The following is a 144,179-nucleotide window of genomic DNA, read 5'->3' on the forward strand; positions in this document are numbered from 1 at the left end:
GACTGTTTTGCACCTGCAAACGTGGTCGGCATAAGAAATGCAGGTAAGCTGTGATTTATTGCTATTTTTATCAAATGTGACATTTATAATAGGAGGCTGTTTATTTTAAAACAATGTGTATTTGTTTCCTTTATTGTGATTGGAATTTTGACCTTCAAATTTGACCACGTAGGTGGTTCGTCGTTTCTTTAAAATTTTTGATCATAATTTAAGTTTGCCCATAATCATTCGCGCTTATGAAAAACGATACCAAACTATTATTTATCAAGACCATTTGCATATCAAAATGCTGGTACACACTAGAGGTTTTTTCTGTGTCATATCTCGCAGGTGTTAAACCCATCACAATAACGCATAAAAACACATTTTATATTATTACACGTAGATGGGGCAAAAAATGTAATTGTGGTCACATACCTGTTCCCGCAACATGATCTCATATTCTGGTCTATACAACGCGATAAACAAAATCAACATAATAAAAATATCTTTATAAAAGCACCGAAGGCGTGAAGATACTTGAAGGAGGTAAGCGAATCGTATTTCAAAACAACGAATTCGATATGACGATTTTTCGCAAGTTTTATGTTTATTGACAGCGCGGGAATCCTTTTTTTTCGCAGTTATAGCGCGGCTATTGCATTATCGGTGCGCTTGCAATAAAAATGAAGGCGACGGACGTTATTCCTGCTCATTAGTCATTATTAATTGGCCACGGATGTTTGTGCCTGGCCATAATGACTTCTGTGCATATACGACCGAGTTTTGAGGACATTTTAGTCTCTCACATTAATTCTCATGATTGAAGGCTATCAACCTAACATCGAGCACACGCGTCGAAAAAATAAATCAAACATTCTCTTTACGACGCCCACCATTAATAAAACTCTTTAAAATATATTTAATAATGTCCACAAAGGTACGGAGCACAATGCTCGACCCATAAAGGGGCAGCATTTATTATGGCGACAATATATCGAACACAAAAAGATATTGTGACAAAGACGCGTACTTTTTAATAATATTGTCATTTCTCAGCAGCAGTGGACTCTTTCAAAAAGCCATAACGCAATAATTTATCTCTTTATAAGGGTTTTTTATCTGTGGGAGAGCGCGGGTGACGCCAGGTGAGCACGGGTTAACTCTATACAGCCTTCTATACATCCTATTATGTCTATGTTGTAGTATAACGCATTGGTGGGCCCCATTTTTTATATGAGATAATCCTATTATGGTGTTGCTACAGGATAATGTATCTAGACTGAAACATTAAATGATATTTAGGTCATGAAAATTTAATTTATCACTTTCCTCTACTTGACATTTTTGGGAGGTTCTGTATTTTTTGTTGTTATATTTGATTAACAATAAATTACTTACTAAACCTAATTTACAATATTATGTATTAAAATCGTTTAGAAGCGTTATCTATCCAGTAAAAATAAATCTAACTCAAAACTGTGATTAACATAAAAATTCGGCGCGAAACACGATTTGCGTTATTGCGCAAAAAATTAACGACAGTCTTTATAGCTATCGTCGAGACGGGGTTGACATTGGAGCCACAATAAAATCGATGAAATATTTAAGGGGCACTTGTAATAACTCATAGCGGGCGAGTTAAGGGCGAGCGCCTATTGTGACACCGTTTGCACAGGTAGCCGCGCAGTGGGCAGCCGATAACACAAATCGTGAGATTCATGAGAGCCCTGTACTTGTGAAATTTTAATTGTTTTATTAGCATACTAATGACTGCCGTGTTTGTGGACAGTTTTACAATTAGATATAAGTCGAGCAAAATATCTTGTTGTAACGCAACTTCTGTGCAAAGATCAAACATACAAACACACCTAAATATCAGGTGCTTCATGTTGGAGACAATATTTTTTAGGGCTTTCTTTTTAGATCATAAACATTATGGAGACTTATTTATATCGAGCTCAGTGAGTAAGGCTCGTGGCATATTATAAGATATTTTTACGATTTTAGGCAATACCTACCAATATTTTAGGGTACCTATCTATGTGCATGAGACATCAGTAAATGTCTCTTTTTTGAACCTGCGTGAGATTGGAATTTACCGAGAAATTAAGAGGTTGACCAGTCTAAATAGTAAACTATATATTAAGCCAATATCCTAACAACTATTCTTTCTCTTCCTACCCTGTTCAAACTAACAGGGGATGTGATGCCTTCTTATGCATGTCCTATTTCAGGAAATGAGTATTTACCTTGGTCTACCAATCCATCTACATTCATCATAAACCACACATTCATACCAAAAAGTTTTACAACTCCAAAACTCCGCAGTTCAAACCAACAAATCAAAAAAACTAGAGCATCAATTGGAAACAGCAAACGCTTGCATTTTACACCTTCATCTCCAAACTATCCAGTCCGGTGACCCGTGAGTCCGTGACATAACTAGTCGCATTCGTGTCACGTAGTCAGGTACTAGTTTCACTAAATCCCGCGTCCCGTGCTGCCCGGGACTCGGTTCCGGGAAGCCGCATGAAGTCGTCACGGCGCCCCGCCGGGACGGTAGCCGCGCGGGCGGTCTGGCTCCCCCTTAATTAATTTAAATGCATTTACCTGCAGTATGAGGGTATGTGGTCCACGTGTATGTCTATTTGTAGATTTTTAGAATAGTTTGATAGTATTACACATTACAACAACCGATCTATTGGTTGTCTTGCGGAGATTGAACCTTGACATTGGCTTCATAGAAAATATTTAAAACAATCTCTAATCCAAAAACAATGGATGAATAGGTTATTATAAATCTCAATCTCGTTAAAGGCACTCCATTTTGAAAAGTTACAAACAAGGTTAGTAACACTTTTTGCATACTTAGTCAGCCTTCAATCAGTACCGCTACTGCAGTTAGCTTAATTAAACAAGTTCTTAGCGACCTAAAGTGTGCAAATTAAGTCATAAGTCGTCATTGAAATAGTTTAATTGTAATACCTGGGAGAGGCACATGAAATCGTGAGTCACTTGATACATTGCCCAATTGTGGAAATTGCACAATTTTATTGTAGGTGTATGGCCTAACATAACAGTCGGTTTGTTGAATTAACCTTTATTAATCACTAAATTTCCGCCCAAAACTGGTTTTATAGCGCTAACTAGCTATAATAACAATATTTATTGCTGTTTACGTACTTACCTACATGTAGCTTTTTTGGACAAATTTGCAGGCTCACCTTCATGCATTCTTGTCAACAATATGAATTCTTTGACATTATTTTAATCCAACGACAGTACATATTAAAAGATTAGCTTAATTTTGTAAGCAGATATTTCAATTGTTCTATGTAGAGCCCAGCTTTCCACTATGTACGTATGTTATCTACATAGCGATTAAATAGTGTCAACTAATGATCGAAGTCGGTCGTAAATCAACCAATAATAAATGTCTCCTGTGAGTTTTTACCGACGCGTGGGAAAAACAACATACCATTTATATTCTGTTCTAAAATTAGCACGAAATTAATTAATATTAAATATGAATTCAAAATTGACACTTATTAATGTCAACACTGGTTAATATGATGAAAATATTATTTATAACGTCCATACAACGTTTTGCGGTGACGATTTCCAGCCATTTTTGTATCCGGAATGTGTACACACGACATAACCTTGCCATAACGGCTTCCAAATGTGATTTTTTATTACATTACCCAATCATATTAATAATTTACAACCCAGCTACCGGCCTTCTCAGAGAAAATTATAATTAGACTAATTAGATGTAATGAAAGAAATCGAGATGCGTTCGGAGGCGATGGTAATCTCTATTGCCTTGCGGCAAGGACTACCTCCGTGGCTATAAAATATTAAAGCGGATTTATAGATATTCGTATGGAGACAACCGCTTACTTACCGGGAGACTAATTAGACAATTTTGTCGTTAAATAATAGACACGTAATTGACGTTTAGAACCTGTTTTAATTGAGTCGGCAACGGAATTAGGAAATAAAATGGCTATTGCAATATGTTTTATGTCAAAACAAACTGTCGTGGTCGTAAGAAGATTATGTTAGTGGTAATGTTCGGTAATAATCTTGTAGTCGATTAGATAATTGCCTTGTAAGTATTTATTTATAGAGGATATTAAAATCTGTGTCCGCGCTGTAGTTCCTTACCTTTAAAAACACACAGAGCTGCGAAATTAAATAAATAATCATACTAAAACGAATGCTTAGAATATGGTGGATTTTAGACTTGTGCTACTCTCTGCAAGTACTTACCTAATTGTAATATTTAAGAACATACATTTTTCTCTAAAATGTTACCTATCCAAAATTTCTTCACAACGCCAGTAACCATCGAACAATAGACCTCGTTACTAATTTAATGAGCCAACTACAATGCGTCTATAGATAAACAATTAACGTACACGGACCGCCCCTATATTTATCACCAGCCATAGCAAATCGTTGATGGCCCGCGCCTAATCAGGGACCCCAAACATCCGTAATACGCATTTTATTGGCGTATTTTAGAAATACGGTGTGTTATGCAAAATTAAGTTGAACAAACCGATTTTAGAGTAAACGCACACCGCAAACTTTTAGTGGGCCGATGATAAGATTTAAAAAAAGAAAATGTTGATTCCAGTCTGATCTTTGTATGTGCCTGCTACAATTTTACTCATACGGATTTATGAGCCTAAGCAAACTATCGGCCTACTAAAAGTTTGCGGTTTGTACTGTAAAAGTGTGCCGGTAGTGCGACCTTGTGTAAAGTTGGTAATTAGGTGTTATTAACTGCTGTAAGTGGCGATTAAGTAGGATTTATATGCTTTATGTGCTAGTGTCGGTGCTTATGTGTTACAATATTTTGTGTTGTGTTTTGATAATTTCGTGCATGTATTTCTGGGCTAGTTATACCTAGGCTAGGTGTAAGATCCGAGAGCGAACAGGTATCTTTAGTCAGTAAAGTTCTGACACAAAGTTCTTATTACCTATTTGATGATTTTCCATCAACAAAGAAATGGTGAGAGGTGTTCTAATTTTTCTGATCGTTTGAACTATACTAGGATTCAAAAGAATTCAAAAGTTTTTTTTTTGTAGAGATTGTCCTAACTATTTCAAGCTTTCAATGTAAGTACCTAAACAACAAAAGTAAAGCATGCAGGATATCAGCCACACAGATACCATTCATATCAACCAAGTTAACGAAAAGAGGCAATAAAAACCTAATTAAATCCTTAATACAACAAATTCATGAAAATCTACTTTTTTACGATCGTGTAGGAGCAAGATAGACGTCGTAAAATATTTGATATTTGCCGACAAACGATAAGACGGTAGATACGTGGGTTATTTTCGTCACTACCTATTGACAATGTAGATTACTAAATGGGTTACGCACTTAAATCTTACATTAATGTAGATAGAATGTTTGCAAGGGCGGATCCAGCTTCGGCGCCAGGGGGGGGTCACACGTCACAATTTTTTTTATATTGTAGCGTATACTTCTTTTCATATTAAAAGTAGTAGTATTAATAAAATAAGTGCGATCGTAGCGAGCTCGAAATTTTTACGAATGTTAAGAAAAGTGTCTTCATGTAGAAAATGGCCCGAGCAGAGTGAGCGCAATTTCTGGTAATTATACCACACACACGTGCCAAATAAAAAAGCGCGAGTGAAGCGAGCGCGAAAATTTTTGTTCAGGTCGAGGACTAAGGTTAAAAAAGTGTTTTTATGTAGAAAATGGTTCGAGCTGAGCGAACGCGATTTCTTGGACATAATCACAGTTGCAAAATTGAAAAAAGCGCGAGCAAAGCGAGCGCGAAATATTTTTTTTCAGATCGAGGAATAAACGTAGATGAAAACGTTTTCTTGCTGTATAACAAATATACACAAATACAAGAAAGCGCGAGAATTTTTTCAGGTTGAAGACTAAACGTTTGAAAAGTATTGTGTACGCAGAAAAGTCTTACTATTGGTAAGGGTTCATGAGATCAGGGCCGTCTCTAGCTCATGTAGTGCCTGGGTGCAATCATCACCCAAGCGCTACCTATGTATCTATTGAAAGATTTTGAGTAGTACATATTGATCGAAGTACTTTACAAGGAATATTCATAAGAATGTTCGAACGAAGTCACTTTTTTGGTAAGTAAAGGACTTAAAAAATGTTTTCAAATCATTGTAGGCTCAAACTGTTGGCTAGATTTAAGTTATGAAAGTCGAGACAGGACAAGGCAATTGTAAAAATTGGCGCGAGCGAAGCGAGCGCGCAAATTTTTTAATTTTGGGACACAAAAAGTTCATAAGTTTTAAAAAGCGCTGTAAAGTAACAAGCAGTCGGAAGCGCAAACTGTTTTGTTTTTGAGGACTCCATTAATATTTTTTTCTCCTATAATTGACTTATGAAGTTATCAAGGCACGGTAGATATAATATCACGCGAGCGAAGCGAGCGCGAATTTTTTCTACCCCGCGGCGCCCCTGATATCGAGGCGCCCGGGTTATTCGCACACCCTGCACCATAGGTTAAGACGGCCCTGCAGATACAGCATGTAATGTAGACAACCCGGACAGCGGATTCTTAGTGTTACTAAGAGGGTCCCGTTTCCTCCTTTTGGGTACGGATAAAGAGTAAATAAAGAATAGAGAGCGAGCGTTGCGAGCACGAATTCTTCAGCAAAACTACTCTACCTGTAACCATGTAGGTATCTACCTATTCACTCGGAATAAAAATTATCTTATACTTATAACAAAAACATAAAACATCGTGTTTAACCATTTCAATTATTGGTCCTCTTAAGTCCTGAACCTGGCCCAGGGGGGGGTCATGACCTTGTGACCTACCCCCTGGATCCGCCGTTGAATGTTTGTGTGTCCCAAAAGTGGTAAATAACAAATATTTTGGTACTAAATGTAATGCTATTCTGTTACTTAAACAGAACTTAAGTAACTTTGGAGACCCTTTTGCGGATCGATTCATCAAACAAGATACTGAGTTTTCGTTCCTGATTCTCATGACTCGTATAACCATGGTAAAACGTTACTATTTAAAGGTCCATTATTTTCCCGTTACTAATAGACGTTTTCAATGGTAAAGATAAAAGGAAAATGAGATATAGGCAGAAAAATATCTACACGTGCCTATTTTTATCCGGAATCTAAACAGCCGCATTTGAATCATTGTTTATCAGATAGTATCAGGAAATTTATTTTTTATTACTCCGAGATAGCACCCGTTCTTCGTCAATTAATTTTACAGCAACTTTCTCACAATTAAACGACACATAAAATTGAAATCGCGGTTGTAGCAACACGCCCGAACGATTACGAACTTCAGCGATCTTTGTCAGCGTATTAAAGTCTGACCGAATTATCTTCTTATTTAGGGGTAATGTTGCCATGTTCACATCGTTAATTCTAATATTGCAATAAATATGTCTGTTTGGTAACAAGGCGGGCCATGCCGAATGCTATTAGGTCTAATAGAGCGTGCAATCGTGGGGTTCGGGCATAGAGCCGTAAGTCCGTGATGCTCGCCTCCGTGTGGTCGGTTTTTTTTTTCTTTCAGTGTAAATTGTTTCTGGTTTTTCATTTGTTTCTTTTATTCATTGTTGTTCTGTTCGAATTTTGACTTTAGATAATGTTACGTGCAAATATTTGGGATTGCTAACATAGTTGTCACTTCTGCGTACAATGGTTTGTTTTTCGGTTAGTTGAACAATTTTAATTACCATGTAATTTGTTTTTACATGATCCAAAAAGGAGTACAAATTACTTCATTTATTTAAAGTAGTTACCTGAATCAAATACATATTTGCACTTCACAAAAATCATTTAGGTAACATATTTCGTGTTTTCATATTTACATTTCCAAAGCCCACGAAATTAATTTCAAAACATCACAATTTCGCAACATACCTAAAGCTTTACAGCAAACTATCATCTTATCTAGGTATAATGAAGCCTCCACCTTAGAACTTTCGAATTCACCCTCACGACTACAATTCCGAAAGCTTACCAGGATTGCCATATATAAAAACAAATAAGTATAATCTGTGAATCCTTTGTTGCATGATGGTTAACAGAGCATTTAACGGGCTCGTTTGAGGTACGAGACAAAGGCATCAAACCTAGCGACACAAAAGGATAGCTGGCTGTTTGGGTTTTGCACTTATGCATATTAGAAGAAAAAAGTTATTGTCTATGGTAGGAGAAAGCAATGTCCTGTGAATAGGTGTTGGACAATAAGAGTTATTAGATTAAAATATTGTTTCCAGGTTATGTTACTTTTCACGTAAAAGTATAACTGTGAAATTAAATTTATGTCAAATTAAATACAGCCAATAAAAAGTGGCCAAGCCCTGTACCTCTCAGAGAAAAAAATCAGAGCATACAAAACAGTTGCACTGTTATCCAATAAAAAAATGGTAAGTAAGAGGATTAAAAACAAAATCACAAGTCATTCCTGTATTTTGCATTCGTATACCTACCTAGATATATCAAGTAATAAAATGATCGATCATGCAACGAGGCTCACCGCAACCGGACCTCGATGTATCCGTTTAAATCGTCACTAATAATTCCTTGATCATCAGCAAAATTATGAAGATAACGCAACGATATTGCACTGATTTGATTTCCGGAACTAACATTCCGATTAGATAATTCTTTTATCAAATTCTATCGCGTAATTTCCAGTTGACAAAACTTATTAATACCTATATGTATATTTCTTTTAATTTCGTTCACTATCTAGCTACCACTGTTAATAAAATTTTGAATTTCGAATCGACGCTGGCACATAAAAAAAGTTAAGTGAACCTCTCAACTTTTTTTAATAACACAACAAACTTAAGTGTTTGCTCACTACAGGAGCAATGGAAATCATTTGTACAGCCATTGAACCGACAACAAAACATCAACAATGTTCCCGAACAAAATAAATAAATAATCTCCTCTACACAAATAAATATCGGCATTATCGGTCTGTGTTGCCAACCGCGACCCACTGGGCTTGGTGTTGCCAACAAAAGAAAATAATAAATTCTAATACAATGCTGTGTCACCGCATTCGTTATGCAATTATTTGGAATTGGATAGTGATTGTGAATAGGCGTGATGAGTGTGTGATTGACTATCGATTGCTTTGACTAAATCATGAATGCTGGCATAATGTATGAGGAACTAAACGAAAAATAAAAAATCTGCATTATTCCCCAGAAAACGAATTCTAATAAAAATGACTATATTTTAATTTCAAAGATACAAAGATGAAATAATCTATGATTAAGATGAAGCAATACATATACAATACTCTTTTAAAATGCGTGTTTAAAGTAGGGAGTCGATCATAATCCTCTTTATTAATAGTCACGTTTATAAAAGTAATCACATTAAAACTAGGGAGTAATTACTAATTAGCTTTTGACATACAAATGCATGCCTAAATATGAATCAAAGAAATTCGTGCCTATTAAATTTCTAACAGTCATCCCTTCTGTATCCATTAATATTAATTAATATAAACTTAGGAATTAATAAAACAAGTTTATACGCATTATGAATGTCAAGTGCGACGGCCTAATGTATCTTGGTACGCGGTGGAACTAGGAACTTACATTTTGACGTATTAGATAAAGCAGTGTTTGTTACAAGCAGCGCTATGGTGAGGGGTCAAGTTATGCTGGTTGTTTCGTAAGAGCGGTGTGTTCAGATTAAAATGCTCGATTTTTAAGATCGTACGAGATGATACGCGAAGGAATTTACTAACGAATGTGGCTGCTGTTATAATACATACGTAATAAGTGAAATAATTACGTTGTTACTTTTTTTGAATTATATAAAATGTTTTTTGGCGGAAAAAATATGTTCAAATACAGGTTTTAAATTAAAAATATGTGTTTAAAAGCTCGTGAAAGCTTTTTAACTATGTACATTATGAGAGCGACTAAAAGTGAAAACTTTAAATGTTGCCGTAGATCTCGATAGTGCTTTTTTGTTTGTTGAAATTTTAAAAGGAACATAAATCAAAATAAATTGTTACCCGAGAACAAAGTTTAAAGTTTTTAGAAACAAATGAATAATGTTTCTGAAGGATATCAATCGTGCTGGTGCTGGTAGTGAAAGTTTGTAGAATGTAGAATCTTATAATCTTCTAAATAAAAATTCTAAGCAATCCATGAAAAAGACTTGTCCTCTAAAAAAGTCAGCCTATTTATAGTTATGACACATAGTGAAAGTATCGAAAAAATCTGCCCAATATTTTTTTCAGAATCATGGAATTTCGCCCACATTCGATAACTATTAAACGATCATTAGCCAGTCACTCAACGATACCTGCCCATACATTATGTTGTCAAAATATTTCGTCCAAATTTTAAGAAGGTTGTATTTTTTTCATGTATTTCGTGAATTCGTTTGTTGTCGTACAATACAGCTTCGAAAGTAAAAACGGTGTAAGTGATTGTAGGTTAAGTTGTAGATACGCTCTTTTTGTGTGTGAGAAAAATACGCCATGACATCTCTATTCGATACAATAGGAATCATTTGTCATTGTCCATTAGACGATATTGTTGGGTAACATTATAAAATATTAGCTTAAGTATTGCTTTAACACTTGGATATATTATTGGCGTTTATTGTGAAGTACTGCTGTATCATGTTCGCACTAGGGCTTGTTTTGTGTAAAACTGAAAGTGAGGTATCGAGAGTGAATCCTTGCACATTAATTAAAAAAATAATTTTATTTATACTGTTCAAAGATTTTTTTCAGAGAATCGATCATTAATGTTATTGTAAAGTGTAAATTATTAGGGGTTAAAGTATGAAATTGCCGTTTTATTCTAGTAGGTTTTTGAATTGCCATAGAGTCTTCATGGTTTGAGGTTTTCGAATGGAACTTTTTTCACGTGGTTTCTGTGATGTTTTTCTTTTAAAAAATGTGAAACATTTGATTATCGATGTTCAATTGTTTTTGTTATTCAACTTAAACAAGAAAGATGGATACTGCGAAAATTTGAGTAATTTTTGAATATGAGTTCCGACGCGGGATTGAACGGCAGAAACAGCCCGCAATATCAATGCTGCATTTGAAGAGGTGTCTGCTAAAGAACGCGCCGTGCGATTTTGGATTAAACGCTTTCGTGGTGGAAACTTCGACTTGAAGAACGAGCCATGAGAAAGACCGCCTGACAGGTGATTAACGAGAAATTAAGAGACGGTGAACGCCGATCCTAGTCAAACTACCCAGATACCCAGCCGAACACCGAATAATGTTGAAAAATTAGCAGTAAAACAGCCACGACTCATGAATCGACCTTCACCGCTATTGCTCCATGACAACGCGAGGCCTCATACAGCAAAATAAACCGTTTTAACTCTTCAGGAACTGCAGTTGGAAACTATTCGTCTTCCTCCATATTCGCCAGACCTTGCTCTAACGGACGACCATTTTTTTTTGTGATTTGGACAATTATCTACGTCACAAGAAGTTTCTTCCCAGGAGGCAGAACAAAATTCTTTCACACTGTTTGTGCAGTCTAGATCCTCAGAGTTCTATCGTAAAGGCATAAATGACCTTCTTATTAGATGACCGCAATGTATAGATAATAATGGCAACTATTTTGATTAAATAAGTTTGTTAAAAATTAAAAAAAAATACAATTTAGGTTTTCAGTACAAATCGGCAATTTCATACTTTAACCCCTATTATTTACGACACTACTTACCTACATTGGCACTTTTGCTATATTTGAATGTAGCAAACAAGATTTGAGTATGTGACGTAAGTGGTCAATTAAGAGTGGCTGAAAGCTCGTTAAGCTACATATAAACTGTTCTTGTTTTTTATTGTTTTATCATGAATGGGTTACATCTTCAATTCCAATAATACAAATCTGAAAGAAAAATAAAAAAGCCACTGTATTTTAAGCATTGATTGTTACTATTTGAACCGGGGCAGAAGAACTGACTAACAATGTTTCTACTACTACTTACTTACGCGATAGATAGATCTAAACTACGATATTAGTACACTAAAAGAATACGACTGAAATAAACAAAACAGTATCGCAAACCAAATACAAATAAAACATATTCCACACCCTCCGAAAAACAAATTCCACATAGGTAACATAAATAACTTAACATAAAGACAACGTAAGTAGGTTGGAGGTACCAACGAATATAGCATGAAATAAAAATCACATTGTAATCCGGTATTGGCTATAGATAAGGAGAGCTTGTGACAAGGCAAGAATTATGTGCTCCAGAGGGCAATTTTTCTTTCCCGGGATTTATTCCCGTAATTTATAGAGGATCGGTCTGTATCTGGGCTAACCCGCCCGCCCCGGCAAGCGGCCCGCAATTAAGTCTAACCTCCTCCCCTAATTAAGATGCTATAATCTATAATATAATAATTTATTAACGGTTTGCTTCTTGATGGGGGAATGTCTTGTTTGTTTTCATGTAAAGACAAGTTTTTACGACTTTTTTTCAGCTATTCCAAAGTAATTTATGGCTTTGATATCGATTATTCAGCGAGCAAAGCTTAACGCTAAAAGTTTTCATTTAATGTGAATACCACAGTCGAGTCGTCTGATGTCTTTGATCAGAACTCAACCACAAAATTACTTAAGCAATCGTCTATTTGTTTGCCACAAAAGAATCTTTTATGTCGTCATTTACATAAGTAATAATCGTAAAGTGAAGTACGTTTCATAACGACACTCGTATTGCCTAATCTCGTCATCAATCGACTGTTCGCTGCGTTGTAATTTGACACGCAAAATTTTTGCCGAACGTGCTTCAGCCATGAATTGTTGGTGACAAAAGTGTCTGTCGCAGCGAAGCGACGAGAGTCGGCTTAATACAACCCCCACCCCTCGCCGCAGTCGTAAATTTAGGGTTTCATAAAACCAGATCCGAGATAAGACACAGTGTGGAGTGAGTCCCGGATCAAATGCGATCCTCCGAACCCGCAGCTCTCGCGCAGACAATAAAAATAACACGGCCGCATCTGCGGCTACTATTTTACATCACGAAATTTGTCGTGTTTACATAAAATACGCCCCGTAGATACCGATCGATTCGCTAGAAATCGTGAACGTCACTTTCGCGACGCACTGGCCGGCAACACGAAACCACCATTGAAAAACCAAGCTGTCAAGAGCACAACAAAAGCGCATTATGATTTTAACAGTTTCTGAATTGCCACACTATTATGAGGCGTGTATTATGCTTTTCATCCAGTGTAAGGGTATTTGGACGCCTTTGTGGCTCGGTATTGACAAATAAGTAAGATTTACTCTTAGAGTAAGAATGAAGGATTAGGACGGCGCAGTATTTTTTTTATCCATTCTCTAAGAATCGCATGGCGCCATTGGTCTACTATTGCATTATTCTACAGACGACCCGATGCTTTTGCAGTGCTAGCAGCAATATTCTAAACAAATCAAGTGGAAACATGGATGCAATTGAGAGCCAAGGAAAGCGAAGCTTGCGTAACTATCCACTAGAATAAACATAGGCAATACAAAGGAATGAATAGGCTTAATTCAAATGGATTTTGTACTTAGCAATACATATGCAATGTATCCTTTGTTCGATTGTTCGCTTTCTTTTATTTATTTTCACTTTTACTCAAATGTTTGGGTAAATAATCGTGCAAAAGCAATTCTTTATGTGAAACATCTTATAAAATTTACATGAAGGCATCGTATTCGCCGTAGGAACGGGTTGTAGGCATAACTACGTGTCGGGGACATATATTTAAAGCTTCAGTAGATAGGGGTGCAATAATTTTGACAATGACTAGCAGCCTTACCCGGGCGAGGCGTAGGCGCGGGGCGGGCGGGCGCGGGGGGCAATCTGCGCACTAAATCACGCTACGAATAAAATTTATGGCGCCGAGATAAAACTCGCAGCTTTTCTCTTTACGTTCCTTCCCCGCCCCGCGCGCCGCCGGTCGCCCTCGTCACCCGCGCGGAAAATCCATAGGGATTTTTCAAGTGTTCGGGCGACGGCGTGTGTGGGGTCGAAACGATTTTGTTTTATGCTTATTGCCGGTTGCGATGTTTTGTTTGCTAAGTTGCACAGATAAGGGATAGGTACGGAGATTGTCTGCCGGCCGGACGACGTGCGCCGCCGTATTTTTGTCAACTACCTACTCGTGTTTTTATTTCGGTTCGTCATTGTTTTATTACGTGCTACGTCGTACTTTTGTGAGAAATAAAATTAATTATTCATTTACAAACAATCCATCACGTGTAAGTTCGCGGCACGTGAGGAAAGTCATGAAACTGTTTAAATGACCAACCGTGGAACAGAACCTAGCATTACCTAGCAGTCAGACGGTTATCGCACTTTCACTTAGCACTGGTTCATGCAATGTTCCTTTTTACATTCATTTAAATACTTGTGACTTTATATACGACCTGGTACGAATGTCTTACGTTCAAACATATTAAATGCAACGCCACTAACAAAGAAAAACGACTCGCAACGTGAAATATTTCAGATTCAGTCACACTAAATTCTGCTTTCATATAACCCAAAAATGTGAGTATAAAATGTAAAGTAATAAGAAAAGGAGTTTTTAAAAACATGATTAACTTGGAATATTTTGAGCTAACGAACTTTGGCGTAAAAATTAAAAAGTTATCAGATTAACACGAAGCGGAGTTAAACACGGCGTATGGAAGTATTGAGCAAGTCTTTTGAGGGACTAAGTATTAGGTTTTACACTAAATTATATAGGTAGGATGTGGCTTATCGAGTGGTTGTATAGCTTGGAAACTGCTGAGTCCAGTTTGGTAAGAATTTATCGCTTAATTCGACAAACCGTTACTGGAGCGTCAGCTTCTTCACCCGCGACGGCGATACACGATTTCATAAAACTCACATTTTATTGACTTATTTCGTAACACTAAATCCACTTTCACCTTTGTTTTTGATAAATTACTTATTTATCAAGACATGTAGTATCCTTAGCGCGGTCTAAGGATAATGTTATTCATTATCAAGCAGAAGATGTTTTTAATTAAAATTGTGGGAGAAACTGATATATTAGACATGTTTACGAGATATTGTATGCAATTAACTAGCTTGTCAAAAACATTATTATGCATGTAATGCACCTACCTGTTCGTTGTAAACCATAACGATTCCAATTTGTATTGTGCAGTAGCATCATTAAGAATTTTCCACAACAAATTGTAATATAATGACTTCTATTTATGAATTCAAAAATACTGGTCAATGTAATATTTCAGCTTAGAATATGTATATTTGTTTGTAACTTAAAATAACATGTCTAAACACCTTGCAAATATTTTATTTATTTTCCTGTTTGTTTCAGGTGTAACTTTTTCCATATCTCAAAACCGACATGTTTCCGCCGCCAAACAAATACAAACAAACGTGTCTTATTTCGATATCAGTACAGATAACATGTACCTATAACGTACTTACCACCGCACTTACTACAGTGTTGCCAGGACAGCTGTTCAACATTTCCCGGTAACATCAAGCATCACCTCAATCTAAGGCTTAAATTCGCGCCACCACAAAAAATGTCACAACCAAGGATAAAACTCCGATTGTCTTACTTATCTATACTCAATCAGTGTTTACAATATTACAGCGGCGTGCTCCACGTCAAAATAATGTCCCTATTAGAGCACAAAGCGAGATTTTCAAAGAATCACAAGCAAAAAATGACAAAAATATCCACGCCGGGAACAGAGATTACTCCAGAGCAAGGCCATCTGTGGATATTGAGACCGTCTCACACGAGATAGCTTATCGGCCGATCTCGACTCAGATTCTGTGAAGAAAAAGCGAGAGAAAAGGCTCCTATTTATAGATGAAGAGCAATAGACTCACTCACGTCACAATCGCATTAGTCCGCCGCAGCCCGCTGCAACGATGATTTGAATTTCCATTGTTTATGGTGGCAGACATGTGTCAAAGTTCGATTGGAATTTAAATTCGGCTCCTTTGTTATTATTTTTTTTGTCGAGTTGTAAACATGGCACAGTGATGTTCCAATTTGGTTACCAACCTCCACTGATGGGTGGTTGTATCTATGACTCCTCGTGTACGTCGGATGATGTTTTTGACGTCGGTATGCGGTTTGAATAATTACGAATCATGTTCCGAACGATTCCAAACGTACCGACGACTTACCGAACTCAATTCTCAGAATACGCTACGTGTATCCTAACTACATAGTCAAACAAATGCAAGTTGAAAGTCCATTTTCTTTAGCTAAAGCTAGCTGTAGTCGACTTCAAAGGTAGTCGGGCTCTCTGAACATCTGCTAAATTACCAAACTCGAGTCAGGAGCGAGGGCACTACACAAAGCGACTACCATTTTGTTCCGACACTTTTCAAAATTGGAACGTGACGGTTGCAAGCGCTCTCGGCCAGAGACAATGACATGAAAAGGAAAAATGTAAACGGACCTACTTTAAATAGGCGTATTGCGACGACAAATATTTTATATTGTGGTTTTGGTGCATACGATTATAACGTCTAATATTAGCTTGACGTGGTCACTAAGGATGAGAATGGCTTGCACTTTCTGTTTGGTATAGGTCGTTTTGGAATTCATAAGGGTTAATTTAAAAGTGCGTTCTTGAACCCTTTCAGAGGCATTGTATCTTTGTGCTCTTTGTACGGGAGATGGTTTATCTGAGTCGCGGGGTACATAAGTGCTGTTTTTTCATTCCGTAATGCTTTTACATTTCAAAGGGGTTAAATGTTATTCAGACTGGCTGCCCGCTTAGAAAATGTGTGGGTGTCGTGGGGCCTTAGAACCCGCACGGTTATACTGGATTCGGAGTACCTAAGCAGGCATTTGTTTTATTCTCTTCCCAGTTACCTACTCTTCTACATAAACATTTTGAGAGGTTAAATCCTCTTGTATTACGTATAAATATGTAAGTAGTATCAATTTACTTTTAACTTACGTGTCTTTTTGACAAACGCAATACCTAATACACACTAGAATAGAGACCACTGAATATGTTAATTGAAAAATGAAAGATTTTATCTTGAATATATAAAATTTTATTTTCAAAACGATGAACAGTTTCAACGTCGGTGGTCGCATTTCATCGTTTTCTTAGGTAACACATATTAAATTAATTCAATGTAACTATTTTGTTTCTCATTATTAAGATCTAGATATGCCATCAATGCCATTGCATCCTGTTCACATTAGTTACATAAATTATTAGTTTTCTTCTTTCTTAGTACGATATCTTTTAAATATTATTTTCTAAAAGTATAACATATTCTTTAAAAATATCTCTGAATATTAAATTAAAACTTAAATATTTTTAATTATTGGTTTCTTATTTTAGTAGTATCTGAAAACAGGCTTTATTCACACCGTCATAGACACCTTACAAATACATCCATATTAAGCATTACATACATGTAACTTATGTCAATTTGAGGTCGAGTTCTCCTTGAGTTATTGATTATCCACCTCAGGCTGAGCTAACTAGACGTGCCTAAATAATAACGTTCATGTACCTACTACATATGTACATACATACCTACATTGTACGTATACTGTTGTACTACATATTACTATGTACCTCCCTATACAGGTTGTGTCATACCCAATGACATTAAATACTATCACATATATATATACTTTATGATATTCTATGGCGAATTGTAAAAAAAATAACGTAATCCATTCAGTGGTTTAGCCACATGAATCATTTTTCGTTTTTATAATTTACAACATCATTTATGTAAAGCAGAGATAAAGTTAGGAGTATCGAATGTTTTGACCAGTTGACAGTTGTCAATTTTCAAGGGATTTTCAGTTGTTTGTAATGACTGACTTTTATATGGTGTTCTAATTTATGCACATTTTTATTCCATTTACTTTGTTTGAAAAAATCATTTTTTATATTTACGTATTTTTCTTTTATCTTTGTGTTAATCGACATATATTAACCAGTATATTAACGCATTTAATTTAATGTGATTATGAACGACACACCCGATATAGTAGGTATGTATGCTGTATGTAATGCTTGTGAGATCAGACTCTGTCATTATTGAGATTGCTAATGTGGATGGCTCTGTGTATCTGAATTCTGAACTCTGGTAGAAACTATTGTTGCTATTTGGGCTTTGTTGCTTTGCTTGGATATTTGATGTGTTCTGAAATGTATGAGGGATGTTGAAGCCTATTATTTTGAAACATTATATTGATCTAAATGGTTATTTATCTTTTTGAACTTTCCAGTAGGTACGTGACTATCTATACGTTTGAAAAGAAAATGTTACCATTAATCCAAGTTATGAAGAAAACAATATTTTTCAGGTTGTATAAACAAAGAAAGAGGTTGTTTATTTTATAATTATTTATTTAATAAAAAATGAAAAGAAACTTTTCAAAGATGCTAACATATTTCCTACTAATCTTTATTAAACGAATATAGACACCTACTTATAGACCATTACTCAAACCGTAGAGTTATCTTGCATTTGTAGAAGAAATATTTAATTGGGCAATGTAACTATAAATCAACAGTCAATTTAAATTGCGAAAATTCCAGGTCAATTGACTAATTAATTGTTGTTGAAGATAATTGTAGATACAGGACTCCAATAGTGCAATCATTTTCAGGAAGTTCTGTTTTTTTCTATCACCCATTTTCCATCAATTATAATTACTTATGGAGAACTATGTTTTTACCTCATAATATAGTAATATGTTTTGTGAAATGCCAAACACATATTAACATTAACTAGACAGCTATAGACTCCCGTATTCGCTCAGTAATTCACAGACGTCCTCGCACTGATTAACTGATGCGGAGGCATGTGTATGTGTGCAGTCTGTGTCTGTGTGTGCGTGTGTTTAATGCCTATTGATGAAGAGCTTATGTATTAATGTAGATATATGTACCTACCTTTATAGATGTTGTATGTATGTAACTGTGTATGTCGTCGTGTTTGGATGGTTACTCCTTTGATCAAGTTAATGTATGAGTAGTTAATGTTTTAAGGAATGTTAGTTACATAATAGCACGTTGTTGTATCTATCGGCCTGAAAGTTAAAGTTTTTAGGTTATTCTGAAATAATATTTAGGAAAAAATCTGGTCATCATAATTTTCAGCGTCGGCGGTGTTTAAAGGATTATGGGTCGTTCTCTGACTTTCTGAACTGTAGTTCCTGACCCCTAAGGTGTATGTGTTAATCAAGTATTTATTTGGAACTATCATTATCCTAGAGATATAATAGAGATTTTGGCTATTTCGTATGCCTAATAATTGTCAACATTTCGATACTTTTATTAAAGAGCTGGATAAATACCACAGAATTTAACCTACTACATTTATAATACCTACAAATTACTACAAGTAGTCACGATCAACAGGAAATAAGTAGTGTGAGAAACACACGTTATTGTTTAAACAACAATTTATAAGATATTGCTGCGCCGATATCTAGATAACAAGGAGGATGTAGGCAGATAAGTTATAATTCCAAATGAGTATTTGTTAAAGATAGGTACCTACTACTGTTTAATTGTTTAATGGATAACTCACTAAGCGATAATAAATGTATGTTTGTAAGTATTTTAAAGACAAGAAACGTACCTATGTTATCATAATTTAATAGGATATTATTTGGGGCTTAAATACTATTTTGAATTCGAATCGAAAACTTTCAATAACATTTCTTCTTAACAAATAGACATTTCTACAGGAAAGCATTTCAACACATAATAGATAAGTTGATAATTAACTATAAGAATTTGATACGTCATATACTTACGTGTCGACAATACTTACAGGTTTAACCCATTTCCTTTTCAGATTTCAATCACTAAAAACAAGAAGGTGAAGTCAGTTTTAAGATTCGGCTTACACTAAAAAATAGTTGGTTTTATTAAAAGAAAAAATGCTAGCAAATATTCTCCATGACAATGTTTCGAGAGATCTATTAAAAACCCTCCTAAGATAACTTAACCCAAAAATATTTAAAACGCCAAGACATTTCCGGTAATCCTGTACCCGATTAAGAAGCCATTTTACCCGTGAACCCTGGCAGCCGGGTGTTATGTCATTAGCCATTACGCGCAGCACTAGCGATAGTGTTGTGCTCGACAGATTTATAGCAAGGGTATATAGAATAAATCACAGAATATATATAAAAAATAATCCCTACATTTCTTGGTCACATCATCACGCGTAAACGGCTAGACCAATTAAACTGAAATTTAGAGGGAAGGTAGCTCAGACCCGGGAAAATGATTTTTTTCACCATCCGGCTACTGGAAGTAGTTATTTCGGGACACGGATGAAACCGCGGGCCTAAGCTAGTCTGTTATAAAAACTCTCCTAACGTTACCTAAAAATATTTAAAAGGCCAAGACATTCCCGGTAATCCTGTACCCGATTAAGAAGCCATTTTACCCGTGAACCCTGGAAGCCGGGTGTTATGTCATTAGCCATTACGCGCAGCACTAGCGATAGTATTGTGCTCGACAGATTTATAGCACGAGTATCTTCTACCTATATAAAAGAATCTCTATATCCGTTGGTCACGTCATCACGCGTGAACGGCTGGAACGATTCAGCTGAAATTTAGAGGGGAGGTAGCTTTGACCCGGGAGAAGGACATAGGATAGTTTTTGTTACCATCCGGCTATGAGAAGCAGTTATTTCGGGAAATGGATGAAACCGCGAGCATAATTTAGTCTATTATAAAAACTCGCAACACTACCCAAAAATATTTAAAACGCCAAGACATTCCCGGTAATCCTGTACCCGATTAAGAAGCCATTTTACCCGTGAACCCTGGAAGCCGGGTGTTACGTCATTAGCCATTACGCGCAGCACTAGCGATAGTATTGTACAAGACAGATTTATAGCACGAGTATCTTCTACCTATATAAAAGAATCTCTATATCCGTTGGTCACGTCATCACGCGTGAACGGCTGGAACGATTCAGCTGAAATTTAGAGGGGGGCTTTGACCCGGGAGAAGGACATAGGATAGTTTTGTTACCATCCGGCTATGAGAAGCAGTTATTTCGGGAAATGGATGAAACCGCGAGCATAAGTTAGTCTATTATAAAAACTCGCAACACTACCCAAAAATATTTAAAACGCCAAGACATTCCCGGTAATCCTGTACCCGATTAAGAAGCCATTTTACCCGTGAACCCTGGAAGCCGGGTGTTATGTCATTAGCCATTACGCGCAGCACTAGCGATAGTATTGTACAAGACAGATTTATAGCACGAGTATCTTCTACCTATATAAAAGAATCTCTATATCCGTTGGTCACGTCATCACGCGTGAACGGCTGGAACGATTCAGCTGAAATTTAGAGGGGAGGTAGCTTTGACCCGGGAGAAGGACATAGGATAGTTTTTGTTACCATCCGGCTATGAGAAGCAGTTATTTCGGGAAATGGATGAAACCGCGAGCATAAGTTAGTCTATTATAAAAACTCGCAACACTACCCAAAAATATTTAAAACGCCAAGACATTCCCGGTAATCCTGTACCCGATTAAGAAGCCATTTTACCCGTGAACCCTGGAAGCCGGGTGTTATGTCATTAGCCATTACGCGCAGCACTAGCGATAGTGTTGTGCTCGACAGATTTATAGCGCGGGTATATAGAATAAATCACGTAGGGTAGGGACGGTAGTTCTAGACTGAAGGCTGTATGGAGCTTTTGTCTTGGTTTCTTTTTTTTTCTTCTTGGGTGAAGGTGGATGTTTGGGGGTGTCTAGATTTTGGGTACATGTTCAATCATATAGCTAGGTTTGTAGTACCTACCTATGCGAAGAGTCTTAAGCTTAAAGCTTCATATTTACTAAAATCAACAATATTTGGGGTATCATTTAATTCGATGCCGACATAAATATTCTAGTATAAGTTATATAAATATAACAATCTTTCCTAATAACATTTTTTATTTAATAATAATAGTAACATTATTTCCTTTTAGATGCTGCTTTTAATATTTGAAGTTATAAATTAACGCCTTTTTAAAGTAAGAATGAAACAATTCACACAGTTAATGATTTTAGTTTAATTTTAATAGATACTTACTTTAAACTATTTTTTTTCTATAAAAAAAACAGGTAAGTAACTAACGAAAGTAACTCATTTTATTTCAAAAAATACTTACATGTGTTTAAACTGGATTTTTTTTATTAAACATGTGTTTAATAAAAAAATCCAGTTGTTTTCCTATGTAGGTATGTGTGACGCGTCCAGTAATTAAAAAAAAGATACTGATACCTATAAAACCTAATATCCTACTTATCTAATACTGAAATCTTTTTCAAATAGATCCAGAAATTAAAGCATTTAACTAAAGTAATAAACCAATGCTAATGTACATTTATTATAAACTTATTTAATACAGAGTTAAGTAAAACAAAAAATAGTGGTAATTTACAACTACCTACATATTTCATCATACATCCTGAAATCTGTCTGCATGTCTGTCCAAAAACCACTGAACCGACTGAAATGTTTGGTACCCTGAGGAAGACACATTACAGGCTACTTTTTGTCCGGGTGCAAGAAATTGTTATACCTATTTATTCAAACTCATATAAGTATCTATAGAGGTAAGTATCTCACCTTCTATCTGCCTAAAACTTGAATATAATAATCTGCCTACTGCCTAGCCATTACCCGTAACTACTGCCAAAAATATTCAAGTGACCATCTATCAATTGAATGTGCTTTTCAAAACACCACAAATAGGTACTTGTAGGTAGGTATTAATCCAATATTTGATTTAATCAGAATCCCTACTACACGATCATTAATTAACGCGCCCTTTAAATCAAAGAATAACTGAAATCTGTATGAAAGATTAAATTACCTATCCGTTACCTAATGCATATTTTATGTAGGTACCTTCTAATTTTCTTATCTTAGGAAAGGATGGTTACAAAAATCTATGCAAAAGATTCTATTTTCATGTAAAATGTTGCTGAAAATAACATGGGGGCAAGAGCTCTATCATCAGGCTCAATCATAATAAGCCTCAGCTACCCATGGATAACAGCCGTATTACTTACTAGGTATCTACCAGAATAAATATACAACATCTTTTATTATCAACAAACTCACAAATAAAGAGTTAGAATAGAACTGGTTGTAAATAAAGTGACCGCTATTGTTCAATGGGGTGTCGTTTTGATTGTGAAAGTACCACTAATTTCAGGCAATTAATCTTGTTAGAAGCCGTCGGGCCGCCATCATCCGGCATAACAGAAACATTGCGAGCGACCGCGGACCATCCATCACCCGCGGCGCGCGCGCCTCGACTAACGCACACCACCGCACTGCCCGCCCAAAAAGAGAAAAAGAAAATGTTAAAAGAGAACACTCCCATCGCGGCGGAGGCCCCGCCCGTACCCACCGCCTGAAAGTCGCGCGAGCCAATCAGCGGCGCGCGACAGCCGAACGGCAGTCGGCGGCGGCGAGCGCAGCCGAGGGCGGCCGACTGCGCGCGGTCACAACAAAAAGTCTGACGACTGGTTTAGTGTCGGGTTGCGTCCCATCGACGCCGCATCACGTGCCGCACGCCTCACGCCGCACTTGCGCTTGCGCTCTTAACATGGACTGTTTTTGTAATCCTAACACAATATAAACGCGCTCTTCTACCGTCTAGTACATACATTACCTTCTCATCGTAGATAATAGGACAACTTGTGACCTGTGATATAGAGAATTTTCCAATTTCCCTATGAAAATGAACATGCAAACGGAATGGAGCTCATGATTTCAGTGTGTTTATGCATCTGCACAGTATTTACAGTGATACATAGTGATAGTGAACTACATTGTGATAAGCATCTGATAAGGACATTTGAGGTATTTAATCTTTGTTATTATTTTATTTGCGTTGCAAACATGTGATGGCAAATTTTCCTCTACATATATGCAAAAAAGATAAGCTTTATTTTGTGATTATATTGATTAATTACTATTATGTTTTTATCTTCCAACAATTCATGCAAATGATAGTCTAATTTGAAGTTGCCATCTTTAAGAAAACATCGCCTTGATTGAGTGTTTGTGATGCAAAACAATGCAAGAATGTTTGCAAAAACAAATATCTGAATATGTTAGACAATATCTAGTTTCCATTTAGCATAGATCAAAGATAATTTTGATGTACAGATAAACTTATAAATATATTTTGAAAAGGCTGAGTTTTGCATCACAAATGTCAACATATTCTGTTACCGACGGACAACGGCGCGAAAATTAAAGAAAATTTTATTCAGCTACCAACCGTTGGTCAAGAAATAATAATAAAATGATACGCATTATTTAACATGAAAAACGTATATCTTATAATATTAGTTAATAGCCATTAGATTTATCATACGTATTTTTGTATGAATATTAATCTTATCAGTTCTATTTAAAAAACAATTATAATCAGTTACAATGATTAGAATTGGATTTATTACATAGAATTATAATAATGTGTGTCTATAATAAATATGAGCAAACATTATGAAGAACTGACTTTTTCTACCAAAATTGGTTTTCTTCTAGTAAAAGACATAAACGGGTTCAAATATTTTTTGCTCTTAGAAAATCTGTCAAATTGATTTACATTATTTTTTTCTTTTAAAATTTAATTTACTATTAAAATACACATCTTAATTAAAAAATAAACACTTGTTTTTTATATAAACTAAAATTTTGCTGAAAAGAATACTACTAAAGAGTTTATTATCTGATTTTTTAACGGCCTGTACCAAGATAACACTAATGTTATTTATTCAGTTACTTACAAATAGAGCCTTTAGCTGTAACTATCATACTTCCTATATTTTTCTATGTATACGCCATATATGTAGGTATTATCTACTCATGAATTTTAATGAGTGATTTTCATTTTCAACTATTGGTTTATATTGGGCAACAATCTATTTAAAAACTCTTTTGAAATACGATCCGTACATTAATGTTCTATACTAGGAACGTCTATGTGATTATTACCTGTGTTATACACAAGCTACACACACATAAAAAGGAAAAGAATTTCAATGTGTGAGTGCATTATAATTTGAATTTATTTATGTCTGAATAGAAGCTATGTACCCTTTGTTTAAAGTTTCTCAACAGCCAATCAATGTCAATGGCACTACGTCGTTTTCATACGCTGTTCGGCTGTTTTCGGCCAATCAAGCCGCCATGACAGTTCGCGTTCGAAATTTGAATGCGCCCCGAGATGCGCAAACGCAAATCGATTAGCTGCCGATAAGCCTTCGGATTTGTGCATGTGTGTGTGTGTGAAGTAAACGTATCCGTTCGTGGTTCTACGTAGTGTAATATCCTGTATGTTGGTGCTATAATTTATGAAATATTTTTAATCTAATAATTTACTAACGTAATTGTGGAACTTATCTCAAAGATTGTTTATTTGGAATACCATATTTCGAAACCGTAAGCAAACAGATGAGTGATTTCTAGGTAAAGAATGAGGCTAAATAATATTGTGTAAGTTATTTTTGGAGGGAAAATTACCCACTGAATTAAAGCCTAGATTGCATAATATACTAGACATACAGGTGAGCCTGTAGATCATTATCTCTGAATAAATCCAACTGAATAGATTTTATTGATATTCTCAGATTGTTTTACACGTTAACAAGGTTTTTTTGATTTTGAATTGTAAATAGATGTTGATATATGTTTACATTTAAATATACATGACATAAATGTGGTAAAGATTCCAGATGTCTTGTGGGTAAAGAAAAATGTTACAAGTAGGTAGTATTAGTATGCCGAATGTTCACTATTTCAACTGGTTGAAACATTTTTTGCAATGCTGTATTAAATGAGATTCATAATGCACAGTATTTCTATAATGAAATATCATTCGTAACTCTTTTATTTTATTTTTAAAATGAGAAGGAATTTGTGAGTTTTTTCGTTCTAAGTTCATCCTGTATTAAAAATGTAAAGCTTCTTCTATCAAAAAGATAGAATAGAATATTAGATAGATGGTTAGGTAGCACAAAGTGGAGGAAAACTTGCTCAATTTTATTATAAGTATACCTATACTTTCATTTGGGAGTGAAATCGACAGAGTTGGAAATAAACATTTATAAAACATAACGGTTTTATGGCAAGATTATTATGATTTTTATTAGTTAACATCATCAAACATCATAATTTAGTTTGTGTTGAAATTTTACATAATTTATTTACATACATATGTACATCAACTATAAAAAAAGTAAATATTTATCGATGTCAACGAGGTGTAAATATGCAAACATAGCATTCAACGATCGATTATATTAGTCGATACAGCTATTAGTTAATCATTCAATTAACACAATCGTCTACAAATTGTTTGGTTAATAAATCGAAACGGTTGAATGAACACCTATCAATATCGGATTATAAGTTTTCATTGAATTTGGGTGGAATCGATAAATTATTCGTTGTTATTTTAAAAGGCATCGATCAATCTGTGATCACCGCAGGTAATCGACTATAATGTTGTCTCGCTTCGTTTTACCCACAAATTGTAGGTCGATAAGTTGTGGTTTTAGCCACAAATTAAAGGTATATTGACTGTTGTATTGCCTACAAATTATAGGTACGCCACCTGCAATTTGAGGGCAAAACGACAATTTACTTTGCATAGAACCAGTAGCCTTTATGTGAGCTTAACGTTATTCCTTTTTGTTTGTATTCAGTTTAGGAGATACAACTTCTCTTATACCTATATATATATAGTACTTACTACATATATTTATATTTGCCATGTCTTAAGTTTATCTTAAGGGTTTGATATTGCCAATTTCAGTCTGGGTCCGTTCAAATTTGCGATTAAGACTGCTTAGTTTTGTCATGGCGCCGTTAATGTTAAAGGCTGTAATATTTTTAAGTTTTGCCTACCTATATACTGCTCTACAATAAATTAAATTCAAAAATAGGTTCATTGCAGAGGAAAGATTTTTGTGTGCAGGTCTGAATAAAATCTGACTAAGGCAGAAATGATAAAATCTCTCACAATGAATTAAGTATCACATTTGAAAATGTGTTAAAAAGTTACAAATTTTAACCCACTTAAATATCTAACCGAGCCCTAAAGCAACCAAACCCACGTGGGAAGACCAAAATCTACCAACATAATAACAATAATAAAATAACTATTACCAAAAAGGTTAACACCAAATATTTTTATTTATAGTAAAAACTTGATCGATTTAGTATCGAAGCGAGCCGATAGAGGGATAAGATAATACTGGTTCTTTTTTTTAATAAGATTTAGGCCTCGTTCGGCCGGGAGGTCCATGGAGAATCAATTATATTAATTGGGCCCCAGCCTAATCTTAATAAGAGCGATAGAAGAGTGTAAACGTGTGTAAGCTAAGACGATGACTATTATATTAATTTGTTTATCTTTAAACTGATTGGGATCGGTGTTTGATTTTATAATTTGGCGATTTTTTGCGGTGTGTGATGATTTTTTTTGTTTATTTCTGTACTGTATTTACCTACTTTCATTCCAGATTATATCTATACGTTTGAATAATGTCATCTTATTTTTGTACTACCTTACAACTTTGACTTAAAATCAGTAATACAGGCCTCTAGATCAAGAACAAAATTACCTATGTTATTATTATTTTTTTTAATACGGGACCACTCGTCATTGTATGGCCATTTCAAATAGATGGTGTCAATTGGAAATCACTGTGCTATGTATCGAATGCATTCAAAGTTTAGCTGCAACACTGTTTGATGCAAATTGGGGAACTCATTGAAAAACGGTAAAGTGCCAGTTGCAGCTTTGCTCGGGGATCCGCGCTTAGTGTTTTGGACATTTTCAATGCAATATACCTACATTGCTACCTATGCTATTTTTTAGTCATTTTATTTGTTAATTTTTTAAGGTAATTTATACTTTATATAGAATATTTTTGAAAAGAGCTAAGAGGAGTTAGAGGGTTTTAGGGGTACCGATACATTGATTTTGGTTTTAAAATGTTAAATTTTTTCCATGATATCGAGCTTCTGGCAAAAATCGTAAATACAATATGAACCGCATTATAGCCAAAAAATAACACAAACTATCCAAATAACATGAAAAGTAATTTCAACAAAACTGCACTGGACCCTAATAATATTCATGAAGTTATAATTTAAACCGTTGGACGGGTGTAAAATCACAATGTTTATCATTGGTACCGAGTTATAGGCAATCAGCGATGATTTATAACTCGAATGTGCTACCGCTCGCGATCGACTCGATCCCAGCCGCGATAGGCCTACGTACGGTATAGATAAGTAACTGCGCTCGCGCATCGATCACTTGCGTTTGCCGGATCAATTGTAAGACCAGTTTATGCAGCGCCCGAGCAAATAAAACCACAACGTAATCCCCATTCGACTTATTTAATTAATATCCATACTATTTATGGATTCAACTACATCATTATCATACTTTAACTATAGGTCACATAAATACGAAATTGCAGGTTCCATCATAAAAGGACGCTTAAATAAAATATCACTTTTTAGAAGCCCAAATATATAATTTATTTGTTACATGTTATTGATAATCGTCATTTAAAATGTATAACAGGCAATTTCACAGCGTGAGCTCTTCTGACAATTTAGAGTTATTTGTGAAAATATGGCCATCTACCAAATTATGATAATCAAATATTATGATAACTTTATGAATTCAACAAGATTGGGTGTGAATTTATACATTTGAATTTATGATTTCCTCTGACCTGGCCGAGGATTGGGCCATGGTTTTTGAAATTTATTGATTTGCTTAGTTTTAGGAACGTTTATTATAGTTTGAAGGCTAGAGACTATGTTAAGTTTTCAGAAAATAATTATTTACCCATAAACCAACATGACTTGAACAGCCAGTTTCAATTTCCAATTTATCAAAACCACAATTGGCGTGCATTAAATCAATTGGTATATAATTGATAAAGTTTAAAATCGTTGAATTAGTGAAAAATAGTGATTACAGAGCAATGGTGCCGCCCGATAAGTTGGCTTATCGTCTGATATTACGAGGAAATCACACAAAATCGACGTAATTTGCGATAAAAACGTGAGATTTCTTTTTTTTATCGGCAAATCCATTTTTCAGTCGATCGTCAGATAGCAGTGTCGTCGGTTGTGATAGATCGTAACTTGTACTATATCTTTTTGTTACACTAACATTTGGAAATTATCAAAGCTCCTGAAGATTTTCATCTTATCAGCGGTGAGAGACTACATTCATTTGAAATGTTTTTTTTCTTTATTATTGTTTGAATTTTTGAAAACTCCTTTAACATTTTGTGCGACGTTAACATTGAATTTTGGGATGTTAACATGGTTTGTCACAGTGTCATAAAACTGAAGATTTTTTAAACTTAAAAACCTTGTTCTTCTTGTATCGTTGTGTATGCTCTAATATAAAATGTGTGTTTATATCCATTTGAGGCATAAAAGTTAGCTAATTTGAATAGGTACTTTGAAAAAGAGAAATCTATTTTTTATTACTTTAACAACAATCTACAAATTCATTGGTTTATACTTAACCACATAAAACGTTTAGAATTTTTAAGCTTTAAATATACAAAAAAATACTCGCTTTCACAAATTGTTTCTATCAAGAGTTTTTTTCATAATATCTATTGGACCCGCAACTTTATTAAACTGGGAATATAGTCTAGTCTATTTTCCAATTCGTATAAAAATGTTAGGCTTTTACTGTTTTAAAACTGTTTTTATTTTCATTATAATTGACGTTTATAAATAAATCACCTTGATTTCTATATTTTGTGACGTTCACTAGTTTAAACACTCACTTTTAAAAATAGTTTATTAGCAGTAGGTTGGCTATCATTTGTTTCCTTAAACTAATAGATCAGGTGTAGTTTCCATTAAATTAATGATCCATTTGCTAACATATTTAAAGATGCAAAGGAAAAGAGTAATTTTTGTTTCACATAAAACAGTTCAAATTATCATATCTTCTACAGAATAGACAGTAATTTATGTGAAAAAAGATCCAATGCCGTTTTCTTCATTTGTTTCGCATGAAAAATGTTTAGAATGCAAAATATTTTTGGTATTCAAGCAGAATACACTTTTTTACTACTAAGCTTTGTATTTGTGATGCTTTTCATATATGGGTATGAAAAATGTTCTATGCCAGCTATGTTAAGACATTGTAAATAGAAAATGCACGTAGCAATACAATGTTTTTGCATCTGATAGCAAAAGAGTGGTTCCATTATTTATCTTTTTTTTCTGTATTTTATGACATCTGTCCTTATCTGTCAAATGGTTTTTCTTATTGCTGGTACATTTGGTACATTGTGTCTGGTGATATGAATTTTTGTAAATTTATTTTAGCTTTTGTCTGCTTTTTCTTTTATTTGTAGCTTATTTTATAATGCATTAAAGATATTTAGAACTATTATCATTTAGAATGTTGAGATATAAGCTCAATATATCCCTAACTAAAGCGTATACTTACTTTAGTTAGATTTTATACACTTATAGGTATGGGTACACGTATAACCTTAATAGATATGGAATTGATTTAGTAGGTACTATTAGTATTGCATTAATTTTGTGTAAAGTTTAGTTTCTTATTATTTATATTTTATGACGTAGGTGTAGTTACAAGTAAGCTTTTAAAAAAATCCCAAGGGGCATTAAATTAGGTAAACTTGTAAAAATAATTTTATCAATTAATAACTGCGATAAGCGAAGCCTAGTGTTGGAAATTGCTTTTAAAGAAATAATTCTACATTGTCGATGATAATATAAATCGATGTTATCACGATTAGCATATTCGACATATATTATCTTATCACAACGATAATGAATAGCTTTAAAATTATTTTGTAAAGTCCTGATAGTTTGTGCATCCTTGAGTAATTAGAGAAAAGAACATTTTATACTTTTAATAACTTAGATATAACTCATTCAGATTATGTGGAGGTATTATTTTAGTTGTTATATTAAAAACTAATTTACATACTTACTCAGCGTATACGGCATTTTGAATATCTTAAAAACATTTTATTATGTCATCTAGTTAGACTATAAGCTGGCCCTAACTTAGGAAAAGACTAGGCAGCAAAACATATCTTGCAGCTATTTACCTATTTGAGCTTTGTAACTTGCAGGTAGATAAATTGACCTACAAGTTCTCTATATTTTTCTATCATTAAAAATATAAACAGTATAAAAATAGAACATATATTTATGTTAATGTGTTTTAAATATAGAACAATTAATAACGTCTATCAATAATAGCATGTTTATAAATGACTCATGTACTTAGAACTAATGTATGTACTTTACATATTTATTTATGAATAAATAAACTAGCAGCTACTAAAGTCAGTTTTACTACAAAACTGTTAGGTTTTTTTTTAATATTCTGTCTACATAGTTTTGTATCCGGATCTTAGGAACATTAAACACAAATAGGTACATTTCTGAGACTGTCTACAACAAATACAGTACATAGTTTTTTGGCAGCCAAATTGCCACTGGAATCTATTTTTATACATCTAAGCACTCGAATAATTATAGCAGAGGTTAATGCTCAGTAATAATTTATATAGAAAAATTTCATAGAGCTTTCATGCTTCTACAGAAATTCTGAGCTTTTTATAACGTAGCTGAAAATACTTATAAAATATTATACGTTTTTTTTATTGTCTGTCATTGATTTTGTCTGTTGTCTTTGCGTTCCCAATTATATAATATTCAAAAATGGACTGTGCATTTGCTTCTTTTTGAATTATTTATAGACTTATCAATCTACTTGAAGATCGGATTCTATTTTAAATTATTAATTCAGTTGTTTACATAAGTAGCCGTTTTATGATTAAGTTCCTCAATTGTAATATGATAGCTTTTATTATTGAGCATGTCTACAAATGCTCTATTCATAGATTTGTGTATTAAATTACTCTATGGGTGTGGTTTATCAAGTATCATATTTGCACACTCTAGAATTAAATGCCAAAAATTGCGACACTTTATGAGCCAGTGAAATGTCAGACGCGACATGAAAGGATAGATCTGCTTATGAAGCCACATGGTGACCTAATAAGTACCTAACTTTCTATAAACTTTATGGTGAGACAAATACTTGGGCACGGAACTGTGGGTTAAAACGTTTTGTAATGAAAGATTAGAAACCGTTTTTTTCAGGTGTATTAAACAAACCAGATAAAGTATATCTTTGGCAGGTTTTTAGTAGCAATAAAAATCACGGCTCGGTTGGCTAACAACGCTTAATACGCGGTTATCGCTTATCGCGGCGGTTCGAGTGTTGTTCGCACCTTATCACTTAATCAAATTGGGAGCGTATCGATATCGCAGACGTATTTGATAGCTCACCACTACTATCTTAATTGATTGTCTATTTTTTGACAAAACACCGGCTTGGATTTATCGTACGTATTGCTTTGATGTCGGACAAAATGACCTTATGATAGGAGTATTCGTGCGTTGTAATATGTATTTGGGTTTTACCTGAAATAATTGGAATTTAATGAATTAATTGTAAATGGGTAATTGTTTTTCTTTGTACGTTACTTATCAGTGACGTGGTAATTGCAGTATGTGTAATCATTATTTTTATCTTCCACAGATACGTGCAATATGAGCTGGCCGTCAACCGACTCATCAAGTTGAGGCCTACAAACGATGCCCACGCTGAGCCCGACTGTATTTTAGTTTGGGTTCATCATACACCAGCTGACTTTAGGAAATGTTGATAGGGGAGTGGACTTATAGTGCGTGTGTATAAAAGCGATGCATGGTGTGTGAGGTCGGAGCGGCCATGGACATGAGTGGAGAGGGCGCGGGGTCGGGGGCGAGCGCGCTGCAGCAGCGGTGGTACGAGGGCCGCGTCAACGGCAGCCCGGCCGCCGGCGACGTCAACGCCGACGCCAATGGCGACGGCTTCTTCCATTCCCCGCTGGAAGGCGGCCACCACAGCCGCGCGCGCTACTACCATCAACAGATGCACGCCCCCTACTCCGCCGCTGTCGGCTCGCATGGTGAGTTTGTCTATTGATCTGTTACACTTGTCAACACTACATACAATACACGTGTTCATAATGTCGTAGAGCCAGACACATCACATGATGCGTGTTAGAGTAGTTGGATTGCTACTGTCGGTCGCAACTTCTCAGTACCCTTTTAATTGATAACACCGCCCAATCTCTAAATCACTCACATTACATACAATTTACGAACATTGGCTCTCAGAACTGGACGTCGTAACAATTAAGCACGTTAAGCGAACCTCTAATTCCGCGACCGAAACTGTCAGAATTAAGCAAATTGCTCCCACGGACGGTAGGCAGCTCGTCCATCCGACGTTATCGCACATCAGACGATATCTCTCCAAAACTCCACAATTAATTCAACGGACCCGACCAGTCAAAATCGCCATTCTGTAAGGTGACAGCTTAGGTAAATACGATCTAAAATGGGTCCCGCTCGTAAAGAAAAAAAAAACTGAATCCATACTTTTTGTTTTTCTTTTGAGGTTTAAATTTTATGGAGGCTATAAAGATTTTCGTGGGGACAGGTGGCTGTTCGTTATGTTGTAACTTCTCGAGTGCATTCAAAAGTTCGTCTATATCGTGGTGTTAGGGACTAGATTGGCATGTGAACAGTATGGGACGATTAGAATTTATTTAGCGGTCCGTCGGTAGTGACGCGACACTTAAGAAACTGTGTCACTTCTCGGAATCGGAACTGGGAATTGATTTCGTCGCGTTCACAGCAGTTATGTGTGTTAGTTTATGTGTAGGGGCGCTGGACGCGTTCGAGCGACCGCCCGCCATCCTCCCGGCCTGGGTCCTGTTTGTAAACCCACTCTGTTATCGTGTTAGTGTCGAGCTCCGATGCGGCTTCTTGTCGCTCTGATTATATCTGAATCTGGTAAATTCGTCCGTCGACACACGGCGGCCTTTCGATTAGGTTACTTACATATAAAATTATGTGAAACATTGATACCCGCCGACAGATAAGTAAATTAAAAAATATTTACCGAATGTCGCTGCTCACTTTTGTTATCTCTCATATTAAAATATCACGGGTTACTCGAATGTTTACATATTTTACTTGCACATAAATAGGCGGTTTGAAACGCTTCTCTTTGTAGCATCGGTGCTTCATCGCGGGTCTTGTTCCATGGAGATATAAAAAGTGTATTTAACCGTTTTGAGACGGACATAAACTTACTACGATGACAACTCGGATCGTTTTCACTTTGGTCACTAACTTTATTGCCGACTTTATGCTGCGTCTCCGCGTCACCAGCATATCTCGCAATATTATAGTTATTTTATTTACGAATTAAACTGCACGAATGTGTCTCGCGTCTACATAAATGTGCTTATGACTATTAAGTGTCTATGAACAAGAAGTTATCTGGAGTCAACGAAAACAATTTATGTTAATTTGGGAGGAATTCGTTGGGACGTGGTGGTGAGCTAATGAAACGTTTTTTTAATGACAGCTCGGTTGCCATGGTGACGGGTGTGCCTGTAACGCGATACGGCGCGCGTTTGACGCGCACACCCAATTTATGGTTTAGTGAAGCGATTGATGACATAGTGGAAATTATTTATTCCACTGAGAGAGTTTCACTTTTATTGTTGTTTTATTCGGTTTAACTTCTGAAATGTTACACCTATTGCGCGATACCTACTTAATGGAGGTCGGTTTATATTTCATTTGATTTGTGGACTGACGATAAAGGAAAATAAAAATGTTCGGTTCTCAGGGTTTTTACTTTGAATGGTTCCCGACGCATTTAAGCATTCTTTATTCGCGAGCTGACCTACGTTTACATTTTCTTGACGGTATTAAATGAAATCATAAAGTTATTATTATGCATTGTATGTTAAATGCTACTTATTTCTACAATCTTTATTTTGCATAATTAAAGTTTTATGTAAAGATTTTTCAAGAAGCTTGCTGAAATAATTCTTTTAAAATTCAAAAACATTTCAATAATCTTTAGAATTTAACAAACAATCTTCTTACGTTTAATTTTGTCGAACAATGTTCTAACTGAACATAAGGTAACAATAAGTAAGACAAGAAAACAAATGAAACACGCACAATTATTCAATCCACTGCTCTGTATCGACTCATCGCCAATTTCACACCTATTGAGCAATGACAAACATCGGACCACTCGTAATCTCAACAAAGTTAACTGAAACACAACCTTATCATCACCATGTAAAGTTAAAATTCCAATGAGCTACTTGATTGTAAAAAGTGATAATTGTTATGATACGTTGTTTTAAATTATTGGCTTGTGTGCACTTACGCAATCCTACGTGTAGATAAGTGGAATGAAATTACTACTGAACTTACCTGTTATAGGCAACAAATTGATGCTCCATAAAAAAAGATGGACATCAATGTCTTATGTTTGTTTCTATCCCCGTTTGTTTTTTACATAAAGTCTGTGGACTTGAATGTTCATGCAAATGAAACCTATAAAAATCCCATGTAGTAAGGTCCTAACACTTACAGTCTCGCTTGGCTGAGTAATGTGGTTGAATATAAATGTAGGTAGGTATACATAGCACAACATGAGCAAACAAGTAGCCGGCCGGCATGGCAGGACCGACTGCCAGACGTTCATTTGTTTTTTTATTATTCCTTTAACACAAGTTTACATCACTAGACGGGAGAAAATGAGATTTTTTCAATTACCGCGTTCTGTTGGTTAAATAAATGAATGTAGTAACGAGTGTGTCAGCGCCGCCCGCCAGTCTGTCGTCTGACCGGCTGCCTCGTCCACCACCTACTCCCACCTTTCAGTTGATTAAACATTCTTTTTGTGAATTCCACTTGCCTGCTCACCTTAGCAGATGTGTCATTTTCAGAGAGTTAAATACTACATACGTATAGATGCATTCAGCCCTTATCATAGCAAGTAATTGTGCGAAACATGGTACAATTAAATATAATTGAATGTCTCCGACATAAAAAAATATACATGAACAATTCCTACTAAAATGATGGGTAAACCTTTGTGTGAGCTGTGGAGCGGTCTCGTATAATGACTGCTGTTGTTTCCTCGTGCTCCTCCATACATTTTCATTTACATACACTAGTAACGTACATACATTTGGCGAATGCAGCGTTTGTCACCGCGTGGCCGGCGTGTGCGTGCGACGCGCGTGTGTGCGTGCGGCTCGCCCCGCAGATTGGCGCAATTAGCGGCGCGGGGGTGGGGCCTGCGCCCGCGCACGCCGCGACATCTCCTCCCAGACGCACACTGCTGCGTTACCCGTAATCATGCCACAAAATAATGTTGCCATCAACGGTTAATTATTTTCCCCCTGTACTTTGCAAGCAGACCCATGGCTGGCGACATGCATAGTTAAACCGCATGAATTAAATATTTGCTAGAAAAACAACGGCGTAGAGGGAACCACACAGGCGTCTAAATTAGCACTTTTTAGCATTCTTTTTAACATAAAAGGTTTGTTTACCTATTATGCCATTAGCCTTGATTGTTGAACTGTGTAGGCATGTCCTGGAACTATTTTTGTGTCACAACTTTCTTTACTTTGTACGACATAGTTTCAGTTTGAAGATTATCATTTAAATTCCTACGTCTATTCTAGGTCTACCTAACGGATTAAAGAATGTATAACCGCGGCAAAACTCTGACTAAAATTAAGCGGAAGAAAAATAATGACCCGATATGGAACCTCTAAACTGACCCAGAGAAATGGCTACTCCATACACATATAATTGTCAGTAAATCTTTTGTTGGTGATAGTACTTAGCTCTAACATCTCAGGGCTAGCACACAATCGGCACACGTCGGACAGTCGACAACGATCGGCATATAATGGCAAAGCCATCACTTAGGAAATACAGCTGCTGCAAAATGGACACAATTTAGACTTGTATTGCTTAGAATACCGCCATTTACGGATTTCTCTAGAATTAAATACATATGTAAAACATAATTAACAGAATATAGATAGGTACTAAATAACAAAAAACTTTCTTAGAAATCTTAGGATTTCAGCTTTCTAAAATACTGCGTTTTATACCTAGGTATTCACCATAATATAAGCTTAATTAATGCAAATAGTCACATTAAATAATATCTAGTGGGTATAAGTTGTCAACAGAACTGTACCTACATTCATTAAATAATATAGTACTAGTGTTGCCACAATGCTTGAAACGCTTCGGTGAATGCGACCAAAACTATTCCGAGTTTAGATTTAAAGATAATAAATAATAACTAAATAAAAATCGAAAGTAGTTGTACCCTGCGCAGAAGCACTTCAGCATTAATTAAGTCAAAGAGACCGTTATACTGGCCACTTATATTATTAGCCGTCACAATACATTTAACGGCAGCCATTTTGAGTTACGTTTGAATTAAGAACGCGTGGCACAATCGCGACTGTTTACTTTTTCTGAGGCAATCAGTGCTTAACAGCCGGTTGCATAAAACTATTTAATGATGGCATGGATACAGTAAAAACTTATTAGGCATTTTCCCGTAAACAATATTTTTTTATGAAATTCTTTAGATTTACAAAGATTCAATTCATTAGGTAAAAGATCCAGAAACAAGCTGGATTTATGAATAAAAAACTCGTTAAAAGCGAAACCAAAAGTACCGTATTTGCTTTACATTCTAGACATTAAAATTTCCCGCAAATGGTTAAAGACCATTTGCAAACAGTTTTTACTTTACGCTAAGCAGCGGTTTTTCACAAAGCTTTGATCAGTACGGACAAGAAAAGTATGGTTACAAAAAATCTACGTATAACTTTAGTCTATTGGCAACCATACATGGAAGTAGTGTATTTTTTCTCTATCGCGCATAATAAGTAATACTTAGTAGTTTTAAGACAAGAAAGAATGCTTTTACTGGCAGAAACAATTAAGCTGATCTTAGTATGAAAGAAGTTTGTAACAAAAACTTGGTTATTTATGATTCTGTTTATCATGAATGGGTTTAGTGTGCTAGTCACGTGAGATGCCTGGGTATGCTAAATACTGCCACTTTAGATTTTTTTTCTATATTTAGCTAATAAGATGTAGATAAGAATTGTGGTATTCACCTATAGTCTAAGTTTTAAGATGTAAAGCTACACAGCTTGCAAACACTAAAGTAGATAAAATAATACATGCCGTGTAGTAGGTACTCCTCTCATAATGTTAGGAAGCATACCTACAACTTTTTACAAATGTGTCTACTTAAGTGTAATAAGCACACTTAAACACAATCATACAATTCATACTTAATTTAATCTAATATCCCCACATTCCAACAACACAGCACAACTGAAAGTACAAAACAGAACAACGAACAACAATATAAAATACAAACGCTTACAAATATCGATTGGCAGTAGCCAGCAAACAACTAGAAAACACCGTTTTATTGACGGCTGCCGTTGTTAAAACTTTGGCGTGTTTCCACTCCATCGATCCACCACGGGACCAGTTGACCTAATTACTTAAGTTTTTAAATTACCACACATTTGTTCTTTGTCTAGAACTTTAGTTCCTTAATGCCCGCTTTATTTTAAGCTGTGCAGTTACGAAAACAAATAGTGCACTCGGCGAAGTTTGCTTTATAATGTGTTACGGAATGGAAATAGGAAATTATTGTGCGGTTTTCTTGCTTGTAAATGACACCGAGGGATTATTATATTTTCTTCGGTTGTTTCTTTTATAGTACCGATAGAGTATAAGTATAGATCGGTATAGTCAGAATATATAGTCAGTTTGAAGTATAATTTTCCTACTATGCATTTAAATCACGAGTCTAAAACACCCGCAAGACGCCTAACCAACCAATAAACATTATTTTAATTTGTACTTAGCAACCCAACTCATTTACATATAAAGGAGATGGCTCAGTTTGAGAACCATTGGATACATTTGATTACCTCTGGCTTACCATTCTAATCTAAGCTAATTAATATTTAAATGTGCTTACGTCATGACAATGTATTTAATACAATGGCCAACAGAATTCCCAGCGTATTTTTTTCCTAATCGGTCATTATTAGGCCCCATACAAAAAATAATGCCGGTAGAGCTCGCTCGAATGCACCCGACGCCGTTCACCAAAGAACTTAATGTATTCATTTTGCTTTTATATCTTTCGCGTGATTAACTTTGATTGATTGCATCCAAATATTGATATTTGATATTAAAATCTGGCGGCCGGCCCGCGACAAGGATGGCAATACGCAGTCCCACGAGACAGCAAGGGACAGAACGCTATTTTCCATGTTGTTCTCATGATAATGAATAATAATCGTGTATGGGGACATGTTAGGAAGTGTTTTTCTGAGGCAGCAAAAATTTCCTGCCATGAATATGATATCTGCTCCTCGAAACTAAAAGTAATTGTTGTTTTTTTGTGAAATGTGTGTTGCTATAAAAATAATGTTGTTCCAAGTTTAATGTCTCTTTTTATTCGCGATTAAGTTATTATCAGCTTGAAGTTTAATGTGCGCGTGCTCATAAAAGTATGTTAGCGCTAAGTTCTCAAAGCTGATATCTAAATGCCATATTAATGTTATCAATTCTTCATGTCGAGTTAGCGGGCAAAAAGTGCTATGATGTTGCCTCATACAAAGTTGTAAGGAGAAAACACAATTACAGTGATCCTTCACTTTGAAGTTAATTTCTTTGCTGCGTGTCTTAGCATTAGGTATGAAAGCTGTTTAATTACGTGGTGTGTCCAAGTTAGAGGCTGGCAGGGTATGTTTCCGGTCGATTGCCACGCTGAAGGTGATGCGCGCCGAGCTTGATGGATGAAGGCAGCGCAGGCGCAGGCATGCGGCTGAGCCACATGAATTCGTGTATACAAATGCCAACCTTATTTTTCTGCCAGTAACGCTACAATTCCACCTTATCACTCTCTTATCTCAAACAAATAAGGTCGATTGTTGCTTGCAGCACGATTTAGAAAACGGTGCAGTCCTAACTAGTGTAGATGAGTCGGTGGTTTTGTCACGATTTGTCATACATCGATATGCGGTTACGGACGACCCTAGGAATGGTTACAGCTCAAAACTTAAGCAGAAGTTATGACAAAAATGTCGTGGGAACGGCCAACGAACTGTGGCTTGTACTCTTTTTAATTGATTGGGCTCGAATGTCCGACTAATGGCGATCGTGCCACAACAAAATAACTTGTTAACTGAGCGACTACAATAAACTGAGACTTAATTATTAATTCACGATTTATATATACTGTGTTTTATAGACAGAGTATCTAACAATAAAAGATAAGAGGATCGTTAGTTAAACTGATGAGATAAGAAATATAAATAAAGTATAAAGGCAGTTACCTCAGGAGCTCGTTGTTTTCTGCTCTCAAATATGTTTCGAACACAGTTAGCTGTGTGTCCGCTCTTACTTTTTGTTTTGGGTGAAGAGAATTACAAGTGTATCAGGTTCGCAACCGAGTATAAATAGTAACCGATTGCAGCCTGTCATTAAACTTTACATTAACCTTCCTAAGTAAAATACTGTAGATACATTCGATCAATTTGGTCCAATTTGTAGCCGATCTTTTAACATTCTAGATTCGTAGTTACTTTTTACAAAAGTAATCACCAATCAAAATCGTTATCCGAATTTGCTACTTTTCAAATTAGTTATTAACAATTAGAGCATTCGTGTGGTTAGAACACGTTAAAAAACCGTTGTAGTGTAAATTGCCGAGTATTTGAGATTTATATTTTCATTAACGTCGTACGTTTTTACTTTAGAAAACATTTAGGGCGCGGGGCGTGAGCGTCGCGGCGCCGTTCAGTGGAAGCCTATTTTCGCAGCACATTACCGAGGATGAATGATTTCCTGGCTGGTCATGATTTATGCCCCACTGTTCTGTACTGCTTCCAGGGGCCAGCGACATAGACTCATTACCGCAACGCCCGGTAAAGAATGGACACTCCTTTGTGCGAGGAAAGTATGGCATTTGTCTTTCTTTGTTACTTTTGAATGAAGATAACCATCGTCTTGGATACTCGAGCTTTCTTAACTGATTCTTATCTACCACTGAAAGTTGGTGCATTGATTAGGTACAACTATTATTTTAGTGTTATCACGGAATATGTTTTAAAGAAAATACGAGTTTTTATTACACACTATTATCAGGGCTCATTAAAGAAAAACAGTGTTTTAATCGCGCAGTTAAATGCTAAAGTCGTAATGACGCCTCTGAATTATTCGGTCGTTAATCTTTGTCGGGCACCTACCACAGTTTCTTAACAACATAGGGTTATATTCTAATGGAGTTAGAACCCAGTTTAAATTGTATTTAAGTCCTGGAATAAATTAACTTCTTTATTGATTGGGCCGTAAAAAATATCAGTTTTATTAGAAGCGTTTTATTTTAATTTTCTCAGTGAGTGCACTTGATTGTAAATCTACATTTCTATTGGTTATGCTCGATAATTAAATAAGGGCATCGTATGTTTATAGACGAGGAAACGAATGCTTTTCATTAGTTTACAGCTCATTACATATGTATTAACGATTAATGGATGTTTATACACTTATTCTACTTAATTTAATTAATTGAAGCGGCGATTTTAATTAATAGTTAACGGCTGTGGTGTTGACTGGCGAAAGACTCACTGTGAGGTAAAATAACCCTATTAACTAGTTATTTTTCAATAAAAAAGATTTCAAATCTAATATTTATAAAATCCATTCTCTTGACCTTCTTTAAATGACAGACTGTCAATCTATTCGGGAAATCTCTGAAACAAATACAGAAACACTCACCTATTTAGGCTGCCATTCCATTCGCCACAGACTAACCACAACAGTAGGTACACCACCAAACCCAGTCTTACAAAAACTGCATATGATTAAAATAGGTTGGAACCTCTAGCTCATCTAGTTAGACTGTGGTCATCAAACCATTGACCCCGGCCATACGGCACCTGACAAGGCAAGAATTCGCCGCGACTGTGTACTCAGGTAATAAGAGCACAGTTTGCGGCTGCGCAATAACCGTCATCAGAGCGACGCGCGCGCAGGTGTGCTGTTACGAGCTTATGGCGACTTGTTTAGCTTTGTTTCTATAGATTTTATGGTTGAATCTTTAACGAGGGATGGTGATTAAAATGTTTGTTTAATAAATAATCAGTGAGGTCAAAGATAGGGAAAGCAAAGCCAAATATCTGCTAAAAGCAATGGTATTACTTTGACGATTTTCACAAAATGAGCAGTACCTGTAGTAACTTTAAATAGTAAAACATTTTTCAAAAGCATCAAAACATGTCGAGACAGACTTTTGTCTAGCAATGCCACTGGCATGCAATTCAAATAAAAAAGTATTTCTACCTTTTAAAAATAAAATGCCAATCAGAAAGTGTATTTATGAGCAGTAAAGTTCGAACATAAAATTCTACCTTTACACGCATTGCAAGTTCACAGAGCTATGACCTATACTAACTTTGATGACGTCATCAACCTACGTATTGCTAGCCCAAGAATTAATATTGTTTATTCGTAACTATGACCAACATTCGTGACTTGTAGAGGCTATATATTGATCACAGACCGCGGTCGATCGCGGCGATCTGTCATCGGAATAACATTTATTAAAATGTCCACTAAGTAAGTAATAATGTTCCTGTTGATTTATTATGTTTGATTGCAATGTAACGCCGAACTTGTCTATGGCGCGTTGATGGTAATGAATTAGTAGCGAGAAATTCGAAGACTTGCGTCAATTTGAAAGTTTTGTTTCGAATTTGGAATGTGTATTGTTACATGCCTATTCAGAAGTTGATCAGTCAAAAAAGGTTGCATACCTCTGATATATTTTTTTTTGTGAAATAATTTCTCATAAATTGTTTAGTAAAGAACTTAAATGAATGATCGATTTGTATCGCAAAATGGACGATAATTGTAGCAATGTTATAACAGCATGATCGATGCTCATAGGTTATCGCTTTACTTACCTAACAAGCTTTCAATTTTCTTATGGCAGTGCACGCTTTTAAATAAAAATAAAGTATACCGACATAAAATAAACTTTATTTTCATAACTGTTGGCACATATGACCTCAGAGTCAGAGAGCGAGCAACGTGTCATTCAAACTAAAGACAAATTATTTAATTTAGCTAGACAAGAGGGGGTGCTGACAGCTTTTAGCACAAATATTAATCAACACAATACCAATTACAATGACTACACCCTTCAGGTAGCCATTAAGACCGTGCACTTGATCGCTGTTGCAATGTTGCATTACTGCACTCTAATACTTGAAAGTAAGAACTTTTTAATAGATTTTTATAAGATGATAAAATACGCTCTATTTTGTCTAAGACATATCAGGTGACATTAAGTCATAATTACATATTGACGATAATAAGTAAAATTATAGTGTTGATGACTAAAACTATAAACAGTAACAACGTGATCATGAATCATACGAAAGGTCGATCGAACTTATCTAGTAGGATTAAGTTATAGCTCGTTGACGACCTAGGAACGAGTTCCTACCTCCACAGGGGCGGACTAACACATCGATAAATTTAAATTAATATAGAAATACTTCCACTCATTAATACAGTACTCAATAAATTAGAACAACGTTTTCTTTCCAATGATCAAAGTATTAGACCGATCGCGTGATATAAATACCATTTTACATACAGCTGATCCTAATATTATTCTATTGCAATTTATGGCTCTATAATTATTTTAGAAATTTATGTTATTATTTGTTGTTAAATAGCAAAGTTCAGGCGTAATTTAAAATGTTAAAAAAAGTAACTATATGTATCGGTTAAAGAATCTAATATCGTCAATGAACTGTGTATGGCCAGAAGTTCGCCTCTGCCTTCGATGTGTGTGACACTAATTAGTATTTTAACGTAATTACTTGCTCATTTCCAAAGAGAGGTCTTATTCAGTTCACCATATCGTGAAGGATGGCTGCAATGTGTCGTGCAGCGGTAGATTTCCGAATAAGCGCAGGAATATCGATAGTGTAGTTTCGTTAGATGCGTGCCTGTGTGTTGTGGACTCGTATTTTTCTCCCGATACCGTAATGCGCAAGTCACGAACGGTTATGTAAGCATGCTGCTGGCCGGCGCCGTCATTATAGGCATTATTACAGGAACACTCGGTCTCTCGCCCGGCCATTGTCAAGATTGTGGGGTCAGACAGACCCCGGCCGATGTTAGCCAACTTGTAATTTCGCAACAATTCCTATAACCCAATAAATCGTAGCTTGTAAAACAATTTGTTCGTGTTCGCTGATGAAAATTCAGAGAAGCTGTTGGTTCTTAGATCACGCTCGATGATAGACATCGTGACTCGTACATGGTTATTAATTATGAAAATGATTATGACGACTCGTATTGTTCTCGTGTCGTGTCTAGTCGCGTTTGTGGTACCTTATTGTCATTATTTGCTATATTTTATGCGAGTTACGAGGCTTATTTGAGCAGTTATGTTGCTAACTTAATTTATTTTATACGTGTTTAAGGATCATCTCTATTTATTTTCCTCTTTTTATCGAGGAAGCACGAGTTTGTTGCACGATTTTTGTTTTATAATATTTCTTTATTCTTCTTAGTTGGAGCACCCTGGAAGTTTCCATTCAAGTCACATGTTAAGTTTTCACTTCATCTCAAGACTTTGTTTCTTCTTCCTAAGAAACAGACATTATCTTATCAGTTCGTACGCAGATCTGTTTCGATTTACGCAAGCATGTATCATGGGTGCGCGGGAGCAGTGATTGCTGCCGCGTTTTGTTATCACAAAGACGTCAAAGGGCGTTTATTATTGGCGGCAGATGTATAGAGCTGAGGAGTCGCATGCGCACCGTATGTCACCGTAAGATAGTGGATGAGGTAGATTAAGGCACACTTGAGATAAGCTATCGTTTTGTTAAGACGTGGATTATCAGCTTATGTTTATATCTTGTACTGTATTGCATTGATTTGGAAATTCATCAGTACATAAAATAGTAATTTTAATAGTCCTAAATACAATATGTTGCTTTTCTAGGCTATGCTATATACACAGAGTAAAATATATGCCTACTCTTTTCAAGTTATCGAAGTTTCGGTCTGATATTTTCTAGGTATCAAGTATATAATAAAAAAAAAAATACTTTCAAAATTGAATAAACCTATGAACAAGTAATGCTCACACTTAACATAAGTATACGGAATAATTTATAGAATCCGTTAGGTATTGTATAAAATAAACTAGTAAACTCATACATGATATATCGCTTTATGTTCAAAGCGTGTCATTAAGTATCTTCATATTTTATTCATAGCTCAAGGCACGGTAAATCTAACTTTAGTACCTACATATACTAAGTGCCTAACAACTGGAATTCAAGAAGCTATCAGACAGGAAAAGCTGCAAATTACCGGCTAAATGACGTAGAAGTAACTGTTCATACAATACAAAATATTATAAATTGCTTCCTTAGTAAGAAATCCAGTTTATATGTATCTAATTATCATGAGATTCTGCTCGCATTAGGATCAGAAAAAGACTGAGAACGTATGTATGTATTAAGTATTTAGTTAGAAGAATAGAGCATTTTTCTTGATTCAAATATCAGTTGATAACTTATCCAATCTCAATCAGAAATGCAAAATGTGAGTTACTAAAGTCCATTAACGTAAGTTCACTGTCCTTTCAAAGTGATAACACATCCAATGACAAACAAAAGAAAACACCTAATTCTGTTTTCAAAACTACATACCTATTAAGTACATACCATCTTTATAATATTTGAGTAGAGAAAAAACAAATGAAACTCAAACACTAAGCTGTCAAGTGAAATGTAGCGTTCAGTCAGTAGGCAAGTGTACGCGAGTGTACGCAGGTGCTCGGCGCGTTTGATCATTTGATGCTGCGACTGTACCGTGACATACTGGGCCGACAGTGGCCCTGCGGTCAGCCGACTTCTTACGGATCTATGCACGCTTTTAAGATCGCCGACAATATTATTATGTATGCAGAAGGTCCACTTCGTATCAGTGCGATCTCGTTGACGCATGCAGGTGTTAATAATTCCAGTAGCGATTCATTAGTTGGTGTGTTGTGTGTATATAGGTAGGTATATGTATGGTCTTTAGATTGATTTCTCTTGGTGACAAATAATGTAGTCGGACATAGATAAAGTTAAATCATTTTAATGTAGAAAGAGGCAAAAGAGGCTCCTTTTTAACCTCATATTAACCTAAAATAATTTTATTACAGGAAAAACTTACAGCTAAACGAAGCTCGATATTTACATTGGGTTGGCGTCCTTATTGCACTCAAAATACTATATTCATAATGTATCAAAATACATAGTAACGTACATATTTACTACGAAGATACCTACGCCACGCGTAGCGACTACGATACGCGTAGCAAAATGTTTGCGTTTTGCATATCTTCTCGAATGCTGGCAGTTTGCCTTCTGTAATTTTCCTATTATGTGATGCAAGCAGTCAATTTCTTACAGATCCATGAACGCTTTCAAGAGTACGGTACCGATGTCTCACTACTGGCATATCGATAACTGTCGGTTAGGTATCGAGTTGAATCGGATTCGGGTTTCTAACTCGTGATAGATTGGGTTTGGTTATTGCAACGTCTGTGCGTAATGCGATTGACTGGTACATCCGCCTTGCGCAGCTTTTAATGTAGAATTATGTTTCAATAAAAACTGTTTAGTCAAATAGAGTTAATGTAAACCAATAATGTCTTATCAAATGGTTTGTATGTGACTATGAATGGTTCGGAGAAATTGTGTGTCCTATAATATATTCACATTCAATAGACGCTTTTAAATCTAACCAATAAACAATAACAAAGGGTAGGTTTCCTTCCTAAATACTCGGAAATGTATCGAGAGAGCCATTGACAAGTTGAAACAATGAAAATTTATTAAAATGCAATAACAATAAAATTCGTGCCCGGACATTAGTGATGTTAAGTTATTCTCCAAACGCCACTTAATGAGAAGTGATGGGTTCGTAAGAAAATAAAATAAAAATACAATGTACCCACCCCGGCTTCCAACGAGGCGGCCGCATTCGGTATGCAGGGCGCATGCGCTTGAAATTACATGTCCTGTATGCAAGACATTCCTTCTGGCGCGTCACTGCCATCGAGAAGAAACTGTCCTATCATCTCGTACCAAACTACCGCATTATCATACACCTATACTTTACTTACGTATGATTTACAAGAACCTCCTTACTCTTACTGCAAAATAAATTCAAACCTTATCTCCATTACATAAAGACGATAATCGCAAATTGTAATCGCATCATAATCAATTAACATGATCAAGAATCGATTGATGCAATGCCTAAGCGTTAAAGTAGCTTCGACCAACAATTATTTGTAGACGTAGATACTATCTCGTTAGATAACGTCTAAAAGCCCAGATCATTATTTGTTTAGAATCATATTTTAAACTTTGATGTACGGTAATTTCAGTTATGTAGGCCTAGAAAGGGTTTTGGCATAATGAGTTAGGCAATACTTAAAGTAGGAAGCAATATATAAGCGTAAAGTATTTGGAATTTGTTACGTAAAGAATTTTATTTGGTTCTATAAACAGACCTACCGTTCGTTAATTAGTTATGTTTACCACAAGACAACAGGATTTTACTGGTATTTATTATATAGAAAGTCCATAACCGTCTTGATATGAGCAGTAATAAATCAGAGAGACACCCACGATGCGACGACGTTCGACTACTCGAACTCTAATCCGAGTGGGCTTAACCGATCCTGTCGTGTCGAAAATCGAGTTCGCTCTAACAGGCGAACAGTGACGTGAACATTTCGAAAATGTGGAAATATGTGAAATAATTACTGTTATTACTCATCGTATAATTGATGTCGCCAACATTGTTTTGCAATGTTTGCTATTTAAATTGACTTTAAAATGTACACTTTGTATTCAAATGCTTGTACAAACTGTAGTGACATTTAGTATAGCAATAAAATTAAATACTGAAAACTAAATCTCCATCTTCATTCAAACATAGATTTTAATTAAACAAGCACTGTGTTGGATATTAAACTAGAAGCATTTCGAATCTATCGAAGTTATAGCTGTCGGCGCGTTCGACAACGTTCGACAAGACAGCTTTTCCGTCCGCCTTCGACACTAGTTGTTATTCCCTGCGTCACTTGTCACACGCCACTCGGTAGCACCCATCCGTAATAATAAGAATTGTAATATAAAAGCATTATAATCCAATCAGGAGGGAACGTGAGGTGTGACCGCCCGTGAGCACGTATTACCATTCGGGACGCGGCCATGTCGATCATAAAATAATTTTGGACGTTACACCGAGGAATTAGAAGTAAATAGTATAAGACACACACAGCGCTGTGGGAGTGTACGAAAGCGAACAGTCCCATTCGATCACTTTCGACTTCAGCTGCGGATCGCGTTCCCCGAATTCTCGACCAAGTTCATTGACGTTTTCAAACGCAAAGTCGATCACTTTTGCAAATGTGAACGACATTCTTGGCCTGTTCGTTTGATCGATAAAGTCTATACTAGAGGTAGTATAATACAGTACTGAAAAAGCCCATAGTTCCCGTGGCAGTCTGTAACTACCTACCAGTGTATAAAATGCAGAGACAAATAAGCATAAACCAACGACACTTCGCAACTGGTTTTGTTTGGGTTTCACTTTTTAGGTATAGAATTACCGTGCATCGTAAAATAAAACATCAACTAAATTTTGAAATAAAGGTTGGTTTTTTATTGCTCTAAATATAATTTACATACCTACTTTCATAATAAGGGAAATCCGGCTAATTAGCTTGCAAATATTTTCCATCTGACCGTCATGGCTTGATCGCGGACGTTCCCCGTTCTCGTTCACAATAAACAATTTTATATTTTTACTGACAATTATAAAGTTAACTGCCGTACACTTTGATAGCACAACTTGTATTACGGCTATCATAAAAAGACTATATTCCGAATTGAATAATTCCCGCATTTAAAAGGAATCCATTTAAATAATGTTAACCCAAATCGGAAATAACATGTTATACATCCCATTTTCAGTGTAGTGAATGTATAAGAAAGTACGCGTATACTTAACATATTAATGCAAATAGTCGGTTAAACGCTACAATTTGGATAACAAGGTGAGAATACAACAAAAGAATCATGAGAAGTAGCTCAACTTTACCGGCCATATATTACTAAACCCGTAAAAAGACAATGTTGTAAAGAAATACTTTAAAAGCAAAGCAGCGTTGCGACGTTAGTAGGCACCTAAAATACTCGTCGTCGATACGACGATCAATAAATTAAAATTAATTCGGCGTGCGAACGGTGAGATCCGATACGCGATACCGACGCCTACATTTATCATTCGCTAACACGTCGGACATTTCACAGGGCGCGTTCGTCGAGGGAATGTGTCCTTTATGACAACGTACATAGGGATTACCGATGTCCCGATGATCGGGCACGTAATGATCCGCCGCGGGAACAAAGGATAACACGTCTAAATACAATAAGTGGAAGGGATAAGATGGCGTGCGTATTGGCGGTTGTAAAGGCGTGAACACACGCGCGGGCACGCAGCTCGCATGCGGATGCGGCTGATGTCACGGCGTGCAAATAAACCGAGGCAGACTGGACGACGCTGCCCGCGTGACCTTGACGCTGCCCGGGAAAGTTCTCACGATGCTGTCACTTCTCGTTTATGAATCGATACACATCAGCATACATTCGCGTACTGCACAAGTCAACCTGCTTCGTGTCCTCAACTGAATTAAGCAATAAAATTCGTATTTCGTTCAATCGTCAGATAACATCTTACCCTGTTTTACAAAAACAATTTCGCATTTAGATTCATTATTCCTATCGCAGAAAACGTAATTCTTATTAATAAAGCCCATGTAGAAAGGGCAATAAAATCACCTAACTCTGGGGCTATAATGATTACAAGTTGTAACTGTCACCGGAAGACGTCACGGGGAGTACAACACACATTATAGTTTATTACGTACATATGCACCAGTTACGAGGCACTTTGGGCCGTAAGGGGCAATTTTCGCCGCAAGCGAAGAGCATAAAGGAGGGAGCTCGGTTTCAGTGTAACCACGCCTTAACGCTTGTGTGGATGCAACACCAAGGGGCGGGTTAATGGACTCAATGAATTTTTACGGATATCCAATATGTATGCCATAATTTGGCACTGGTACTTATGTAAGTGGGATGGAAAGCTTCCAGACTTATGGCAATGATCATGAAAAAATCACAAATGGAAAACTATATGATATTGCTCTCGCAAAAGAAGATGAAACTAATTCTAGAAAAGTAAATTACAACACGTAACATGTGGCTTGCTAGATTGGAGAAAGCAGTAATTACTCAAAACACACTTTTAAAACAATTTCGCTATTCACTGTTTCTAACGAACAAGAAGAAAACGCTTACATTTTCTACCAAAGTTACGAGTATGCTTGTTTTGGTACAGTTATGAGCTCAATATAACAAAAATCAAATACAGCCTCCTTGTAAATAACATTTCCTTTTTTTCCTTATAGTCTAGTAGTTCAAAATGTTAACGCAAAACGGATGTTTATAATTATTGTGTCAGTAAACCAAATCATGGCAGCAAAAAAATAAATACACAGTTCAATCGGGCACCCATCTTAATTATTCTCAACCCACCCAATGAGTATGTGAAAATTCGCGACCCGAAAAAAATCCGAAGGGTTAGAAAACCGTTACAGTAAATGCATAAGGCGGGTGTACATCGGCGAACACCAGCTAGTGCCCTGTGGCGTGGTGATAAGATCTCTTGCTGCATCTGCCGAGGGTAGTCACATGGCAAGGGCCGGGGTTCAATTCCGGTGTTTTGTTTCGGCGCCGTCTGTGGGAACTAACGGCTTAGCTATGATTGCTTTATGATTTGATTTTCGTATTTACTTAGCTTTAATTACTCTGTGAGAAATGGGGGTTTTCCTAATAATGATTTATTGACCCCTATGGGTTTGGGTTGGTGATTGATTATTCTGATTGCTGTGTAAATATACAACATTTTCTGAATTCTAGAAAGTTTCACCATCGAAAAATTATGTTTAGCTAAAGCTGTCATCTATAATGGTCCCATGTTTGTTCTAAACTCCAGATTGATAGATTAAAACTTTATACTCGCACAGAGATCCATAGATAATAACTAAAGAGGATCTCCTAATTCAATATCCACCGTATTTACTATTATTATGTTTTTGTTTTCTATTAGCCCCGCGTGCTTGTAAAACACGAAATCCCATAACAATCAAGGCTTAGTGGTATACAAACTGCGTATCTAGTACAATGGCCGAAACTTGCAGCCCTCTAATGAATAAAAAGCGCCGGTGGCCGCCCGGTACCAGGCTATCGGCGGAAAATCGCCTTTGTTGTATTATTGTAGGAGAAGGGATTAAAGTGTCGCGTCGCAGCGGCTGTTGCGGAGCAGCGTGGTAGCGGCCAGGTAGGGCATGTGGCGAGATGGCGCGATAACACGAATTATTCATACGCGCGTTATCGGTCCGCCATCGCATCGGCTATTGTGAACGCGGCCTAACGCGCGAGGGGTGGCTCCCGGTTGTCGCGGCCGCTGTCAAAACGTTGTTGTGTGTATTCGGCCTAATGTGACGCCCGTACGGATTGATTATTGTTTTATTTCGTGTTGTTTACCGTAATGACTCCGGCGGCTGATGGTCGATTATTTCAGTGAAGCCCATTGCGATGTTATCGAAAGTTTAACTCGTCCAACGTAATTCAGTACAGACAAACTGGCTCTCTAAAATAATTATGATAGCTGCAAGTAGACGACCGATTGAAATCTATATGTTTCAATTGTCTCATGAATATGTCATGAGTGACTCTTTTGTGACTTTATTTTTAAAACTTTTATCAGATCTACAGTCATTATGTGATTTGGGGACACCGGTCCGATTGAAGGCTTCAGGTGCAATTGGCTTATCAGATTCACTAATTAAATATGTACTTTCAACATTCGGTGTCGGTAAGGTTCATTCCCCCAGCTGGTCTAGCCGTGACTAGGCCGCAATGTACGGGTGCCCTTGTGATAACAATCGTTGATAATCTCAAACTGCGATCGACACCTGGATCGACACGATGCGGGCTTGTGTAGATATATCTACAACATTGTTTACGACGAATTCATTGACGCAACGATACCATTTTATAATCGGCCAGCTTTGTTTCGGAAGGTCAAGGTATTAATTTGTACTGATTTATCTTAGTCTAACATCTGCATAGGTACTGTAAATGCACTGCAGCTTAATCGTATCGCGATTAAATCACATAGTGTTGGACATATGTTTGGGAGTAAGTTGAGTGTAACTAGTAGTTAAGTACCCGCAGTGCGCCGCAGGGATGCTCGGCGCCTGTGCCTGCCGCGGTACCGCAGGGAATAGCGTGAAGGGATGCGCCCCTAACTGAAATCAACCAATCGCCGAACAGTTCACCAACACAGATATCATTACTGCCGCCACCCTCGGCTTACAAATGCACCCGTACATATGTTTGCTTTCACTTCTATAAATAATAATTGACGAATGTTGCTTCGGAAATTAAAATGGGGAGCGACTCCACATGAACATTTTAAATACACAAGTATTTTATATTCCTCAAAGAATATCGCAGCACCGAAATCCAACGATCCAATCCAAACGTTGAACATCATAATGATCAAAACATTTACGAAGCGCGTATGCAAACTAATGAACACAGTGTATAATCAAAACTAACACCACTACGTACATAATTAATGAAATTTCCAGCTGGCCTACAATTTTAATTGTTCGGTGTTGTGATACGCCGCTTTTGAAACGTTTCGGAAAAGTACGGCCTTTTGTTCACGGACGCAGCCATCGAGACCTGCGTAATACCTCCATTATTTGTTTATCAAATAGCCATTAGAACCCGGAATATTCATGATCACAATTAGAATATTTGAGAATGAAGATGTCGTGTGAAAGACCAGTTGTTAGATACAAATGATATTAATTTAGGTAAGCACGCTGGGGTAACAAAACGCCTCCAAATTGTTCGCTTTAATGACAACAAGTTTTGATGTTTCGGACTCGTGTTACAATGACTGTCTATCGCCGGATCTCAGCTACGATAATGGTTACTTAAACGCTCGTAAACATGAGAGGTTAGGAATCAAATTGCGGAGGCGTCATCACTATTATGGTTGAATCGTTTTTGAAGAGCTGTTTTTTGTGCGCAGGTCGCACGCTGAGCGGCGGCAGCGGGCAGGTGTGTCGGCCGCACTTCCACACGCCGCTGCACCCCTGGCTGGAGTCCAAGGCGCTGAGCGGCGGCGCGTGGGGCAGCGGCTTCCAGCAGGATGCCGCACAGGCGGACAAGCCCTTGTCTCCCGCGCAGCACCACCACCCGCATCCCTTATTTTCGTTTCCCCCGACGCCGCCGAAGGATTCGACGCCGGATTCCGTGGCTGCGGCGGCGCTCGGCCAGCAGGACTACCAGGCGGCCGTCGCGCACGCCACCGCCATGAGCGTCGCCTTCATGCAGCAGCAGCAGGAGCTACCGCTGTGCGGCGACGTCAAGCCCATGATGGGCGCGCCGCCGTCGAAGCAGCGCGAAGGTGCGCAGCCGGACTCGTGCCCCCAGGAGTCGAGCCAGCCCTCCGGGGAATACAACGCGCAGTACAACGCCGCCGGCGGCGACTACTACAACTACCAGGGCAAGGGGTATAGTGGGCAGCAGCAGAGCAAGCCGCGACCGAACAAGACGCGAACTAGCGCCGGTGAGTCCGCGGTCCGCACCGCACTGCACCGCTCCCGCTGCGTGCACACACCACACACACGACGCGCCTCGCTTATCCGATCACACCATAATAACAGCTTCACTGACTAAAGATATCACAGTGAGCGATGCAGATGATCCAAATCTCTCGCTCACGATACTCACTCGCATTACGTCTAGAAAAGCTTTCATTTAAATGGTGTCTAATCTGTTAATAAATCAAACACGCGGCCATCCAAGGCCTAATAGAAGCCTTTACAGAATGGCAGCGGAGATATCCCGCGTAATTAGAATCTCTACAGATTGTCTCATCGACAATTGAGATATATTAATTCGATAAACGTAGCAAGATTAATATTTCATTTGGTTTCGAAATGGCATTGTCGAGTGATATCGCGATGTGTTCGGATAAGCGCGGCTCTTGCACCGGGGGTTGTGGCGCCTCACGAGTCTCTAACACGGACTAGGGCTTGGGATCATGTCCACTACTAACGCTTCTTCTTACTAACTGCTCAACGGTGGAGGTGTACTAATGATTTATTATATTGGCTCTTTGCAGTTACTGTACCTGATAAATTCTCTGACTTCGCGACTAGCGAGATCGTGGTTAGTTTTTCGTCAAAAGCGTACAGTTACAAAGCGGATTTAATCAATCTTTGGTGGTTAGAAGAGAGCAGGAATTCCCCAATTAAGTTGTCTAATATATTTACGGTGTAAAGCCAGGCGGACGGGCGCACTTCATTGTTACTGGTACATGTGAACTGACGCGGCCTCGACTGATGTTGACCAAACAAACTAGACGTTTCTCATTATTTAATTGCGACCTGCCATTGTTTTCCAACTAGATAATTAAATAAATTCTCTTAAGTAGATTTCTATTAAGTGCCGTGACAGTCCTCTAAATTAGGAGAGACGGTTCTTGTTTACTTTCACAATTAACTACTCCGCTTCTTCTCTTTTATTGTTCGACGTTTTATTGTATACGCGCGCTTGATTTACTCTACTACATGCACACGGCTCATGGGAGGACATCGTTAATATTTTTTTGGTCGAAGTTGACCTTTCATTGTTCGCTGCGTTTTCGTAACGAGAGCACTCTAAACCATTATCGTCACTGCCAACATAACACAAAGAATTACACAACTAATTGTATTAACACCACATAATGCAGCTTTATTTTATATTTGAAAATGTAATTATATCTCCCGTACTTGTTAAACTTTGACAATGGACGGAAACTAAAATGGCGGCTTATTGTCTCATATTAGAATAATGAATGCGCAGAATTATGTACAGTGACTGTTAATATAGACAGACAATTAAATAGCTCCCGTTACAATTATGTTTGTTCAATATTTAGTGAAATTTCAAATGGATTAGCCAGCCCGCTCACGAGCGCGGTCGCACCTAGATTGTTATAATGGATTTCTCATGATATAATTAGAATCGTATTGAAAAGAAGTAAGCGTAGCGTTAATTGCACCAGATAAAGCCATTAACTAAGTAGACACTTATTTACACTTCCGTGTATTATGAAAATGTAAATCTCTCCAAAGAATTCGTTTCGCATTTTCTTCTTAGAGTTATACAACGAGAAGTTAATTCGTTGTGATTTAAGATGTCTGCAGTAATTATGTCCATTGTCTATTGTAACAATTCATTTTTAATTTAATATGCATCTTAGATTGAATACAATCATCGGCATTGTGACGGGCGCGAAAGCAAATTAAAAATGTCACTGGCATTTAAAAGTTGACCCTCGCCCACAGATTAAGTAAAAATCTCCCACGAAGTATGATTTGCATTCCATTTTCAAATCATAGACCTAATCATGTCAGTAGGCAGAAAAAAAAGTTGTGTAAGTACATAAAGAAGTTCAGGTTTTAATCCAATTTACACAATGTCACGCGTCGTTAAGTTTTTGTTAAACCCGACGTGTTCTTGATAATTGTCGTAAAAAACTCAATACACGCCTGCTATAATAATGTGTGTTTGTAAGTAATTGGAAATAGTTTATTAGCTCACTTATTTAATTGATAGTTAGTCGTAACATGCCCGAATGATTTGTTTTTAATATATATTTTTTCATAATAATAATTAATTACTTAACAACGGTTTTTGGATGCTTTTATAATTGGTTATTTTTATGCCGTTTGTGAGGAAATCAAAAACGACCAAGGATATTTATTTTTGTCCACTTGGAATAATTATGACAACCTCATGTCATAGTCCTTAGTTGCTAATTTAAGAGACATCATCTCTACACAGTTGTGACATCAAGAAGTACAATCTATGAGGTGTTTGTGACATGAAACGTGTTAGCATATACAAGTATATACATCAGCATATACATATATCGGGCAGTAGGTGGCAGTTCCTTGGTGGAAGCGGTATTATGATAATGCGCGGCGGCCGGATGTGGACCATTCCATTGTGCCAGCGATCGCCTGACCTCGAGCCTCCTGCCTATTACAATATACGCGGACTTTAGGACAAATTAATGCAGCAATAGATACCTGCCTTTGAGGACTATAGCTTGTTTTTGAAACCTAGGTACCAATTCGATTGATAGGTGAATCCGTTCCATGTTTAAATGTAGGCTCCAACTCGTTAATTTATAAGGAGTCGGCAAGTAGACCCTACGGCCTTGAACATCGGATAATACCATAGTATCAATTCTTTGTACATTACGAATTAATGATACAAGATTAGTACAACGTAGCATTTAGATCGAACAATCGAAAAATCGTGACCTAAAACGTAGTTTGTATTTGAAGAATGTCATGGAAAGGGCAATTCGTATAATAAACGGTCAGTTCCAATGGTAACCTGTTATTATACAGGCTATTTCTTAAACAGTACCATTCAACACTTTCTAAAACAATGTTGCGTTCACTTAGACTGTATTCAAATTATTCAATGATTTTGTGTTCAATAACAATTCAAATGCAACCGCTTTGTTCAACTGATCGAACCTTGCGATTCTTTTCTTATTGCCGTTGGGTAAAGCTGAGAATTGAACGTTGAGTAAGACGTTTAAATCAAGCTTTATACTCCATTGCTGTCTTAAATTTGACATTATAATGCGACAGAAAACTGCAATAAGAGTTGGAAACAGCGCCTTAATATTGCGCGTAATCCGTGTGAAAATCAATAATTAATAGTGAGATTCACGTTGACAGTGGCAGAGAAATTTCGCGTGTAACATTGGGATGCGAGTCACGCGCCGTGTTGCAGCAACGCGCGCGCTCCCCGGTTGCGCAACCAATTAGCGAGCGAGCGCCACGGACCGCCACACACCAGGAATGACGCTCCGGCCAACTCTTAATATGTTATTATTTTTGCCCGACGACGCAACACTTTTTACAATATCCACTATTATATCAACAATCACAAAAACACTAACAATAAATCTTTCTTTCGCGTTTCAAGTAATACTTAGTAACAAAGCCACCAATTCGTTTAATTCGAATGTATTTTAAATGAATGTTTCCAACTTTATTGTACAAAGTTAATGTTGTTAGGTATAGCAAATCCGTCACGGTCTGCCGACGTGTATTGTTGCCCACAGTTGCATCAACTTGAAATTTGCATTTTACGCTGGACATCCGCGGCTATTAATTCAATTATAAAATTAGAGGACAGAGATGTTACGTTATCTTACTAGCTTGTAATACATGCTGCATCAGAACGGTTCACGGTTAAATGCAAATCGAACGGTTACATGTAGTCTGGTTATGGTAAAAATCGTAGCATGGACCGGTCGTTAGAGGTGTGCGCAGTGCTCGGACAACACATGACCGGTATATGTACAATAATTACATGGAGTTCAGTGCTAGTTGCTACTGAGCGGCATCGCATCGCTCGTCACACGTAATTATCTCGCAGTATGCTAATAACGAATGCAAATACGAGCGTCCGCCGACCGCCGACCGACACAGCATCGGCGCAGTGCAAGCGCCGTGAAAAATGGCTTCATTCCTGATCACCGCTCGTTATATCATACCGCACTGACTATCCACCGATAGCTTAATGACTAAACAAAAGTGAAATAGAAATGGCCAGTCAATGACTTGTAACATCTTGTTGTTTTTTTGCTTTTAACGTATTTCCTGGCAACACAATGCTCAATAAAAATAAACCTCGAGCGAGACCATCAGCTTCCATTAAATTTTTCTATTTGCATACAGGCATATAATTAAAGCGTAATAACAGCCTCTGTGGCGCAACAAAGAATAAGTTTTGAGCAATAATTTAATGGTTTGTATGCAAAATAGGCACCGTTACGTGTTGATGGGCTGATGCGCCGAGAGAGCGCGTCACGCTACACGAGAGCGAATTAGTCCTTCATTTAAATTACATTACCCTGGTGCACATTAACGTTATACGTGACTATGTACGAGTTTTTACTTAGTGGTTTCATCGAGCAGTAACGGGCCGGCTTGGTTTGTTTCGAACGCATCGATAGCTCTGAGGTCAACATCGCTCGAGTGGCGCGCGCTGCACTCTCAGCGAAATGCGCCGTGTGCAGTGTTTTCCCTACGCGGCAGGAGCGTGTGAAAACTTTGCGAGTTCTCGACGGGCCCTGAGTGCCTGGAGACTCTCGAAAAATAAAAACCGCCCACTCGCCTACGTAAATATGGCAGATGAAAATCTTTTATCGCGGTCACGTAGCGGCGCCGCGTCACGAGCGCACGTCACTCCGGGCTATAAAGAGCGCGCCGCATTCTAATTTTGAATAAACACTGGAATTTTTCGCTCAGCCTCATACGTGTTGCAGTAGATCAGGATAGGCATTCTCAGTGGACTCGTACCGTTACGGATAAAATAAAATGATATCTTTATGTCGAGTCTAAATCACGTGCCGGGCGGAGCAACGCCGAGATCGTCCGTCAGGGGAAATTAAGATATAACTCTTCGGTGTGAATGTATTAAAACGTTACCATTGAACCGGATCGAACAATTAAATCGTATAGTAATTAATCAGAACAGTGTTCTCTTTAATAATACGTGTAATGTCGATGTATGAGGGGCAGGCCGCTGTAAATCTTGTGAAACGTCGCCGCCCGCGGCACCACGGGCTTTCACAAACGTTTTACCAATAGAGACGTTACTAATGAACTAAATCCGTCTCTTAAGCTAGAGACACTATCATAAAACATCGGGTCTCGTGTAATATCCTGTTATTTTTTCCTAATAATCGTTATTGGTGTTTATTTATTACAAACTTCGATACAAATTACAGGTTTTATCGATGTAACAAAAAAATATAAAGGGTTAGTCCAAAAAGTGAGTCGTTGGCCCGATCGCAATAAGTTTTCGATAAGGTCCGGGCGATTTAATTGCCGGTTTTGATCTGGTTTTACATAAAAAAGATGAATGGCTGCACTGCCTAAAGCTCGTAAAACATCTCGGTTCGTTTAACGTATTTTTTCTATCAGATATTCGAGCACTTTCACCTTCGTGGCGACGTTCCCGCGTATTATTATTTATTCAGCGCGCCGCCCTGGTGCGTCTTGGGACTTGGATAATCAGATCTAGATACATAATTATTACGATACCTATTGATACACTTCCGATCGATATGCTCGAGTCAAACCAGTTGTATACGAACTAATAGATAAGTGCGGGTGTTTGTCACGCGTCCTCAGATTTCCCACACTGATTGTAGTTAGTTTGTTATCGAACGCCTCTGTCGAGGATGCGAAGGTGTAACGAGCTTTTAAATTCGATCTCGGTAAATCATCGATCGTGTAATCGAGTTTAGAGAAAGATTGTGGGCGGCGCACGCGCATCCCATATGTGAACACATCCTCTCACTAACCATGTAAGCATTTCGGTCAAATTGCTTATTGTGATGTTCAAAATTCGTTAAAAGTTTCCCGGAGGCCGGCTCATCCTGGGGTCAGATTTGCATGACTTTATAAACTTAACGCATGATTAAAGTATTGAATTAGCGTTTTATTTAATAGTGTATTTCATCGCTTGGCTAGTTTGATGAATTAGGTGTCAAACGTAGAATTTATGAGAGCGTTTTTTATTTCGATTCGTTTATGAAGATTTGCAATTCAACTCGGTTCATGGTTGAGGGGCGATGGCTTGCGTTTGAAATTGTTTTAGATGTAGGTGTACAATTACACACAGCGAAAATTAGCATGTGGGTAATAGTTTATAGCTCTGGTTCCGCTCTGTTTAGTGCTAGACGCTCACCGATGTTTTTGCAACAACTATTTATTTTTGTAGCAACAGCTTTAGTTGTTGCAGTCCAAATTAGTATGCGTTATTGATCTATGATGGTTAAATGTTTTTATTTGTTCTTTCTTACGTGAGCTGGGTTTTGTAGCATGTTTCAGTTTTGTTACTAATAGTCCAGACAATTCATTTGCCATCATTATGTACAATATTGTTACATTGTGCTAGCCATAATTAAAGGGCGTTTCGCATATGTCTAACTCAACAACCGATGTAACGTTACTTTCTCTCAGTTTTCCTTCGCGTGTAAAAAATCTTGATATATTTTCTTCAAAGTGAAACTCGTCGCGCTTTCCCTAGTTAATTGAATATTTTACTATTTTTTTCGTAGTAATTGCAATTATGTTGATGTTAAGATAAAAGTGTTGAAGGATGATGTAGAACGTTTGTAGGTGCTTGGTGTTAGCATGCTTTGTTAGTTAGTGAAATTCTATTTGTAATGTTTCTGAATGTGATTTTCTCTCATCTTTCCCAGCCTGCCAGGAAACAGGTAATTCCCACCCTTCCATACAGCGCTACGTATCTATGGTTTGGTACAGATTACGTTTACTTGGCAGTTCTGACTTTGGTTTTGGTGTTACTGTTTGCTTTACTTACTTTTGCTGTTGCGTAAAATCATTCTACTGTGAATAAGTCATTTTGGAAGCTATTTTCTTTATTTTGGAACCACTTTTCAATATTGAACAAAAGACTATCAACTTCCTATTAAATCCTCCTTACTTTAATTTTGTCTCAAATGAAATTTTCACATTGTTTTTATCCTGTATATGGTTGTCTGACTATACTGTCTGGGCGCAGAGGGTCGGGAGTGCGTGAACTGCGGCGCCACCAGCACCCCTCTCTGGCGACGCGACGGCACCGGCCACTACCTCTGCAACGCGTGCGGCCTCTACTACAAGATGAACGGACAGAACAGACCCCTGATCAAGCCCAAGCGAAGATTGGTGAGTGTAAGAATCCGACCAATTTTGTTGTTTTCCATTGTCTGGATAAACCGATCGAGTAGCGGTAAATCCGCGATATCACCTGCAATTAATCGCGTGATACCCGATTTTTTTTACATTTCTAAACTAGAAATATTTTGTTAGTATATTAAATTCCAAAGGTTTTGTTTACTCGACGAATTAAAACAATTTGTTTGCCGTAAAAACTTGAGTAAAAAAGTCAATGTGCGCTAAACCACAAACGTCGGTAATAAATAATATCAAGACTGACGTGGAGCACATTTTGTACATAAAGGCATGTTAGATCGGTTTATCTAGACAAGTTCTTAGACACTTTCTGGAATTCTAACAAATTAATAGTTTTACTACTACATCGTATATCATGTGCTAATTGAACTTCCAGATCTTTGTAGCGTTGTTCGATTCGACTCGTTAATCTCAATCAATCCCGTTTAGAACTAATGTATGTGCATTGATTAACTGACTATTATAATAATTAGATTAACGTGCAACAATGATGTATTGGCTCACTACGTTAGTTTTTACAACGATGCACCCGTCATTTCCGAGTACAGTCGTAACGAAAGCGATTCACTTTACGAGTGTAGATCATATCCGTTTTATTACAATTCGGCGCAGAGCTCCCCACCGAGCACCTTCTTACAAGTGGCGTGTGTTCAAGATAACATTCCTTCATCTACAAATGGCATAGCGACACAATCTCACAGAGAATGGGTGTTGTTTACAGTTAAGGGGCAGCAATAAAAAGGCGGAGCATGCACACCCGTGCACGACACCGCATTAAGCGCTCCCACAAATTGGGTTCTTATGAAAGTTGAACGTTTCGACGAAAGACTTGAACGTCCACTAAACTAGCCTCCGCATGACCGCCATAAATCTTGGAGTTAACATTTAATCTAAGGTCGGGTACGCATAAAACTGAAACAATGCGACATACGGCCCGCTCGGTGTCACGTCAGCCCATGTCGGCTAACGAGTGGCCCGTGCGCGCAATTGTACGTACAATTTACCTTAATACCCGTCTCGCAGACATAAACTAGCGGAATGGCTCGGAATATTTGCCTTTTGTTGGCCAAATTACGTAATGCCAGCGTTATGATTTCATTGCAACGTACAGCGTTATGGCTGCGGGCCACATGCGTATAATGGCGTCCCTGTTTAACGATTACTTAAATTGATAAAGTAACTTAAAGTAACGTTTTTTGTTTCCACAATAGTATAATAGGAGCGATTTTGTAAAACAACTTATACGAGAGCGAAGTCATGGTTTTTAAACCCGGATGTTCGTAACGCGGTTTTAATATTTAGATTCACTGTAGTGTGGAGAGATACCGTTAATGTGCTGCGGGGAAGATTGAATTCTCACTTTTATTTTCGTTGTGGGAAGTGTGAGACAATGCCCGCCTACCGACCGTCCCTGCTCTTGGCTAATCCTGAGGAGCGTCCGCGAGTGTGCCACAATGACTCTAATAACGTTATATTGGCATCAAGATAACCTCCATTTTTATGACGTTACAATAGTGCTAACTGCTGCTAAGTACGGCATTTCCTTTAACTGCTCCGTAAATACAAGTGCCGTTGTTATTGTTTGAGTAAGTTCACTTTGAAGTACAATATCGCAATAAGAACGTATCGAGTACCGGCAGGCAATACCAAAGTTATCGATTGCAAAACAAAGGCCCAACCTAGTCCTTTAAGTTCGTGCCCTAGACAACTATTCAGTTTACTAACCACTTTAAACATCAATCTGCAAACATTCTTATTAGAATTAATTAAAACTAAATTGTTACACGGCAAAATGGCGGCAATTAAGGCATTAAGAAACCACGGCCTTGTTCTAACTAATTGGACAATACGTTGAATATTTAATGCAAGCACAACAATGAATTAAAACAATAATTTCTATTCATAATAATTGGACTAGCCCAATTATGATGTGCACTTGACACGAATTAGAATTAGGTGGGAAATTTTAGGACAATACGTAATCTAATGTGTGGAATAAATACAATTATTTTTTCTTAATGCGTTAATGGTGGCAACACTGCAATAAGACAATAGTGTTACCGAAATTATGACCTTTGCGTCATTTGTGCTCGAAATATTGCACACATTAATTAGCGAAATAGGATTATTGTTTAAGCAAAAACTCGGTATAAATAAAGCGTTAGAATTATATTATTAACTTATGCATAAATGTGGCCACTAATGTAATAAATTTTAATATAACACACTGTCTTATGTTCTGACGTGTTCAGCTTTCTAGTGAATTACTAAAATAGTAATTTATATTTAAATTTTTAAATGCAGCATTATAAATAAAACTGATTAGTGAGCTTCAAGTTTTTAGACAAAGATTAATTTCCTTACACTCTCTAGTGTCACTTTATGTGAAATTATAAATGCAAATAGACTAGCAAGTGACAGCTGAAGCGTAACATAATTATGTTAAGACGAAGACGGCGATAAAGATTTTATTGCAGAAAAATAACAAATTCTGAGAAAGTTATAAAGTAGTAATATGTTTTAATAAAATTCCTAGGATAAAGTTAAGTATTTAATAGCCATGTCAAGTCTAGTTGTTATATTAATTAATTAATTTGATATATTTTTTCAAGAGACCGAATAAAAGTTTATATATATTTTTTAATAACTAAAAATAATGGCCCTGTTGCCATTTTCTTGAAACTTGAAAATCCTATCTGTTGTTGCTAATTTATTCAAAGTTCATTTTACTAAAATAATCATTTTTGTGAAATACCTAAGTCACAGAAACATTCTTTAATGCTATAAAAATGCTGAACCACCACTTTCCCATTTCTCTTCATGCTACGACAAAATATGTAAAAGTCACAGAATTAACTTGATCTGTCCTTTGTTTGTAGTATAATTCATAAAAATATTTAGTTTAGCGAGGCAGTTGTAACGTCGGCAAGCTTTGTTTGTCAGTACTGACAACGTGAACAATAAATTGTTTAAGTATAAAATAGAATTATGGAAAATAAAAGACTATGCGCGTGCACCTGTATTTCTGAACGCATAAGGGAGCGAACTCACTCGATGCAAAAATGTCAAATCCAAAACTTTGACGTTGACAGTTTAGAAACTGTCAAACACACAAAAAATCTCTCATAATTTCTTTGAAACTCTCATAATAGATTTATTATTATAATGAAATGTTTAAGTTCCCCATATTAAGTAATTGGTGACAAGCTTAAGAAACTTATGTAAAAAATTCATCGATGAATGCAAAGTTATTCAACATGATGTTATACCTACAGTTGCTTAGCCATTATTTAAAAGGCCAATCCATAAATAATATAGAACAGTTGTACCTGTCCGTCTCTCACATTATTATACACTCGGATGTGACAGTTATAGTCTTTATTAGGTAAACTTACATACACAGGTAATTGCTTGTAAGAACCATTGTAATGCGTACAAAAAAAAATAGTATTTTTTATTATTTTTTTTTATGTTTTGCTAAAATCAAAAACGACTAACCGTTTCCCGCGATTTCAGCCGCGTCCCGTGTAAACTACTACCTACCCGTATTGGGATAAAATATAGCCTTCGTTACTTGGGAAGAGTGTAGTTTTCAACAGCGAAAGATTTTTTCAAATTGGTTCAGTATTTTGTTAGTTAGGTTAGTCTTTGGAATACAAACAAACAAACAAAAAAAATGTATTAAATTAAATTATTTATTCAATTTATGTTCGTTTTTTTCTTCAACTTTGAACATTATTAACCAGTGTAGCACCACCTTAACTCGAAAAGCAATAAAGTTGCGCAAGAGCACTATAAAGCGCTTCATACGTTACGAGGGGTGCGCGCAATATATCGCGGGCAGCTTGCCGGGAGCCGACAGAAATATAAGTGGACACTAGTGTTAACGTTATGCGCTTTTATTTGCACGTGCTGTATGGTATGTGGCTGGTTATAATATTATTTTTTTGTTGTAAAGCTAAGTTAGTTGATGGAAAGTTTAAGATAGCTTAAAAGAGTACACATATAAGTCGATTTAAAGGCTCCATTCTCTTGCAAATGGGCATACTTCGGAAGTCACCATAGAAGCTCAACACATCCAGGTACCTAATATCTGGTCTTAATCATAATAGGTAGACATTATCTTCTTGCTTTAAGGAAAAGAGTTAGCATAACATTAGTATTCGTAGTCGTAATGCATGATTTGAATGTACTGAAATGGACAAGGAAAACTGTCCATAAGGGTTTCCTTTAGGTAAGGAAAATCTTAGTGACACTTAAGAGTTCTATTTAAGTGTGACACGTTTTAATGATGATTGATGGGTATCTTATTAAGGAAAATTTGGTGTTTAGGATTCTCTAGATTTTTCAATTATTTCCTCAACTACAAGTAGTCTCTATGAAGATGACCCTATAAAACCGTATTACTGTAAGCATGATTTCAGGCATAATTTCATTTGAATGCAGGTAGAAAATTGAAGATGACACAATCAAACTTTGTTATTTATCTCATCTGTGTTCTTAGGACTGGAAGCATGATTTCAGACAGTTGAACAGATGAACTCAAAAATTGACATTAAATTAATTTATTTCAAAGAAACTAGGATTATTTACAAGATTACAGAATAAATAGGGCATTTATTTATACTTTAGAACATACATTATTTAGCATATACATATTTTACCAACTTAAAGGTCACAAACAAAAGTCCTACAATTTCATTCGCATTAAGCCTGCGCAGGAGCAGAAATATAAGTAGACGGTAGTGTAGACACGTATGCTACGAGATAATGTTACATGTGTATTTTGCCTATTTATTTCTTTAATTTGTTTAAACGATAAACTTTACAGAATGTATTTATTACTAGAAACCTTTTTGCATGGCGTAGGAAACATTTTTAAACATAAAGTGTCGTACCACAAAACTTTTAAACGTCTGTTGAACACTTGTCTAAAAATGACAGATTATGACGTTGAAATAAGGTCCATTTTGCAGCCACACTTTTTTAGACATGTGTTCAATTGATGTTTAAGTTTTTGTAGTAAGGCTGAAAAGCTTTTTTACGGCTTTTTGAAAGTATCAATTGCCTGTATCATACATAGGGTTTGTAAGGTACATATATCCACGAGAAAGTTTCAAGTTTTTTTTCGTGTTCTGGTAAAATGTTAGGTAGTGTTAATAAAGCAGTATTTTGATGAACCATATTCCATTAAACCAGAGTATGAATGGTACTTTTAATAAAGCAATTAAAATGCACGCGCTAGGGATTATGCGTGGGTAATAAACTAAATATTGCGGATTATGTAAATTACAATAATAATATAATATAATAGCGCGATTTTCGACGTAGAGGCTCTATACTGTTTTATAGCGTTGAGTTGAACCTAGTGGCCGTGACGGGGAACTTTCTTTTTGATTGTTTCCTATATTACATACTATATACCATTTTATTTAAAGAATAACGTTTAATTTGCATGTGTGTAAGACATGTTCTAGGATAAACAGGAACCCTATTAAGGTAACAATCATAAATTGAAAGAGCTAGTTTTGCCTTACGAAGACACAAAACCTTTGCAATATAGTAGACATAGTTTCTTGATAGCTGAATTTTATCTATCTAACTATAACTTTATTACTTTTTTAGAAACAGAGAAATATTTGTTTTTGAAACACAACTTTCAAGAGTTAGCATAAACATAAGCAACTTATTTACTACGTCTAACTTTCTCATTGCTTAAATTACCAATAAAAGTTCAACACGGATCCAATTATCCGTTCACATTGTTAAACTAAAATTACACACTTCAATTAATTTTTATTACTCAACATCTGTACTTTGAATACATAATGTACCACAATAGGTACATGTGGTACATATTTAAATTTGTACCAAACCGACGGTCATAGAACTTTCCTATTTGGCATTCAGGAGTGGGTCTGATGCCAAATAAATTATTACAATAAGAATTTTGTGCCTTAAACGTAGTGACAGGAATCGGTCCCACACTGTCTACCTGATCTATTAATCGATGTGATGTCATAAATTACGAATAATTTATTGTGAACGTTGCCAAGTCTTTATCATATTGTTCAATGGTTCCGATTTATTAAGGAGCTGGTATGACAATGAATTGGTTACATAAATGTGTTATAAAAGCCCAGACTTCAGGACTCTATTATCATCATTGGCCAGTTCGTCCTACTGCAAGGCACAGGCCTTTTCTAGCACAGAAAAGGTTCTACATGTGCTCGAAATAACTTCATCAAATATAAATTATACAACATTTATAAAAAGAAAAGCTGCATTCAGTTATAAACATTTGTCAGCATTCAAAAACCGAACCATTCAGGATTTCTTTTTAATCTAAACTCTCCCCACCAAAAAACATTACTGGCAGTCTTAAAATAATTAAATTTTCGAATTTGGATCGTGGTAAAATATTTTTTTCGTAACATTAGGAACGGTAGTGACCGTTGTCCGTGTCTCGGTGGCCCGACAAGTCTCGACGGTCATCGATCACCGCTCGCCGTCGAATAAATTGTACCCGTGAGGTTGGCCCAAGTGTTAGCTGGAAAGCGATATTTGAACCGTTTATTAGGTATATTTTTGATTATTTTTTTATATTATGTGGGGTGATTATTTTAAAAACGCTTTACAGCATTGTTCTGTTTTCGTAAAAAATCACAAAAAATAATTGTTGAGGATGACAAATCTTGCACAGTTTGCGACAGCATAAGGCACAGGAATGTTTAAGACAAATACTTGAGCTCGCGTGCCAGCTACAGATGCATACATTAATACTACCGAATCGTGACACAAAAACCATGTGAACAGTATCTGTTTGATATTAGACAAGCAAGTGACTCATATCATGTCACTATGTACAGATTGCGCTCCGTCGCTCACGTTTTGCGGTCACCCGCTATTACGGATTACTACGATATGTTGATTTGTATTATTGTTTATGATTGAAATTATAACGGGCTGTTGAATTAATATTGCAGTTTAAGATCCGTATCGTAATCCTTGCAGACGTATATGAACGTTTTGTTATTCACTTTCAAACCTTAATTAAAATGGCGCTTGACAGCGTACACTAATTGTTATGAGTACTTTGTAGAAATCTTGTGACGTAAGTTTTATTAGCCTCATTATGTACCTTGAATGCAGCTAGATATTTGATCTAGAAAGTAATACTCGATTTTAAAGAGTAGCCGATGGAAAGTTGCAGTACGCTAAAATAAAATGATAGCTTACCTAGGCCATTTTGTTGCGGCGCATTGTATAAGCTGATAGCGATATACATACTTACTTAATTAGGCAAATTATACACAAAAATGTTTCCTCAAATTAATTTAAATTGTCCATTTCGCATAATCAAACCTCGATTTATGTTCAAATGTTTTATGTTTTCGGGCTGTTCGTTTGATTGACATTGTAGGTATATTTTTAATCCTTTATTTCTCAAGGTACAATATGATACTTTCAAATTAAAATACCTTAATAATGACATGTTAAACGCCAAAACATTTCGTGAGTTGGGCAAAAAATGGCCGGTCGACGGCGACGCACCGTGAGTGACACACGGGACTATCCGCGCCGCGGGGGTCGCATCGCACTAACATTTTTACTGTTCTCGCACTCCATCCAACCTACCTGACCGTATGTCGCTATGGTGCAATTGTTATCAAGTCTCAAGTATGAGGTTTGATTCCTGAGTCGACATTTCGTAAGTAAAGTTACATTGTAAAAGTGACATAGGTAGAAGGTAGCACATGTTTTGATATGTATCAAGTGCCACTCTAGACATTTATTATTTATTAATATATTCCGTTGCTTCGCTAGTGGTCAAAGTACCTATAAAGCTTCTGACTAACGACTATAAAAAGTACTCAATCAATACCTTTTTTGTAGGTCGACCTGTACATAAAGTTTATTACTATAATATCCGTGTGGTGAAAAAACTGGGTAATTTCAGGGTATTAAAGAAAAAGCTTTAAAAAGTTAAACAAATATCCGTTTGAAGCCCGAGTGACGCTACGCAGGGAGGGGTAGACCGGCCAGCGCCCGCGCAACGCTCGCTTCTCTTTTATTGCATTTCCATTAACACGGACCCTTTTTTCATCCCACGGCCTGAGTACGAGGAAAAAAATACACTTTTGTCAACGCCTTGATTGATATGGTAACCTTCCCTTGTTTTAGCAATAACCCAAAGTCTTTAGTTTTGTTTTTTTTCTACATCGCTTCGTACATTTTTATTTGCTACGTCGAACAGGTTTGACATATCACTAAATTTTGTAAGAAAAATTACTATTCTCAGGATTTTTATACCGGTGGCCGGGGTGTTATAAATTTTGGAAGTTTTTTTTTCACCTGACTCACAGTTCATTGTGTGGGGAATTGAACGTTTTTGTACGTACTTTTATAGTTTTTTTTTTGTACCTGTGCTAGGCGCCAGTGGCCATGACATTTATGGTCAGGATATTGGGACACAATTAATGTTGATATTAATAACGAGGAAACAGACCTTGTGGGGGCCATAAATTGTCATGATGGAGTGCACGGGAGAAACATGCCCATTTCTTGTCTTGTCAAAATATATTTTGGCGTTTGACATTTTTTTCTATTTCTACAAGTTGTTGTTTATTTTGGAGCCATAATGTTTACCATATCTATTGGATCTAATTGTCATGTGGTTTCTAATTTAGATACTTATACCAGTTTCCCACACTTACTAAAGTGGCTATTTAATATTATAAGTTAATTCTCCCTATTCAAAATTTATGAAACGCATAATTTCGAGAGATTAAAAAACAAAATAAAATTGTTGAAATAGCAAATTAAGACACTTTGCAAAGCGTTCACTAAAAACACACTTCCTACACAAGAAATAACGATACAGTTTTACAAGCATCACTAATATCATGTTTAGTCCAAATCGATTTATCGAATAAGGGTTTGTGTAATCGAATCAGGCGGTCGGGTAAATGGCGATCGATTGTAAATGAGAGCGCGCGCCCGATTTCACGCGGCGAAGCGGGGAGAATCGATTCCTCGCTCGAACGTGCCTCCATTCACGATGCATAGCCCCGTAACTAGGCCTGCACATGTCAACCTAATAGAATAAACAAATACATACCTATTGCCTTTTTAATTAGGCAACACAATTTATAAACAAACCGCATATGCAAATGTTAATTAATGTTCTCTGGAGATTTACTGTCGGTATTTTTTCTTAAGCTTTGATGTGTCATTCTTATAAAGAAGAACGTAATGTAAATGCTAATAATACTCATACATCTTTTTATCTCATGAAAAATATAACAAACTAAGAACATTATTTTAGCATTTTCTAGGGAGATAATGCAGCACCTTTAGTAAATGTTCTGCAACTTGACATTCGGCATTATTAATGTGCAGTGGCATAATAGCTTAATAAAAGCTGTATTGCAGTTAAAAATGAATGATTCTCTTGTTACACTAATCGTCTCGCGGCTCCGTGCTGTTATTTATCAGTAGCTGCTGGCAGACGCGAGACGTCCCCAATGATTTAGAGCCTCAAATTGCACGGCGCGGGATTACCCAAGCAATCATCTCGATTTAACATCATGTGCAATCAACACTTCTATACCTTTAATACTTCAAGTACACAGGTACTAAACTAAAGTTTAATTAAAATATGTTATTCGAAATTAAATTACGTTCGAACGAATTAGAAAAAAGACTTAAACAAATCAATCCTCTTTGAACATTAAAATCTTAATACTTGTATCTAGATCTTATCAAACACACTAATAATAAAAAACACACCGTGAACAAGTGCCTAATCGTTTGCGATTAATCGCTGAAAAAAATCTTATCCGTGAGTGTCAAAAATTCGTCACTAAGTTTTTGTTAGTCGACCAGCAATTAAATGCATTAAGCAATCGTTTGAATGGCACTACAGACAAGCAAACTACCGTATTACGTTATAATCTGGACTAAGCCTCGGGGAGACTGACAGTCGGGTAAGTGCCTGCTACCGAACGTGACGCAACAAAACAAAACCAAAACTACAAGTAATAAATAATGCGATGCGCCCGCGCCTATTGACTTCCTCTACACAATTAACATAGCAGGAAGCTCGGGCTGTCATTAACCCGTCAGCGCGCGGAGCCACCAACTGTTCCAAAAAGCATTACCTACTCGAATCACAGTTTACGCTCACCGCCAATATAATTAGGATCCGAATGCTTTATAAATACAAATAAATAAAAGTAGCGGTGCGAGGTGGCAACCCGCAATTTACTGTGCGTTCGGCGAGTGCGCGCCGCGCTCAAATTGTCGGGTTCGAGCGCCGTGTCTCCCTGACTAATGACGCGACTCCCGAACAATGCCAACACCGTGTTATAAGCATATTTAATAAGTTCGCTTTTCAATTATTGATATCTGCAACATATGCCGCGGGACACCAAAACCCATCTATTTTGATTTTATTCCTTCACTTTGATTGTATGTTTTATAATGTTATTTATCAAAGGCGATTGTGAAAAATCGGTACAAATTAATCTTGGTGTTCATATGGGAGTCGGTGTGGTATCTCGAGGCACGTATAATTCCATTTAACTGTATTCGCGAAACGTTAATACCGGGTAAAGGCGAGTGTTTTGTCAACGTTGTAATGTCGTCCCACGCGGCCTGTGTACAAGCCACCGGGACCTACTTGGGGTCTCCGGTCACTTCCGTGTCTCGCTACTGCTCCGCTAAATGGAACAAACGAGACTCCCGCCGCTCGCTCAAATTACAATCCGATACGTAGCTCCCGCTCTCTTATTGGTGACAGAGTACGTCAAAATCAATTATAATGTAAAACCACCAGAACATTTTAAGGCTACATTTTTAAACAGCAACCGTTCCACAATGGATAATTCATAGATTCTGAAAATGTTACGTAAAGCACGCACTTACCCACAACGACTTATCTTACTAAAACTAGCACAGCTTGGGTAGTGATAGGGTTAAAACTGGCATTTATTATGGAGAACAGCGCGCCTAGATGGTTTTATTATGTAAGAAAACCTAACGGCATTGCTGTAGATGATTCATACAGTATCCATAGATATTATAGTAAGTACAATAAATCTATAATTTACCACTAAACAGGCTTATAGCAAAGATTTATGTTTGAAAGAACACGAAAGGGTTACTATTAGTGGGATTGTTGTGCCTTTTATTTTATGATTCGTATTGTAAAGCGGTTGTACACAGGCTTCCAGTGGTCCGCTAAATAAAGGTCGTTGCATACAATACATTTGTATGTATCGCGCGATCGAGGCGGATCGCGTAATTGACGCAATCCGATATTATCCGCGATGTAAGATCACGCATCGCGATGCGATAGCCTTATCGACTGTGACAGTATTTACCCACGTGAATTGTTTAATGAGCTTCGGTTTAGCATAATTGTTTTTATTACTACTAGCTTCACTGTATTTCAGGTCACTACGGGTGCTTTATGACACATTAAAATTATTATGTTTTTACTACTACCAAAGACACATATCCGTGGGAACATCACATCATTTAATTTTATGAAACTCAACTGATTACAGTTAAATAAATATAAAGTCATCAAAATAGCAAAATACATGTCAAACATTAAAATTAACTGTATAAAACCACGCCCCGAAAACATTTAGATTCTCAAGGAATGGCTCCACAATTAAAACAGGTTGGCCAGCTAATATCTCTAATACGAGCTATGTTTTACCGTGTGGAAGATGAACGGCTACTATGTATAGAGTGATCATTGTCCGAGCGTGTTAAAGACCGGTTGGACGGCGTCGTAACGAGCGTTTCGTATACAATAGACCTTTTAGCGTCATGTGGTCGGACGTCAATCGCGCCAAGACGCGGCGTGTCGCCTCTGAGCCGGGCCTTTATTGTCTTACGGTGATATTCTATCTGGGCTACAGTTACTTTTAATCAGTCTCGTGAAATTTCTTGTGATCTGATATATAATGACGAATAGCCGACCTATGCCATGAACGTAAAACTCATAGACGGTTCTAAACTTGTTCCGTTGCTCATTTCTTGCGTTTCATAATCTAGGCTGCGCTGCCTAGAAATAACTTATGAATATTAATTTTGCTATCTAGACCCATCTGTAAAATATTTCTTGAAATTATGTATCCGTTGTAGTAATAAACAAAGCCTTAGAAGTGGTTCCAGAAACATTATTCTGAAATGTTATTGGAATGCAGCGACTAAGTAACAAAAAAATAAAAAGCTCACAATAAAATTAAAATCCCAACAAAGGATCACACGATAAACAATTATAAAAATATCCGTATTAGGTACGAGACTTGGTTACGACAACTATGATAACAAAAAACAAGTCGAGTCAGTCCGATTCGTATGAAAATAAAACACATCCAGGGGACTGACGTGCGTCCGGCGTCACTTAGCAGCGCTGGAATGATGTGACAGCCCTTGCCGAACCGAATACCTTTTTTATATTTAAAATTAAAAAGAAAACAAGAAAATCAACAAACTTTCTGAATCTGTTCCATTGTGTTCACGTTTTGGAAAAATTTAAATGACCGAGCGCTGGCCGCTTTTTTGAGAATTGGAATCTCGAATTCGGCGTTTAAATACATACGGATTCGCGGTTTAGCGCCATGTTTTTTCCATTTTCTGCACATTTTGGCGCGCCGAATGCGACGCGATGCGGTAGATTTTGCGCGATTAAACGCGGGAGGTCGATAGAATAAGTTGTTAGTGTTAACGATCTAAATCGTTCGCAAACACCTCACTTGATGTGATTTTATGCGGATAATAGTGGTTATCTCGCAGGCAATGTTGTCTTAGGGGTGAATTAGACGATTATGTGCAGCGTTCATAGATGATGACTAGTGCTGTTACTGAGTATTAAAAAGGGCAACCATAATGAATTCTGGAACAAATAAAACGTAATAATGTGTTGTTTAATGGATGATCGTTTTTTTGTGGTGCGTCGGCATTTGAGAGGCGTACGGAGCATCGATCGCAGATATTTAGAGTGGCAATATGAATGTATTTATTCAGGGCTGAGGGCGGCCTCCGCCTAACAATGCTACGCTTGTCGCTGCCGCCACGCCGCTCGCACAGGGCTGGCTCAACAAGTTTCACAATATATGTGGGTGTTGTCGCGAATAATGGCACATAAGCCCCTACATTCTAACTATAAAAGTTCCTCTACGAGCTTCATGTTGAATAACTGAAGCTTTCAGTCACTGTTAACATGAAGAGGTAAAATTTTTTATTCGTTAAAACCTCACTTATTTACTGATGTACTTTTTGACTCCAAATAAATATTCTTACAATGAAACTACTTCCCTGAACCACCAAAAGCAATCAGTATTAAATATCAAAATAGTCACTGCAAACATTAGCCAGCTCGTACCTGGCAGCCCTAAGCCATACGTCAGTGAATCAAGGGCTGACACCGCGGCTTGGTGGTCCGCACGTCACTGCACGCGCGTGCGCCGCCGTGTTCGCATGTATTTCAACCCTAACCATTTACATACACAGCCTGTGGAGGTAGCTGTTACAATTGTTTTCATAGGACTCATCATTAGCCAAAAGTACTTAGGTACTTACATAATTTAGAACCTAACTTTGAAAGAGTTTGATTTAAAATTTTACCAAAAAGTTTTGTTAAATAGGAGGAATATTTAGGATTTATTATAGAGGAACAAAGTCTATTAAAGTAATTAATCGTTTCATACATTTGCTGGAGTCTGCACAAGAGCTTACCTCGCGGCGCGGGCGCTCCACTTTTGCTCATTTTGCACCCGTTTCCCATTGTGTTTACCGCTTTTACCATTGTTCGGGGGCCCGGGGCCCATATAAATTGGACCGCGACGTTCTACACTCGTGACAGGTATATTTGACTCGTCGATTTCTGCCGATAATTAATCCGTATTGTTAACTGAAACGGGCCACCCTTGTTTACCAATCGAACATCCCGACCCTTTGTCCTGTTACCATACTTTTAATTTGGCCGTACTTTTTGTTCCTCCTTCTGAATTCATAATATGTTTAGCCTGTTTATTATAAATCTGAGGAATTTAATACGCCAATAAAATGGCAATGAGCGCATGTAAAATAAAGGATATGCTCGTGTAGTTTAATTAAAATTGATGTTTCTTGAATTTACACAACGCTTGTAACGTTTTATGAATAGAATGCGCATGCGATGGTGTACTACATAAATTGCATTACACCCAGTCCTTAAAGATCTCGCGAAAAAATGTTGGCTTAAACGAAGTCTAATGTTTCGCTCATTAGCCGGATAGTGAGGTATGTGTTGCTCCGTTCACGTGCTGCAACAAAAACTGAAAATATGTTCGTGTTTTTTTATAAAAAAAATAAACATTGTGTTATTCGAATGTCATTTCACGGTCATTTGGGGCACGCAGAGGTTGATTTAATTAATAATTATTGTGTTTGTACATTTACAAGGGTATCTTTTTTAAGTTTAAAGAGGGGTCTAATTAATGGAAGTATTGCTTGAGTAATAGTTGCGCGGACGCATTAATTCGCTCTATTTGTCTGCACATTGTTGTCTCGGATGGTGCAATAATTTATTAGTTAATTTAAAGTGACCTTTGTAATAAGTCCGATGGTACATTTGTTATATAAATACCATTATGTTAATCAGCTGTTAACTAACTTACGGGAGCACGTTTGGCCTCAGGGAAGTAAACATATTAATAAACTCTTAATATCAGATTATTTCATATTCATGACGATATTTTTAATAAAATTATTGGCAATAATAAATTCTTTCTAATTTCCATGTAAACGCTTTTGAAAGTATTCGATTAAATTATTTTCATTGGAAGAAATATAATTTTTTTATGATAATGTTACTTTAAAGTTGGATTTCAACTCTAAAACGGCAAAATAGCAAATCGACAATTTGACTGGGTTTAGTCAATTGAAATTTAATAATAAAATAAAAACCTTTGTATAGAAGGTAAATTGAGTTTATTTCAAAGAACAAACAGCTCTCACCTTGTTACGCTTGATTAAAATTACTTCTACAGCCCTCAAGGCTATGCGTTGCTTAATTACTTAAAGGTTTATTGAAAGTTATTTATTATCATTGCCCACCAGCATGTCGTTTGTTTTAAAAAGCTCATATGTAGTGAATTTGTCGAAACAAAAAGTTAACATTTAAAAATGTACATATAAGCGCTCACTAACAAATTAACACCAAATTCCATTTTCTAAAAGAAATGCGCTCACTAATAAAATTATGCTGCAGATTAAGTTAAGGGCACCTGTTCAAAACAAATACGCGTTGAACGTCACCGCTATTCAATATTGGCTGTAAGCCGCACTAAATGGGAGCTATAAACCAAAATGCCATCCACCTTGGACGACCTACGGCACCCACCTGCCACGCTACCTTTCCACAATATACGACATTACTAAATCAGCCGCTCTGCCTATGTCTACTATTGTGACGACATTTAAAAAACAAATGAATATCGATCGAATTGGAATACTTTGGAAATAAATTCAAATACATTCCCTACGTGTCTATGACTCAGAGTGTATTGCGTAACCTTCTTGGTTTTGCAGCAAAAAGTTTTGCATCGTGGAAAATGAACTGGTTTTATTCTTTCCAGTAATTTACCTAAGAACAAAGATGTAATAAATTGCAATAAATGTATTATCTCATAACTCTTTCGAAAACTCCTTAATAATTTATTTACTCGATGCACTTGTGAATTCTTTAACTCTGTGATTTTCATTGTCAAGTTTAGTTTAAATAATTCACAATGCAAAAACCTCATCCAAATTATGCCACGGACATACTAGGACATACAAATCCTGTTCATTTACAATATTTTACTAGAACATGCAGTAGCTTTTAACATTACCATAAAGTACGGTCGAATCAATAAATTCAATACAAATGTGTTTATTAAGTACTATATTTTATCTTTATGAAACCAACGTTTTGTTGCAATCGTGAAATAACGACGTTTTATTGAATTATTTATCAATTAACACTACTATTTTTGATTTTAATCCATTAGGTCTAGATAAACGCTTGCCGCGTCGACAAGAATTCCAAGTTACATAATTTTGAAATAAGCAGACCATAGTATTAACAGACCTAAAAAAACGAAGCAAAAAAAGCTAGCAGCACAAACCAAAATTTAAAAATAGAACACTAGAAAAAACTCCACACTTACGCACTACGCATGGCCAGTGCCTAAAGAGTATGATTAAAAAAGTACTCATCAACATTATGTCTACCCGATGAGCTGTCAGGAGTGAAGGCTACCAACCGACGGCAGCTCATGTGGAAACCATGACCTTCGAGGTTAAGCTGCCGGGGAGTGATTGGTTTATTGTTGGTATGAGTAAATTAGTCGCGGGTGCTGATTTTGAATTTTGGAGAATTTAAATGATGAGAGGAAGATGGGTCAGTAAGAATCGACTTGAAAAAATTGTATCTAGGCGTCGGAATGTAGGAAAAAAGGAAAAATAAAATACTTAACCAATTTTCTCACAAGCCGATGTAAGAAAATCCTAGTAATTAAAAAGCTGCCTGCTGTAATTCTGTTCGATTCTCGGTTAACCAAGCTTAATTATAACCACAAAACCATTAAATTATTACAATGGTTTATAAATTACAATAAGTTTATTAGAAAACATGAGTGGAACTAACATTTGACATGACGTAACAGTGTGGGACCGCGTTTAATGCTTGTCAACTCTGACCGCCTCACATGTTACGCGTGACGTTCAATGTTCACATTCCGACTGTGAGAACAGATTATAAACGGCCCATAGGCACCCCATAGTCTATAGAACACATCAACTATTAAAACCTGCAAGCAAGTTTTTGTCTCAGAACGTAAACAGGCTTCGACATCATCTTGCAATAAATTGCGAGATCGATTGAACCACGTAATGATCTCGTCTCACCCGTGATCGAATGTTATCATTTCTCGTTAAAAAATGATCCAATTAAAAGGTCCCGCAGCTTCAATAAGTTACCGAAAGCGAGTTTAAAATCTCCCGCACACCCATTGTAATAACGCATGCGCCCTCAATATTAAATTTTAACAAGGTATTAATTAAAAAAACTAAAGCGAAATATCTTTAAATTTTCTCAGGACGCGCTCGCCCCCTCGCGTTATTTTATTTTTAATTCATTTTATTCGGCGCTGGTCGAGCGGTTCGGTACGCCCACCGGTGATTTAAAATTTTGATTTATCGGCGCGGGCGCAGCGCGGGAGAGTGCCTAGCGCGCATGCGCCCGCCTGCCGTAATTATAAATATGACGCGGTGCTAAACTGTGCGAAGTGACCCGGCGACCCTGCGGGACCAGCATTCGCACTCCTGCGCAATGCGCTACGTGCGTACATTCATCTAGCGTGTGTTTTATCAAAACGACCCTTAACATAGTGTTAAATCAGATAAACCGACGATTCAATCTTAGAACGCCTCGAATACTGGCTTTTGTATTACGTTTTATTTTTAGATTTATTCTAGCAGTGCTGAACTTGGCCCTCTTGTTTCAATTGTTCGTTCATTTGCACATTTTCAAATACTTGCTACAATTTCTATACAAATGTCAAATCATCAAGAAGGTAGAACTGTATATTAAGGGGATTGGCGAGGGGCAGCTGCCATCGTATTTACGACTTCCACAGGCGCGGGCGCAGCTTTACAACACAACCCGGGGCATTCGCTCACTTGCACTGTTTTATGCACCTGTTTTACTTGATTAATTACAACAACCAATCGGCCTGTCATATAATTGTATCATTATCTACACGTTAAGAAAGAACACTTTGATGTGAAAAGGTTTTTTGAAGAACCACCACTGATGCATTACTATTTTTTACGATGACAGGTTGAATTTATTTTTCTTATTATTTAAAAGCCTATTTGTAAGATACTTAAGGCTAGGTTGCTTCTGACCTTAATCTTATTTTTATAAAAATAGAAGCCATTTCAAAGTAGTGTATTACCACTACTTTGTAAAGTTCTAGTGACTAGAAATATCAGCAACTCTAACTGCAGAAACTGTTCTGCTAACAATGGGCTATTACCAACAACTGTTTTTCTATTGTAATGTTACGTCTAAGCCATAGTTCTAATATTCATCTCATTTCGTATTCAACGAATATGAATTACGTCATTTCGTATAAAGTGTTTGCACTAAGCTAAATCAAAGCCCGAACGGCAGTCGTGAAGCCCACATTCGGGTAATACATTCCCAAACTGATTTCCAGCTAGCCGAACGAGACACGGTGTTCGAGGATGAGATGTGAGATACTCGGCACGACGGGACACGGAATTCTGTGTGTGTCTGTTTTGAAAACGCCCGCAGTGTCCTTTGCCATTCAATGCAAATTCATACGTTATAAGAAGCGTTTCGAGGTAGAATTACTAGCGTTTAGTCGCCTCCAGGACATAATTCCCAGGTTACTTTGTAATTTCGCGGGACTGACGCCTTGTTTGTGTAATTTAGAAGTTGTTTATATTTCTTTTTAAGTGTTACACCTGTCTTATATTATGTGCGGTAACGTTTAACTTGTGGCTTGGTAACTGAATTATTAGAATATGTTAATGTTGCTGTGTTTCTGCTGTTTTTTTTAATGAATATTTTATGATGAATGGGATGTGTGATCGTGTATGAACGGACTGTGTAACCTGGTTAGCTACTGGACGCGATAATGATCGCCGTTAAGAAATTACGGCTGTCACTTGTGATGAAATAACTTAATAATACTTAACTATTTAAAGATCCTTGTAACCTGAAATTAGTCATTTATTACTGTCAGTTTGGAGTTCAGCCTACCTACTGTTAAAGTATTGAACAAGGTTTGTAAGTGGGTTCATCACAATAGTTAACTGGGAGCGGATCTCAGCTCATGACCTATCGAAAACACGACTAAACCTTGCCGTTGGGCTTTAAACATCACGTAACTGTTATCTTACTTTGTTATTTAGATTTCAACTATAATCCCAACGGTATATTTTTAAATCGACATAAATAAGGCTTAACTCATTAGCATACCAAAAATAAACTTCTAATACTTCGTCTTCCTGGAAAAACTCATTAAGAGTAAACGTCCGGTTTTTATTGTAAATTAAATGTGCCAAAAATGCTATTTATAATGTAAATGTTTAACTAAATATGCTGATTCTGAGTGATATACGATTATATCTCTGAATTACTGGCATTCTGTTCATTTCAATTTTATTTTTGCGGTATGCGACTTACAAGTTACGAAATATGTAGGTTGTGTGTGCAAAATATTAAACACACACACTCACATACACATAAAATATACAAACTTATTACGAGTGCAACATGTAGGCTGGTAGACAATTTGTAATAGAACACAACGAAAATTATTTATATTGAGATGCATATCAGTATTGTTTTGTTAAGTTCAAGCTATAAATCTAACTGGCTATTAACATGTATAATGTGTATCTATCAAGTATCAAGATTGGGCCTTCACCGGTGACACGGCGACGCCTGCGCAGAAGTCATCCATCTTGGCCGCGCTTGCGCACATCCTTCATTCATGTTCTGCAGATGATAGTGAATAGGTTATGTAGTTTGACGTTTGTCATTATCCTGCAATGGATGAGTATGTAGATGAGGGATTGGGTACAAGTGTTGGTAATAAGCCCTACCTAGATGTAGGGATTATTTTGTAATTTAACTATCATTAACAAGTGTAAGAAATACGCATGTAAGTTTATAGTTTCTATGAAATTGTATTTCAGTATTCTTACGTCTTGAGTCGATATAGAACGAGATTAGAAATACTGATTAAATAATGTGTTAACGATTTACTAGAAGTTGATAAATGATTAGGCGGGAGAAATTTTTAAGAAGCTTAATCACATTAAACTTTTTCGATGATCACCATAATTTATTCTGCAATATTAATTGATTAAACAGTTTGCCTGCTGTGTTAACGATACTGTAGTGTGACTCAACAGTAGTCGGTAAAATGTAAAGTATCAATCAATGTCGGAACAAGATAATTACTGCGTTGTATACTGCCCATCTAATTGTAAATGACATAATCTTCGCATTGCGAATTTACGCCATCATTATATTCATGAAGCTGTCCGGTCTAGGCGTCAGATGTATAAAATAGCCAGTTATCTTGAAATCTCGGGATGTTTCTATTATTGAAGTCGAAAAAGGATGCACGGAGAGATATTTGGCAGCATCAATGAGGCGGAGCGTGACGTCGGCGTGTCGATTACGAGGCGAATGTATTTCGATGGTAATCTCAACGAGCGACTGGCGGTTTGATGTGTCAATCCGAGCGAGCGTCGATCGCTATCATCCGATAGCTTCTATTGGGCAACCGCCACGCTTTGTTATCCTAACGGACTTATAAAATTCGACGGCCCATGAACAGATACCGAGCGGACAATACCGTCCGCCTTTCCAATAAATTTTTCCGTGAAGCTTCAATTTACATAGACAGCCGACCGCGACAATTAAAGGTCTCGAATGAGTTTCACGCGTCCTATTTCTGGTTGTAACACGGCAATCGAGTACGCGGCCAGCCGGCGCTACGATCCGCACACAAATAAATCGTTAAGCGAATTTCCCAACATGGCTTCCGCGGATACGGCCAATGGGAGGCAGGGGGCGGCGCGGGGCGGGGGCGGCGCGGCGCTGCATCTTCGTGTGAAAATTTAAAAAATTACGAGCACCGCTTTTATTTTTATGACTGCTTCGACGATGCTCGCAGGCGCCCGTCTACCGACGTGATAAACTTCCACCGAGACACGATCGAGAAGTTGTAAATTGCGTTATAGCTATACACAACATATACGTACCTACGCTGAAATTCCTTGTTTTCAAGTGCAATCAACTTTCGACTTTGGCACGCGTAGGTACTGAACTAGACTACTGAACTAAACTCTTGAAAATATAAAACAGACCCGTTATTACAAACAAACAGTCCAAAAATCTGTCTAGGTAAAATACTAGACAGATTTATTAACTGATAATCCAGCAAAGTTATAAATCATTTGAAGCCACGAAGAATGTATGTACTTTATGAATAAATAAGGTAAGCCAGCTGCTTCAAAAGAACCTACACATGACATCAAAGTTTTGTCGACCCCCGCTCTATTCCGAGAGCCCTTCCGTCTATACGTACCCGTTCCTATGTGAACGACGCACACAACCACACCGCTATTACATTTACATTACTACACGGCTGAAACTATCGTGGTGTGAGTGAACACGATGAAAATCTTTATTTTCACGCTCTATCTCTCTTTATCTAATCGCCCCGGTCAGATAAGGACGGAGCGCCGGAAAAACTGGCGCGGGGCGAGGGGTAAAGGCTACATCGATTCCGCGCTTTCACTGCTAGGGGCCGTGTAAACCTTTAAAAACATTGCTTTTGCCGCGCGATTGTCATCTCTAACTTTATATGGATAAGAGGAAATTTTCAGTGCGGTGTTGGGCCTGGTAAATGGATTGCCTCCCCCTTGGGGGTTCTCATAGTGGGATCTAGATGGTGTAGATATGCTGATAGGCGGCGGTGTGTGCGCGCGATGTGGCTGCGTCTGTGTGTGTAGCATAGCTTTGTGTTTTCCGGCTACAAAATCGTGTAGGTATGTATTGTAAGAGGGCTGCTTCCGGGCTGGATAAATTTTGCTTGTGTTAGCAAATATATGAAGGGTCGTAGGTATCCCTCTTTGCAATATAATTTTACGTTGTAGCGTAGATAGGCACATAGATTAGGCAAGACGGAGGCTGTGATTTGATTTGATTAGGAGGTGTTTGCAGTAGGGACGGGGGAGATAACGCTGATTGGATCGCTCGGGGGGCACGGCTTTATGGAAATATGTTTTTAATGTGGGTGGTTTATTGAATTAGCGGGAGTTAGTGTGAAGCGACGCGGCACTAATCCGTTTGATGTGTCGCTGTTGATAATTAACTCAATGTTCAATGGTTCGGTTATATAATTTAGATATTTAATACGTGCTTTAATCACTTTCTAACCACAGGAATTTTGTTTGGTATGTGTATTCGGCGCAGCTGTTTGCTTAAAGTTTACAAGTACGATTAATTCTTTTAAATTGGTGCTTTTGTACAATGTCCACTTGATACGGTCAGCTTACAGCTTTATGCTATAATTTCTTCTGTGGGGGTACAAAAGCGGTGTTTTTGTTCGCGTCACATTCACAATAGCGTCGTCTGTTGTCATAGCTCTCAAGTTTACACTACACTGGAAATTAAAGTGGCCAACAATATGTACTGTCTGTTCGGGATGCTTTTTATCTTTGTCGGCGTTTGTTTGGTATTTTTTTGGCGTGTATGTAAGATATCGATCCGAGAGGAATGTCGTTGACAGTGAAATGGGTTTAACAATTAATAAACCTCTTTGAGATACAGGACAAGTGTTCGAATACTTGGGATTCTTTGTATTTCATTCGGCGGTATCGTTTTTTAAGTAATCAGAAATAAACTATGATTAATTAGTTGTCTGGTTAGATATTCAGATTCTGATAGAGATTTTCTGTAATAAAAACAATACATTTTTTCGTCTATAATAAATAAAGCTTTATTTCATTCTGGGTCGTCCGAATAAAGCGTTTTCACTGGCAAGGTCCGCGCAATAAAAAATGACCCGAATAAAAAATAATCCGACTCGTAAAATTTACGAGTTTTTCCAGCCATTTCAGCGTTTGAGGAGTGAAAGTAATTCGTCCATAAAATTACGAGTAAACAGCCGTTTTTCCAGGGGTATTAAACCGGGGGGTGTCTGGTGGGGTTGGTTGGTTGACTCCTGTAATCGGCTTACCAGTGAACCCCTCAGATTTGCTCGCATCCCCTGGGATCATGCGTGATGCACCAACAGTTATAGGTTGATGGGAACTCTTATCTCGCTTAATATAATCCGATTCTGGTAATTGAGTTGTAAACTAGTGCAGTTAATTTTGATATTAAGCGGATATGAGTTACGGAGTTGTATTTGCAGTGATACAGAGCGGACGTTATGGGAACCTTTTAGTTTTAATAGTTTTCATTGAAGAAGGTTTTATTCGGGGCGATAATAATAAGGGCAAATGCATAGGTAGATTAGGTATTCACGAACGTTAAATGACTACAAATTAAATACGCTAGAGTGACTGGTCCAGCCTTGCATATACCGCAGTCGAGTAAAAAATAAAAAAAAACCTATATATTCACAAACAGCATCCATCTTGAGACATCACATCTGTCACCTCAGACAACATATTTATATTTATTTAAAACATCGCTCAATAAGACAGGTTTCAGCTACAAACAAAAAAAAAAAACAAAAAAGTCCGTAGCTCGTATGTCACATAAATGGAACTTTGTGAAGAAGAAAAAGTGTGTGTTATAGGCTCGGCTAATATGGCCAGGTCTAATCTCATGCAGCACAAAGGAGCTGCCATGACACGGCAGATATTGACGCAAACCATTTAATATTTAGGTATTCCAATATGCAGAAGTACTGACGAGGCCAACGATGCTTGGTGTATTTATTATATTTATTAAAAGTGGGACCTTGCGAAATTGAACGGACATGGTATTATTTTTTTCGATGTTCTGTTGTTTCTTGAGTGACGTTAAGGTCGTACTGTTCTACTTTACATGGAAATAAATATGTATTTTTGTGAAGGGTTTCCTTAAATAAATAGGCAATTCCAATTAAACTTACCGAAATAAACTAACGATGTATTTTGCTTAGATTCTTAGAAAAAACTATTTCATTAAAAGGGAAGTTGATTGAGGAAAGGTACGAAGGTAAAACATTGGGCAATTACATATTTATTGTATACTTGAATGTACACGTTTTACGAATCAGCTTTTTATGTTACAAGATTAATTCTTATTAAATTAATGGCTCCGCGAAGGCCACAACAAAGATAACGTTATCATAAAATCGAAACTGTGTTTATTAATAGTGATGATAAAACATTAAATGTCACGTTATCTAAGAATTTAGAAGATAACGCTTATTGAGGATTAAAAAGCAATCTTTGCACTGATTTTATATTGCGCAGTATCTACGTGGGTTAATAATATTTTGTGTATGAAGGCTTGTGTGCTCGAGTGTACCAGCGGTTGAGGCCGACACAGTCACTTACGATATTAAATCGGACAATACGGCGCGGTGCGGTCACGATAATCTTTGGTAGTATTCGATTCTAGTTACCGAGAACCTCAACCGGTGTCCCGAATAGTTCGCCTCTCGTAATGTTTTACGACCTCAATGCTTTTCATTCGATAAATGACATGACAAATTAATGGATTTATTATGAGTCGGATTGCGCCGGCTCTTTTTATTTTGGTGTCGGTTTAGGACGAATGCATTTTTAATTGAGTGAGGCACTTTTGTGGACTGTATAAAACGGCCACCGCATGCCGTGGATGTTTTTTGTCTGATTGACGGGTAGTAATGGGCAGGTGCGTAAGAGAACCCGCCGATAGCTACCTCGCTTTTACGTTTCGATATTCGAATATTCACTTTTTGTCGGTCGCGTCGTTTTGCGACTCAACTGATCGTATTTTATGTTGATTGTTTTAACGTACATTAATAGGGTTGTAAATTTTGGATATCCTATAAGTTTCCAGTAATAATATTTGGACGCACATTTAGCTTTAATAGGTTCTGTTTTCGAAAAACATATTGGACTTCTCTGTAGGGTTATTAATTAATTAATTTGTATGTGGACCTACCTCTACGTTTTACTGTCGTTGCTCAGATGTTATTCTGTATATCCTTTTATGAAATCATCATAATCATAAATTGTCAACATCTGTGGTACTTTAAATGCTCCGTGTTCAACAATTTTAGTCGCGTATTCTTATTTCAACTTTAGTACGCGATTGCCCTTTTAAAAAATTGTGCTTAAAATAATAAACGCATTACTGTCACTTTGTTGTATAATAAGTTCTTCAGCGAGTACAATTAATAACAGAAGTGTTGTAATACAGTAAAATTAAACCACAATTTGGTTTGAATGGTCGCACACGAATGGCTCAGCCGTTTAATATCCCGCACACGTTGAGAAGTTCACAAAAGGAGTAACATCATATCTTTAAACTATTGCCTTATAAATCCTCCCTTTTGAGGAACATTTTTATTTTGAATTGACCGCCTATAAAGTTTTTTTTATCAATTTTTATTTTTTCTGTGTTAGGTGTTTTCCTGATCTTCTTCACGTAATTCTAATTGTATTATTTGCTTAGTAACGTGTATATTATTTGTTGCAGTCGTTACAAAGTGCAGCGAGACGGGCGGGTACTTCGTGCGCCAACTGCAAGACGACGACCACAACGTTATGGCGACGCAACCAGAACGGAGAGCCTGTGTGCAATGCCTGTGGGTTGTACTACAAACTACATAATGTGAGTACTACCTTTATTTACTATACAAATATATACACCAGTATGTAAGAAACGTAGACAATCTTTAAAAACTAAAATACCAGATACTAAAACAAAAACGTATGTAAAAGTTCTATTTAGTCTCTTGATCATATTTATTTATTTAAATGAGATAAGGCCTATATTTCCTATCTGGATATCTTGCTTAGAAACTCTGAAACAAACTCAAATCTTATATTACTATACCAAAATAAAGAGGAAACATTCTTTTGTTTATTTGATGACTGAGAAGCTAAAGAAAAATTATACCCGAGTAACTAGGACAATAGGCGGTTTTGTGTGGGTACGGGAAGACTATTTAAGTAAGTGCCTCTACGGGAAAATATTGGTAGCAACGTTTTAATTTTCGTAGTCACCAATTGAGTTGTACTTAGGTATATTCCATATATTGGATATTTTACTAGGAAAACAACAAACATAAGTTATATAAATAAGATTTTTACGTAGTTCTATTCGATGAATGGTCAGATTTGTATACGAGAGGGAAAGCGTAGCTTGTTTCGTAGCCATATAAAATATATTATCGCGAAATATTATAACGTTTTACAGTTAATATTCATATCAACACTACTATAATAAAGATGCTAAATATATATTTCTAAATGATGAAAGTTGGTCACTCGTGTCCTATACCTCTTTTTCAATATAGTCAAGACCGATTCGAATAGGAAACTGGTTTTAAATGGCTGAAATATCGGATTACAAATCCGCATAGTGTTAAAATCAAATTATTCTAAAAGAATCCAATAAATAAGGTTTTTTATGAATCATGTGTCAGATATGTGATTTTCAAGGGCCTAAGAATTAAATAACGATTAAATCGTCGCCCTTTTATTACATACTTAGAATTCGATATTTTGGTATTGTTTACATAAGTCCTCATAGTAAAACTAAGCGAAATGGCTGAAATCATGATTTTATTTAATCTCATAAAGTCAGAACAAGTTCAAGTATTTTTAACTGAAAGTACGCTGATGATTTCATAAAGATTCCAAATTCAAACCCTTCTAACTCCAAGTATAAATAACGTCACAACCCCAACATGAAAATTAAAAATCAAATTGCCTATAACCAGAATAAAATAACTCTAATAAAGTAGAAGTATCTAAATCGGTCCCTCGTCAGTTAATCTGGGGTGTCCCTCGCGACTGCATCCCCGGGGACGACTTGACGGTATCTTGGTGACAGATAACTTGGGGTCAAAGCCGGGGTCAGAGCGGGGGTTAAATCCGGGGGTTCAAGGCTTGTAATGCGTCATAAAAGCCAATACGATTGTCTCACATGAATTACGACTGAGATACCGTCTCTAAATGGTTCAATTACATTTAAAATTTGCTCTCAGGAATTGCTGCACATCCAATGTTTTTGATTCAAGAATAATTGTTAGTAAAAGTAAAGTCAAAAAAGATGGAAAGATTGTGTGAATGGAGACGCCAGCGAATGATAAAATCGGACTAGATGGGGAAAAGAGCGGACCGGTAAAAGTAGAGGGAATGATGAAATAATAAGTAACAAAAGAGTAGTTACATTATCAATTGTAAGTTTATTCAATTAGCCACATTGCATAACCCGGTAGACAGTGGCACAAAAATTAAATGAACCAAGATTTCGCGCGAAGATAGTTGATAGATAAGGTGTTACCGAACAGTTTGAACAATAGTAGCGTTTCCAATATCCGGTCTACAAAAATAGAACACGTTTTATCGCTGATTTAACAAGATGTAAAGTTTAAATGTCAGGCTATGGCACTAAGTAACAATTCTCACGACTCTCACAGCCCCGACGAAAACAATAAACATAAACCCTCACGCGATCCCAGCCCGCTGTACATTCGTACGGAAAAAGTACAAACATCACGCGGGAGCGCAACAATGACAAAAATTAACTGTCAAAGCGACCCTTCGCTGAAGGCTCTCGAGATTTTTTACATTGAAATGTATACTTTATTGCCGAGTGGAAGCATCAGAGCAACAATGTTGTTTGCTCTAATTATTCGGAAGGAGCGACAAAGGAGCGAATGGGAGTGCCTGCTACTTCAGACGTTGAAGGCATAATGACGGGGGCACAATACGGGAATGCCAGTAGCATTGTCAAGGGCCTGCGCCCGCCTCTTCATACATATTTATACACGGCTCACTTACACATTCGCTACAGATTCCATGCCCTTTAAGACACACATTTCAAATGCAATAAATAATTAATCTAATACATTTGCGCAAAATCATGTTTTTGTCGAATACATGAATACTAATAAAGACAGATATTCAAATTTTGACATTAGTTGTTGACACATTAAATTGATACTCGAGCTGTAAAGTCGCACTGTTTAAATACTATAGTTTATTCAAGAGACGAGAATAATTTAGCAATTATTATATGAGTATGCATAAACATATGTATCTCATGAGTGTATAACATAGTTTAATAGCACAATAAATTTCGTGTTATACCGTGTGAACGTGACTTAAAAAATGCCTTTGCCTTAATTTGATATATCTACATTCATGGATATTTATTACTTTATCAAGTCATAATGAACTTCCTTTACGAATATTTGAAATCTATATTTTTGTTCTATTATAATATGAGTGAATTATGTGAGAAAAGTGCCGCTAGGCTGGGAAATAGATCAGACGTAAATCCTGTTTTTTTATACTTTAATGTGACTATAAAGTGGTTTCGGAAGGCAATTGCATAATGTATAGAGCCTTGAAAAGCAAATTTAAAGCAACAATGTGTAAATAAATACTGTATAATATTAGCCAGCCCCAAGGCGGACACATCGTGATCGATTTCACTCAAAAAACGCAATTCATAACACAAAGCACGAGCGCATTGTGATTTGAGTTAACGTCACCCTCCCGTGTGTGATCCAACAGTCTTGATACTATGTGATGGTAAAATAAAACTTTTGACAATATAAGAAAAACTTAAATTTTCATGGACTTGTTTTTATATTTTGTACAAGATAAGTAAACTAAGAACCTTAATCATGAGAATATTTTATGTTGAAAGCCGCCGTTTTTTTTCTTGATGAGACTTATTTTAATCTATCAAAAGTGACATCACTTACTGAGTTGTTCTAAATATTAAACATAATTAAGTAATACGGAAGACATTGTTTGTGGTAATAAACATTCTGGGTTTTCCCACGGTTCTAGAAACTTGATAGGTGATATATTAATCAGGATCGGAGATAAGGAAACAATGCAAAAAAGTCGTTTAAATAAAATTAAGCTTCAATTGGTGTAGATAAGATATCACTTTAATATGATGATCCACGAAATTAAAAGCAAAATGATTCAAAACAACATATGATATGCTTATAAATTAGGTGGTTATGTTAAACTGTAAAACCACACTTATCATAATGTGTTCCTTATGTCATATGAAGTCATAAGTCATAATAGTCGATGGACTTCCTCCGCTATATGAAGATATTATTCTTTTGAGCAAAAATTTCCAAAAAGGTCAAATATCAACATCGTTCGAGCGGCGTATTGTTCAAACAATGCTCAAGTATGTTTACTCAAAACATATCCTTTAGTGGGCCTATTTGGTTGTGTAACTTAACTATAAATGCCCATAACCGCTGGAATTGCCCTCATACAGGCCATATAGACCCGAGAAGCCGACAAGGGTCTTGTTATTTTGGCTTGAGAGGCCATAACGCTTTGTGCTATTGTTTTTAATAAGAACGTTTATTGGATTGTGATACAGTTTTATTTGATTGATGTGGGAAAAATATTACACAGGGTTGAAAATAAATAAATAGCAACCTTGTTGAGACTTACAAATAATATTAACATTTTAATGTATACCCGGGATTACAGTTTTTTCCTGAACGTATTATGACAATGAATTGTAATTTTTGCCAACACGGATGAGTTGACAATTTTAAACTGTGACAACTCCCAAAGGGAACTTTACTCGGTAGGTACCAATAAATACGTGATTGAAAATAAATTATTTATTTGGCCATCCACAATAGCCGGTTAATAGGATTACAGTGCAGAGCGTGGGTTCGAGTCCCGTACCTGCCCACCGCAACAAAACGAGCCATCCGTATGTTCGACTCACTTTTTATAAATTTGTTTATTTAATTTATCACGCTCGTTTATACGTTACTTCCTTCGTGTTATAGCCGATTAGCTTTTTGTGGTTTGTATTCATTTTTTTCGGCCAACCTTTATGCTCCCAATGAATTGGTATTCAGTTTTTGCGGTTCCATTCAATTGTTTTCGATTTCTTGGTTGTTTAACCGACGGCATGTTAAAGTGAAGTTTAATTTTAGGCTCCCATTTGTAAATAGGCAATAATCAAAGATACTTTTTCAATGTAAATTGCATGTCATACTTTATAGAGCTAATAAAGAAGACGAGCCTTGTAATATCGCTAATAACTATCATCCTGTACACTCTAAAACATTTGTAACGACGTGTACTACAATTTTGATACAATAAGTTTCTTAAGCGCTAGCCAATAAAACACTAAACAAATTAATACCCTATTACACATCGGACGTTTCGTTCCTAGAGCGGTGCGTTAAGTGCCTGCCATACAAAAGTATTGGATTACCAGTTTGTATGGAGCTAGAGAGAGAGGGACCATAATAACAGCTCAAATGATACATTTGGAATACAATGGGGCGATCAATTCAATTTTTGAATCGAGAACGCTCTTCTAGTTTTCTTTTTTTTATCGTCTAAAGTGCTGTTTTGTTCAGCCAACATCCGAGGGAATTTGACAGTCACTGTTTTTTCACCCGTTTTTCTCTGATATTAGATTTAATGCTAGGCTATGGATACAATGTGTTTGAGATAAGGGTATCTTCACGAATTTGTCCGCTACTCTTTTTGTTTGCGAGATGTTTATTTGTCTAGACTTATACCACAAAATACATAGGTACAGAAGTCAATCTCATGTATGTACTTCACTTTTCATGCCTAAACTCGGCGGTCGCGCTAGGGTCGTCAACTTTTTATGCGCATAAAACTAACGTGGTAGTGGTACTCGTATCTAATTATTTGATTTATTGTTGAGAATAAAACAGGAAAAATTAAATATAAACCAATAATAATAAAATATTTAATGTGGCATACATGAGGTTAATAAACACTTTCAACGGAAATTCGTTTGAACGAGATAGGTACCGAACTTTTTCAGAAACCGCAATTTATAATTTTGTTATTTATACATATACTTATAGGTACTTACTTATTACTTGCGAAAAAAATATTTTTGATTGTAATGGGTTGGTACAGTCCCTGATCTAAGCTTGCTTCTACCTACAGAAACCTTGATTTGCGAGTTTTATTTCGTCTACCTTACAACATACTCTCGCCATGAATTATCAACTCCTACTACTTAGTAATAATCTTTGAGGGTAGGTTGGGCGGTTCGCCTGGGCCGACACTAGCAAAACTTATTACGGCATTGGGCCAGAGGCCGCCAGAGCGCTTACCTACCCACCTAACTGTACCTACCTACTGCGTTTATTAAAAGAACCATCGAAATATGAGAAAATAAGTAGGTCCATACTATAGGTAATACGGCAGGCTAAAAAACGACAGTTCACTGTTTATTGTTGTATTAAAACAACCGTCCACTGAACAATTACATATAATACGACTTTTTTTGTTACTCCATTATTACTTTTTCTTTTGTTATTAAAATTAAAAATATTACAGTCAAATTACAGTTAGGTAGGTATCAAAACGCGTGCACATTTATCTACCTTGTGTGTGACGCGCGTATCTCAAGAAAACGGCAGCCCCGCTCGCACTGTTTTGAGTTGTTTTGAGACAGCGCGTCTGTGAACACGCACACATAGACACCTATGTCTGCGTGACTCGAACGCGCTTTATATGTAGATTGACTTCTGTACCTATGTATTTTGTGCTTATACTGTAATGTAACTGTATAACAAAGGATTTCGTATAATCCTGTTTAGTTGTGGAGAAATCTTAGCAGTTTGTATTTGAGACGCGTAATCTATGATTTAGTTCCTTACTGCGCTACAAGTCAGAAATGAAGTTTGCATTTCCAAGCTGACTTAAGTTAATCGCGGCGAACATGCGAAAGTTTGGCTTGTTAAAATTCTCTTCGCAACCGCCAAACATGGCCACCGGTGGTAGGAGTCAGGCTTTAACTCGCGTGTGAGATAAAAAAACGAGGTACGTTTAATTTACTCATTACGTTACATTACATATTCGTCGGTGCGGCTGGCTGGCGGCCAAACGGCCGACGCGTTTGGCCGAATGTTATAATGACATCAATTTGAATATTCAACATTGAACAGCTATCCCATTTACATAAGTTCGACCGTTGAATTTTGTGGCGATGCAAATGCTATTCGCTACACTAATTGTGCTGTTCATTGTTCCAGTTAACATTTTCAATGTTAGTTCGTTACTGCTTACTGCATTTTTATCTCATTTATGGCTTATTTTAGTAAATTTTGAAACTGGTCCACGTCTTAAGGTTATCTCTTTACTCTCTCGGAGTACTTCCGTAATTACTGTTCTGTGAATTCATAAATCTTTACACGAATTCATATTTATATTGTAGCTCAGTGTAACTTGAAAAGCATTGCCTTCCTTGATTACAGAGACAAGCTTCAATGTGCCTGAAATAGGAATCCATAAAACTAGGCTATGTTTTTTCAATTTATTCTTTTCAACAAATGTGTATAATTTTGCCAAAAAGTGATCACATAAAATAAAAGAAATAAAAGCGGGTGTTCGCGCAGTAGGCCGGAAAGATTTTATCTGTTGGCAATACAGAAAAAATGGCGCCCACCGGAAGTGTCCGAGCGGCGCGCGGCGCGTTACTATTTTTTTCTTTTTTTGTTTTAAATGGCTTTTTCCCGGCAGCGTACGGCCGGAAATGCGTTTGCGTAGAACTACCTCGCATTGCCGAAAAGCGTTATGTCCGATAAAGTTTATAAGCAATTTTGATACTTGCGACTGATATGTTTAGGGTTAGGTATCGCGTATCAGGTTTCTGGTCAGATGTTTCGGTACACTTGAGGACGTGGTGAGTGTAGCGCTAAATAGGATGTTTTTATTCTTGAGCCTTAAGCTCCCATTTTGTTTAGTGAGCGTGGCCCCAGCTGATTTACTGTCTTGGATATAAATTTTGTGAAAATGTGAGAATTATTCACGAAACTGCGCAAAAGCAATTAAATTCTATTTAAAGTAGATACAATAAATGAATGTGCTTAAATACTGAACGGTGGGGTGTATTCCCAGGCTAATTTTGTTTAGATAAAGTTGAGAAGACCTAAATTGAAAAATTAAATGAAGCGGCAATTACCTATTTTATATGGGTAAAAAATTATATAAAATGGCTTCAGAAGCTATATTTTCTGTCTTAGGTATATCAATTTCACTTACATTTTGCATCAACAAGACCTATTTCAAGTAATTCAACTGCAAATTGTTGGCCAGTTCATTTTTCATAAAAAGAACAAAATCACAAGTACCAACGTAACGGTCAAACCAATTTCCATTTCCACTAGTTCCATGGGGGATATTTAAAAAAGGAACCGAAATAGCAGCTGCACGTCATTCGGCGATCGTTCGCGCGATAACTCGCCGTGTCCTTCTACAAAACAATTACTTGCGCCTGGCCGAGAGTTTCGCAATACTCATTGTACGCAAGCTTTTGTCGCGATATTTGTAACTATCGATATATCGAGTATTACCTATTCTCGTTTCGGTCGGCACTTTTGAGCCGACCCTATGTATCGATTACGTTTCCTATGTACATATTTTTTTAGAGCTCGTAAATGATCTAGCTGCAATTCCAATTTTGAACTTCAATTGATATAAACTGTTTGCATGTTAAATGATTACGGTAATATTCAAATCGTTAATAGTAACCTTGAATTTCAAAAATGATGCTAAAAATAGAGATTTATTATTTTGAGAACTATAATTTGAATACCGTAGGTATATTATAGCTAAAAATACATTTCTTTCAGTGTAAAATTACATAAATCATTCGATGCGAATCTGAGCAACTTACATGATATGTAACAAAACTGTCACTTGCTAAACTCCATAAAAATAGAAAAACTATTAGAGGAAAGATTTAATTCCCTGATAGCTGGAGTAACGTGAACGTCTTGTAATTAGGCGATGAAACGCCGGGAATGAGATGATCGCAGATCTGGCGCTGCGCCACTCTATCAGCGCCATCTAGCGTGATCTACGAGCACAGGAATACTCCGTGCTTCACATTACAATTTTATTTTATAAATTATAATATCGCTAGTACTCCAAAAAGGGTGGTATATGACAGCGATAAGTAAAACAAAAGCAGATAATTAACGAACAGTCTATCAAGCGTATTAGTGTTGCACGGTTGATTGCTTCCATGAGATGTTCGGGCCGTTACCAATCCAGTACATCTGTAAACATCTTCCCGATAAGCATCTGACGTTTGACACAAAGCGCGGTTGCGGGAGATACTATCTCAAAACTATCGTCCTCCTCCCCCCGCGCCGCGCCCCCGACTTCCTCTCCTCCGTCTAATTATTTATTTATGTCCTCCTATCACACCATCGATGCGCTTGAGTGCAAAACTGTGCGGGCATTACACCAATTCATATTTAGAACTCCGTTTCGTTATCATGTAGGTAATCTCGGTGACAGTTTAAACTGAAATTAGCGCAATGTCTCCGTAGTTTTTTAGGTCGTTCTGTAAATCCGGGATTTAGTCTCGAGTGCTACTGTTTGTGACAAACGTTTGTGTTAATCTGTTTCTATTGTCCCTTATGTAAATACAAAGAAATGTCTTTGTCATTATTCAGTATTTGACAATACGTTATCTTAATCCATAAGTACTTGTTCACTTGAGAATATTGTTTATAACAATGCCGAAAGTTTTGACAAGAAATGGTTGACTGCACTAAGAATGGTGACCATATATTTTAAACTGGCCCCAAAAACTATAAAAATTAATAATAATTGATAATATTTCTTTTTACACCGGCACGCAACCGTCGGAATATAATTGGAGTTAAAAAAAACTTTATGACATCTCACTCGTACAAAGTGGCCAGGCCAAGGTGTAATTTGATTGAAAGCACCAAAAAAGTCTCGTAATCATATAATAAGTGGTGGAATAATTAGTGGGGGTTTAGGAGCAGGTGCCGTGCGCACGCGTCGATCCGAGCGGCTTTTACTGCTGACCGAACGAAAGACAAATGACTATTACATGATATAAGATAGTGGTTTTTGTTCCTGAGTTCGTTATACGACGTTTTATTATACGGCTGTATAAAATGTGCTGGATTAAGTATTGTTAAGTTGTAAACACAACTGTAGCAGCTTTCATAGTTAAAACATGTAATTTGCTTAGCTTTAAAGTTAGAAGTCCAATTCTCGATAAATTCATAATTAAAATAAACTGAGCTACAAATTAGTTCAAAATAACAGTACTTAAAACTTCCGTGTTCAATCCCAAGTTATTCAGCTGTACCGCAACATTAGTGTTGGGAAGCAGAAGTTATCGATAATCGAGAAGCTGTTAAACTTTGTGTCGACGTGGACAGTTACGAGGTCTCGTTGGCGGGCTCGTATGAATTAGTGTAGCGTGGTAGCATCGTGAGATTTAGTGCGGACGCCGCCGGACTCTAATTGGACCGGGTTCAGTGCCACAGGCGCGAAACATTTAAATTTATTGGTTTCCATAATTGTTTTTGAGATGTGAAGTTGGTGCTCCTGCCACATATACTATCTTCATTGCAAATATGGTTTTAAGTTAGAGTACGGTGAAGTCAATTCAATAATAGCTCTTACACTATTGTTAAATGAAATTACATTATTAATAAACTGCCATTCTCCTTCGAAAGTAATCATGGACAAAGTGACAACTCAATGCGTACTCAACGTCTTGCACAACCATCGGACTTATTTCTTAATCCTTATCTAAAGTGTTAATAAAACGACAAACATAACTTCATTATCAACTCACTAAATTGGAAATGTCGATATTTTTATCGACACCTGATAATTGACTTAATATTATTTGATAAATCCGTGCCACGAAATATACTTGTATTTAATAAGATAAGGATAAACCGTAATGATACTTTTGTAAAGGAACGACTTAATTTCACTAGATATCAGTAGCAACTAATCTACGACAATAATTGCATTTCACTGATTGTCTAGTTCAAATGATACTTACTAAGTGACATTTTAATTGAGTTGTTTAATTACATAAGTTTATTGAGAAACAGTATACTTCAAGAATTTATCTTTATTTGAATCGCGTTATACTTGAAATGATCGAGAGCATGGCAAAAATGAAACGTTACAATAATAACCGATGCATAAGGCCTTGCTCACACTATAAATCGTGGATGTCGATAAATTTGGCGGGTGTATAAATCGTCGTTTCAATTATCCCCCGGAGTAGCAGCTGTCGGCGGACTCCCGACTACTGCCCGGAGTATTTATTTTAATCACGTGCACATATCAAACACCGCGGTGTTTTATCGACATGTCTTGCAACACATCCTTAATTATGAAATTTGCTTATCATAGTTTACTTCTATTTCAAGTAAATTGCATACACGAGAAATGCATGTTGAGCATTTAGCTGTAAAAGGAGAAATTGCAAAAATAGCAGTAATTGCTATAGTGTAGCGTTACGCTAGTTATTTTTCTTAATTAAATTGGTTGCGTGATCCGACAGGCGTTATGTGGTGTTAAATAGTTGAGGCGCCACTTGATTAAAGGCAGTCGCCCTATTTGATTCATTGCCACACGCGCATATAAAGCGTTTGAACCTACTCGTACCTTTGCGAGGAATACTTAAAAGGCGTTTAGCTAGCTGAGAGCGTTTAGTACACCATGTATGTGAATCCTATTTAAAAAGTGGAATTTGAACAGAAAAAGACTGGAATTTTCTAATGACTTACTCTTGCGTAGTTGATAGGGGGTAAAAAGTTGTGCTAGTTTATCTTCAAATGAATGTGGATAAAGTGAAATCTGGATTAGTTTTTTACGATCCCATTTAAAGAAATACGAAGATGTGTAGGCATGAGAATGTGCCTTTTGCATGAATTCTTATTTGTAACATGTCTTGCGAGTAGCGTACCAGTGGGGTTTTCAGTAGGCAGGCGCCGGCCACGCATGATTGCGGCCCGGACTAACTATGCGGAACTAATTCCTCAGAGACATTACCGCAGCCGCTTTTTGTCATTAGTTCATTACACACGTCAACGAAAATATACTTTTTAGAGTTATGTTGCGGAAAAAACATATTTCTAGGGCTGAAGAACCCTTTCAGACTGATACGGTAGAATGATTCTCTTTGAAGCGTTAATTGAAAGCAACAGATAAGTAAATTAATGAGTAGCAAATAGATTAATTAGAAAAGTCAGTTAATTATTTTTATACCCCTTTACAAAAAATACCTTTTATTTCACTTTTACATTTGAGGCTATTATATTACATACTTAGGTACGCGAGCTAATGTTTAGTTCATGACTTGCAGGCCTGTTTTTTTGCAATCCTACCACAGTTTCTTTAACAACTATTTTAACAAATATCAAGTATGAAGCTACCCTTAAAATACATAAAAAATACAATCCAAAAAGCAGAAGTTTGAATACCATTTCGCCAGTACATGTGATTCTCCGTAGTATCTGTGTGGGCTTCGCTGGCGTTCGCCGCGGCCAATTGACAACGGTTTGTTTGTTTGTCCGGCACGCCACATATACTCGCTGCTCTTAATTGCGACTTTCGACACGATTGTCGGGACGAAGTTTTTTTTGTTTGTAAGCTATTCTCGTTATTGATTTGAAAATGTTTTGTACGTAGGGTAAAGTACATATCCTGCACATCCCTTCTCACCAACAAGAGCGCAAGCTTTGGCAAAGAACATTCTTTGTGTGCCACCAATCTAGTCCTTTTGTGATTTCTTGGTTTTGAGGATAAGCAATACATGAGTGTATGGTTTAGGTATATAAGTTGTTGATAAAGTTACGACGGCCTTGGTGTATAATATAACGACGGATTTTTGATACTTGCCATCGCTAAAAAAAGGTACCTACATAAGTTGACAATTCAGTTATTGATAGATCATATTATTCCTATGCCTCGTTGGTCTAGCTGTCGCAAGTGCGGCTGCTGAGCGCGAGGTCTCGGGTTCGATTCCCGAGTCGGGCCGAAATCGCTTTGTGGGTTTTAGAAGACTTTCACAAAGCAGCCCGGAGCCTGGAAGCTGGTGATTGATACACCCGTGCATCGGAGAGCACGTAAATGTCGGTCCTGCGCCTGATCTCTCTCCGGTCGTGTCGGGTTGCCGTCCCATCGGGCTATGAGAGTGAAGGAATAGGGAGTGCACCTGTTTCTGCGCAAATGCTCGTGCACTATAATATGTCCTGCGTAGTTGGCTAATCTCCTTACATGAGAACAGCCGCCGTAGCCGGTATTCGGCTAGGAGGACATCATATATAATCCAATATCTATGTATTCAATTCTATTTCGAAACGCTGTCATTATATAACCTGATCAATGATCAGTTCCTTACATCTTTTCTGACACTGCATTTTCAAACTGGCCATCAAGAATTTTCAACCGCTTTCTATTTTCAAAGCTGAAGCGATTACACAAACATTTATCAAGATTTCGTACACAGGAGTTATGGTCTTGTTAATATCCTATTCCGAGATAAAACCCTTCCTTGAATTTATCAGTTTAGTGAGAAACTTGAATATATTAGTTAAATGTAATACTTTATGTGCATCGGGAGAGATTTGTACGTTACTATTAAGCTTAAGTAAAATTGTTGGGAAAAGCAAAATCAATTGAGCAACCAAATAAATCTATTTCAGCAGGTCCTTAATCAAACTTCAATAGCTATGTTTTCTTATCTAGAAGGATTTTGTACTAAATAACAACAAACATATTATGCCATATACCTACCACTAGCCCTTTTTCACATTTGTTGATTTCATAACTTAATTTTATATGTAACCGTTAATTGAAACCAATATCCTAGAACATTCCTGCTCTAAATTTACATTAGCAACTAGGCCTCATAAAACCAGGTGCGTGAAAGGAGTATTTATTTAGTCACAAGCCAGTTTTATGCGTAAGAAAGGTGCAAAAATCAAACGCAAGCCACGCGACACGTAATGTAAGATGCCAATTAAATTATCCCTGACCGCAGGTTAACGATAATAAATTCTTGCCACTTAAGCTGCATATTAAACGCATTCTTTCCTGCGTATTTTCATTAGGAACATAGGTATTTTATTAGATATGTGATATCTTTGAAAAAGTAACAGCTTTGTTATCTATCCAAAACTATAGTTAACTTCATTTGTTTCTGATAATTTTTAGGTACAAATAAGGTCAATTGATATCGATCTGTATTAAACGTTTCAATCGAAATAGTATAATTTTTCCACTACTATAAATTAAAGTAAATATTTATCAAATCGCATTTCTTTTGATCAGCCGAAGAGATTTACTACTCTCCACCGTTTCCAACGTTATCTCTGACTAAAACAAGTCCATATTCATCGCGATTTATTTGACGCTACCGACTGTAGTTGATCGTAAATTTGTACCAAAACACTTTCTCTCCTACTTCGGAACTGTCAAACGCTGCTCTCACAATTCACACGTCGAAAATTCACGCCGTAGAGTATTTCTTACAATAATGAGTCTGAATATAAAACTCGCTAAAAAACTCGCACGCGATTCTTAAGGTGTCGCCAGCTCGCGGCAAATTAATAAGACAATGCATCGGAATGGCATACAATTATTTATAGTTTCACGTTCACCTAACGACGTGACAATAGCTCTTAAAATCATAAGAACTTTTTTGCTGAACTTATCACAATCAACGGTAAATGCCTGACGTTTTGAAAGAACGATTCAAATTAAGAGTGCTCTTTTAATTTCGAACTGGAAAGCACTTTAAAATGTAGCGATTTTAGCTGGAAAGAGTGAGTGGTGTGATTTAAAAGGAATAAAATAAAGCTCTTTATTCAAGCGGTGTAGACGTTGTCGCCTTAACGATCTTAAGTGAAGTGTCACTAATAACTCTGCTAAATGATACGGACAGACAGACAGTGCGCATAACTACTGAAACTTTTTTGATCACTGTTATTGGATTGACACCTGTCATGTTGTTATTAATTGCAAACTTTCTTACCGTAACGTCTGATAACAACGCTCCAAATCTTTATGTTATTTTGATTAATGCATTTGTTTGATACAGTTTATTTTTAAAGCGGGTTTCGGGAGCAACTCACTGACAAAAAAACAGCACTGCATCACTAAAGGCGTTTTATTATTTGCAAGCAAAACTGCCTGAAAGTAACGAGTTAATAAAGCAATTAACTTGTACCGCTGTCAAAACCCATAACATCCTAGAGTTTTTAACACCAATTTATCATTACACTCTTCGAACTATAAATCACTCGTCAAGTAACAAATAGGTGCATTACAGGCCAAAAAAACGGGCAACTTATCATCAGAATGTGAAAAAAGGTAATCGTGCAACAATTACGAACAACCGTAGATTATAACAAGCAGCCGTTATTTAGGTAAACATTGACAGAGCGTATTCGAGATAAAAACTAAAGTCCCACAAGGTAATACCGTCATCGGTTTCAATACAGCAATTTACTAGTTTTTACCCGTTAATAGGTGTACAATGTTTTTGCTATATAATTGGTGATAATTCTTAAAGTAGGTATGTAGTGTTAATTTAATTTGTATCGGATCTTTATCTATGTATTTATGTGATGTCGACACTCTTTAGCTTATTATTGTTAGCCTGTTGTTATTTTGTAATGAAGCAGTTCTAATTAGTATTTTTTCGAAGTATCTACTCATTTTGTATTGCATGTTTTTATCCAAGTCACATACACTTCAGGTGAAACTGCACACAATTCAGTGCTCAAGATTGTAAACAAAAAGCTTTACTAAAGAAGTTGTTCAGATGCATTTGTTAAGTGCTACCTGCGATTATATTACCTCCATGATTGATATCGATATAATCGGTATCTCGAGTACTTAACCCCCATCTAGATATCGGGTTTAGGTGGCTACATCTCGTTTACAGCGCTTTATTTCGCAACAATAACGCGTCAACTTTGTTTTATCGCGCATTACGCCACAATTTTACTGCTCTGCGATTGGTTCGTACGTCCCTGTTCCGTTTCATTACAATATTTATGTCCAATAAAAGGCATGTTCGCCGTTTTCCAACAATTAACGACATAATAAAGCTTTCTAGCGGTTGGAAAAAATTACAGTGAGCAGCATTTTCCATGGCATTGTGGTATGAGCCTGTTATTTTCCCATTTGAGCGGTTTTATGGCTGTGTTTGTGCAGATGAGTGCAGATAGCGTAATAAGCGCACTCTCCGTCCTAGAAACATAACGCAATTATTCGCACGCACAACGAGACGCAACGCGTTTGTTCTCCGCGGACATTTCGCATTGTCACGCCACTATTGCATTGTTTTTGCGAAGGTATCACACACAAGCCGATGATAGCAGTCGATGTAATGCGTGTAATATAACAAAAACTTTATTATCTCAAAGTGTTATTGCGCAAATTGGTACGTTTATTGGCTGTTAATATATTTTTATATTGGCTCTATGTTACACTACAATAAATCTATTGTTTTCTGAATAACCACTGCAGCTAAGTTAACCACATCTAACAGCACAGAAAAGAAAATCTATAAAAATATTTCAGTTTATAAGCATATTCTAAATTGGTACTCATGTAAGTTTTCCAGCAATAAGCGCAGTACGTAGGTTTCATAGAATATTCAGCATGGCGTGCTAAGCCGATATTACATTGACAACTAGATGCATGTTGTGCATGCCGACTGTACCTGCACTGTTTTACTAACCCTGAACTGTACCGCACGAAAGCAATGACAAAAGTGGACTTTTAAATCGAAATTACAATTTTATTTTTGTCTCCATACTACAATATTAAACTCCTCAAGTTGAAACTTCAAAGTTATTTATTGTGGACGTATCAAATTAATCACGGTATGCTGTCTAATAAATTGTTCGGCAATTCACTTTATTATGTGCTTACGTCAGTAACCTGTTTGCTAATTCCGATTTAAGTAGATCATAGATTACATGATACACAAAAAATATTGTTTATTATAATTTTAAACAAGTCAGATCTGTATGTAAAGCTATTTACCTACAATTTTAATTTTATTTAATGTTAAATAAGAAAAAATCCTGAACCTATTTTTTATTATTATTATTTTTTTTAATTTTCTATGACCCTATTTTTCTGTCAAAAAGTGTACCTTTATCAAACAAAATCTTCAACATACGTCCTCCACAATTCATTCAATTACGTAATATTTTGATTTGTACAAACCAAAGTCATGTTTACTAGTAGTAGCTCAGTATGTTTGGTACAATTTACAAGAACGGACGGTAATGAGAACTGGGCACGCTATGGTACCTACACTCGTAGGTACACTGGATTAGGAATATTTAGAGCAAAGTTATTGGTTTGCAAGTTAAAAATCAAATTGTTAAAAGTTCTACAATTGAGTATTTTGTTTGTTGTATGCTGGCTCAAATGGTATTGTCAAAAATAATAATTCCATTCCTCTCAAGTCTTACTATTACTGCAATAGATTGTTGTCTTATGGCAGTACTAAAACTGACATTAAGAATTGAGTCCAAGATCTAAGAATCCAAGATATCAATGGGATATTTAATTTAATTGAAAAGCCTTTCGAATTCACTTAAAGGCCTAACACTACTTATTAAAACGGCCAGCTTGTATAATTTATATTACTCTACACCGTATTCTTTTTTCGGATAATCTATGAGCCGACCCACATTGGACTCATTACGTCCCGCGTTCGTATCGTTGCATGCAAAAGCCTTGTTCGGTCAGATTCATTGCTTATGACCGCTGTATTTCTGGACGTAATTATGACCCCGTAGCTTTACTCTGATAACGTAAAGCGCATACTAAGTAGGTGGAAATGGAACGCAAAAATTGTATGACGTAGTGATGCTTAAGTTTGTGTAACGCGTTTGATTAAGGAATATGAGTATCAGTAGAATGTAAATGGAATTGACTTCCTTATAGGGTTAAGGGGAAATAAAGCGTGGGTATTTAGTTAAAAAGGTTTCTGTTCGTAGTATAACAAGGTGTGCGTACAGCAAAGTTCTATAACTTTTCTATGACATGGAAAAATGATCTGGCGCTTTTCCATACTTGACAATCAGGAAATAAAGTAGTGATTAAACTAATAACTAGCTTCAATTTTCCCCGTTATCTCTACAATATTCGTATATTATAATTTATATAGCACATATTTCATTACTGAGCCGGCTACATGCACGTACATTCACCCATCTAACTACACGGACAGTGGGAACTGCCAGACGTAATTAACCTGGCATAATGGCCAGTTATTAAGCAATTTCTGCGCCAACAAGGCGGATGTCTTGTCAGCTACATACCCCACTACATCAGCCCTCTTCCGCTACCTATGGACGAACACATAATCCTTCGATGCTATTGTCTCGCATACTAGCTAACCAATATGTAGGTACGTACCTACACATACACGTGACTTCTAACTCAAAGCCAATCGTAATGTTATTAATTAATTCCTGAAACAGAATTCATTAGCAGATCGTGTTACAAATTGCTTGGCCTTTAATATTTATTCGTCCATATATTACGTGCCATAAAAAAGCTAAAAACAAATAATCAGGACTATGAGCAGATCGTTATCAGCATAGAAGTCGTCTTGTTTACCCAACTATTCAGGTTTGCATCTCGGCCGTACATTCCTCGTTTATTTACACATACTTTTATTACGAGCAATAAAACTGGTACTTTCTAACAAGGAACTAATTTGCAATAATTGATACGGAAAAATAAAAGCTACCAGACCGTTTTACGGGTGCGCGCTCCAGTGGGTAATTAAGAAAAAATATAGCTAGCAAAGGCTTCGCAATGACCTAATTTGGTTGCAGTCTAAATCTGCCGGCATGCAGTGATGTTAATGCATTTTATATTGGTTCAATTGGGAGGAGAGACGACGGCGCGGTATGCGCGATGTGTGGGCGATTCGCGGGAACGCATTAGGGACGCCGGGATCTGGCACGCACCGCACTACGCAGTACTTCACCAACAGATTAATGAAGCTTTATCACTGTCCGTCTGGAGAAATTGCACTTTGTACTGTTTGTGAATACTAGTTGCCATTCAATTACGTGTATCATATGACTAGTTTATCTTCATAAGTTAAATACTGAATCTCAGAAAATAATGCACCGTAATTTCATCATAATAAGAGATTTCCAGATTTACCATTACTTAAAAAACAATTTAACATCTATTCAGCAACAAAAGCTTATTGCACGATTAAACTCAATTGCACGTCGCCAAAAACAAACACAAACAAGGGCAGGTCATGCGCATGGGCTGCGTTCGCGCAGGCGCAATGCAATCGTGCGTTTAGGGCCCACATGCCGCCGCCAAGTTCCCGGGAAGGCGATGAATAACTCATTGTCCGTCCGTCCGTCCGCCGTGACCACAGCCGTGACGCACGCTTCTAAGAAACAACGCGATGCAAAGCAGAAGTGACCGACATAGTTGACCCGAGAATTTGGCAGAGAAATTGCACAATTATGGAAATGTACATGAGCTTATCTGATGTGGAAAGCACGTTGCTGACTTTATCTATACGTAATCATACGAAAGACCGAGATGGCGATCCTTATATGTTGAGCATGTAAACAAACAGCCTCCTCGTCTGTCCCTCTATTATTTAAAGAAAATCTCTTCTTTTCAAAAAGCTGGTAATAGACATCGTGACGCCGAATTTCGTTTTCGTTCGTACAGGACAGTTCATCATACAGGAAATTCACGAACCATAGTACGAGGACCTTAACCTCAAATCGCGCGTCACCACAGTTTCCCACCAAACGCGTACGAAACACAGGCGCAGTGCATCGCTGCACTAATTAGGATGCACAGAGTGACGCGAGCGGCGGCGGCATCGGCACCAAACAGCTGAATATTCGCACACAACTATTGTGATACCATTTTATGGTTTCGGCTTGCCTTTATACTCCGTAGTTAGCATTCTAAATTGGTACCGCAGACGTTTTTTCATACCGCTAAATGTCGTGTCACAGCGATAAAATGGAATACTGGCGGTTAACAAAATTGTGTGATTCAACAACGAACAATTACGACTTATTAGCCTCGTCCAGAATATTGTGATGCTTCAATTAAGCGAAATATTATATTCAGAGTGAATAATTTGGTCGATACGTGATTTGCTTGTTCAAGTAAATCCTAGTTGCTTTGTGTTATTTATGTTAATGGTAGCTTCACGTTGTAATGTCATTCTCATTCAGGACAATGAGAGTTGGCGTGCGTCTTTTGTTTTGTATTATTGAAGCGTTTTTCCCTATTATGGTCCTTTTTACATCATCACTCATCAAGACATAATTTTATACTGTCTGAGTTTTCTGTAAACCAGTTGAAACGCTATCTGAACATTATACCGAACAATTTTAGATCTTCTGTCCAAAATGCTAATCGCAATTTTTCCTTGTCATCAGGTAAATCGACCGCTTACAATGAAGAAGGAAGGTATCCAGACAAGAAACCGCAAGCTGAGTAGTAAGAGTAAGAAGAAGAAGGGTGGCATGGGCATGGGAGGAGGCGGGGCTTGTGCCCTGGCCCTCGGAGGAGTAATGGGAGACATGATCAAGCCTCTAGGAGACGGCACCAAGGGTTTCGGCGGGTCCGCCTTCCCGTCCGCTATGGACTTTGGTAAGCACCTACACAATCAGTATTTCTTATTAAAATATGTGATGAAATACCAACCAGACTATTAATTAGTAATATGACACTTCTGTCTCAAGATCAATAAAATATCGAACATTTTATGATACACGTGTGTGACATTTATTTTTGGCTGTCAATCATGCTTACATATTCATGCTTTATTACCGTTTCAATTTATTTATCAACACCGAATATGGAAAATTATTGTTCTATTTAAATAATGTGTGTCTGAGCAAATATAATCACGCTGTTTTATGACTCTATTGCAATAAACTTTTTAATTATTCAAATGCCAAGTCTATAAACAATTAAGAGTTTACGAGCGTATATTATTTATATCTTCCTATAAATATTATATTATATTTGCCAATGATTATTGCAATTAAAAGATTTCAAATGTTAGGCGCAATTTGCATGAGCTGTTGATTGGTAGTCCAATTAGTGGTTACTATATTGCACCTCATTTAATTCTAATCATCTTGAGAAGTAGGTATGCATAATTAGATGGTAATGACTTGCAACGAATACTTGGTTACGTTTGCCGCAAGAATAATAATACGGAAACTTAGTAGGAAAGCCATACCTACTTCTGAGAGATTACCATCTTCTTTAAAGAAGGAGTGGATTATTTAAATAAGCAGAGTTCCTTTAAAAGACTCTTGTTATCCTGGTATCTGAAATAATAGTCAAAATAGATAAATATACTAAATGACTTAATTTTTTTAATAATACAAACTATAGCTGAACACTTTTATCATCACCCCATTTGTTAGTATTAAAATCCGTTATCCAACCTCAAGTGCATTACAAAAAAGCCGTCGGTATTAACTTAATTAAGACTTACTAAGTAATGAGTTAATGAAGGGAAAATATTAAGCGTATCAGCGAGTTATCTGCGTTCAGTAAAGATGAATAGCTTCTAACTTGCGGACTGGTTTGCAGACCATTACTTGTAATCTCTAAATAAATTTAAGTGCGACTTATATATTTTATGCGAGTTAAATACCAAGGGTATCAGGAGCGTGGATTGAGATGGTTAACTTTAGCCCTTATTAAGATATGTTAGTTGAATATCGTTAGTTGCTCAACATTTACGTATTGTGATCTAGACTTCATTTGTCAAATATCTAAGCAAAGGTTTAAATGATGCTCATTTAAATATACCTAGTTCTTCTAACCAGCATTTCTAACAGATGTTAATATTTATTCATATAAACTGAAACTCATAGTCTCGCAAACAAGACACTACTTATACAAAATGCTTTACATTTTCTTAGGATAACATACAATTCCTTGGCTCAAAGTTCCGCAGCCTCTAATCAAGTTTCTCTTTGTCCACCAGGTCAACACCAAGTGGGTCTGGTGCACCCAGCGGCGGCTCACATGTCGCATTGGTACGGGGCGCCGCACCAGGGCTTCGCCCCTCCACCTGCCTCCCACAACCCCTACCATCATCATCACCTCGCGCAGCTCAATTCTATGGTAAGCACAAGTTAAAGTAAACTCTATGATAAGTTGTTATAGTCCTAATTGGCTTGATGACTGATGGAGCATTTGGCCAGCATTGGGTCTTCTATTAAGTTGACTATGATAAACCATTTTTTAAGGAAAAGTAATTTTGTTTGGACAAGCTATGTTATATTATAACAAGATTTAAAACTAATGGGCTAGGTTACTGTGATTTAGTGTTAGGTAATATGGACATGGACGTAAAGCTTACATAATTTATATTGAAGAATATTCTGCGCTAGTTATTTTTCCACTTTCAGAGTAGGTAATGTTAAAAGTTGTCCCATATAAGTATGCAAATTAAACTAGCTCATCGAAACTATTGGATAGTAGTCAAACATTTAACTAATATTTTTAGATAAACTCTAGTATAAAAAAGCACTGAATGAGAAAGATACATATCAGAAAACTCATAAAACTATAAATATTCCATCCAATAAAATTAGAGTAGGTATTTATTTTCCATATTTACATATTGATATTGCAATAGCATCTAGATAGCCTTAAGAAATCCTATAAAAATATTTCCGAAGGTGAATTTAGATTAATTTATGCGTGCACTATTATGAATGCCATACTTATGCCTTGTGAATTTTATCTCAATTTGTTAATTTGGCAATAAAATAAAGATTTGTTAAAATAGCATACTTAAAATTAATTTTATGTAAAATTTTCAGGCGATGATAAATAAGAATGACAGAAATTCTTAGGATTTCTAAATAATACGAATGTAGGAGAAACCTTGTAAATATTTATTATTGAAATGCATATTACGGAGTGTAGGATGTAATGTAAAATGATCCGGTGTAATTATTGTAATTAGTTTTGTGCCATTCCTAAGTTTAAGCGTCGTTTATTGGTTGAAACTCACACTGTGGTATCTTCGCTAATATCGGAACGTTCGTTTTATGGGATATGTTTAGCCATTATTAAAAATCCTTCATATTATTTACTGTAATTTATTGATCTTACAACCCTTGCAGTTATTTGATCTACGAAACACCCTTGACTGAAAGCGTGTCGAATTCTTAGATTTTAGTAAATTATATTTTGGAAAAATCATAAAATTAATGATATTTGTTTGTTTACAGACTGGCTGGAGGAGTGAGTATACGTGATAAGTCAACCAAACACAGGAGAAGCAGTAAAAACATTGTCTTTCGTAAACAAGAGTCGAGTCCTCGTGACCGACACAATGACCTTACAAAGAAATCAGAGGCGACAAAACAGCTGTGATTTCGTAATCATGAGTAATCACTCATAGGTATTAAACTCGACACATCACATTAATAAATAAGACTGTTGAACAGAATTGATGTTTACATCTACAAACTAGGCTGAGGTCACAGAGCGAGCGGGGAGCGACGGCGAACTGTGATTGACGAGGCTTTTAGATGCAATAAAAGAACAGAGATTGAACAGAACTTGAGGCTTGTGTTGTGTCTTACTGCAATACCGTCGCATGCTCTCCGCTAACAGTATGACCTCGCCTCACAGTTTGAAATGAACTGAACATATCCTGATTTTGAACACAAAAACTATGTCCCAGTTTATCGTTCCCCAATGAAAGACTTTGATATACCACGATCAGTTTCCTACAAGTATTAAATTAAGAGTGTTTTACATGAAGTAACTAGCGAAATTGTACAGTATTATAATATTAGATAAGGTCGGTTACGAAGTCTTAATTGTATAAGTATAGTTCAAAAAAAGATGAAATAATTTTGTGTATTTGTACATATCTCTATAAGTTATATTCCGTTCCTGTGTACATTGTTTTTTTTTTATATTTAATTCGAACGTTTCGTTTCGCTATAGGAATTGTGATGTGTTCAGAAAATAAAGCGAAGACGTTTTTTTTGTACATTTTATTATTTGCGTAGATGTTATATGAATGAAATGCAATAGTAATTTATGTAATAGTTATACATGCAATTTGTAAATAAATAGCAGTTTTGAATAGTGACATTTCGCAGAACTGATTTTGTTAGCGCATTAACTTAACCATGATTTCTTTAAATGAATTATTCAAGTGGTCACTAAATCGAATTAGCTATTGAATATTTATGTATAAAATAAAATTTGTTTGTCACAAGGTGTATTATAACGTTTTGTATCACATACCGTTGTAAAATTAAGAATATTGAGTGGCCATAAATTTAAAATGACGGGGTTCTGTCTGTGGTTGTAACATACATACAGCGTGAACAAAAGAAAGTTATTCTGCGCAAGGTGGAACATACACAGTGTTTCAATAATTCCATGCACCTTGTATAAGCATGGTGTGCTGGCTCATTATTATTTTAATCCATGGGTTATTACGCTCCAATCAAATCCACCTTCATTCGCCGACTCCTGAGCTTTGAACATAATTACACGTTCCAGCCACAAACGAACCCCGACCCCCAAAATATGTAAATATGAAATGTAAATGAAAAATGTAGAAAATAAATGAAATCATTATAAGACTATCAAATAAAAAGATGTAAATTAGAGATCACTGCAAAACAGCCTATAACGATATCCCGTACCTAAAGTTTTTAGTTTTTAAAACAAAACATTGTGAAGTTGTGTATTTTAAATGAAATTGTGAATAAATTATCAATATTGATATTAAAACGTTTATTTCATTTCTCCCGTGGGGAACAACGCACCGAGTTAAGCTCATTGAATTGATAAACACGCTCGTAATTCCCGCTGTCCCTATGAAAAGAGCGAAGGTCCTTTTAAATTGGAAAGCAGATCAATTGACCATCCAATTACGTCGTCTTATACGTCGTCCGCCATAAGTCACAGGATCAATTCCGCTATTCCGCAGAAAAAGTCGTCCAAAAGTCGCGCGTTATCTCGCGGCAAATTGAAAATGCAGCGGCCCGTGTGATTGTGACGCAACGGGCCCGATGCCGGCGACATATGGACCTATTCAATTTTAATCGCATTTCAGAAGAATGGACATCGGATAAAAGTACGTATAAAATGGTTCCCCGTCCACGATAGGCCTTACTTAATAACTTGGTTTTATTTGCGGTTCATTCCGACGGATTTTAAGGGTGCCTTTGTTGGTACACAATTATTGTTTGCTTTTGATCTTTTTAAGTTGCACGGATATTTTGCGGACGCTTAGCGTGCATGCATCGGTGGCTCCGTGATCGTTCAACGTGACATTTGTAAAGATTTCTGTTGCACACTTCCTTATGAATTATTTGATACATTTCATGTTGATACTTCTTTTTGATAGACGTTGAAGTTACCTGATGTTACACGGTTCAGAGTAAACCTGATTGTGTGGTATGTTTATAGGAAATACGTTGCAGTTTAATGAAAGACATGGCAGGAAGTATTACTAACATGGCTTCTAATCTTTGAAAAGTAAATGATACAATAATAAAATAGTAGCCAGGTAATTTTAAACTGCAGTACACCAACAGACAGGAGTTATTTAAATAAAAATATGACATCTTCCTTCACTCCTACAGTTACTTATAGCATCCTCTCCCAAAACAAACAAGAAGTGGCTTGTTTGTAGTTTTAAAAATGAAACGGCATTTTGGTGCGGAGTGGAGCGGGCATAAGTCACGGGGCCGGCGCGGCCAGTCCAGCGTGGTGATAAATGCACCGCTAGCGCGGGAAAAAATGTCGCCAGGCAAAAACCGCGGCATCACTCCCTGGGATTTATTGCACACGGCAACACCGCGGAATATTCCACAGCCGACACTTGGACGAATACTCTTACACCTAAAGCGGTATGCGACGTACCCCCCGATGTGACGGAACTTCGCACTTGGCAAAATTACGAGCGCTAACGTGCCACGGTATGTTCGCGCAGTACGATTTATTTGTTTAATTTTATTGAATGACACGTAATATATCGTGTAATTGTCGAATACTTGTCGTACAGGTACAATAAAATTGATAATTTATACTCTTATGCTTATTAACATTTCAATCGGCTGAACGTAACGATTTCACTGTTTAAATTATTCAGCATTATGAAAATGTTTCACAACCTGTCGAAATAGACAGGCAATAAAATGCGTAAGCCTTTGAACTAGATAATGATTGTAATTAAAAAGCAGGCTCACATTCACACGACTAAGGAGCAACATTAACCAAATAGGTTACAAACGCGAACGCAATTCATTTTAGACAAATTGCAAGAGCCTGTGAGAGATAAAATTGAAATGGCCCATTGTATCGTTTCTGGTTTCCACAGCACAAGGAAGAGTGGGTCTGCGTGGAGTAACACTCTGAAAAAGCTTTTGACAATAGCTACGCAGCTCCCAAACTGCCGCACTACATGTAATTGCTTGTTTTACTAAATTGATCTGTGATGAGATAGGTCATATGCTTTACAATGATTTGAATTGTGATTCAGTAGAAATTATGTTTATCAGAGAGCTTATAAGAAGTTTATAAGACATAAAGGATATCTTATAAGTCTGAAAAGTTAAAGGAAATTTTTAAGTAATACTTTCAAATGAACATGTTACCTGGAATAACTTGACCTGAATTCATTGTATGTAAGTATGTGACATTACACAATCATAGATTTTTTCCAACGGCTGAAAAGTTGATCATATATGCTTATAGGATTCAAAAAAGATAATTAATTCTGAGATTCACTACTAGCATCAGACTACAAGATAAAAACACTGTAAGTATTTATTTACAACACACAAAAAACAACATAAACCAAAGCCTCTGAATTTAAAGAAGTAAACGTAAGTCCACAAATCCTTAGAGACGCATCACCGGGTCGTGAGTAAGGGATCGTACACACTCCAGCGGTCCGACTATCCGCCTGATCCGGGAATCAATCCGGGACTTAGACGGCGTTATCTCACTGACCCCGGTGTCACGACGCGTCTGATTTGCTTTTCAATTTTGTACCGGCCATTCTTTGTGACGCTTCATTGAACTTGAATTAAGTACGCAAAGCGATTTTTATTATCGCGGTGAACGAATGTAGGGTTGGTGTTGACTGATTGGCTGTTTAGGTTGGGTTTCACTGTGATGGAAACAGCAGGACGTTATTCTTTATGAAAGAGATAATAGTGGTAATGTAAATACAAAAATATCTAAACTTTTAAATACAAACTCAACAGTTTGTATTCGGATTCCGTCTTATCCTTTCAAGATTTTAAGCAACCGGGATCAAAATTATTATCAAGTATGTATGTAGGTACTGCTGAAAGGTATAAAACCAATAAATGGTCACAATAATATTTCCATTTCCCATTAGTTTTAGTTAAGGTAAGATATTTTCCAACTGAAAACTGTTTCATTTATTTAAATTTTCAATAAAAATTGTTATCAACAAGTAAATTGAATAAGTAGATACTCGCGTTAACATTATTTACAGAAGTTAGTTTAATCTGCAAGTATCTGAAACACTACGTAATTTAACTAGTAGCTTAATGAGGTATTTATCTTAATCGCGGAACTATAACTTCCGTTTATAAATTGTATGATGGAGTAATATTTAAACAGCTAAGCATTTACCGTTTAGCAGTTCCTTAAGATTTTACAAAAAACATGCAAATGAGCGGTGGTTATGGTGGTCTAAATTTCAAACATTTACGAAATCGAAATGACCATAATAATAGATTATGCTAAATCTTGGTAAAAAGTACTGAGCTATTGTACACAGCACCGGTCAGACACTGATTCGCTCGAGTGTGAATACATCTTTATGACGATCGCAAATCTTTACATCCAATGTTTTCAACGAGTTCAAAAACTTATTTTCACGACTGATGCTAGAAACTTGAGATGTTACTCTTGATATCGTTTTACAGTTACTAAAAAAGGCTAAACATAAAAATGTTTAATATTGTAAAGTCGATCATTAAACTGTGTAACAAACGATGACGGAACCCGGTCCACGACACGCTGGAATCAGAACATTCAGTTCCTGGAACTACTCCTATTAGATAACAGATCAAAGATCATTTAAATTAAACAGAAACGATTAACTCCCAGACGGAATTCAGCTCTGAGCGGAGGCGACGAATAAATACCTATTTCAAATGTTCCGGCGAAGACCCGTCGACAACCGAACGCACCGTAGAACATACGTAAGTTATAACGTCTTATAATATGTTATTTACGTACGCGGCTCATAATAATAAACAAAGTGTCCGGGTATTGAGTATCAGTAACTTAATAACGTTGGATGCACCTGCCCGCGCTCCCTCCCTTGCACATTAATATTATAATATATACAAGGAAAACGACCCTTTAATGCATTCGGCAGACGAACTGCTGTAATTATTATTTGGTGTAAACGTATTGAATATTAACTTCAGTATTGGGGGCGAGTAATAATCTTTTTTTGAGGCCAAAGTATGGTAATCGCGGCGGCAGTAACGGACGACGGTCGAGGGTCTGGAGACAGGTGACAGGGTATACAAAAACTGACGGAATTTTGATGAAATGATGCAGTCATATTTCTGAATTGTTTATTGCGATATGAATGGACAAAAACGTTGGCACCGAACTTTGTAGCGCTGTCGACTTCCAGTGGAGGCACTGTTTGTTACTGAACAGACGGAATACACAATACAAAATGTGAAGATTTTGTTTTTATGTACCTACATGAGCATTAATTCTGTGTACGTCGTTACAATAATTAAATAAGGTTTCATTAATCATATTAATATTTTTCTTGGACGGACACGTTTTATAGAATTTGTAATATTTTAATTACAATTAGATTGGCCATTAAGAAACCTTATTGGAATTATTATTCGACTTTGCGCTATTGCAAATACCGTTAGCAAACTAACTAACATTAAATGAACTGTCAAAAACACGCTTCAAAATTCGAAGCCATTTGGAGCTGTACTTAGTAGAATCTCATGTACACACCTAGGTAAGTAAAGTAAGTAATATAAAAAAATACATACTCATTGGAATAACCCAAAAAAAATACCCGACATATTTTAAGGAATGTCTGTCTAAGTTTCAAAATGTTAAAAGTTTAATTATGTTTTTAGATTTATACAGTATTGCAGCATATTATTTACCAGAGGTAACCAGTATATTTTCAGGTGCATCACGTACTTATTTGTCATTCTAATTGGGTGTGTTGTCAGAATTTCAATATACTACACCATGCGGGTCTGCCTACAGGAATGTCACAACTTTCAGAATAAACGGGGCTAGGAAAACTGTGCCTTTGTACTGTAATTTTGTTTGGGTTATGTAACAGGTACTGTGTAAGTAAAAACCTAATAAAGTAAAAACCGAATATTATAGTAAAGGTGAATAGTTTTTTTAGACGTAGTATTTTTTTTCAGTGTTAAGTAGCTCATTTATTTAACCATTTTCTTTCTAACAAGTCTGTAGTCTAACTAGCTAAATTAATTTCCAATTGCACTGATCGATGTCCAACTGTCTAAAGTGTTAATATAACAGTACTGAACGGGTAGACTCCTTGCGTTCATCAACATAAATAGCAAACTACTATGAGCTTCTATGCATTTAAAAGTTAGAGCGTTATCAAGTAATTAAAAGTGGCAGGTAGCTCGAATCACGTATGAATTTACATTGCAAAATGTTCCAACCCTTGCATTAATAGTTTTTTACTTTAGCCGCAGGTACTAGTTTGTATTAACTATTAAAATAAAACCTCTCAGTCGGCTTTATGACTAACAAATGACAAGCAGCTGAAACGTTCCAATTTACTTGTGTTCCAAAATCAAAATAAAAAAAGATATACGACTTCATTTGTTGCCCTGCTACAAATACAATACATTTTAAAAATAATTACAAGCCCAAAGTCGTTCTATTTTTAAACATGACTTTCAAATTAACAAAAAAAAATACTGAAGTAGGCAATAGTTGGATTCTGCTGAAACTTTCCTGAATTATTGTTGGTGAAAATAGATCAAGCCTATCAAGTAAATTTTGAAGATCCCGTATACCTAAAATAACAATACCGTACTGTCTGCCAACTGCCCTTGTACCTATAAGATGTTTATAAGAGAAAATACCAAAAGTCATTGCAAATATATGGATGAAGTTCCAACAACTTTATAAATTGCATGGAACTAAAACCTCTTTAATAAAAAATAAACCTACTTCTATCTTTTTAAATAGCTAAAAAATCCTTGTAATACGAGGCAAAGACGAAAGCACCTGTACAGGGCGTTTTATGTGTCGATCGAAAGCACCCACTTCCGACCCTCTAGCGGAACTACCTACGCACCTTTTAGTGCCTTCCACCTTAACAGTTTTGACCTGGTTACTGGTCACTGTTGTTTTTTGTAGTAAGGTGTAGGCTTTTGTTTTGTAAGCTTGAGGCGTTGGGTAAATAGAGAATTAAGTTTTGATATTCATATGAGTTTTTTATTTTTTTTTCAACAGTAATGTATAGACTTATATAGCCTACGAGCATACTGCAGAATAAACAGTCGGCTGACCGTAAGGCCCGTGGTAGGATTTTTTTTTAGAAAATCGTGAATTCAATCAATCTTTAGTCTTATACCGGTAAATGATCTAATTCCTTTCTATACCGCAATACATACTACACAAAATAACAGAAAATATCCTTAGCACTCTTCAACACTAATATTAAGCAATTGGTATAGTTTATGTGTTGCTCTGATCAATTGATCTGCCAAGGCAAGAATCGGCTAGATGGTTTGTGATTTTGTGGGGGTTGAAATTCCCGACATAAGCAACCACATTTTTTTTATTAAACAAGTCTTTCGAATGACACGATTTGACATTTTCATTTTCTTGTCTGCAAGTGCACGCAGCCGTAAGTAATTATCAATGTTGTCGTTTACGTGACAACATTGACTTTTTATATCAACAAATAAAGCTAATTGAGATAATATAGTTTTAAACAAACATATAATAAAGACCTGGTTCTAAGAATTTTCAAACTTTGATATTTATCTGTCATAAAATATTCTCATTAATAAATTAAGCAAAAAATAGCGTTCTTATCGCTGTCAGTCTAGTATTTTAATTACTTGTAGAACTAATGGTATTATAATCTGCAGTAATTAATAAAAGTATGTAATCTTTGTCGTTAGGTCGGTGACAAGTGTGTGCACCTGCCTTTAACACATTTTATCTATAGCCTATCTATTGGTTATAATTATTTAAATTAAGTACTTTCTCTTGTTATAATAACAACATATTTTATTATCGATTATGCGAGCGTGTTAGCTTTATAACGAACTACGTATATCTGTAATGTAAGTTTGCACACTCACATTTTTTATATTTTTTTGTTTTAGTAGCAAATATATTCACACTTGGAGTGGCCTATGTCCAGCAGTGGACTGCGATAGGCTGATGATGATGATGATGACTCAATATAGGTGATAATTTTATTATATCCTGGTGAACGCAGGAGCTAGCAAAGCTTCTAGTGTTAAATATTCTGAACCAGAAATATTTTTGATTATGAGGTCTAATGTCTTGAATATAATATTTTAAAACATCATAAAACCTTTCCTCAAACCACCTTCGCCACAAATTAGTAAGTATAATGGAAGGTAACGCGATCCTGCGCCCGCGCTGTCAACCCGGTGGAGATTACATGCGGATCAACGCACTCTCGACGCGTGCCTTGCACCTTGCCGTTACGTCATATGAATTCGGTTAGGTGCCACACGAAAAAAAAACGAGTCTTTTCCTAGTCACCCCGGTATCCGTCATTGGTACAACTTAGCGCCAAATGTTACCAAAAATCTAGTCTGATGCACATTCAATGAATCAATGACGCAAAAACGGAAATATTCTAACTTGAGGTTTTAATTTTAATTTTTAACGAGACTGAAACTGCCTCTCAAGTTTATAAATGTCGTTTGACAAACAACCTCAACATAAAGCAAAAATGGATCGGTCTCACCGGGTTTCCACTCAACGCGCATGACGATGCGCACATCGCTATGACGCGCAGTACAGCGGCTTTACGTTCGCAGACACTACGGAGATGCACGAGCACCGACACTCTGAACTCACGACGACACGTCAAGCTCCGCAGTCTGCTGAGATGCTCCATTCGCGATCGTAATTTTGTCGCCATATTACACAATAATCACCGTCATTGTTGAAACATGAAAATTAGAAAAAAAAATCGGTTAATTTGCGAGCATACCTTCGATAAATAGCTTGACTTGTAAAAATTGAAACCGATACCATTACAATAGCCGTGGTTACCATACTTGAGCCTTCCCTGAATTCCCTTAATAAATCTTCTTCTAAAAATTCCATTGTAAATAATTGACGTTCCATTTTTTTATTGGGTAATTATTTGGCACTATAAGGATTGCAAAACATGAAGTTTATCTTCACGTGGAAAATTCTCCCGAAACCAATCTGTTCACAACCTTCTTGTTCTACATAGACAGCTCCATGAACATTATGTTGCAGTACGAGATGTTTCCACACAGGATTCTTCCTTGTGATAGCAGTATCGTATCAGACATCATTTTTTTTCGCTTCTACGTTTCGCGTTTTCACTTTTTTGAACGCGTAGCAGGGCAATCCTTAACACATGTGGGCATTCGGATTGCATCCCACTTCTGATGTGGGAGCGTCAGAAGGAGCCTCGCGGCGGTCATGGCTGTCACGTTGCATCTCGGGCGTTGTTACGACCGGAATTCAAAAATAAAGTCACGCTTGTGTAGTCCACCGTTCCATTATTTGGTTTCCTCACCATTTTATTCACAATCACACACAATCAGTAAGATGGAATTAGATTTCGAGCCAATAGGTTAGTATATGCACAATTCAGTTGGCACCTGTCACCAGAATGACTGCTGCCATCACTCGTCGTGACACTTACTACTCTATTCGGGGTTATAGTCCCCAGGCCGGCGAACAATTTTTTTTTTGATACATATACATTTAAGACTTTGTGAGTGCCTTCCTTACGATGAGTCCGACAAACTTTTCGAATGCGCAAATTTTGGTGCCTCTGCGTTTTTTAATGCTTGACTCCTGAAATTGTCGATATGACGTCACTATGGCTCTTCGTACATACAAGTTTCATCTTTTCAGATTCGTTTAATAAAGTTAACTAGAGAATGGTGGTCAACTTGTCCGATAAAGATCGTGCTGCGTTTGGAGTGTCCACCATCCTGAAAATGTCGGTATGACGTCACTACGACTCTTCGTACATACACGTTTAATTTTTTGAGGTTTGTTTAATAAAATTAACTAGAAAATTGTGGTCAACTTGTCCGATAAAGATCATGCTGCGTTTGGAGTGTCCACCATCCGAAACATGTCGATATGCCGTCACTGTGTCTCCCCATACATACATGTCGGACAAATACAACAATGATAGATAATACTATTCTTATTGCAAATATCGACTTGTCCGACAAATGTAGTGAGTCAAATAGTCAGTTCGACAAGAAAATGAGAAAAAAATATTACAATTGGAAGAAGTTTATTCTTTTTGTCAATTTCTGACTTAAATATTCACGTGCATTATTTAAGTATATTAAATTGGCATACTACTTACCTATTTTCATTACTATTTTAGAAAAAGTAGCCTAACTAAGACGTATTGTTGATAGTTTATATTATGTTAAGGAATAATATCCCACATCTATTAATAAACTATATATCAATCAAAAGGTCTTTTAAATGCAACATTTTGTCTCAACATACCACTTATCTTTTCTTAGTATTTTAGAAGATATAGCCCAAATAAGGCGTATTATCGATAGGTTTTACTATGTTAGGGAATAATGTCGCACCTCTAGGTATGAACCATATGTCAATCGAAAGATCTTTTTAAGCGCTATATTCAGTCTTAACATACCACTTACCGATTCTTAGTATTTTGGAAGACATAACTGACCTAAGGCATATTATTGATACTTTACAATGTGTTAAGGAATAACATCTCACTTGAAGTTATGAGTCATATTTCAATCAAAAGATCTTTTTAAGCGCAAGGTTGTATTAGCATAACTCCGACAAATTGTTAGTACTTTGAAAGCTAGAGCTTTTCTAAGAATATATTATCGGTAGGTTCTGTCAAGCTAATCCATTACTTCTTTAGTAACAAATTATATATTATTTGAAAAACCTTTTCAAATGAAACATTTCGTGTTAACATACTTCCGACAAATTGTTAGTAGTTTAGAAGCTAGAGCTTATTTAAAATTATAATTATTGATAGATGTTTTCAATTAAATAAATCCCATCTCTAGTAATGAGTTATACATCATTCAAAAGACGTTTTTAAATGCAAAATTTCATATTAAAAAAACTTCGGCGAATTGTTCGTATTTCAGAAGCTAGAGCTTATATAAGATTATTTTATCGATACGTGTTTCCAAGTTAATAAATCCCTCCTGTAGTAATGATACATATATCATTCGAAACGACTTTCTAAATGCAACATTTACTATTAACATACTTCACACCAATTGTCAGTACTTTATACCAAATCTTAAAATATATCTATATTTTCGGGACGGTGGACACTCCATATGCAGCATGATCTTTGTCGGACAAGCTTACCACAATTTTCTAGTTAACTTTATTAAACAAATCTCAAAAAATGAAACAGGTATGTACGAAGAGTCGTAGTGACGTCATACCGACATTTTCAGGATGGTGGCCACTCCAAACGCAGCACGATCTTTATCGGACAAGTTGACCACCATTTTCTAGTTAACTTTATTAAACGAATCTCAAAAAATGAAATAGGTATGTACGAAGAGTCATAGTGACGTCATATATCGACATTTTCAGGATGGTGGACACTCCAAACGCAGCACGATCTTTATCGGACAAGTTGACCACCATTCTCTAGTTAACTTTATTAAACGAATCTCAAAAGATGAAACGTGTATGTACGAAGAGCCATAGTGACGTCATATCGACAATTTCAGGAGTCAAGCATTAAAAAACGCAGCGGCACCAAAATTTGCGCATTCGAAAAGTTTGTCGGACTCATCGTAAGGAAGGCACTCACAAAGTCTTAAATGTATATGTATCAAAAAAAAATTTGTTCGCCGGCCTGGGGACTATTACCCGCTGATAATTTTAATGTTATAAACGCGCCGAAATATACATATATATACATATACATACATATATACATTTAGCAAAAATTTGCAAAAAAGTAACGTTTGTTGTATGGGAGTCCCCCAAAATATTTATTTGATTCTAGTTTTCAGTATTTGTTGTTATAGCGGCAACAGAAATACATCATCTGTGAAAATTTGAACTCTCTAACTATCACGGTTCATGAGATACAGCCTGGCGTTGCTGGCGACAGACGAATGGACGGACGGACGGACGGACGGACAGAGGAGCGAAAACAATAGGGTCCCGTTTTACCATTTGGGTACGGAACCCTAAAAAGACTAACATTAACAGAACACTAGCTTGCTAAGAGTGTTGATTAGGGATTAATATCTAGGTATGTGAAGCAACGGGAGATTGTTGTTCATAGGCTGAAGGTTATTAGTCTTCTTTGAATAAGTGGCTCTGTATAAGACCCCTTGGTAGGTATAATACCTTACTGATTTTATTTAGGTAGAACATGTTTATGATTTTCTATGATCTTACTTATACGCTTTAAGCAAAATGAAATTCAAAACTTTACATGAAAAAGGTGTTGTTAACCAAGGTAAAAGTAAAATATGCAATTCGATTAACTTTGGTATTATATTGAGTAGAATTTAGGTATTCAAGGTTAGGTTTAGAATTCCTAAGCGAACTACATTATACTGCCGGAGACACCAGGAATTGTAAAATGGACTCATTTACTCTGAAAACGTTTTAATTCTACTTATTTCCTATTTAATTCGATCAACAAAACTACGACACCAAAATAATGTATAACATAATTTAGTCGATCATTTATTGCTTTCAAAAGCTATAAAATATATTTCACTATTAATAGTAAATCCCACCGCTGTCGGAGTAGAATAGTTTATGAATTAACTACACCGGAGTTGAGCACCTTGTTTGAACAAATACACCTGATCGACGCCGTTTGTTGCACCTTGCTCCAAATTTTAAATGGAGCCATACGAAAGTTGTATAGCAAAAGTTGAAGTGTTTTTATTTTGGAAATACATAGTAATATGTTTACGCTAAAGACAGTAGTATTAATGAAATCAATTTTATTATGATAAGAACATTATTTTAAAACACAGTGATTAAATCTCGAGAAAGCTTGGTTATGAAATCACTTAATTACCTATTTTGCATGATATTTGCAATAAAGAAAAAATACCTTTAGTCTCGTAATTTGTGTTCATATTTGGAGACCGCTTTTAATATTGTAGTTATAATTTGAACTTGACTAAAATGTGCTTGGAATTAAAAAGGATTCTAACCATCTAACAAAAGTAAACTTCTGGCTGATTTTTGGACTGTAAACCATTAACAGTCTACATCTATTTCATTTATTGACATCATTCAACAGCTTACTGTCTCCTTTTATCTGCTGACTACCTACCTACTTGAAATACCGGAAATGACAGTTTTTTTTTACATTTCATTGTTATTCTTATTATCTTAGGCAAACATTTCCTTACCTTTTTAAAATGAAAATTGCTACCAATATCCAGATACTCATCATCAAAATGGATATCAGTCTCAAGTGCCAATCTTAAATACAAAGTTCCAGAACGTTATGTAAGTTATAAAAGAGAATTTGCACGAAATGCTAACAAATTCTAAATTCGAGCTTTCAGCTGAACTTTTTCTATTACACTGAAACCTACCCACTTACTGGCACATTTTGAGAAAAGAAATTAAAAGGCTTCACTGAAACAAGGCTCGAGAATGTAGCGAATTTAATTTCAATTTATTTAAAAATAAAAACTCCATAAGTCTTTGTCCATTCGTACTTTGAATTGTTTCACCTCATTACGTGCACGAATATCACCGACATTTCTTCGATCTTATACTAAGTTTGTTCCTCTAAGTTCGACTATATAAGCACTGCAATAGAGTTCACTTTCTATCACCTAATCACCCAGTCTGGCTTCCGTCGAAGACTCTAACTATACGAAATTCAACTCAAAACTTTGGGCTAGAAATTTCTGAATTGCCTGATTTTATATCTGCCCTGATTATGGAGGATATCGCAAACGAATATGAACTTTACGGTCAAAGCTGCAAAGTATAAAATTGTTTGTGTACGGGAAAATTTCTTAGGTGTGAAAACACAAGCTGGCCGTTTGTTCGGACGTAGGGCGAATGCGACAATTTTGCTCATTCGAATACAGAAGTGGGACTAATGGTTCGCTATTTTTATGTTCCCAATTAAATCGTTTCCAGTTATTGGACTATACCAGTTTTGGAATTTTAAATGGCAAGAAATATTATCCCTTTCGATTTATATATTTTTTGTGGTTGATAGTTGTAAGGTCAGAATTAACCAAGTTTTTATCAGTTACAACGTAATGCATACTACCGGTTATTATTATTTAATGTCAACGACAAATTACTTTACAGACATTCAACTATAACTTAATTAATATCGACATAACATCCTGACAAAAAATATCTGTCACACAATTTAATTAATTGAGAAGTTTCAGTAGATGCGTGTAAAATTTGCATATACACAGCGTTCGCTATCGCAAAACAAAAACACGATTTTGAACTCGAGGCTCACATGAAATAAATCGAATAAAAAAATCGATTTTAAACGTTCGATCTGCGTCGGAGTGGGTGCAATTAAAGAGTTCCGAGAATCGATGCACCGGGACTGCGCGGAGCCTGCACGAATATACATAGTTACGCCATTCGTATGAACAGGGGATAAAAATAATTCTATCTATATGATAGGTCATGCACATTATATGCTTCAGTCGTGATGGTCTGCTAAGATTTTTTTCTCATAGACAAAGATGGCTGACGATAGTATTTTTCTAAGTAAAGATACTTGTTTTTATTAATGTGTTATTGTTGATGTTTAGTTACATTCCTTCCCTTACGATTTGCTTTGGTACAGACTATCCCTTAACTAGGGATACACAAAGTACCTACGTATAGTTTCTAAGAAGTGAAAGTCTAAATAAACTTTATAATAATTCTGTTGATCAGAACGCTTCGCCTAGCAATTACTTATCAGATTACGGTATCATTTGTATGTAATTCAAAGATACGACTCATACTTACTACAATCCAAATGTTAACTATCGTTAAATATCGAATAAAAGATTCAATCTTATTTCCAATATTTATCTCAAAAACGCCTCCATAAAATCATCATAACCGAGACCTAATGAAACCCAATATCGATTACAATCGATAAAGCATTACAAAACTTAATCGATAACAAAAGAGCTGAACAAGGTGTTTACGATTCCGATTTTGATCTCGAAAAACGTGCCACAAGACAAAATCCTTAGCGAATAAATTATATAGAGAGTCGGTTGGTCGTTGTCGGGCCCTTAATTGGGCCATGTACAGAACGACGGAAAAAACGTAACATTTGTTAGGTATTCCAGGAATTATACACTTGTTGGTCTCTCGGACGGGGCCGGTTTATTTTCAGTGTCCCGTAATGAATGGTCTAACGAGATAGATAGATGATATCGGATTGCTTCTCCGTATTTCGTCGAAGTTTAGTTTCGATAAATAGTGTTTAAAAAATGTAGGCCTAGCCTTATTAGTACTGAGTGCATTTTTGTTCTTGATTGTATTAAGTGTTTTATCTTGCAAGATATTATTATGTATTGCTTCTATATTTTAGTTACATACAGTCAAGAATGATCCGTAGTGATATAGAACTTACCTACAATTCGACACAATATCTTCTTTACCTCTGAACCTTAGTTCGCCAAAAATAATTTCAACTATGTAAAATATGAAAAACCAGTACAGTAACATGGCTCGTGGACATCATACACGCCAGTTCTCCACCTGCATTACTAATGACCGCCGGCGACTGTCGCATAATCCCGGGATTACACGCGGGATTGGAGCAATCGGCCCGCTCAATGCTCTGGCGGACAAATTAATTCAGAAAAACTATTCGCCTAGGTCTGGGAACAATGGAGGCGAGCTTAGTAGCCACTGTTTACAAGTTATATGTATGTGCAGTACGAGATTTATTTAAAACTAAGCAGATCCTTATTCATATAATATGTATTTATATTATTTTTGTTTATACGCGAAGATATGTGTAATCAGTCAGTAATATTTTAATTTTATTTATTTAATTGAGAAACCTTGTCTGATTATAAGATTTTTTGGAAAGGTATCCAGTAGAAATAAAATTGGTCCCGCTAGAGTCCAGTAGAGATAAAATGTACAAAAAATCCATAAATCTTAAGAAAAAGTGATCTTAAGAACATTGATAGCGGGAGTTTTCTTCCAAAGCTTCTAAAGCCTGCTGAAAACATATCGACACACTCTTCTTTTCTAACACCTAAAATCAAGCCTCACCAACATCATTCATATTTCACCAACGCAAAAGAGTTAGGCATCGCAATTATTTTTTATATCCCATCAGTATTATCTTCCCGGGGAAGCAGATTTCTTATAAAAAAATGGCGCAGTAAAGTTCTCAGCTAATACAAAAGGTGAAGTTGGAGCGTGTCGGTGAACGTAAATTGTTTATTATTTTTTATGAGATTTTCATGAAGACGATCGTCCCGCACTCGTTATGCCACGGAGCAATGAGAATAGTCTCAATGGAGAGTTAATAATAATGTTTTTTACTATCAAAATTAGAGTGTTACATTTTTAGATCAACATCTATGTTAAGTTTTTGGGAGAGGATACAATTTTCTACTACCAATGTATGTTTTTATTAAAATTAAAGAGTTTCTGCATTTGTAATATTGTCAGAAGTCAACAATCTTACAGTGCAACGACAACAACACAGAAACTTTAGTATCATTTGGAAATTAGAACATTTGTTACAAATAACTGATACTCATTGTGAAAAGCTTAGTGGAAAAAATTAGAATGCATCAATAAACTCACTTAAAACTCCATTTCTTCATCATCAGTGTCACCATTCACCACCACATCGTAGGTAACTTGAATTTTTAGCTAAAGATGTTGCTTTTTTCTTTTTTATTAATACCACTTTGTACAATATAATGTGTTCTAAACAGTACAAGTACATTACTGTTTTAATACCTACATTTATTTGTGAACCGTGACTAATCACCATTATACTGAAAATTGACTCGTGAACATCTTTCAGCATACCTAGTTCTCTTTTTGTTTCTTTATCACTAAGTTCTTGTGTGTGATCATAAAGTCACTAGACTAGACACTATAAAATTCACCGGTTTATGTTGAGTGCTTTCAACGTCATACATTTTTATGAAAAGCCGAAAAATAACTAGCCACCACATTGTATTTATTACATAAGTAGCTCAGACAATAATTATTTGAGACCACAGCAAGAACAAAGTCATAGGATACTCTAGACTTAGGTACTGTCACAGGTATGCATTGCAGGGATTAAATCTAGGTATAACAATTCCTTTAAAAATACCCACCAAATAAACCATCAACTTCTAACAACAATTGAACCTACCTTCAATTTGGAAAGGCAACTTAGCCAGCTCGTTGGAACACAAAAGACCACCCGAACACAACATTTAGTTATCTTCTCATAATACCCGTGCGCATTTTCCACTTTTCCCAGATTTCCCGAGGTGAAATCGCTAAGCGTTACCCTGATGTTTGAGGATGAGAAATGAGCGGAAGGGGGGTGAAAGGGGGGATGTATTGTAAACACAATTACCACCCTGCGTCGCGCCCAGGGCAACAAATGGTGGCTAAACGACCCATTCGCCTGTGATTTGTTAGCAATATGCTTGAGATTTGGAACAGAAATGACTTTAAAATTCGTGCTGCGTTCTTGTGTTATATGTTTTTACTGGTGTTTGTGGGAGTTCATTTAGATTGTTATATTGCGTGAATTGTTGTGTGGTTAATGTTAATGTTTGGTGACTAGGTAATTTTAGTATATAGGCCAATATTTTTTGTCTCATTCAAAGCTTTCAGTTCAATTGAAGAACATCATGTAATCAAGGTATCATGTAATTTTCATTACTGATGACTTGGCATCTATTCTTCTATAGTAGGATCTTCAGGACTATAATTTCAGGGACATCACAAAAAGTTACGAGTCAGTTTAAAAATACGTTATTTTCTAGTCCTATTTGGCAAGAAGTGCTCATAAAATAATTTTATCCAAGGAGAACCCTGTATTTTCTATATATTTTTATATTTAAACCGGTATGTCGACCTATTTCTGAGTAGTAATGTGTGTCATCACTCATTCTTTGTAAATTAATAGTGTTTTTGAAACCTGTTCTTTGAATACAATCAACGATAGGATTACCTACACTTTCATTTTCACATTTTAACTGCTAACTACTGAATACTGAACAAAAACTATTTTTAAAGCAACAAACTCACTCATATACCCGATACTTGAACACTAAAAAAATAAACAGTTTTGTGCTAAGCCATGAATTTAAAAATCTGTAGAATTAAGGATCTGATTTTTGTTTATTTCTCACAAATCTATTAACATGAAGCACGTTCTGCATTAAAATGAAAAGTGGCTGGATTTGAAAAATAAAAAGAGTCCGGTTTATTTTGTTGTAGATCCAATAACCACACTATTTTACATTAATATAAGGAACGAGACATATTTCACAGTTCTCAAATGACTTTGTTCAGTCACCATGCTTGCTTCGGAGTAGAACATAAATAGCCACAATGCCGGAGACTTATCAATACTCTTAGATATCTCTGACCAGAAAAAAAAACAAATCTCTAAGAAGGTCCGATAAACATTCAAAGTAACACTCACAACAAACTTTAATAAGAGTACAACAATACAGGATCCTCGTTAATCCCTTACGGTTATAACGAGGCGGGCGCTAAAGGGCGGAGCCCCGGCCTCCACTCGCGGCTTCGGCATAAACAACTCAAGTTACAACATTTAATTATCGCTGTTTATTAAACCAGGCTCACCTCGAAGATATGAATCATTGTTAAATGATAACACTGGTGTGCTTCAAAGAAATTATCATTCACACCTACTGGAGATTGGATGGTCAGTGTCATGTAAGGATTTGGTGTTCAAGTTGTGAGGATGAAGGATCGTCTGCAGAAATCTCAACATGATGACATGGTAAATAACTTCACCGTGTATTATAAAAGTGTTGGGATTTGGTGTTAAGTTGTGGAGATGAAGGAGTCTCTTCAGAAATTTCAATATGATGTCAGGGTAAGTAATTTTTGCATGTATTGCAAAAAGAGATAAAAAATATATTAATCTGCGGCCAAACTGAAATCGTTTAAAAGCACATACTTCTGTATCAAAGAACACAAACGTTGTATAAAAGAAAGCTTTTCTGATTGTCAGTCATTTAGATGAGAAGTTCTTTGCTTTACATTTTTTTTAGTAATTACAAATTTGTGAATAAAATCCCTTAGTAATGAGTTTTCTCGTAACTCTCAATAGTATGTCGGTACATTTCAACATTCCTACCACTAAACCCCGCTGAAAGATTAATCCGATCGCAGCCACATACGGACATAGCAACTCTTGAACGTTTTAGATGCAAACTTTATAGTGATTTACGAAGTTCTCGCAACAGCCTTGTAAGTTGTAGATGTAATTTAACAAGCTTTCTATTGTTACCATAAATTTCACACGCCTCCTATATTTACGAGCAAGGTTACATGTATATAAAACTTTGATATTTATGCTCTAAGTCGTAATAAGCATGTATCCATATCGCGCTATTTCAAGACAAATATCCACCATTGCTCAAACGCTTGTGATAAAAAGCAAATCAGGTATCGACTTTTAGTTAGAGGTTGGTTCTACTAAACGAGCAAGTGCAGCATAGATCCAACAGCCATGCTTTTATTCAACAAGGTATCAAAGAACATCAACTTACAATTCCTCCGAGCTTCGGAAAGGACTAAACGTCCTTTCGTCACTATTGGTACCGGCTATCATTTGCAAATAACTGATCCAATCCGTCGAGTAATAAAAACCCAGGAAGTCTAACCATCAAAGGTTAGTTTTGTAACCTAATAGGACATGGAAATTTGCATCGGCAGTCGCTATCATAAAGAACTGGTAGGTATTCATCTAGTTAAAATGGAATTAAAACCCCAGATAATATTCAAGTAAGGAAAACAAACTAGAACATCTTATTCTCCAAGAAAAACTCCTAAAAAGAAAATGGCTCGCGCATCGGAACGTCCATAACAAAAGTGCGCAAAGCAGATCATGCGCCCGCGGCGGACGTTCGGACGGGCCATTTATCGCACGCGCTCGCCCCGCACACGCCTCCCGCCCGCGGCGCCCGCACGACCACCACGCCCTAAGCAGGAGCGGACCCTGGACTGTGGTGAAGGGAAGGTGGAATGGACCCTGGTCTGAAGGATCCTGATGACAAGAATGGTGGATGAAATCCTCAAAACTCTGTAAAAATGTGAAAGTTGGCTGCATAAATTATCTTGTGGAAATTTCTGAATTGGACCTTGTAAACTTTTGTTTTAAATACCTAGTTCATTTGTCTATGACAGATGTCGTACACTACATAACATGAGACTTGTGCGAAAACCTAAGGTAAAGCGAAAATCTAAGGTGAAGTTTTTCAAGTTAATTTTGTGAAACCATCCTTGACAATGTTTTGAACATCATATAAATGCAATGCTGAAAACTTGACCATTCTGTAAAGCATATTTCTGATCTTCAAATGTTCATTGGTCACCTATAACCAAATAATACCTACATATACTTGGATCTAACTACGGCCCTGCGCTTGCGCCCCAATGCGAGGGCGCGCGAAGTACCGACCGATCTGTTGGAGCCGCCATTATAATGAGACGTTATTTATGGGACAATCCCACTACTAATCACTATGGACAGCATTCATATTGTGTTATGAAATGTAACATGCTTTAAGCTGAATACCTAAGGTATAAGTGTGAAAGGAGTTTAATGCACCAGGGTAAAAAAAATATAAGAAAACATGTGATTTTTCACTTTACTTATATGTTGACCAAGTATATTTCGCCCAATGCAGTTGTAAGGTCTTCCGATAAAACTCCATCCACGCATTTGGCAATCTGTGAAAATATCTTACCCAAATTGATGGAAATAAAATGATTTTTAAACTCAAAATTGTTGACAATGACGAATTTTTACGCGTGAAATACCTGTGTTTTATATTTTCTATTTTCTCGCAAGTATTTGAAAAAATTGCCGGTTTTAGATACGTAGTTTGTCCCATTTCTTTTTTTTTGTAAAATTGTGTAAATCTGTTAGAGATATACATATATCTAATTACTCTGTCTCGGCCATAAATTAAAAAAAATATATGCATATTGTTGATGTACCCTATTAATTAAATAAATAAATAAAAATACGTAGTTAATATAGTGAGTATTCCTACAAAGTCGCTAAAGCTCAAGCATGTACAGTCCCTTAACCGATACAGATAATATTAACAAGTTCCAATATCAATGATCATACAAAACCATTAAGTTTGAACCATTACTACTTATTAACATCACAGCTTCGCCTGACAGCTGCTTAAGAAAATTAATCTTCAATGAAAAATGATAAAATTGCTAGCCTCACCTACTTTACTTGTTAGCCTATTATTTTCGTATCGATCACGTTTTCCTTTGGTAATAATTTAAGTAGGTAAGTATAAATATGGCCTCCGTGGAGAAATGGCTTCTAATTAAAAATGTTGTTAGAAAAAAGATAATAAACAATATTTAAATCTCTGAAAAAATTGATTGAGGCACTGAAATTGTGAAAATATTTGTTGCAGTAGAAACTAGCTCCTACCGGGGCTGTGGGATTGTTCGGAAGGAGGAACATGATAGGTTTTAGTCAGTAAAGGTCTGATGCTCTCTCACGCTGCGAACCCAAAGCAGGAGGGGTCATTTAAATGACTCATCCTTAAGGATGAGCAAGCAGAGCTAGCTAAGTACATAATTCCCAGTTTTATTCCAACCCTGGATGTACCTACTAGGTTTCAAGTAACTTTAGTAAAAGTAACGTATGTTTGTGATCATAAATATTTAAAAGTCCCTTTATAATGATGACGCTTATGACATCGAACAATTCTTGTAGGTACTCAATAATATTTCGCAATTCACAATAACTCCTGGTTATTCTGATCACGTAAATAAAGTACATGTCATCAACACCGCTAGGTATTGTTTGTACTTCTTAGGATTTCTTAGAAGAATTGTAAAAAGGTCATATTGACGTCATTCAAATGGATTAGTGTCAACCAACTTGAACAGGACTTACGAATATAGGACAGAAACAAAATCACATTTGTGTAATCACACATTTTTTGTTCCTACTTACCGATTGTATTTAATCTACACTAATAAGATAAAGAGGAAACATTATTTAGATTGATTGTTTGTTTGTACCCGGTTCCGAAACTACTGAACTGATTTGAAAAATTATTTTATTGTCGGAAAGCTACACTCTTCCCGAATAACTGGATTTTTTATCCCGGTGCAGTAGCTACCACGAGACACCGGTGAAACCGCGGAAAATCGGCTAGTATAAAAATAATCAAAATTTTGCCAGTAAATCTTACGTTAATTTACAAGCATACAAAAAATGCAACTTTCGTGACTTAAAGATTTGGAGTCCAAATTCTCTCCACTGTAAGTAATAACTTGAAAAGGTCAACACAATATTAAAAGTTTCCACCTGGATACAACAATAGCAAATTCTGTTAAGTAACTGTGTTCAGCTTAATCATATTTATGACAATCACTTCCCGTCATACAGCCGCTCCTAATAAGGCCAGTGACGCGGATGTCGAGCTTTCCTAGAAGAGACAACGTTGATTGTTATTGAGTCTAGACGTAGGGTCGAATGAACTGGGATAGATTGCTTTGCTACCGAGAAGGGAATTGGTTAGCCGATATACCAAGTTGAACTACCCTTTAAGGTATAATCCTTATTGCACTTTGATAGGTGTTCAAACGCCAAAATAGTTATTTTTAATTTTGCTGGGGGTTCATAAGAATATTAGAACGTATGGAAGAATTTATAAATATGTCCAATTCTGAATAACACCTAATGCATTTTATGAGAGTTTACTTGGATAAAGTGTGTGTGATCCAAAGCACGTAAAGCTTGCGTCAAACAAATGCTTGCAGTAAATGCAATAAAAACATCTCAATAAATATATTTATTCCAAGTACTTCATGCAGCCAAACCGCAACCTTTTGACATTGACAAGCATGACAGTTACAAGTTAATCCATGTGGTTTTCAAAAACACGGTACCTCTTCCAGCTACTCTATGACTGTGACAAACAATCGGCTACATCAGTAAAGAGCCACAAAAAGTAACAAGGATTACAGAAGAATAAAAATATGAAGCTAATTAAAACTGACTGATATTTTATCTTACAGGATGTTGAGAATGAGCACTGAAATCGTGATATTAAATGATTTAATTATAAAATTGGGAGTATATGTTTGGTATGATGGCTTTTATTGACAACAGGAAGAATTTGATAGAATCAAAGTTAGAATAGTAGCTTTCATGACAATTTGTACCGTCTTTGCTTGTCTGATATCTCCCTTTGCAAATTGCAAAGCGAAGCCTTATTCATAGCTTTTCCTTACGATAGGAGATAATTCTTTTAAAACGATGTCCAAAGCAAAACATGCATAACTATATCAACCACATCTCCAAACTTTAACCCCCAAAAAGTTCAGAGCACAGCCGGTCCTGAGATGATAGGGCACTCAATGAGTCAGCGTCATGCGTTCTCATGTTCGCCGCTAGACTCGGCTCTATACATACTAATTCGATGTTCCACCGGCCATTCAACTCTTTGTTTTTTTGCCGATGACACATTACAATCAGAAACGTGTAAGTAGGCTGTATGCGACCACAAAGAGGTAGAAAACGGATGTTCACCGCATTAGGCCTGTTTGGACGCTTTGATTATTTTCGCGGTGCGTTATTGTTGCTCACATTAAAATTTGAATAGGCCTACATTGTTATATTTAGATGAGGAAAATAGCGAAGGAATTAAATAGGTAGGTGGGAGAATACAAATGGTTAAAAATAATGTAATATTTCTTCTATTTTTCAGAAGGCAAGTGAAAGGTAGTCGTACATCCAAATAACGACAGCATTTTGGCTCTTAAGTCATCCACTGAAGGTATTCCTTAATTTAACAAAGCTCAAAATTAGAAATCAGGTTCTAAAGTTATTTTAATAGGTACACATAGGTAATAAAAAAAAAAAAAAAAAAAAATATTTTTATCTTTAGCACAATGCCGCTATTTTTGCGTTCACTTTCAAAATCCTTATTAAGTATAAACACCTACACTACCAGCCCAGTCACATCAACATTCGCTACTCTATCCACTACTAAGCTTCAATAAAAACGATAGAAAAAAAATCGTGTCATAAGTTCACGTTCATCATACATCAACACAAGGATTTAACACTTTCATCTACAAATTGTGGGTGTACGGCATACACGTCCGCCTACTCTATAGCTCGGTTCACACCTAGCGGTTATGTCAGAATCGCCTCAGGCCTGTGATTGTAAATATCAAGTACTAAAATAGAACAAATGATTTTATTTTTAATGTTTCTTAATAAATCATTAGTTCTTTGTGGTTGGAGGTCAAAAGGATCGAATAGGTTTTTTGTTTCAATTATTTTATTCAGTGTGATTTTATTTTGATTTCCTAACCCTTTCAAGTTTCAAGTGATTTTCCATTTCAGATGCAAGAGATTGTCATGTGATACTGATGAAGGAATCACTTCGAGTAAACGACTATGTGAGCAAATGTAATAGAAAAATCCTGTCTTGTCATCTATGAACCGCCAATAAGAAATATAACACTATCAAAGGACGAACAATAACAAAACAAGAGAGCATCTGTCAGACAAAACGAAACTAACCCCTTAAACGTTCCCATAGGCCTGCAGTCACAACAACAAACATAAACGCAATATCCATTCACAAAACCTATTATGTTAATTTAAAACACATCAGAGTCCCGATAACATCGGCTCGTTCACACCACACCTCCCAAAACAATAGTTAATAAGATGATTTATATCGATCTGAGATAGGCGTTCGACACGTCTCGACATCGCCTTAGCATAATCTGTGGCTCGATCGAGTGCTATATCGATCGGTACAGATGTTGCGGCGCCCGGGTATGAATCCCGAGCCGGATATTGCTGTGAACTCTGGGAGCTTGTGAACTGTGCCTGATATCCTTGATAAAAACTTAGCAAGCTTCTTTGGTGTCGCTCGATCACCTGTTTCAATCAAAAGTGGATTATCCTTTCTCGTACCTAAACGTATTGAAATTATGTCTATCGTTCAATGTACATACACAATGACCAGGTCAAAATACACTTTAACAAATGACTACGCAAAAACATCTGCAAAATTACTTATTTAAAAAAGCATGTTGATCCACTTACATAAAGTAAAACAGGAAAAAAGTCGTGTCATACGTTCGCATGCAATTGAATTGCAATTGGAATCGAATTTGAATAAAAATGCGTCATGTTGATGGAAATCCCCGTTTACTTTCTGTGTGAACCGTAGTTGACTTCTGTGAAGAGTATTGTTCATTGAAACCGCAAGTGATGTCAAATATTCAAATACTCGTAGGTAGTCTGAGTTTGGGTAAAAATCCATATGAATGACATTTCGATAAAAATGCACAAGTATGCCTAGGTACTTAAATAATGGAATGCTATTAAGTATTGATTACATAAAAAATAAGAGCAGACACATTTTGAACTAGAATGTAGATGGAAGTCTATTAATGGATTAAAAAGCTAGGTACTAGATAGCATCCCGGCGTTTTAACAATAAGTAGCGGATGCAGCGTTTCTGCGAAGCGACAATAAGCCGATTGACTCGGCCGGGACTGACGTTACCGCCCAGAACGGGGCAATTAATTCGGTAAGAGTTGGTTATTTGCCGTGGCCCGGCACCACGACACGCTGGTTTCGCTCGCCCTCTATACGAGTTATTATAAAATAATGAAAGGCGAACCGCCCGCTGGGATCTACAATTGCCCTGCTTAGCCGCCTCACCACCGGCCGTTTAGCTATTTTAATTTTTTAGTTTGTCTACTAACGGTGTATTTCGTAAGACGGTATCAGAAAGCAATCATCGGTTTCTGCGCTTCAGGTCCGCCTACACGCGGCCTGACCGTTTGTTACAATATTAATTTAATTTGAGAGCCCGTAAGCCTCGTATGTAACACTTCTCCATGTTTGATTGCCCTCTTGTTCTCAGATTCATTATGTGATGTAAAACAGCACCTCCCATCATTGTTACGGGGAATTGGTGATACGCTCGCGCGGTTGTAAATTTATTTTAGGATCATGTACTGAGCTGATGAGAGAGGAGATTGGAGACTCAGCGAACTAATTCATCGGCAAGACTTAAGACAAGGCCAAAAACAGATTTATCGTTGTAAAGGCGGTCCATGCCGTTAGACTTGTAAGGAGTCAGTCGTGTAGCTTTGAAATGATAAGTCGCGTTGAAGATGCTAATACGATATTAATATCACGTAGACGGCACAGTTTGAGGCAACAACTAGACGGACTAAATTTTATGCAAATGCCATCTGGTTGCGTAACTAACGTGCGTGATTCGTTTCTTGAATATTAGGGAAGTTAAAACATGCCTGTAGATATGAATCATACTATTTATTTTAATCTTTTCCATGGGCCTATAACACTTTTAATGTGAAACATGGCTTTTCTTGGTAGTAAAGCAAGCATAGAGCAAATCTCACCACATGCATTTAAACATACAGCACAGAAAGATATAATATTGATGAACTATCAAAATAACGCTATTCGTCTATCAAAGCTTTCTCTTCTCTGTAGCCGATATATGTGGGAGGGTACCCATACATTGTTTATTTCAATAAATAATTAAGTAATAAGTAAAATCATACTTTCATAATCAGTCTTGTCACAGAAAAAAAAGACTTAACCCATGGTAATAAAAATATGAAGTCCGGTGGCAACGCATGCTAAATTATCTACAAACAAAAGTTACAATCATGTAGTGCATGGCTAATTTTATTTCAATTTAAATGAACACAGGCTATGTGTGTTGCTATAAAATAAATTAAAAACAAATAAAATTAAAAAAAAATAGTTCCCCAGAAAGTTAATTTCGCAAGTGTGACACGCAAGCGCGGCGAGGTGCGACCGCGGCGGCGCGGGCGCACCGTCATGTGGCCGGCGGTTGTGACCAACAGATATGCTAACTTACAGAAGGATTACACCAGTGTTACTAAGAAAGAGTTAAAACATAGTAGAGAATAGGGTTATTCCACACTTACAGGAAATTATATCCCAACATTTTCTTTGTACACTCATGTTTATACCCACAAATAAAGTTTCTTGTATCTTTCAATGGTACAAAAGAGACAAAAAAAAATCTGACTCTCCAACCACCTAATGGACTCAAGCACCTAACGGAGGTAGCAAGCAGTCTATGCTACTTCTTCGTCGAAATTATCTTAGCCCATGAATTCGTAACAATCAAACATTTGGTTGGAAGGATTAGAATAGCACCTACATCCATTTTCTCCTCCTAATGTTTTACCCCAAGTAGACCTTCTAGCAGCTTTCTCCCCTACGTCTGTTGGTTGCGCGGCGGTTGCTATCGTAGCATCTTCACGCGGCGTGCGCAGTGCGTGCGGACCCCAGCTACAGCTAAGTTGACTAGTTAGCAGCCTGCTTAATAACCGATTGCAAGGGGTTCGGGGTCTGCTGGGAAATTAATTATAATATATTTTGTAAATCATTCGATAGTTTAGGTTATTATTTTTAAATCATAGGTGTTCAAGATTTCCTGATACTTCTGAAAGTACCTACTAAAAGTCTTAGACGGGGAGATTGCTAGGGAGAAAACAGACCAGAAAAGAGATGGACGACCTTCTTGAAGCTGTTTGTTGTTTGACTTTATGGCGTATTCTGATTTTCAGCAAGTGAATAGGTTGAACACATTTGCTGGTCTTTATTGAAAAAGATACCTAGGTATTTAACCAACCAATTTGTAAATGTTTTCGCTGCAGTTAGGTGACAAAAACACAGAGTAAAGTATAGCAAATGAGAACGTTCCGTGGGAAAAGACCTTCGACCTTACTTAAAAACCTCATCAAAATCACGACCAAAAGGTACTTTCAACAAGAATTCATTCCACACATAATGTTAAAACAACACAAATCAGAGAGAACGTGCAGTTAACATGAACTTTAATCAATGAAGTTATGTCGGCGTCTTTACGGTTTAACTAACCGAACACATTGAGATCTACGAGATGAAATGGATGTGGTATTCTTAAACAATCTTTTAACCAAACTCCTTTCACGCAAAAACTACCGAATGGATTTTGATTTAACTTAGCAGTTATAAAGTTTAAATAAATCTAAATTATATAATGCTACATTTTATCCGGGTCCCTTCGAAAACGGGTAAAACCTCTGGCAGACACAAGTAGTAAATGTTATTTTTTGACGCATCAGGATAGGATACTTTTCTTATATAGATTTATAAAATATTGAGAGCCCACCTTATGTTATTATTGAATGTTTTAATTATTTTCTATTACCCATGCCTCGTGCTCTAAGCGCACAATAAAATTGATGACTAAAATCGAGGCAGAAAAAAGTGTTTTCCAAAACTATGTAGTCTACAGTGCCGCTGAGGTAACAAAGAACCTTTTTTAAAAAAGCCTTTTTACAGGTTTCGGATTTTCAGCGAAGTAGGCGAAATAAAATGGCAGAACATGGTTAGAAACATGATAAGGTTTTCTAAAAAAGGTATAATTAAACAAAGTTATGGTTACAAGTTCACCGCTTAAGTGTTTTAGTCCTTCCTATGTAAGTTCGCCAAATTGTATATTCTCTTATCTTAGTTATAAAAGACTGTACTGAACTTGGCTAATTTAAAAGTTTTTTTCAAGTTCGCTCTCGAACTAATTTAAAACTTTGGCTGGGAACAAATGTAGGTATTTTTATTTATATAACATGTTCAATTAATTACATAATTTTAAGCGCACGGCTTCTAAATTCTCGTCAAATATAAATAAATCTTCTATCATCCCAACAACTGCATTGACAAAATTCGAAGAAAATTAAAACAGTTGAATGCAAAACCGTGTCACAATTCAAATGCTATCAAATTCTTTTTATTCGCGCCAAATTATTGGAACTCCAAGGAGTTTGCGGTTAAACCTACAAGACCGCATTTCTGAGAAACATAGACAAACTCCTTGGTATATAAAAGTAATTTCTTAGTTCGTCGGCGCACGCGTCTAGTTACGAGCTGGTCCAATAGTTGCTGACTCAGCATCTACTCTTTAACTCTTCCCACTGATTGTTCCATTCGGCATTGTCTGTCAATATACTCCCCCCCCCCCTTCCTCCTCCCGACGTCCAACAGTTAATTACTTTTCATTAGACAATAAGCTTAATGTTTGGAAGATGGCGTTGTGAAATCTTGCAGCCGTGTAGCGACGGCTTAAGAATACATATGTCGCTACCCCTTCTTCCAGTGGGTGTCGTAGAAGTCGACTAATGGAGACAATTGCACCGAACACCAGTGCGAGAGAAGGAAAACTCGAAAAAAACCCTCTATCAACCCGTCTGGCCAGCGTGATAGCAGTAGGCTAAATACCTCCATGAGCAGCACAAAAAAGCCACGGCCCCTAGTTCCCGGCAGTCCCGCTATTCCCGGTCACGGTGGCGACCGTGGTTACGGCGGGGCAGGGGGTGCGAAGAATCTCCGGGTTACGGGAGGCCACCAAACAAAAATGACTCTGGCGACGTACAACGGCCGCACGCTACGGCTTGACTCGCATCTGGCGCAACTCGAGGTGGAACTTGGGAAGATTAGGTGGCACATATTAGGGTTATGTGAAGTTCGAAGAGAGGGGGAGGACACCATAACCCTCGAATCAGGTCACCTAATGTACTTCCGAGAGGGAGACCAACAATCCCAAGGTGGCGTTGGGTTTCTGGTTAATAAGTCCCTAGCTGATAACGTTGTGGAGGTGTCTAGTGTGTCGAACAGGGTAGCGTACCTTATCATAAAGCTCACCGACAGGTATAGCCTCAAGGTAGTGCAAGTGTACGCACCGACCTCGACACATTCAGACGATGAAGTGGAGGATATGTTTGATGATATATCAAGGGCCCTCCACTTCACTACAAAGACCCATTACACCGTTGTCATGGGGGACTTTAACGCTAAAGTGGGAGTACAGACTTGCGGCGAATCGGCAGTAGGATCCCATGGATTTGGAAGCAGGAATCATAGGGGGCAAATGCTCGTCAACTTCCTCGAACGCGAGGGGCTCTTTTTGATGAACTCCTTTTTCAAAAAGCAGCCCCAAAGGAAGTGGACGTGGCAAAGCCCCGACACTATGACTAAAATGAGATTGACTTCATCATGACGAACAAGAAGCACATATTCAGAGACGTCTCCGTGATCAATAGGTTTAATACCGGTAGCGATCACCGACTTGTCCGAGGCTCTCTGAATATCAACTTCAAGGCCGAACGTTTCCGTCTGATGAAGGCCAGGCTCCGACCAACACTGCTCCAAACCATGACAGGATCCGAAACGTTCCAGTCAAATTTGGAGAACCGATTTGCCGACGTGGAAACCACAACAGACGTTAACCAGAACCACGAATATGTGGTTCGGATCCTCAGGGAGGAAGGTTCGAGATTCTGTAACATGCAGCGTAAGGGCAAGAAATCAAAGCTTTCGGAAGAGACATTAGGGCTTATGAAGAAACGACGTGAAAACCCGCCTGTCACTTCGTCAGCTAAGCGGGCTCTAAACCAAGAGATCAACAAGCACGTACGACGCGACCTCCGGTACTCAATACTCTTGCCATTGAAAGAGCAATTGAGCTGAATCGGGGGTCAAAGGTGTTCGTACAATCTCTTGGAAGAAGCCACTTGACGAAGCTGACCACAACAAGTGGAGAAGTCGTTTCTTCGGTGCCGGCAGTCCTTTCGGAAGTGGAAAATTTCTATGGCCGGTTATACGCATCGCATGCATCTCGACCTGATCCCGGAAATGAGGATTCTAGAGCCACATTAACACGCCATTTCACCGAAGACCTGCCAGAAGTCAGCAGTGGCGAAGTCGAGATCGCTCTGAGACAGCTCAAAATGGAAAAGCCCTGGCGAGGATGGCATTACAACAGAGCTTTTAAAAGCAGGAGGTAAGCCCGTACTGGGGAGCTCCAGAAGCTTTTAATGCCGTCCTGTTTGAAGGAGAACTCCAGAGGCGTGGGTAGGAGTGTTGTCGTCCTGTTCTTCAAAAGGGAGACAAAACCCAGTTGAAGAACTATCGACCCATTTCCCTCTAAGCCACGTCTATAAGCTGTTCTCAAGAGTGATCACGAACCGACTTGCGCGAAGACTCGACGAATTCCAACCACCGGAGCAGGCTGGGTTTCGAGCGGATACGGCACCATAGACCACATCCACACAGTGCGGCAGATTATACAGAAGACCGAAGAGTATAATCAGCCCCTGTGTCTAGCATTTGTGGACTATGAGAAGGCCTTTGACTCGGTTGAAATCTGGTCTGTTCTGGAGTCCCTGCAGCGTTGTCAAGTAGATTGGCGATACATCCAAGTGATGAGATGTCTCTACGAAGCCGCTACAATGTCCGTCCAAGTACAGAATCAGCAAACAAGGCCCATACCGTTGCATCGAGGAGTGAGACAAGGGGATGTTATTTCCCGAAACTGTTCACTAATGCAATGGAGGATATGTTCAAGACGCTGAACTGGAAAGGACGCGGCATCAACATCAATGGCGAACACATCTCTCACTTGAGATTTGCTGACGATATCGTCATCATGGCGGAAACGCTGCAGGACCTACAACAGATGCTTAACGACCTGGCTGAATCTTCTCTACGCATCGGCCTACGGATGAACTTGGACAAAACCAAGGTCATGTTCAATGAACATGTTCTACCGGAACCGATTGCGATACACGGCGCCGTTCTCGAAGTTGTTCGGAAATATGTATACCTCGGGCAGACATTGCAGTTAGGTAGAAACAACTTTGAGGACGAGGTGAATAGGAGAATTCAGTTGGGTTGGGCTGCATTTGGGAAGCTACGTCGAGTCCTAACATCGTCGATTCCACAGTGCCTAAAGACAAAAGTCTTCAATCAGTGCGTCCTACCTGTCATGACTTACGGAGCCGAAACGTGGACACTGACGGTACGGCTGGTCCACAAGTTTAAAGTCGCTCAGCGGGCTATGGAAAGAGCTATGCTCGGCGTTTCTCTGAGGGATCGCATCAGAAATGAGGTAATCCGTCAGAGAACCAAGGTCATCGACATAGCCTACCGAATCAGCAAGCTGAAGTGGCAGTGGGCTGGCCATATTAGCCGAAGAACCGATAACCGTTGGGGTAAACGAGTTCTAGAGTGGAGACCGCGCCTCGGCAAACGTAGTGTAGGACGTCCCCAGGCACGGTGGAGTGATGACTTGCGCAAGACGGCTGGCAGGAGCTGAATGCGAGAAGCCGAAAATCGATCTCAGTGGCGTGCACTTGGAGAGGCCTATGTCCAGCAGTGGACTGCGATAGGCTGATGATGGTTGTGAAATCTTGAGATGCCTCGAGAAATTGCTTAGGTATTTGTATAACAAGTTGTTTTTTATAGCATCTGTTTTTTTAGTCCTCTTTCGTGCTTGCAATCGGACATAGTTATTTCAGTTAATAAATATCCCACCAAAAACATTAAATGTAAAAAAAGCCAATCCTCTACGCAATTCCTCCACCGTAAAAAGTTTTGAGATCGCATAGAAGCCAAGTCCTGTTCAACTTTATTTGTAATAATAAATCAATATTTTGTGACCATATCAATAGTTTCGTTCACTTTACAATAATATTGACTTGGCCATGAGCACAATAAACTACAAATATAATACAGCATATCTTGGAGAGGTGAAAGTCAATCATGAAGTTTAATATCACAGAATTAAATACTTTTAGTTTTTTCAATTGTTACTAAATGACCGACAGTCAGTATCATCCAAAATCATGAACTGCACATTTACTATGGCGCATGTTTGGTCCATGGTGATCTCAAATTCCAATCAGTCCAATCGTAAAATCATGTCCATGTAGAATGTATCAATTCAATGGTATTTACACATTATTTCAGGGAGCGACTATTAACTTGTGCTCATGGCCAAGACAACATTATTGTAATGTGAACAAAACTATTGATATAGTCACAAAATATTGATTTATTATTACAAATAAAGTTGAATAGGACTTGGCTTCTATGTGATCTCAAAACTTTTTACGGTGGAGGAATTGCGTAGAGGATTGGCTTTTTTTACATTTAATGTTTTTGGTGGGATCTAATTTATTTTTTGTAGGTCTCCTTCTTCTCTAAGTATATAACAAATTAAATTAACTTACATGCAACTAACTAAATATATAACAAACTAAATATGTAGACCTAAACTAGCACGTAAACAACATTTTTTTTAAATAAATTAAACAATTTCGAAATTGTCGAATTTTTTAATCGAATATCTTTTAGAATAAAAGAGATTTATTTCAGAGGTAGATGGCGCTATCACATGAAATTAATTGTTTTTTTTTTAACTAAAAACCGTAGCGCGATTTAGACCAGGACAACGCCATCTATCGAGCGAGCATGCAGTATTTATCGCACTGCATTAATATGAAAGATTTTATCATCATTCATTTTATTTTAACCTAGCTTTTTTATTCATATGTATGTATATTTAATACATAATAACAATATACCACACTACGTAACAATAAAACAAATAGTAACATTTTGTACATAAATAAATAACAAAGTTATCAATGCAGTCAAAATTCATACACGATGTTCTTGAAAAACCGCGAATATAAATTTGTTTCCTATTTTTTTATTAAGTTTTAAGGTTTTTATAATTTTTCCTTTATATGTAGCCAATAACCTATCTTGGTGCCAAATTTGAAGGTTCTAAGTTTGCTAGAAGTACCTTAGACTTTTGATGATCGGTCAGTGAGTGAGTCAGTGACAAAATGGTGTAACTTTGATCGCTCATAACTCGTAAACTATTTATTCAAATATCTTGTAATTTTGGGACTGAGCTTGTTCTAATATTTACTCTTGGTCATCGAAAACCTAAACTCCCAGCTATGTTCACATGGAAGATACAAGGGGCTGAAATAGCCGCGAAACGCTTCGAGAAAAGATGGTACGGCCGTGCCCGCTTTGCTCGAGTCTTGGCTGGGGCACTGCCGTGCCCTCAGATAAAATGCAATGTTATTGTTTTTATTCAGAACCTATTCTTTTCAACGTGTTTTGGTGGCCATGTTTTTCGTCAGTTCCTTTAATTGTACGATAAGTAAGGCCTAGGTATTGTTTGCTTTTTGTCTAGCTCTATTTATTTGGATAGTTAATTATAAGATGCAGTTCTACTGCTTCTAAGAAAGGATTTCTAAACAATGCTATGACGCAAACGACGACCCTCAAAGTAAAATATTCTAATTTACTTTGATAGTTGATTGAAGTGACTCCGATATTATGACTTTTGTAATTATGAAGTTCAAGTAAAAGATAATTCAAATTGCACATTCCCTAACAATAAAAATTATAACCACCAATTGCAATTATCTATCTATATAAATAAAAATGAATTGTTGTTCGTTAGTCTGATTAAAACTCGAGAACGGCGGGGCCGATTGAGCTGATTTTGGTTTTAAAATGTTTGTAGAGGTCCAGGTAAGGTTTGAACAATTCGAAGTTCGTGGGATCAGCTAGTTACAAATAAAATCTTTATTGGAATTTGCAATTTTATTATTGTAATTCGCCATTATTTTTTTATTATCAGGTTCCTTTTAATAACCAATCAATGGTCAGGGGGGTCACCAGTACCCCGCTGTTTTATTTTGTTATCCAGCTCATTGGTCATCGCCTTGGAGTCAGAGGTTGAAGGTAATGAGTGAAAGGGAAACATCATTGTATTACAAAGTCATTGATGATTGACCTGATGGTTAAAAGGTGTAGTAGATATTGGCAAGGTTGAAAGTTGAAACTTTGTTTGCCATTATTCTTGATTTTGTATATCTAATTATAATGAAAACAAAGGATGTATGATGCTGCACTTTAGGATAGCATTTAATAAACCGACACTTTTTTATTGAGTAGTATAACCTCATGTAAAGCAATGCACAGC

The 144,179-nt window shown here is 36.8% G+C and overlaps 1 protein-coding gene across 5 annotated transcripts; it reads left to right on the top strand.

Annotated features, from left to right (window-relative positions):
• The first annotated feature begins 23,517 nt into the window (after positions 1-23,517).
• On the top strand, positions 23,518-110,532 carry LOC110374834 (GATA-binding factor C). Of its 5 annotated transcripts, XM_049846924.2 has the most exons (9): positions 29,119-29,262; positions 32,665-33,076; positions 53,334-53,711; positions 60,600-60,614; positions 60,923-61,074; positions 86,378-86,512; positions 106,176-106,389; positions 107,747-107,886; positions 109,005-110,532. In XM_049846924.2, the coding sequence occupies exons 2-9, from the start codon at positions 32,833-32,835 to the stop codon at positions 109,029-109,031; spliced, it is 1,305 nt and encodes a 434-aa protein (XP_049702881.1). In that variant the 5' UTR covers positions 29,119-29,262; positions 32,665-32,832; the 3' UTR covers positions 109,032-110,532. The 5 variants fall into 5 exon arrangements, with proteins under 5 accessions (XP_021188397.2, XP_049702881.1, XP_021188398.2 ...); XM_021332722.3 differs by lacking the exons at positions 29,119-29,262; positions 60,600-60,614 and adding an exon at positions 23,518-23,867 and having other exon boundaries at positions 53,334-53,873; XM_021332723.3 differs by lacking the exon at positions 60,600-60,614 and having other exon boundaries at positions 53,334-53,873.
• Positions 110,533-144,179: the final 33,647 nt, after the last annotated feature.

This window comes from Helicoverpa armigera, chromosome 4 (genome assembly GCF_030705265.1).
Source record: "Helicoverpa armigera isolate CAAS_96S chromosome 4, ASM3070526v1, whole genome shotgun sequence".
Lineage (NCBI taxonomy): Eukaryota > Metazoa > Arthropoda > Insecta > Lepidoptera > Noctuidae > Helicoverpa > Helicoverpa armigera.

Coding starts and splice junctions, on each gene's coding strand:
- LOC110374834 (XM_021332722.3), top strand. CDS start 32,833: ATGGTGTGTGAGGTCGGAGCGGCCATGGACATGAGTGGAGAGGGCGCG. Junction 86,513..106,175: donor TGTACTACAAACTACATAAT/GTGAGTACTACC, acceptor CCTTGTCATCAG/GTAAATCGACCGCTTACAAT. Junction 107,887..109,004: donor TCGCGCAGCTCAATTCTATG/GTAAGCACAAGT, acceptor GTTTGTTTACAG/ACTGGCTGGAGGAGTGAGTA.